This window comes from Apium graveolens, chromosome 8 (genome assembly GCF_009905375.1).
Source record: "Apium graveolens cultivar Ventura chromosome 8, ASM990537v1, whole genome shotgun sequence".
NCBI lineage: Eukaryota > Viridiplantae > Streptophyta > Magnoliopsida > Apiales > Apiaceae > Apium > Apium graveolens.
In genome coordinates, this window is record NC_133654.1 from 44,016,777 (window position 1) to 44,160,955 (window position 144,179).

The following is a 144,179-nucleotide window of genomic DNA, read 5'->3' on the forward strand; positions in this document are numbered from 1 at the left end:
TTCCCGTTAATCAAAATGTGCATGATAATTCTGTTGTAATGAATGATTTTAAAGGTCCAACTCAAATGACTAAGGATAAATCTGATATCCCCAAGTCAAATAAGATCAAACCTAAGAAACAGAAAAAGAAAGCTAACAAGGCAGGACCCAAGGAAACTTGGGTACCAAAATCAACTTGATTTGATTTTAATGTGTGTAGAGAAACAGAAAGAATCTATGGTACTTGGACAGTGGTTGTTCAAGACACATGACTGGTGATTCTACCCTGCTCACAGAGTTCAAGGAAAGAACTAGCCCAAGTATTATTTTTGGAGATGACATCAAGGATTATACTGTGGGATATGGCTTGGTTTCAAAATACAATGTCATCGTTGAGGAGGTTGCCTTAGTGGATGGTCTCAAACACAATCTGTTGAGAAGCCTGTGTTGTGACAAACAAGAGGAGCAACAAAGTGGTTCTCACTGGAGTGAGAAAAATAAATGTGTACTTAGCTGACTTTAACTCATCAAATACAGAATCTGTTACTTGTCTTCTCAGTAAAGCAAGTCAAGATGAAAGTTGGCTATGGCACAAGAAGCTATCCCATCTAAACTTCAAGACCATGAATGAACTTGTAAAGAAAGAACCAGTTAGAGGCATTCCTCAAGTGGAGTTTTCTAAGGATGGACTGTGTGATGCTTTCCAAAAGGGAAAGCAAATTAAAGCATCATTCAGAAAGAAGTTTGATTCAACAATTGAAGAACCTTTGCAACTACTACACATGGTTTTGTTTGGACCAGTCAATGTGTTGTCCATCTCAAGGAAAAGATTTTTCCTAGTAATTGTTGATGATTTCTCAAAGTTCTCTTGGACATATTTCCTTAAGTCCAAAGATGAGGCTAGTGAAATCATCATCAATCACATAAGGCAAGTCAACAATCATCCTGATTTTAAGGTTAGAAGAATCAGGAGTGACAATGGAACTGAGTTCAAGAATTCTGTCATAAGAGTATTTTCTGAAGAAAATGGGATTTTGCATTATTTTTCAGCAGCAAGAACTCCACAACAAAATGGAGTAGTAGAAAGAAAGAACATATCAATTTTTGAAGCTGCAAGGACAATGCTTGAAGAGTCTAAGTTACCAACATATTTCTGGGCTGAAGCTGTAAATACTGCATGCTACACTCAGAATATTTCTCTGGTTAATCAAGCAAAATGCATGACTCTCTATCAATTGTTCAAGAATAAGAAGCCAACTCTAAATTTTCTTCATGTATTTGGCTGCAAATGTTATATCCTGAGAAATCAAACTGATCAGAATGGGAAGTTTGATGCTAAAGAAAATGAAGGAATTTTTGTTGGATATGCTGTTGGTAAAGCATATAGAGTCTGCAATCTAAGAACCAACATTTGTTGTGGAATCAATACATGTTGTGTTTGATGATAAAAAGATTAAAGGACTGCAAAATGGAGATTACCATGAGAGCCTCAAATTTGACAATATGGAGATGGTTAGTGATGACAGTGATGATGAATGTGATCAAGAAACAGTATCAAAGGATAATGCAGAAAAATCCACTACCAATGAAGCACAAAATTCAACATCTGTCGAGTTGCAAAATGCTTCATCCTTCGGGAGACTGATAGGGATAAATAAATCCTGATAATGGGCTGCTGGACCCAATAAGAAGGTGTTTGATATTCAGACCAGAAAGGTTAAGCCTGATGGACCAGATCAGGTCTGGTCGAATAAAAAAGGCCCAAAAGCCCTGATTATTAATTAATTTCGTAATTAATTAATAAGGGAAAAATCAGCTGTTGAGAAGAGTCCTGATAAGGATATAAATCCTTATAGATAAGCCTCAAGGGGACCTAAAAGGATAAGGAATCAGTTTCCTACTATCTAGGACTCCAAAGTCCATTCTAATTATGAGACTTGCCCACCAAGTCTCCTATACCAAGTCCAATTCAAGGACCACCAACATCTATATAAGGGGTCTCACCCCACAAATCAGAACTACATTTTTTGGCTTGATTCTCTAACTCACAGAGATACGTAGGCATCTCGTAAAGGCAGAATTAAGCTACGAAACACGAGAGCAGCCATTAAAGGCCTTGAGCTCCCGAATCTTAGTAATAAATACAGCAAGTAATAACCTTAGCTTTTTATCCATAACATTTGGCGCCGTCTGTGGGAAAAACGGAACAACAACCATGGCGAGAACACGGAGAACAACCAGCACTCTGGAGGAGGGAACACCATCAGGGACAACCCAGGTGATTTCATCAATCGTGGAGGTTCCTCCCCATTCAACTTATGCATCTACTCAGGGGGAAGCCCAGACAGGGGCAACTCATCCTCAGCCACAAGGAACAACTCCCCCGACTATTCAAGGTACGAATCCTCAAGTTCAACAAATACATATACCTGTGAATTCTCGACCCGTCGGGTATGAATATTCAACTATTGTTACTACTAACCCCCCTTATGGGATGCCCCTTCACCCTGAGGTTGGAGGAAGTGGATATGCTGGGCGAAGCGAAGCACGAGGGCGGTCGCCCCCCTATATACGAGGTTTGGATCCTATCCCTGAGGATCGGGAATTTTCTGGTCCATACACTGAGAGAGACTCTGAATCTTCGGATGATGAAGTGGCCCCGAGAAGGAGGCGTCCTGGAAAAGAGCCAATGGCCGATGGAAGGCAACGCCCCCAAAGCACCCCAGGGGCGAATCCCCAAGAAGTGCAGGAAAAGATCAGGGCTCATGAGGCTGAAATCCAAAGGCTGAGGCGTGATTTGGAGGCTCACCAAGCCACCAGACCCCACATACCTCCTAGGGGGAGAAATCCTCCTCCTATCATAGACCTGGATGGTCCGGTAAGAAGAAGGGCTGCTGTCCCAAGAACTGATCCAAGCAATCTCCTTCCCCTTGGAGATCCTGATGATCCAACTCCACCCTTCACAGAAGAGATAATGAATGCCCATATCTCAAGGAAATTCAAGATGCCCACTATCAAAGCCTATGATGGCACGGGAGACCCCGCTAATCATGTTAGGACATTCTCTAATGCACTGCTGCTGCAACCCGTGAATGATGCTATAAAATGTCGGGCCTTCCCTCAAACCCTGTCGGGTATGGCTCAAAGATGGTACAGTCGCCTACCCCCAAATTCTATTGGATCATTCAGAGAATTAAGTCAGGCTTTTATTAAGCAATTCATCAGTGGAAGAGTCCATGAGAAAAGTTCAGCATCTCTTATGAGTCTTGTGCAGGGAGCTAAAGAATCCTTAAGAGATTACCTAAATCGTTTTACAAAGGAGGCTTTAAAAGTCCCAGACCTTGATGATAAGGTAGCCATGATAGCACCGCAACAAGGAACTAGGGATGAGTTTTTCAAGATGTCTTTGGCCAAACGACCCCCTGAGAGCATGTTGCAGCTCCAAGAGAGGGCAGGGAAGTATATCAAGGTTGAAGAAAGTATGAGGAAGACCGTAGTAAGTAATGAGCCCACTGGAGGCAAGAAACGAAAAACTGATTTGGAGTATATCGCTAAGGATAAATATCCTAGAACTGAACAAAACCCTGATTCAACCCCCAAGAAGGGAGGACCTGGGCAAAAGTTCACTGAATACGCTAAGCTGAATGCTCCCAGAAGTCAGATTTTGATGGAGATTGAGAAAGACAGAGATATTCGCTGGCCTAAGCCCTTGAAGGATGATCCCGCCAAGCTAGATAAGGGCAAGTATTGCAGGTTTCACAAAGATGTTGGCCATGACACCGATGAGTGTAGGCAGTTGAAAGATGAAATTGAGTTTTTGATTTGAAAAGGAAGATTGAACAAGTATACTGGAGATGGAGGAGACAGAAATAATAATGGAAGGAAGAACTTTGAAGATCGTAGGAGGGACCAAGATGATCAGGGGCGGAATCCCCAACCTAGAGGACCAGTTATAAACACCATTTATGGAGGGCCGAGACCTCGAGGGCCTGTGATAAACACGATCTTTGGAGGTCCAACTGCTGCTGGATTGTCCAAAAATTCCAGAAAGGCATATACTAGAGAGGTTATGCATATTGTTGGAGAAGCCCCGAAGAGGGCCAGGACAGAAGTAACATTGGCTTTTGATGATTCCGACCTAGAGGGTGTGAAGTTTCCCCATGACGACCCGCTGGTCATAACGCCGATAATAGGAAATAGCCCGGTTAAGAGGGTCTTTGTGGATAATGGTGCTTCTGTGGATATCTTGCTCCACGACACCTTTCTAAGGATGGGGTATAACGACTCCCAATTGACACCAACCGACATGCCGATATATGGATTTGCTGGAGTAGAATGTCCTGTGGAAGGGATAATTAAATTGCCAACCACCATAGGTACGGAGCCAAGGCAAGCAACGCAGATGCTGGATTTTGTGGTGGTAAAGGCTAGTTCAACTTATAATGCTATCATGGGGAGAACAGGGATACATGCCTTCAAGGCAGTCCCCTCTTCCTACCATTCAGTCATGAAGTTTCCCACCCGAAACGGGATTGGAGAAGAGAGAGGAGATCAAAAAATGGCTAGAAGCTGTTATGTGGCCTCTTTGAGGGCAGATGAAGTCGGGGGGCAGGTTCTTCCTATTGAAGATATGGATGTTCGAGAAAATGATGAGAATAGAGGAAGGCCAGCAGAAGAATTGGTTTCGGTTCCTTTAGATCCCAAGAATCCTGAGAGGATGACTTTCATTGGAGCTACATTAGAGGAGCCCCTTAGAGGGAAGTTAGTGAAATTTTTGCAAGAAAATAGTGATGTGTTTGCATGGTCAGCAGCTGATATGCCAGGCATAGACCCGGAGTTAATTACTCACAAGTTAAACGTGGATCCAAGCCGGAAGATAGTGAAACAAAAGAAAAGAAATTTTGCCCCGGAAAGACAAGAGGCTATAAAGCAGGAAGTGGAAAAGCTCTTAGAGGCTGGTTTCATTGAGGAGATTCAATTTCCGGAGTGGTTAGCAAACCCTGTAATGGTGAAGAAGGCTAATGGAAAGTGGAGGATGTGTATAGACTTCACCGATCTGAATGATGCATGCCCCAAAGACTGTTTTCCGCTGCCTAGAATTGATACTTTGATTGATGCCACCGCTGGACATGAGATGCTGAGTTTCATGGATGGGTTTAGCGGATACAACCAGATTAAAATGCATAAGGATGACATTCCAAAGGTATCATTTATCACTGACTTTGGTGTTTATTGTTATCTTGTTATGGCGTTTGGTCTCAAGAATGCAGGAGCCACCTATCAAAGGTTGGTGAATAAAATTTTTAAGGATCTTATTGGGAAGACTATGGAAGTCTATGTTGATGACATGCTAGTCAAGAGTCTAGTAAAGACTGATCATATAACCCATTTGAGGGAAGCTTTTGAGGTCCTGAGGTACCACAAGATGATGTTGAATCCCACGAAGTGTGCTTTCGGAGTAGGATCTGGAAAATTCTTGGGATTGATGGTCTCAAAGAGGGGAATTGAGGCTAACCCCGATAAAATAAAGGCAATCCTGGACATGGAACCCCCAAAAACTGTCAAGGATGTTCAGAAACTCACAGGAAGGGTTGCTGCGCTAGGACGATTCATCTCCAAGTCAGGAGACAAGTGCTTGTCATTCTTCAAGTCATTAAAGAACATTAAAGACTTTGTATGGAGTGAGGAAAATCAGAAGGCATTTGAAGAGTTAAAGAAGTATATGGGCCAGGCCCCGTTGTTGGCCAAGCCAGTTCTGGGTGAAGTTTTATTCTTGTACTTGGCTGTTTCAGAAAGCGCCTTGAGCGCGGTGTTGGTTAAGGAGGAACTGAAAGTCCAGAAACCCGTATACTATGTCAGCAAAATTTTGCATGGTGCTGAGTTGAATTATTCAGCCATTGAGAAATTCGCTTTAGCCTTGGTAATGGCTTCAAGAAAGCTGCGTCCTTATTTTCAAGCTCACCAAATTGAAGTGCTAACAAATCAGCCACTGAGAAATATCATTCACAGTCCCAAGGCAAGTGGGAGACTGATTAAGTGGGCAATAGAGTTGGGAGAGTTCGATCTCAAGTATAAGCCACGTATGGCCATAAAAGCCCAGGCACTAGCTGACTTCGTGGTGGAATGTACCATACCCAACCAAGAAGTCGGGGGGCAGGAAGATACCACACCTCAAGACAAGGGAGTCGACAATGGGGACAAGGAGAAAGAATATTGGGTTCTCTATTTTGATGGAGCATCAAAAACAAATTCCAGTGGAGCAGGGTTGGTTTTGCAAAGCCCTGATGGATTCTTAATTGAGTATGCCATGAAGCTAGACTTCCCAACCACAAACAATGAGGCAGAGTATGAAGCCCTGATTGCTGGCCTTGGTCTAGCTGGGACACTTAGAGTCAAAAACTTAAAGGTCCGTGGAGACTCGAAGTTGATCATATCCCAGGTAAAGGGAGAATTTAAAGCAAGGGATGATACGATGGCTAAGTATGTTCGCCTAGTAAGGGCTGTGATGACCCAATTTAATGAATGCCATGTTGAACACATTCCAAGGGAAGAAAATGCTAAAGCAGATGCGCTATCAAAGTTTGCTTCATCTGAGATTGAAGAAAGTTCAGGAAGTGTGTACTTCCGTGTTTTGAAGACACGAAGCATAGATGTTAAGCTTGTGGCTCCCGTAGGCTTGGGGACGTCATGGATTGATCCCATCAAGGCTCACATTCATACCGGTTGGTTGCCAAGCGATGCAATTGAGGCACGGAAGTTAACTGTTCGAGCACTAAGGTACTCTTTGATAGATGGGATTCTATATAAAAGATCTTTCGTGGTTCCTTACTTGAGGTGTCTCAGGCCCGATGAGGCATGCTTAGCTCTTGAGGAAGTGCATGGAGGTATTTGTGGGCAACACTTGGGGGGCAGGGCCTTGGCTCATAAGATAACTCGTTTAGGCTTCTATTGGCCAGAAATGATGGCTGATGCCAAAGAATATGTAAAGAAGTGTGATCGTTGTCAGAAGCATGCACCAGTCGCCAGACAACCCCCCGAGATGCTGACCTCTATCAACTCACCTATTCCCTTTGCTATGTGGGGGATGGATATTCTAGGGCCTTTTCCTATGGCCACAACACAAAGGAAGTTTCTGATTGTAGCCATTGATTATTTCACCAAGTGGATCGAAGCCAAACCTTTGGCCAAAATCACAACTAAGCAGGTTGCACAATTCCTGTGGGAAAACATTATGTGCCGATATGGAATTCCCCGTATCCTCGTCACTGACAATGGAACACAATTCAACAACGAGGAATTCAAGAAGTATTGCGAAGAAAATGAAATTGAGTTACGGTTCACCTCTGTGGCTCACCCGCAAGCCAATGGGCAAGCGGAGGTAGCAAATCGGATAATCCTGGATGGACTAAAGAAGAGGATCGAAAAGTCAAGAAATAATTGGGTGGATGAGATACTTCCCATATTGTGGGCCTATAGGACTACCTGTAGAGTCACGATAAATGCAACTCCTTTCATGTTGGCATATAGGGCGGAAGTAGTAGTTCCCGTGGAGATATCACATTCTTCTCCAAGGATTCAGGCTTTTGATGAAAAAGAAAATGAGGAAGGGCAGAAGTTAGCCCTGGATTTAATCGATGAAGTGCGAGATAAAGCACACGCAAAGATAGTAGAATATCAGAAAAAGGCTTCATTCTACTACAACCTAAGGGTTAAAGAGAGGTTTTTCAAACAAGGTGACATAGTCTTGAGAAAAATAGAGGCTTCTGGTGTCGGACAGAAAGGAAAGCTTGCCCCAAATTGGGAAGGGCCGTATAGAGTCAAGAGCGTTCAGGGTAGAGGAACCTACAAGCTGGAGACTATGGATGGTTTTGAAGTCCCGAGAACCTGGCACGCACAAAACCTGAAGGTTTACTACGTGTGAGATGGTCGAAGTACGATTCTCACTCGTCAGGATGGCGAGTAGGTTGAAAAGCACCTTGAAGCTTTGCTTGCTTAGGATTTATATGTTTTAGTTTTATTACGAAATTTATTAAGACTTGTGTAAGGGACGAATCCCAGACAATTTTATGAAATTCATAAGTTCTTCAAAGTATGTTTGTGGCCTAACAAATAAAAATCAAATGCATGGATGCAAGCATAAAAGGTGATAAATGAAATAGATCTGATAGATGTTACGAAAGTTTGATAAATAAAGTCTCGAAAATAAAAAAAGCCACGCAGGGCTGAAAAAGCTCTAAGGAGCTGAAGTACCCTCGGCATCCATATCATCGTCCTCTCCACTCTCGCTGGATGTCTCTGTCGTCTCGGAGGAGGAGGAAGAGCTGTCGTCCTCAGCAGGTCTGGAAGAAGACTCGGGAGGAGGAAGGAGTGGATCCTGAGGAACATGGTCTGAGACAACTACTCAGGTACGAAACCTCTGTAGCAAAGCCTCGTCATCAGGGCAGATATAGTCCGCCGGGTTAATATCAGGACAAGCCTCGTTCACGGTCCCAAGGGCCGTGTCCCAACCAGTCCTAAAAAACTCGGGAAAGACTGAATCATCCCTAATCCTCATAGATTGGGCAAACTCCTCCGAGTCCAGATAGTTGTCTATAGCTTTATCCTTCTCCGCCCGAAGTACCACCAGCTCGGCGTTAGACTCTCCGAGTTCTTCCTCCTTGCGCTTGAGCTTCTTCTCCAGGGTAGCATACTTCTTCTGTTGCCTCCTGAGGGCATTATCGGCCTTATCAGAAGCCCGCTTCCATGATTCGGCTTGCCTCACGGCGCCTTGAAAATAGGCGTTAGACTGAAACAAAGCAACCAACGAAGTATAAGGCAAGAAAATGCTACAAGAATGAAAGATAAATTTAAAAGAGAGAAGGCATACCGAAGCCAGAGATTGGGCTCCCATGAGCTTAATCCTCTCAAGGTCAGGGGTGGCCACCACATCAGTAAAGTCCTTTGGAGTCACGCTATGGTAGGACCAATCCCAAGCATGTTTCGTGGAACCAACCACGGTGTCCCCTCGGCGGAATCCCCAGAGAGGCTGGAAGGCTCCTGTGGCAGCAGCAGTAGGGGCAGCAGCAGTAATAGGAGCACTATGGCCCCCAGCTCCTTCAGTTGAAACCTCCCCTATAGGCTCTTTCTGCTTCTTCAAAAAGATAGGCTCCGTGGCCTTTCCCCGGGTGTCTAGGCCTGCGAGCCGAGCTTTCTTCATCCTAGCTGTTTCCTCAACCAAAGGAACATTGTCCTCGTTAATCTCCTTAGCAGCTGAAACAAAGCAAAGGACAAAATAAGTGAAGTTAATAATGCATGAAATGAAGTAAAATTGAGAAGGGAAGAAAAATACCCTGTTGAGAAACAGAGGATAGTCCCACATGAATCAGGGAAAACTCCTCTAAGAGAGTCCAGCTGGTGGTCGTGCCATCATCCTGAGTAAGCCCATTATAAATAATAGTTTCTTCGGGAGTTAAGTGAATGGATTTGAGGCTACCATCACTGACCTTCCCAAAGGAAGATCGAAAAAGTGTGCCCCAGTCACCATTCTCCCAACGTAACCCGACGAAACTATTCCTCCAATTTTGATTATTATCAGGAATAGAGGCACTGTTAAAGATATGTTTGCTTTTGGGCCTTTGCTTGACATAGACCCAGCCGCAGATACTGGAAGAACTATTGTAACACTGAAAGACTTTCCTAAAAACAGCTACAGAAAGAGGAAAGCCCTCCCTAAGACAGCAGACCATAAAACATAGAATGTTCCTCCAGGCGTTTGGAGGAAGCTGACACGGGTTGATTTGTAAATCAGCCAAAAGATGAGGAATAAATGGGTGAAAAGGAAACCTAAGCCCAGCATTAAGGGCATCTGTGTAAATGAAAAGAGTATCGGGTCTCCAGTGGCAAGTACGATCACCACCAGAGACTGGAACTAATCTAAGAGGAGGAAGGACGTTATAACGAGCATTTAGTTTATTGAAATCTATGTTGTGCCAAGTATTACAATGATTAAAAGAGTCGAGATATGCAGTGGAGGGATATTCATCCCCCCTAGTGTTAATCATATCAATTAAAGACATATATGAAGAGCGGATCTCGATATCCTTACCTCGTTTTGAAGCCGAGGCTATCTTTGCCGCCCTCTCGGAATTCTTGTCAGCCATTAGTAAGCTAGAAAAAGCCTGAAGGAGAGGTTGGAAAACTAAAGGAGGGGATTTGAGAGAGGAAAGGTTAGAAAGTTGGAGGAAGGATGAGGAGAAGTTGTAGAATGAGTAGAGAGGTGAAATGAGAGGTGTGGAGAAATCAAACTCTCACCCCACCTTTATATAGCCAAGGAAGGGGGATAATGGGCCTTAAAAAAGCCCATTTGGGCCCAAAACTTAGAAGGTTCTGGAATTATCCAGGAAGTTCCTGGAAAATTCAAGAGAATTCTAGCAAAAATCAGAAGAAAACTTGAGTTTTTGAAGAATCTGGAAGAATCCAGAAAAACCCTAGAAGGATTTGGAATTTGGGCTTAGAAAATAAAAGCCCATCTCAGAAAAGGGCCTAATTTTAGAAAACATCAAGCCCGGTTAAGGGCCCAAGTGTTTAAAAAGCCCTGTTTGAGGCCCAAATGATGTTTAAGAAAAAAGAGTGGAAAGGGAGCCCAGTTAAAACAATGGGCCAATTGCAAAAACCTAGTTGGATCAAGAAAAATGGGCCCAAGGTTTTTCTATTGAAGCCCAGAAAAAAGGGTAGGCCAAATAAGAAAATAGGCCCAGTTAAAATGGGCCCAAGTCTTAGCCCAGAATTAAGAGCTTAAATCCAAGTATATACAAAAAAAATATATGTATATATTCTTGACCCTTTCGAATAGAAAACACAGAGAAATCCTGGTCGAATGGTCTGAGGTCGAATTTCCCTCGACCAGGGCTGATAAAAGAAGCTAATTCGGTCAAGAAATTAATTCTGACCAAAAATCTTGGTCGAAAATGATTGTTTTTTGACCGAAATGCCAGAATAATGTTCGACCTTGTTCCTTGATCCTTTCGACCAGGGAACAAGATAAAATCTTGGTCGAAATGATCCAGCTCGAAATAGCTTCGACCAAGGCAAGAGATGATGGTTAATTCGGTCAAAAAATGGAGATCCTGACCGAAAATCTTAACCGAAGTTGAAAAAAAATTCCTGGTCGAAAATTCCTGGTCGAAATATTTAAAAAAAAAAAAAAAAAAAGGGGGAGAAATCCTGGCCAAAATTCGACCAGGATTCTTGCTCGAATGGAATCTCCTCGAAAATCCTTCGACCAAGGCACAGCAGGGGCTAATTCGACCAGGATCCTGGTCGAATGGATTCCTGGTCGAAAATTGTATTAAAAAAAAAAAAAAAGAGAGAGAAAAAAGGAAGAAAAAGGGAAGAAAAAATCCTGGAAAATTACAAAAAAATAAGGAAATTCCTTAAATAGTTTCTGAAAAATGTTAATATTTTCAGAAATAAGGAATAAATCCAGGATAAATCCCAGAAATTAAGGGAAAAATCCAGAAATTAAGGATAAATCCCAGAAATTAAGGATAAATCCCAGAAATTAAGGGAAAAATCCAGAAATTAAGGGAAAAATCCAGAAATTAAGGATAAATCCCAGAAATTAAGGGAAAAATCCAGAAATTAAGGGAAATATCCAGAAATTAAGGATAAATCCCAGGAAAATAAGGAAAAATCCCAGAAAAATTAGGGAAAATTCCAGAAATTAGGGAAAAATCCCGGAAATAAGGGAAAAATTCCTGGAAATCAAAATAATTCCTAAAAGGAAAAATTCGTTGTAAACGTGTAGGTCGCTCCACACTTTACGCAAGAACGAAACCCTGTAAGGGAATGAATAGACTTAACTTCTGCGAAACATAATCAATGTTTCCCAAAAGTTGGGGGGCAAATGATAGGGATAAATAAATCCTGATAATGGGCTGCTGGACCCAATAAGAAGGTGTTTGATATTCAGACCAGAAAGGTTAAGCCTGATGGACCAGATCAGGTCTGGTCGAATAAAAAAGGCCCAAAAGTCCTGATTATTAATTAATTTCGTAATTAATTAATAAGGGAAAAATCAGCTGTTGAGAAGAGTCCTGATAAGGATATAAATCCTTATAGATAAGCCTCAAGGGGACCTAAAAGGATAAGAAATCAGTTTCCTACTATCTAGGACTCCAAAGTCCATTCTAATTATGAGACTTGCCCACCAAGTCTCCTATACCAAGTCCAATTCAAGGACCACCAACATCTATATAAGGGGTCTCACCCCACAAATCAGAACTACGTTTTTTGGCTTGATTCTCTAACTCACAGAGATACGTAGGCATCTCGTAAAGGCAGAATTAAGCTACGAAACACGAGAGCAGCCATTAAAGGCCTTGAGCTCCCGAATCTTAGTAATAAATACAGCAAGTAATAACCTTAGCTTTTTATCCATAACAGAGACAATCTGCTTTATCCGACGGGATACAAGCTTCATCCGTCGGTACTCAAAATTCACCATCCGTCGGGTGTTCAAAAGAAGCTGAAAGTCAGAATAGATCACTTACAGAAAATTCCCCTTTCTCAAATCAAAGATCTATTAACTCAGGGGGAGTTTCTAATAATCAAAACTCAATCACACATCAAGACAACAATGAGGCCTCTTCATCTAGAGCTAATCTACCACAACAAAGAAAATGGACAAAGGATCCTGATTGGATTTTAGCTATGTAGGAGGAGCTAAACCAATTTGAAAGAAATAAAGTATGGAAGCTGGTACCCAAGCCTAAAGGAAAGAATCCAATAGACACCAAATGGGTATTCAGAAATAAGATGGATGAAAATGGCATAGTAGTCAGGAACAAAGCAAGATTGGTTGCTAAGGGCTATTGTCAACAAGAAGGATTAGATTTTGATGAAACCTTTACTCCTGTTGCAAGACTTGAAGCCATCAGAATTTTCTTAGCCTACGCAGCCCATGCCAATTTCAAAGTCTATCAAATGGATGTCAAGAGTGCATTTCTAAATGGAGATTTGGAGGAGAAAGTCTATGTCAGCCAGCCTCCGGGTTTTGAAGATCCAAATCTACCTAATCATGTATACTATGTTTTGAAAGCACTCAATGGATTAAAGCAAGCACCTAGAGCCTGGTATGATACTTTGTCAAAGTTTCTTTTAGAGAATCACTTCACTAGAGGTACTGTAGACAAAACTTTATTCTTTAGACATGTTAATGGCTCTAGTATACTTGTTCAAATTTATAGATGACATTATTTTTGGCTCTACAGATGAAAAACTTTACAAAAAGTTTGCCAAATTGATGCAAAGTTAGTATGAAATGAGCATGATGGGAGAACTAACTTACTTTCTTGGTTTGCAAGTTAAGCAAGTTAGTGATGGAATATTCATTAGTCAAACTAAATACATTTATGATCTTTTAAAGAAGTTTGATCTAATGGATTACACATCTGCAAAAACTCCCATGGCCACTGCAATTAAGCTTGAATTAAATACTACTGAAAAGTCTGTGGACATTTCAAGTTATAGGGGTATGGTTGGCTCACTTCTGTACTTAACAGCTAGTAGGCCAGATATAATGTTTGCTACATGTCTTTGTGCTAGATTTCAGGCTGATCCTAGAGAATCTCATTTAGTAGCTATTAAGAGAATTTTCAGATATCTCAAGGGAACACCAAAACATGGCATTTGGTACCCTAGAGATTCTGGTTTTGATCTAGCTGGTTATTCAGATGCAGATTATGCAGGTTGTAGAATTGATAGAAAAAGTACAACAGGAACCTGTCAATTTCGAGGAAACAAGCTTGTGTCCTAGCTGAATATATTGCTACTGGCAGTTGCTGTGCACAGATTTTGTGGATGAAAAACCAATTTCTAGACTATGGTCTGCAAGTGGAAAGGATTCCCATTTTCTGTGATAACACAAGTGCAATTGCCATCACTGAAAATCTAGTACAACATTCAAGAACAAAGCACATAAACATCAAGTACCACTTCATAAGGGAACATGTAATGAATGGTACTATGGAACTACATTTTGTTCCAAGTGAAAAATAGCTTGCAGATATATTTACCAAGCCACTAGATGAATCCACCTTTTCAAGGTTGGTAAGTGAGTTAGGTATGCTAAATTACTCTTGAAATTTTACAGATAATTTGCAAGTTGTAATGCAGCCAAAAATTTAATTGATTTTTCAGTTTTAGATGTAATTTTGGCTAAGTCAAAATTTACATCTCGACGGATGATCCTTATTCATCGAGTTTGATCATCCGTCGATGTACAATTTGTTAATAAAAACAATTATTTTTCTGAAATACTTTTATGCCTCGACGGATAACTGATTTATCCTCATCCGTCGAATTGTCTTTTTTTTAGCAGTTCATTCTCTTAACATTTTCTATCGAGTATACTTACAGTTTGTAAACATAACACGACGGATAATTGATGGAATTTTTACAGTTTATTTTTAGAAACGGCTATTTTGGGCAATTCTTATTGGTTACTTTATTTTACTTTATTATTTTTGACAGTTATTTCTGAGATAGTATAAAATCATAATTCATTTTTATTGCTTTTCTTTTATCTTTCTCAAATCATCTTCTCTAATTTCTTTATTTCTCAAAAGCAATTATCATCTCTCTCTCTCTGCAATTTTCACTCTCTAACAATGGCACCAGTCATCAAGATCATGTCTCAAACTGGATTTATCTATGAGAAGAACAACTTCACTGCTCTTGTGAACAAGGGGATTCAACAGTCTGGAGACTACCATAAAATGATGGATTTTGTGAAGAACTGCAAACTCAACTATGCCATGCTGGAATCACCCACCATCTACTGCGAGGTTGTTGAAGAGATGTGGACGACTGCAACATACAACTCAAATGATAAGACTATCACATTCACTATTAAAGGTAAGGAATTTTATGTTAATAGTGACATTGTTAAAGCATGTTTCAAAATTCCTGATAATACTGTAACTTCACCACACACAGATACTGACATTGTTAATATGCTTAACTCCATGGGCTATGCACTCTCCACTTCTAGATTAAGTGAAATTAGGAGGTTGGGTCTTAGAAAGGAATAGAGTTATCTGTGTGATGTAGTTACTAAGGTATTTTCTGGTAAAATCAGTAATTTTGATTCAGTTAATATCTCTATGCTTTACATGCTTGTAACTGATAAATTTTTTAACTTTAGTGTTCTTGTCTTCATTAAGTTGGGGTTTAAGTTAGGGGAGTTAAATAAGAGAGGTAAAAATGTTTACTATGCTAGATTTTTAATGATGATTGCTAACCACCTATCTGAGAATATTGTGCTTGAGAACCCAACCAACAAATTAGATTGTTAGGTTCAAGAAAGAAGAATCATTGCAGATTTGAACAGGTCAAACCATCATAAAGAGGTGCCACTCTTCTATTTTCCTGTTATGGAGGCACCTCAGGTAAGTGAGGTAATTTCAACTGTCTCTACTTTTCCGACCTCACAAACTTCTTTGCATTCTAGTGTAGCTATGGCAACTGTGTCATTTACCCAATCCAAGCAAGTGAGCATCATCTTCTAGATGATTTGTTGGCTCACTTGCCATTTCTTTCTGAAACTGTTGAGACTCTGTGCCAAAATTCTCATCAATCTGCACAGAGTCCACAGTAGTCTCCACTCCAAACTCATTCATTTCTACTCACTCGATGGATATTGTTCATCCATCGAGTAGTGATTGTATCCCGACGGATAAGCTTAACAGCAGTTATCCGTCGGATAGTCAAACTGCTAACCCGACGGATATTCCTTATCTGTTGAGTGTCTCTGCACAGCTTCAAATTTCTTCAAGTATTACTAGTGCAGAAGACTTAGTGGTAGTGCAATCACTCCTAAGATTGAGGGAAGGGAGTGAAATGAGTGAGAGTCTAGGTTGCTCCTAGGAAAAATGGAAGGAAAAGAGTTAACAAATACAATCCATTTCTTCAGGATTGGAAAAAGTGAGTGTGAGGAGTCTCACCTTAGATGGTGAAGGTGAGGGTGTGAGGGTGGGGAGCCAAGGTGAGACCTTGATGCAACAAAAGAGAGATCAAAAGAAAAATGCAGGTACATGAGTGATAAGGATGGAAACCATTGCAAGTGAGTCAATGAGTGTCAATGATGCAGAAAGGGAAAGGCTATTTCAGCAAGAATATCAAGCTGTTATAGATTCCATTTCCCTGGATACTGAGACATTTACTCACCCTGTGACAGCTTACCAAACTCTAGCTGTATAGGGCAATGTGGTGGTTGAAAGATTGCTAAACTTGGTGCATACAACACAATCCTTACAAAGAGCAAAGGATGCAATCACTGCTATGCCTTCCAACATTGGCAGTGATTTGGAAATGGATCAGACTTCTCTTGGGGATGATGGTGGTAATGATGAGGAAGATAGTATGAACATAGGGGGAGATGCAGATATTCCTGCCTGGATGCTCACAAAAGAATGCACTTACTCACATCTGCAATCAACACTTTTTAAGCTGATTCATGATACCTAAGCAGCCATTCAGGCATCTTCCAATGCTAGCACAAAACAACTACTCAAAGCACATCTTGAAGCACTCCAGTTGAATAAGATTTAAGCCCTCCAACACAATCAGAGTGTAGATGCCATCAAGCAGGAAATTTCTGAAGTAAAAAAGGATGTGATAGAAATGATGGATGCTAGACTTCCTTCAACCACCATGACTGAAATTGCTCACAAACTAAGGAAGGAGGTTGATCTAAACAGGAAAGTTGAGGCCATGGACTCAAGACTATCTGCTGTCGAGAAGTCAATGGCCAAGATACTAAACAATCAAGAAGCTCAGACTGCATTACTCCAACAACTGGTGGCAGCTCAACTCCCTCCCACACAACTTGATGATAACAAAAAGGGGGAGAAAGGATCAAGTGAGGGGAGAAACATCTTAACATTCAAGTCAGTAAAGTAATTGTGCCTACAATTGCTTTCACCAAACTACCAACAACAAACAGTATTGATCTAATAAATGAAGCAGCAGCCACATTGAGAGCAGCTGAAAAGAAGCAGTTGAGCCCAATCAACTTGGAGAAAACTGATGAGGACATACAAAAGAAGTTTGGGCTAGCAAAGAAACCAGAACAATCAGCCATACATCACTCTCAAGTCAGGCAAATCTCTGTGAATGAAATGAGCATGAATAATCTGGAAAGAGGACAACCATCCTGCATAAAATCTCCAAAGGCTAAGATAATTTTGAAGCCAAGGGTGAACTATCCAAAATCTTCACTAAAAAACCCCTTGGACATTGTGTATGAGACACCAAAGCCTGATGCAAATAAGCTGTTGGCCAGGTCCATAGCATTTTACAAGGATCCAGCTGATTCAGCACTGAAAAGAAGAATAGCTAAAGTTTTCAGGAATGGTAAAGAAATTTGTGTGATGGATGGACACTCTCAATTTGCTGAAGCAAAGAGAGAAGAAAAGGCAAGACTGAAGCAAGAAAAGAAGCAAGTTGCTCTAGATGCTAAAAAGGTCAAACAAAAGAAGGAGCAAGCTGTTATCTTGGCCAAGCTACAAGCTGTGAAACCTACAAAACAAGTTTCTGCACAACCATCTAAAACAGTTGAATCTCAAGATCAAATAATGCAAAATGAACCTCCACAGACAAAGAAGCCAAGGTACAAGCAAAGAATAAAGAGAAAGTTGGATTTCAGTGATAAGGAGATGGAAGGATACTTTCCCAAAGAGTCTATTTCTACAAAAACTCAAACATCCATGCCCTCTGTGGCACATGAAGAATTTAAGATAGATCCATCCAAGAATTTTCATGGTGAACCTATAATTCCAAAGGATGAGCCAATAGACTGGGATAGTCTACCAATACCTGAACTCAATCTACCTCACTTCATGAAGCCGAAGAAGACAAAGACAAGAGCAGTCAAGAAAGTGAAGCCATCAACTCTCAGATCCAAGTCTCTAACCAAAGCTCAAACCAAAGTCAACAAGGGAGACATCATGTACATCTGTGACATCAAGGAATTCTCATACTTAAATCTCTATCTAGATGAACTGGAAGAAGTTAGAGGGATTGATGCTTACAGGAATCTACCTGAAAGGCTAATATTCAAGTACAAGGGAGGAAAAGAGATATAGTGGCCACTTCACAAGATCCTTCAAGAAAGCCAATATGTGCTGATAAAGGTTTATTCATCCTTCATGAAGAACTTTGGATTCAATGTGACAGCTAGAAGACTTGTTCTAAAGAATATTGAAGAACTGAGGAGTATTAGAGCAAAAAATGCACTCCCAAAAACTCTAACTATTCCTTACACAAGGAGTAGAGTGCATCTAAGGACCTACTGGCTGGTGGAATTCATGGATGATAAAGGAGTTAGAAGATTCTTCAGATTAGAAGACCAATTGAGCATCTCTAGCAATGAGACTCTTTTGGAAATGCAAGAAATGCTAAATCTCTCAAAATGTGATGAACTGGAATTCCACAGACAGCTCCAAAATCAGATAGAAGAAAACAACAGAAAGCTTGGAAAGATATCCAGATCTTCAAGGAAATAGATTAATCTGCTCAGTCTAGAGGAGCACCTTGAAAATGACTGTGAGCAAATCTTTGTATACTTTGTTAATTGAAGCACTTTACAGTTTTATCTACTTCCTTTTAAATTTGTATTTTTAGGGTGTTTTATTATCATCAAGTTTCTATTAATTTATGGCTACAATTCTAGTAGATATAAATTGGGGGAGATTGTTGTGAATATGTGTTAGGCACAAAACACGCGCTAATAATTCACGTAAGTATACGTGTTCGCAAGTAATATAGAATAATTTCTAGTTCGTTCCCACAGAGACTCAGACTAATTATATTTAATTAACACTCACTTACCAATGTAGGATTACTTCTCAATGTCAAGACAATAACTCTTTAGGTTGATTAAATAATTATTAACTACAATTAACTACGAGAATAAAACACTTAATTAACACTTGAATTAACAATATCAAACACACATGAGATCATAACTTCATTACTACTTCCTTCAATAGTTATTGTTATTACCCTTAGCATGTAACGGTGATGATATTAATCGAACAACACGAAACTGATAAAAGCCAACTTTCGTTGTACAAATACCATTCTACCAAACATCCACAATTAAGATAGAAGTTGAATAGGCATTAATTATGTTGAGACCCTATATGTCTACAGAATTTGACAACATAACGATTTAAGCGCAAGTTATTCATTATGATTACACAAGGCAAGTAAAATGGTTAGAGTTACCCACTAATCATGCATACACATACATGAACCTATGCAAGCATGGCAAGTTGTAATTCTCAAGATCCACTGTCGCTTCACAAGAGATTAACACACTATCTTATATGTTCGCGACGCACATAAGACGAATAAGCACAACCTATGCTAGATATCATACAATCATCACACACCAAAGTATTAAACAATTAAATAACTCACAATATAAACTAATAAAAATATTTATTAAGACCAGAGTACCTCACAAGAGTAATAAGGTTCAAAGTAAAGAAAACTAGCATCCACTGTTACAACGAATAAAAGAATCACAAGAAAACATATGCTTCCTCTTATTCGTTGCGATGTGCTAAAACGGTCATCTTTCTTCTCTCCTTGCTCCTTGCTTGATACCACACCTGATGAAATGTCTCTGAAGATTACTTGTATAGAAGCCCACAAAAGCCATCCATCTCAGAAGTTTATCAGAATAAGAAGTGTAAAAATCAGATTTTAATTTCCCGTCTCCAGGCGGCCGCCCCAGCTTTCCAGGCGGGCGTCCCAGCTCCCAGGCGGCCGCCCCAGATCCTGAGCGGGCGTCCAGCAGGCTACTGGAAAAAAATCACAATCTGCTCCTGATTTCTGCTGCATTCTGCTCTCAACTTCCCACAACCAATGCCAAGCACTTCCTAAGCTTATTTTTGATGAAATCTTCCTAAATGCACAAATTATACCCTGAAATGCAAAACATTAGAAAAAATGCATTAAATACATAAAATACTTGATTTCAAAACATCAATTCAAGCCATTATAAGACATTCTAAGTGGTATAAAATGCCACTTATCACATCCCCAAACTTAAATCGATGATTATCCTCAAGTGTCAAAGACTCAAAAATAAAGCAAAAACATGCATGAATGCAAACTACATGAAATGCAACGATCCCCCTCACAATGACTAAACCAACCAACTCATGACATCTCAACAAATTCAATTAGGCAACTAAAGGTCAATCAAGCCACGCAAGCTAACATACAACTAGAAACGTGGTGTGTGCGTATGCTTAACATATATGCTTCAAAACTAGATCAATTATCATGACTCGATTATCCTCAAGGCAATCACATGATTATACGAAGAATAAATTCTAGACACAAAATGACTTATAACACTTCAAGATCACTGGAGCGTATTACGGAATCATGCTTTTATTCAACAAAACAAACAAATGCTTATTTGATCGTGCAATGAGTGAGGTCCATAAAAGACTTATGCAATGGCATCCATTTAGCGAGCGTTAGGTTAGCGAATCCCAGACTATAAAAGCCTTAGGTCACTAGGCACAAAGTACCCTAAGAACTTAATAACTCGAATACCAAAGAGCCCACTCGTGATCAGTTATGCATTAAACCATAATTTTTTTCTTTTTTTTCTTCTTTTTTTTTCAAATTTCTGAGCAAGTGCGTTTCGCTCCATCTTGCTCAACCCTAGACTACTCGCATAACAATACGAGCCGGCTACTAGCCAATTGACGCCTAGCCATAATTAGCAATGAATTCCAATTTTCACTCCAATTTTTTTCTTTTCATGCCTTTTATCATTAAGAGCCTATTATAAATTCTAAGCATAAGCAATAGATTAACCTCAAAAACCATCAAATCATGACAAAAATCTAGCCCTTAAGCATACTCTAAGACTTAGTGAAATTATAAGTGTTTCCAGCATGCATGTCAACCTACAAGATTCAACATAACTCTAATGCTATCACTACACTCGCATCAATATCACAAATCAATCGGCAAAGTACGCAAAAGGGATCATGATATATGCATGAGCTAAATGACATTATAAATAATGCTATAAATTAATAATAAAAAAAACTCTATGCAAAAATATGTAACTATATGAACTAAACTATCATGAATATGCAACTACATAACACACACACAAATATGCTCCTTAACTACCACCCCCAAACTTAAAATCTTCACTGTCCCCAGTGAAGGTAGTATAAAGAAATACAGGGTATACCTACTCGGAGAAATCATCATCATCACCCTCAGAGGATGGAGTATCAGGAGGCGGATAAGCAGAGTCCTCACCAAAAATGGGCCACTAGATGTCAGCTTCAAGGCCTCTGAAAGCAGTCCCAAGTGCAAGGGTGAGCTCCTGAGCAAACCTACTCTGCGACTCATATATCGCATCCATCCTCCTGTATAGCCTCCTATACTGGGCATCGGCCATCCCTGAACCAGCACCTTCCTGGGCTCTAGAAGAGCCTGCCTCATCACGAGCTGGACTGGGCCTAGCCATAGTAGCACCAGCTGCTGGTCATCCCCTGGAAGACGATATCCCAAACCATGCTCTTCGGGCTCTCCACCCGTCCACTCCTGCATCGCATTCAGAGTCGACGAGTCAATAGGAGCGGCCGACATCTGCAGCTACTCATAAGAAGGCTAGTGAACTCCAACTGCTCTGCACAGCCTCGTGACAGTAGATGCATAAGGGATGTTGCTTTATGTCCTCCCCCTTAAAAACTTCAAAATCCCTTGGTAGATGAACTCACCAAGGTCCACATAATACTCCTCATTCAAAATCCCTCATAACAACCTGGCTCTCTCAACTGTAACCTCATCTGCATGCGAAGAAGGCAAAATATTAGCATAAATAAAGGCATTCCATGCACGGGCATACCTGTTCATCGCAACAGCCGGAAAAGAATGATATTCGTTAGATCCCGTCTTAAACTTCGACACCGTGCCTGGCTGACAGAGAGTAGCAACAATCAAATCCAAATTAAAATCCTCGGGAGTCTTCTCATTCCAATTCTCCTCCTCGGGCTTCCGTTATCGCTGTCCAATCACACGACAAATCGCCGCGGGCTGATAATCAACAGTAAGCCCATGAACAACAGTAAACCCATTCTTGTCCGCCTTTGCATTCGCATAAAACTCGTGAACCACTGTTAGTACCTAACAATGCAACAAGAATTACAAAAGGGGGGTTGAATGGAATTCTTGAAACTTTTTCACAAATAAAGGTGTTCTAACTTAAATATATATATATATATCAGTGTGAATTGATTTGCAGAGTGTGGAATAATAACTTGAAATGAATCAAAACACAAGTAATTAAAAACACAAGTCTTTAAAAACTTTCTGGTGGATTTGAATGTATCCACCAGAGATATATAATATATCAAGAGAACTCTATGTAGCAGTTAGCTCACAGCTGCTTACAAATTTTAACAACTAAGATTGCAGAGAAATGCTAAGAATACAGCTTATAAATGTTTCTCTATTTGTTGCTTAGTTAGTTGTTCTATTTGCTACTTCTTGGTCTATGTAACACCAAGATTACAAAGTAATAAGACAAGATAATAAGACAAAAACTATCTAGTCTAATACTCTGCTGCTTCATTACTCTTTTCCAGCATCTTTGAATATCTTCATAATAGCATGGAAATGGCAATGCTTCTTTGTTCTCTAAAACCCAGTTGAATAGGCTTCCACATTCCATTTGCATACATTCGACGCATGTGACTGTGTTGTCACTATCAACAGATATTTGAATTCTTTATCCGTCGGGTTCATGATCATCCGGCGGGTTGCCTAGTTGATCATCCGTCGAGTGGCATTGTTGTTTATTTATCAGGTAGCTATCTGGAACTTGACTTTATTTCATTTATACAGAATTAAAAGACATCATCTATGTACAATTAATCAACCTATTCTGCATATCTAGTTACAGTCAACATGACTTGTGTACTACTTATAGAATCTAAACAATGTGTATGCAGAAATGTGCTACAGACTTATTGTTACACAAGCTACTCACTCAATGGATAGTAAATTATCATCCGTTGGGACTATATAGAGTCATCCGTCGGGACTACAATCCTTATCCGTCGAGTGCTACATTTTTCACTTAGTAAAATCTACTAAGGTGTTTTGTTAATAAAATCATCAAGTTCACAACATATTCATAACAATCTCCCCCAATTTATGTCTACTGGAATTATAGCCATAAATTAAGAGAGACTTGATGATAAAAAAACACCCTAAAAATACAGCTTCAAAAGAAAGTAGAAAATACTGCAAAGTGCTTCAACTAACAAAATGTACAAAGATTTGCTCACAGTCATTTTCAAGGTGCTCCTTTAGCCTGAGCAGATTAATCTATTTCCTTGAAGATCTGGATCTCCTTCCAAGCTTTCTGTTGTTTTCTTCTATTTGATTTTGGAGCTGTCTGTGGAATTCCAGTTCATCAGATTCTGAGAGATTTAGCTTTTCTTACATTTCCAAAAGAGTCTCATTGCTAGAGATGCTCAATTGATCTTCTAATCTAAAAAATCTTCTCACACCTTTTTCATCCATGAACTCCATCAGCCGGTAGGGCCTTAGATGCACTCTTTTCCCTATATAGGGAATGATTAGAGTCTTTGGGAGTGCATCTTTAGCTCTCATACTCCTCATTCTTCAATATTGTTTAGAACCAGTCTTCTTGCAGTTACATTGAATCCAAAGTTCTTCCTGAAGGATGGATAAATCTTTATCAGCACAACTTGGCTTTCTTGAAGAACTTGTGAAGTGGCCATTGAATCTCCTTTCCTCCTTTGTACTTGAAAACTAACCTAGGCATCAATCCCTCTCAATTCTTCTAGTTCATCTAGATAGAGATTTAGATCAGAGAATTCCTTGATGTCACATAAGTACATGTAATCTTCCTTGTTAACTTTGGATTGAGCTTTAGTTAGAGATTTGGATTTGAGAGGTGACAACTTCACTTTCTTGACTGCTCTTGACTTTGTTCTTTTTGACTTGCTAAGGATTGGCAGATTGAAGTCAGGAATTGGTAGACTCTCCCAGTCTATTGGTTCATCCTTTGGGACAATAGGTTTACCATGAATGTTCCTGTAAGGATCCACCACCTTGATGTCTTTAAATACCACAAAGGGTTTTGATGCTTGAGTTGAAGTTGGAGTGGATTCCTTGGAAAACTGAAACTCCAATTCCTTATCAACAAAGTCCAATTTTCTTTTGGTTCTTTTAGCCAATTCCTTGTATCTTGGAGCTATCTTCTGTTGTGGTTCAACTTGCTTCTTTGGATCTTGAGATTCAGTGATTTCAGATGGCTGAGCAGGAATTTGTTATGTTGGTTTTACAGCTTGTAGCTTGGCCAAGATAGCAGCTTGCTCTTTCTTTTGCTTAGCCTTTTTGGCATCTAGAGCAGCTTGCTTCTTTTCTTACTTTAGTCTTGCCTTTTCTTCTCTCTTTTCTTGAGCAAATTGAGGATGTCCAGCCACCACACAAATTTCTTTACTATTTCTGAAAACTTTAACAATTCTCCTTTTTAAAGCTGAATCAGCTGGATCCTTGTCAGAGGCAATTGATCTTGACAGAATCTTCTTCTAATCAGGCTTAGGTGTCTCATACACTGTATCCAAAGGGTTCTTTAATGATGATTTTGGATAGTTCACCCTTGGTTTCAGAATTATTTCAGCCTTTGGAGATTTGATGCAGGATAGTTGTCCTCTTTCCAGATAGTTCATGCTCATTTCATTCATAAAAATCTGCTTGACTTGAGAGTGATGAATGGCTAATTTTTCGGGCTTCTGTACTAGCCCAAACTTCTTTTGTATGTCCTCATCAATTTTCTCCCAGTTGATTGGACTCAACTTCTTCTTTTCAGCCGCTCTTATGTTGGCGGTTGCTTCATTGATCAGATCAATACTGTCTGTTACTGGTGGCTTGGTGAGAGCAATTGTAGGCACAATTACCTTACTGATTTTAATGTGAAGCTTCTCCCCCTCACTTGGTCCTTTCTCTCCCTTTTTGTTATCATCAAGTTGAGTAGATGGGGAGGTTAGTGCAGCCACCAGTTTCTGAAGCAAGTCTGTCTATTGAGCTTGATGCAGATGAATGGCTGTTAGAGATGCTTCCATGGCTGACATTCTTATATCTAAGGCATCTATCTTTGTGGCAAGATTAGAATTTTTCCTGAGTTGTCTCTTGATGTCAAGCATTGTAGCTTCTGCAAGCTTAGAGTCCATCTTATCAGAGATAGCCTTTTTCATTTCATCAATATCACCCTTGATGGTGTTGACATCTCTAGCATGTTGAAAGCCTTGAATCTGTTGTAGTTGCAGAGAGGAAAGATGTGCTTGAAGGAGCTTCTTGGTGTTGGCATTTTTAGTGGTTTGAAGAGCAGAATTTGTCTGATTTATGAGTTGGATCAGGGTTGTCTTGAAGTAGTGTTCATCATAATGTTTTGAAAATTCCCATGATGGCATGCCTGATCTTGAACTGAAACCTACTTCTCCCCTATGTCCAATGGCTCTTCTTTACTATCTCCAACTTCATCTCCAAAGAAATCTGTTGAACCACCAGTCTCATAGTCAACATCACCAGCTGTAGAGGGCAAATCTGTGATGGCACCCTTAGTTCTTAGCATTGACTGAGTGGTATGCACCAAATTGAGCATCCTTTCTGCATTGTCATTGCCCTGTTCAGCTAGAAGTTGATAAGCTGGAACAGGGTGAGTAAATGCCTCAGCATCAAGGGAGGTGGAATCTATAACAGCTTGAGGTTGCTGAGATAATCCCTCCCTGTCTGCATCCTGGACATTCATTGACTCACTAGCAATGACATCCATCCTTATAGCTCATGTACCTGCATTTCTCTCTTGTTCTCTCTTTTGTTGCATCAGGGTCTCACCCTGGCTTCCCACCCTCACACCCTCACCTTCACCATCTAAGGTGGGACTCCTCTCACTCTCTTTTGCCAATCCTGAAGAAGTGGATTGCATATTTTCACTCTTTTCCTCTCCTTTTTCCTGGGAGCACCCCAGACTCTCACTCATATTATCACTCCCTTCCCTCAATCCTAGAAGTGATTGTACTACTACTAAATCTTCTTCACTTGAGATAATTGAGGAAATGTGAAGCTGTGCAGAGACACTCGACGGATAAGGGACATCCGTCGGGGTAGTAGTTTGGCTAGCCGACGGATAACTGCTGTTAAGCTTATCCATCGGGATACAATCACTACTCGATGGATGAACAATATCCATCGAGAGAGTAGAAATGAATGAACATGGAATTGAAACTATTATGGACTCTGTACTGATTGATGAGATTTTGGGCACAGATAATTCAACAGTTCCTGAAAGAATTAGCAAGTGAGCCAACAAATCATCCAAAAGATGATGCTCACTTGCACTAGATTTTGGATTCCCCAACAAAGTTAAAGAAAGGGAATCAGGGATTGATGTGTTGATCATATCCATATCCAGAGAGTTTGTGGGAGAATTTGGTGTTTGAGGTGCTTCTATAACCAATGATTTTGGCTGTGACTCCACTTTTATTGGAGCCACATCAAGCTGAATTTGTGAAGGTGTAGTGACTGTGTCTTTAGCACCAGTTTGCACAGTGTGTAAACACTGTGCATCCCCAAGGGTTTTGGATTTTTTCTTTCTGGCATAAGTTTGGGGTGAGCTAGTGTCCCTTACCCTTTTGACATGTGCTCTTGGTTGAGAGCTTTGTTCAATAGTTACATCCTTTTGAGAGGATGAAACTAAAAATGAGCTTTTGTTCCTTATTAATCACTGCAGTTCATTGGAAAAATGCAGTGTGGCTAGGCTGGGAACCACTCAACTCTCAATCCTTATCCTTAGGGTTTCTTTTATATTCACCCTCTCCCTCACCTACCTTTCCCACCTTCACATTCCCCTATTTGGTTTTGGTGGATTTTACAACTGGCATCTTTTGAGAGATACCAGATGGGGCATTCTTTGATTTGGATTTTAAAACTTTTGATGGTTTGGTAGCTTGGGTAGGCAACTGTTGGGTCATTGGCACAGTTGCCATATCGACACTAGAATTCAAAGAAATTTGTGACGTTGGAATAGTAGGAACATATGAACTTACCTCACTTACCTGAGGTGCTTCCATTATAGGGAAATAGAAGAGTGGCCTCTCCTTGTGATGATTTGCCCTGTTCAAATCTGCAATATTTCTTCTCTCTTGAACCCAACAATTTAATTTGTTGTTTGGGTTCTCAAGCACAATTTCCTCAGAGAGGTGGTTAGCTAACATCATGAAAAATCTAGCATAATAAACATTTTTACCCCTCTTATTTAACTCCCCTAATTTAAACCCCATATCAAACAAAACAAGATCACTAAAATTGAAGAACTTATCTGTAACTAGCATGTAGAGCATGTTAAGCATATAAATATTGACAGAATCAAAATTACTGATTTTACTAGAAAAGACCTTGGTCACTATATCACACATGAAACTCCATTCCTTCCTAAGACCCAATCTCCTAATGTCACTTAACTTAGAAGTAGTGTGTGCATAGTTCATTGAATTAAGCATATTAACTATATCAGTGTCTGTGTGTGGTGAAGTCACAGTATTATCAGAAATCTTGAAACATGCTTTGATAACATCACTACTGATACAAAATTCCTTACCTTTAATGGTGAGTGTGATGGTCTTATCTGTCGAGTTGTATGAAGTAGTACTCAACATCTCTTCAACAACCTCACAGAAGATGGTGGGTGATTCTAGCATTACATAGCCGAGTTTGCAGTTCTTCACAAAATCCATCATTTTGTGGTAGTAACTTGAATGTTGAATCCCCTTGTTTACTTGAGCCGTGAAGTTGTTCTTCTTATAGATGTATCCAGTTTGTAACATGATCTTGACTACTGGTGCCATTGTTAGAGAGTGGAAATTGCAGAGATATAGATGATAGTTGCTTTTGAGAGAGAGAATTTAGAGCATATAATTTGAGAATGATAAAAGAAAAGCAATGGAAATGAGAAAGCTTTTATAATATCTCAAAACAAAAAAAAATAACTGTCAAAGATAATAAAGTAAAATAAAGTAGCCAATGAAAATAGCCCAAAATAGCCGTTTTAAAAAATAAAAATGAACTATAAAAATTCCATCAATTGTCCGTCGTGTTATGCTTACAAACTGTAAGTATACCCGATGGATAATGTTCAGGAAATTGACGGCTAAGATTATGACAATTCAACGGATGAGGATAAATCAGTTATCCGTCGAGTTATAAAATATTCCAGAAAAGATAATTGATTTTATTAACAAAATGTATACCGATGGATGATCAAACTCGATGGATAATGATCATCCGTCGAGATGTAAATTTCTAACTTTTAGAAATTTTTCTAAGTACACATGGGTTGTGCTTTGCAGACCCCGGGATGGAGTAAATTTCTAACTTTTAGAAATTTTTCTGAGTACACATGGGCTGTGTTTTACAGACCCCGGGATGGGGTAAATTTCTAAATTTTAGAAATTTTTTTGAGTACACATGGGCTGTGTTTTGTAGAACCCAGGATGGGGTAAATTTCTAACTTTTAGAAATTTTTCTGAGTACACATGGGCTGTGTTTTGCAGACCCCGAGATGGGGTAAATTTCTAAATTTTAGAAATTTTTCTGAGTACACATGGGCTTTGTTTTGCAGACCCTGGGATGGGATAAATTTCTAACTTTTAGAATTATTCTTAGTACACATGGGTTGTGTTTTGCAAATCCCGAGATGGGGTAAATTTCTAACTTTTAGAAATTTTTATGAGTACACATGGGTTGTGTTTTGCAGACCCCGGGATGGGGCAAATTCCCAATTTTTAGAAATTTTTCTAAATAATATGATTACAATAAAGAAACAACATAATGAAATTGATTCAAGCTATGAAACACTTAAAGTAGAGTTTTTCATTTAAATTGAGAGCAAAAATTACATTCTGGGGTGAATGAGAATAGCGTTTACATCAAGATATCACAGTATAAATGTAGAAATGTTCCCGGAATGTGCACCTTTCTCTTGCTGGTAGAACATCTTCAACCGGGCTCCATGCCAGCTGTTAGGGACCTCGGTCCCACTGAGGTAGTTCAGCTTGTGAGTTCCTGGCCGGAGCACTTCCTTGGTTATATAGGGGCGTTCCCACTTCGACTGCAGTTTTCCTTGGTTGTTGGGTCTGAGGCCTCGATGTCCCGGAGTACTAAATCTCCCACCGCATATTCTCTTATCTTGTCCTTCATTGCAAAATAAAGCTTTGTCTTTTCCTTGTAGCCTTTCATTTTCTCTAAAGCCCGGTCTCTTACCTCATCCAAGAGTTCGAGGTTGGTTCTGAGGCCTTCAATATTTGAGACCTCATTTGAGTTGACCACTCTATGGGACAGGGACCCAGTTTCCATCAGAAGCCGGGTCTCAGTTCCGTAGGCGAGCTTATATGGAGTTTCACCAGTTCCAGTCTGGTAGGTGGTTTTGTTAGACCACAAGACCTTCGGGAGCTCGTCTAGCCAGTTTTTCTTAGACTCTTCCAATCTCTTCTCCAAACCTCGGAGTATGGTCCTATCGGTGACCTCTACTTGCCCGTTTCCTTGTGGATGGGCTATAGACGCTTTCTTATGTTTTATCCCGAGCTCTTTCAGATATGCTTCGAAATCTGAACCAACGAACTGCGGCCCGTTATCCGAGATCAGGACCATTGGAATCCCGAATCTCATTATAATTGAATCCATGAATTTGATGCAGTCTTGCTGATTGATGGTTCTCATGGCCTTGGCCTCTGCCCATTTAGTCATATAATCAATTGCCACCAACACGTAACGCAAATCTCTTTTCGCCTGGGGGAAAGGACCCATGATGTCGATTCCCCAAACAGCGAATGGGATCGGGGATAGAATGGACCCTGGGAGGCTTAGACTTTGCTTCAGAACATTGCTGAACTTTTGGCATTTGCTGTAGTTCTTCACATAGGCAACTACATTTGCGTGGATAGTGGGCCAATAGTAGCCTTGTCTGATGACTTTGTAGGCTAGTGCCTTAGCAGCTAAGTGATCCCCGCAGATTCGTTCATGCACCTCCCAGAGATAGTAATCCGCCTCATCCTGATCAACACATTTTAAAGTTGGCGCGGAGAAGGTTCTCCTGTATAGCTGATTATCTTCCAGAAAGAAACGGGCAACCTTATAGTTGAGGTAGCGTGCCTTGTTCTGATCCTCTGGTATGGTTCCCTCTTTCAAATAAGCTATGTAAGGAGTCATCCAGTTATCTGGGCTATTGATGCAAAAGACTTCAGGCCGTTCCGTGCTGGGTGCCCCGAGCTCCTCGAAGTAGACTGAATTGCTTAGATTTGAAGTGTTCTGGATGAGCTTGGATAACTCATCTTCTTTGGAATTTTCTTCTCTGTTTATCTGCAGAATGGTCGAGTCCTGGATGGTTTCCAGGGCAAGTCTCACCATTGCTTGATAACGAGCCAGTTTGGGATCCTTCGCAATATATTCTCCGTTGGTTTGACTCACCATAATTTGGGAATCACTATAGATGATTAAGCGTTTTACCCCGAGGGATTTGGCTAACCTGAGTCCGGAGAGGAGTGCTTCATATTCAGCTTGGTTGTTGGTTGCTTTGAAAGCGAAGGTTATTGTGGCGCCCCAAAACCCGGGGTCAGGAGTCTCGGAAGCCACGCCATCTAAACTCACTCAACTCACACTACAATATGTAAATACTCACGCTACACGACCCCACACCTATCACACACACACTTACAGGTTATTGTCTTGGAAACGAACCATTATTACTAGAGAAATTTTATTACAACCCAAATATAAGTAGTCTTACCGGGGAGTGACCTTTAAGTAAGGTTAATCCGCCGACCAAATATACGTTTCTTATTTCTTATCTTACATAAACCATACTTATAAATAAGACGAACTATAAACAACTGAAAACTAATCCAGCTTATTCTGACTACCTGTGGTACAACACCAAACAATCTACGGAACAGCTGGCCATTTCCTACCCGTTTCCTGGCTGTGGTTCCCATGGCAGGCATCTTGATTCACTGTTGTGTTGTGTCAATTTAAGAAAACAAGTGTGAGCTATAATGCTCAACATAATAATGTATAGTATGGAAATGACTGTATGATAGCATCATATATTGTACATATGTTTTATTCGAAAATAGTTTTCCTTGATGTCACACACCTTCTTACGAAAACAATTCTTTAAGGGGTTTTTTTATAACCTGCGAACACCTTAGTTGTAATCCCAGCACCTAGGCTTGGGTTACGGTATTGCATATCAATTCCAATTGAAAGAGTTTGGACATTCATTGGAGCCACCACATACGATGATCAGTAGTACTAGGGAAGTAACCTTTTCTACTAGTAAAAGGACGAAACCGTCATCTCTCGGGTATCACCTGGCCGCATTTGGGCTACGTGTCCCATTTTCGGGTATGCACATACTTCACAAGTTCCTGAGTACACTGAGTACCTTCGCCTGCGGTACCTTTGGTAGCCCATCTAGCACACATAGTACCAGAGTCTACCCCTCCATTGTCCTTTAAAATAATTCTATCAATCTCAAGAACTCGAACCACATCGAAGTTCCCCAAGCGTATTGCTTGTTGATAGAAATAGTTTATCTCTTTAAGATATAAGTGTATATATATGTATATACGTACTTCCGAGAATTTCGGAGGAAGTACTAAGGATGTGTGTTGACCGTTGTCAACAGATAATTAATAAGGGGAAAATTTTCTTCTTGAAACTATATTCAATATAATAATAAGTCAGGATAATATTCACCGACGATCTGAAATTATTCGAATAATATTTCTAAATCAGAAAGTATGTTTTATATCAGGATCTATGATCTTTAAATCAATAACAATCCTTTAGTAAATAATAATTAATAGAATAATAGTCTATAATTAATTAAATGATAATTGATATTAATCATACCTCGAATGAGTTTACTCTCTAAAAGATTTATTTAAATATTATTCCTCAACTAGTTTGTGTTTACATAATTAATAATTTATAATGATTAATCGGGTTTGAATAAATAAACATTGAAGTATACTACTCCTATAATAATGGGATACATATATAATATTTATTATCCGAATCAATAAAATATAGTTGAGGGAATATGCTCGTTGGGAAATCGTCTTAAAAGTTCGAGGTGTTTTAATGTTTCGTAAATGAACGATGAGTCCCTTTAAAACGTACTATTATGGACTTATACCCGTCCTATAATATCTCCAAAATGATTTCCGGGTTTTATCTTAAATCCCAACCGACTCTTGGTCTTATATAATACGTCACGCCTTAAAGCGAAATAACATTTCGCGATATATACTTATCGTACAACATCGCTATATTATGCGAAAATTCAACAACTACGTATCATGGCAAACATGGTATTTAAGCGATGATAGTAAAACAATACTTTCATAACACAACAATAAAAATAGAGTTGGGTTTGTAAACTTTCCTGGGTATCTCGAGGTGGAGGATGCTCTAGGTTCCGCTCGGAAATCTATAACCATAAACATATTTCATTTCGTTAGGTTCCGTCCTAATTTACGGTAACGCGCACTCATGTGCTACTCATTATACACCCTCTCAACTCATACTACCCTTAACATTTCTTTTAAGTCATAATCACTTTATGGTCACTTCATTTTCCAAAGTATCTTGAGTTCATTCTCATTATCGTTGTCGGCTCCGCTTAAAGATTCTTACAGTTTCTACTCGCGCGGTCTCAGCTCCGACATTTTTATAAAACTGAGAAATCATTATTTTCATTTAAACTTTTTATGACAGTTAGGAAACTCAATATGTTACTCTCTGTAAACATTTCATGATTTATGAATACTTTTAAGTCGATCCTTTATATTTTCAAAGTTCGTAATTCGTAGCAGTTTTTGTCGCGTAAATCACTTTTACTAAAACGACCATAACTTTTGATCCGTAAATCGGAATCAAGCGATTCAAGTGCCTAAACGAGCCTTATAACATTTTCTATCCTAAAAAAAGGTTATTTTTCAAGAATATACAGTTTACAACTTCGGGACTTTCTACAGAAACTTAAAGTTACAGTTTGTTGGTTTTAACGAAGCTACGTTTACGATCGGGGTTTCGTTTACGCCTTAACTATCAACACAACCACCAACAATCATCATATCATCATCAACACACAAAATCCTCTCAAGAACATCATGTTCTTGAGGCAACAACAACCAATCTTAAATCTACTTAACTTAATCATCAAGATTTCATCAATAACACTTAGTAAGCTAGGTTTACTAACACCTACTAAATGGATCTTAAACATGAACCTTAAATAAAGTTAGGCCAAAGATTTTTACCTTTATTGAAAGCTTGAGATGTGTTCTTGAGGATGGTGGAGGCTTGGAAGTGCTTGGTATGATTTTTAGAACCTAAAACCACCATTGAAATCAAGAAACCAAAGAGAGGTTACTATTCACACTATTCACTAGTGAGTTTCTTGAATTTATTCCACCCATCAAACCTTGATAAAAAGAGATGAAAGATTTTTCTTACCTTAGTTTAGTTGCTAAGGGGCTTGGAAATTAATTGGGTGATTTTACAAGAACTAGAGCTTGGAGTTTTGAATTCCAATTCCCCTTTTTTTCTTCAAATTGCCGAATGGAAGCTTTGTGAGGGGGGGGGGGGGGTATTTATAGCACTTGGTTGCTTCTCTTGGATGCTTGGATGGTTGCTTCTTGGAAGGTGATTTGATATCTTTGCAACTTGATTTTATTCTTCCTAGGATAGCATTCTAGGTTTATTTCTTGTTGCCAAATCCATGGACATATCTTTGTAGCTTGCGAGCTTACAAGCTAATCTACAATGTTAGCTCCTTAGCACACTATTTGCTTGCTAGCTTGGACATCCTATGGTTAGCTTACTATTTGATGAAGTAACCATGGTTACTTCCTTACCATGGTTTAGTTAGTGCGTTACATTTAATTAATCGTTTACGCGTTCGCTCGGTTACTTAAACGTTCTCCGTAATACTTACTCGTAAGTGGTTCGCAATGAAATTCCTTTCGTATTTATTTCTTATATTTTTATTTATCATACTTGAATATAAATTCGTAGGATTTTAGTCTCATAATTATATTGTGATTCCCGGAATCCTTGATAAGTCGTAATTACGGTCGTTTTTCAAAGTTCGTTTTCTTCGAAAACTAATAGCGTTTATATACACTCATTTGGTGCGTATAGTCGTAATATCAATTCCAAAACTCATTTTCTCATGCACTATATAGTGTGGGCTCAAAAGTTTTTCCCGTCTGTCAGGGTTACTATTCATTAAACCTTTTACAAGGTCTCAAAAATTCGAGTTATTACAGTCTTCCCCTCTAACAAGGATTCAGTCCCGAAATCAATTAGAAAATAAGTGGGGATATCTATTCCTCATTGTGTCTTCAAGTTCCCAAGTTGATTCCTCAACATTTTGATTTCTCCACAAGATCCTAACTAGCTTCACCATTTTGTTCCTCAGCACTTGTTCTTTCTGGTCCATTATCCTAACTGGCTGCTCGATGTAGGTCAGGTCTGGTTGTAAATCTACCTGCTCATACTCTATTACATGTCGGGCATCGGCATGGTACTTTCTCAACATGGACACGTGGAACACATTGTGTACTTGTTGCAAATTAGGAGGCAAGGCGAGCTCGTAAGCTAGAGGTCCTATCCTCCTCAAAATTTCAAAGGGTCCTATGAATCTGAGACTCAGCTTCCCTTTCTTTCCAAATCTCATCACTCCTTTCCACGGAGATACCTTCAATAACACCGAATCTCCTACTTCATATTCCCTATCCTTCCTGGTTTGGTCGGCGTACTTCTTTTGTCAGTCCTGGGCTGCTACCAGTCTCTTCCTGATGAGTCCTATCATTTCTCTGGTCTGCTGGACTAACTCTGGTCCTAATATCTTGTGTTCTCCAACTTCATCCCAACACAGGGGAGATCGACATCTTCTCCCGTAAAGAGCTTCATACGGGGGCATTCCTATGCTGGCGTGATAGCTATTGTTGTAAGAAAATTCTATCAGGGGTAAGTGATCATCCCAATTTCCTTTGAAATTGATGGCTCACACTCGCAGCATATCTTCTAGGGTCTGTATAATCCTTTCGCTTTGTCCATCAGTCTGGGGGTGGTAAGCGGTACTCATGTTCAGTCTGGTGCCTACACATTCCTGGAAGCTTCTCCAAAATTCGGAATTAAACCTTGGGTCTCTATCTGACACTATGGCTACATGAACGCCGTGTCTTATTACAATTTCCTTTAAGTAAATATCTACCAGTTTGTCTACGGTGTACCTTTCGTTGATTGGTAGGTAGTGTGCGGACTTGGTCAGTCTATCAATGATAACCCATATAGCATCGTGATTAGTATTTGTCCTTGGTAAGCCCGTCACAAAATCCATGGCTATGTGTTCCCATTTCCATTTCGGAATTTCTAGGGGTCGTAACAGTCCACTAGGTCGCTGGTGTTCCGCCTTCACTCTCTGGCATGTCAAGCACTTGCTGACCCACTCTGCTACTTCTCTCTTCATGTTTGGCCACCAATAATACTCCTTAAGGTCACGGTACATTTTCGAACTTCCTGGGTGGATTGAATATCTAGAGTTGTGCCCTTCATGCAACAGCTCGTCCTTTAATTCTTGCACATTCGGAATCCAAATCCGGGACGCATACCTCATGATCCCTTTCTCATTCTTCTCGCATCTCACTTCTTCACCGGTCAATGTCCCTTTTTCCTCACTCATCTTCTTTTCCTAACATACTCGTATCTTTTCAGTCAATTCTGGTACTAGCTTAATCTCAAATAATCCTTCCGTTCCCTTACCGGTCACTCTCACGTCAATTTCCATCTTCTCAAATTCCTTAATTAATTCCTCCGATGTCATTATCATCTTGAGTCTTTTCTTCCCACTAAGGGCGTCAGCCACCACATTGGCTTTACCCGGGTGATACAAAATTTCACAGTCGTAATCTTTTATCAACTCTAACCATCTCCTCTGTCTCATGTTCAGTTCCTTCTGAGTAAAAATATATTTGAGGCTTTTATGGTAAGTGTAGATCTCGCATTTCTCACCGTATAGGTAGTGTCTCCAAATTTTTAGGGCAAATACTATGGCTGTTAATTCTAGATCATGCGTAGGGTATCTGCTCTCATATTCCTTTAATTGCCGAGAGGCATACGCTATAACCTTGTCGTGCTATATTAGTACACATCCTAATCCTTTAAGCGATGCGTCGCTGTATATCACAAACTCTCCCTTTCCATCGGGAAGAGCGAGCACTGGTGCTGACACCAGCCTCCTTTTCAGTTCTTGAAAACTCTCCTCGCATTTTTCCGTCCATACAAACGTTTCTGCCTTCCGGGTAAGTCTAGTCAGTGGACCGGCTATCTTAGCAAAGTCTTGCACGAATCTTCGATAATATCCTGCTAAACCCACGAAACTCCTAAACTCTGTTGGGGTTGTTGGCCTTTCCCAATTGGATACCGTCTCTATCTTGGCAGGGTCAACTAAAACTCCTTTGCTACTCACCACATGTCCTAAAAACTGAATTTCTCTCAACCAAAATTCGCACTTCGAGAACTTGGCATACAATTTCTCATTCCTCAAGATTTGTAAGACTATCCTCAAATGTTCAGCATGTTCTTGCTCTGTCTTTGAGTAGATCAATATATCATCTATAAAAACTATCACACATATATCCAGGTACTTTTTGAACACTGAGTTCATCAAATCCATAAAGGCTGCGGGTGCATTGGTTAACCCAAACGACATGACTAACAACTCATAGTGTCTATACCTAGTGCGAAAAGCAGTCTTTGGTATATCTTCCGGTTTGATTTTCAACTGGTGATATCCTGTTCTTAAATCTATTTTGGAAAAATGTACAGCTCCTTTGAGTTGGTCGAATAGGTCATCAATTCTGGGAAGAGGATACATATTCTTAATAGTCAGTTTATTCAGCTCTCGATAGTCTATACATAATCTCATGCTGCCGTCCTTTTTCTTGATGAATAGTACTGGCGCTCCCCATGGCGACACACTAGGTCTTATCATTCCATTATCTAATAATTCTTGCAGTTGAGAAGCTAGTTCTTTCATCTCAACTGGGGCTAACCTATATAGGGCCTTGGATACTGATGTCGTCTCTGGCGCTAACTCTATAGCGAACTCTATTTCTTGGTCAGGTGGTAGTCCTGGTAAGTTTTCTGGAAATACATCCTCGAATTCGTTTACTATGGGTATGTCCTGTATATTGGGGACCTCCTTCTTGGTATCTATCACATAAGCCAAATAGGCCTCGTTACCTCTCCTTAACAATCTCTTTGCTTGAAGCATGGTCAGAAATTTCTGGTTCTGTCGTTGACCTTTAAACACTACTTCTTTTTCATTCTGCACTCTTATCTTAACTTTATTCTGTTCACAATCTATTTGCGCTCCGTTACTGGATAACCAATCCATTCCTAAGATCACATCAAATTTTCCTAATGCGAATGGTATTAGGTCGACCTCGAAGATCTTCCCTTCTAATTTCAGCTTGCACTTAGGGTATACTTGATTTACAGGGATTATTTCTTTGTTTGCTATTTCCACTCGATACCTCACGTAAGGGTATGGCATTAAGTTTTAACTTTCTAGTAAAATCTTGAGATATAAAAGACTTGGTTGCTCCAGAATCAAATAGGACATTTACATGTTCAGAATTTAACAAAAGGGTACCTACTATCACGTAAGTGTTTCGGACAGCATCCTGAACAGTCATGTTAAAGGTCCTAGCGACTGGAGGTCGATTGGATGCAACTTTGCTCATTCCTGAGGCTGGGGGATTCAACATTGGGCAATCCCTCTTCATGTGTCCAGCTTTTCCACATTGGAAACACGTTACTTTGGGCCGGGTGCAGTTGTTGGCAAGGTGCCCGATTTGGTCACATAGGTAACATCTCAGAGGGGCTCTTGTCTGGGTACACACTCCAAGGTGCCTCTTCTTACAGGTTTGACACTCTGGTATTGGGGCACGTGGTTGGCTATGAAATGTTGCTCTCGATTGTCCGTCGCCCTGGCTAATGCTCTCACTCGGGGCCTTTCTGAATCCGGGGCCTCGTGCAGGTTGGGACACCGCTCCCCTGACGAACCTGCTCGGAAGGCTCCTGTTCCCTATTCCTATTCCTTGACTTCCTATCTTCCTCTTCCTATTTTCCTTTTCTTTCACAATCTGCTCACTGCCAGCTTCAACAATCGAGGCTTTCTGTACTAAGGTGGCATAGTCTGTCAGCTCTAACACTGCTACTCGGTTCTCTATCCATTATTTCAGACCAAGCTGAAACCTTCGCGCTTTCTTATCCTGTTTCATATTCTGCCACAGTCATCTTATCCTGTTTCAACTCCAGAAACCTAATCTCCATCTGGGTTTCCATGAACCTTGGGAAGTACTTGTCTAAGAACAGTCAGGTTAATCTATTCCTTGGGATCACAACATCAGTTTCTAGGCTTCGTTTGGACTCCCACCAATAGTTAGCTTCTCCTTTCAACATGTAAGAAGCGAAAATAGCCTTATGTCGTTCCTCAACACCTAGTATCTCGAAGGATTATTCTATTTCTTTGAGCCAGGCCCGTGCTTCAACGGGGTCGGCAGATCCTAGGAACTCTGGGGGTTTGAGGGATTTGAATGCTCTAAAGGCAGTAGATGCAGTCTGTTGGGCAGCATGGGGCTGTGGTGGAATAGGCTGTTGGTTCAGATTTGCTCTTAGCAGTTCCATAAATTCAGTCATTGGGTTCCCTCCCTGTTGGGTATTCTCAGCCTCTTCTTCAACATATTCTTCCTCATCATAATCATTATAGTCCAGGTCTTCTTCACTTTCCTCATTTACTACTGGGTCACCTTGTTGTTGGTTAACAGACTCTGCGGGCTATGCCCTGGTTCCTCTTCTACGGGGTGGCATTGTTCTGATAAGGAAAATTGGTCACAGGATTGTAACAGTTGGGTTATTTTATTCATATGTAAGCATGTCATTCATTATTTAACAGGTTTTATAAAGTACAGTAATATAGACATCATTTCTTAAAAACTGCTTAGATATATATTCATAAGATCTCCCATTTATATCTTGAGGATGAAAGAACTAGCCGAGTTCATACATGCCTGATTACAATCTATCACTACTAGTTCTAAATAGTGAAATGAAAATACATAAGCCGTGTACCCTGAAAGGCTAGGAACGCTATCTACTACTAGCAATCCTATCAAAATTGGTGACAGGTCACTCAGCCTTCTTTAAGGTCTACATCTAGTCACTAATCTCTCAGTCACTATCACTGTGAGTGAGGTCACGCACCCTCCTCATCTCTCCGGCAATCATCATCTCTGCATCCACTACCGGGATGTATCCTCCCACTGATGTCATCCTCATCTGAACCTTGGTACGGAGCTCGATCCCATCGATCTCTCTGCGGGCTATGGCTGGGGAAGCAGCTCTGAAATCTCCTGGGTATCCTAGTCGGGTGGCTCTCTCAGCTGTCAGTGCCTGGCGTAACTCAGCAATGCAAGCAGATGCCGCAGTGATCTCAGCATTAAGCTGACCCACTATCCAGTCGTGTACGGCTACATGCATGGTCGCCGGTGGTGGTAGAGGTGAATCTGGGTCGCTAGAGGATATGTCATGGACCTCATGGAACTGTGTGCGTATCGCCTCCTCATCATCGTCATCAGTATGGGACATAGGGCTCTGGATCCCTGGGGGTGGTGTAGGGGAGCGAATAGCCTGGTGTGGGTACATCTCTACATCTCTCCATACTACGCCATTAGCTACGGGGATAGGAAGCTCAGTCTCCTCCTCTAGGACATCCTCAGTGGGGTCATCGTCTGAATCATCAATGGGTGGGCTCTCTAGCTCGGGAATGGGGTCACGCTTAGGAATCATGACATCATCAACAGGTTCAACCTCCCTCCTAGGCTCCACTGGTACCTGACACAATAGGCAAGGTATTACTAACTTAGAGTTGGAATTCCCTTGAGGGTAAAATAGTGAAGACTACCCGTGTAGCCTGACGACGAACTCGACTTGAGCTCTAATTGATTATTTTATTATTCTTAGGTCTACGTACTTTATATCCTATCCTTTTCAAGATTTGACAACCTAAGGCTCTGATACCATTATGTGGCGCCCCAAAACCCGGGGTCAGGAGTCTCGGAAGCCACGCCATCTAAACTCACTCAACTCACACTACAATATGTAAATACTCACGCTACACAACCCCACACTTATCACACACACACTTACAGGTTATTGTCTTGGAAACGAACCATCATTACTAGAGAAATTTTATTACAACCCAAATATAATTAGTCTTACCGGGGAGTGACCTTTAAATAAGGTTAATCCGCTGGCCAAATATACGTTTCTTATTTCTTATCTTACATAAACCATACTTATAAATAAGCCAAACTATAAACAACTGAAAACTAATCCAGCTTATTCTGACTACCTGAGGTACAACACCAAACAATCTATGGAACAGCTGGCCATTTCCTACCTGTTTCCTGGCTGTGGTTCTCATGACAGGCATCTTGATTCACTGTTGTGTTGTGTCAATTTAAGAAAACAAGTGTGGCCACAAGTTGAGTAGATGGGGAGGTTAGTGCAGCCACCAGTTTCTGAAGCAAGTCTGTCTATTGAGCTTGATGCAGATGAATGGCTGTTAGAGATGCTTCCATGGCTGACATTCTTATATCTAAGGCATCTATCTTTGTGGCAAGATTAGAATTTTTCTTGAGTTGTCTCTTGTTGTCAAGCATTGTAGCTTCTGGAAGCTTAGAGTCCATCTTATCAGAGATAGCCTTTTTCATTTCATCAATATCACCCTTGATGGTGTTGACATCTCTAGCATGTTGAAAGCCTTGAATCTGTTGTAGTTGCAGAGAGGAAAGATGTGCTTGAAGGAGCTTCTTGGTGTTGGCATTTGTAGTGGTTTGAAGAGCAGAATTTGTCTGATTTATGAGTTGGATCAGGGTTGTTTTGAAGTAGTGTTCATCATAATGTTTTGAAAATTCCCATGATGGCATGCCTGATCTTGAACTGAAACCTACTTCTCCCCCTATGTCCAATGGCTCTTCTTCACTATCTCCAACTTCATCTCCAAAGAAATCTGTTGAACCACCAGTCTCATAGTCAACATCACCAGCTGTAGAGGGAAAATCTGTGATGGCACCCTTAGTTCTTAGCATTGACTGAGTGGTATGCACCAAATTGAGCATCCTTTCTGCATTGTCATTGCCCTGTTCAGCTAGAAGTTGATAAGCTGGAACAGGGTGAGTAAATGCCTCAGCATCAAGGGAGGTGGAATCTATAACAGCTTGAGGTTGCTGAGATAATCCCTCCCTGTCTGCATCCTGGACATTCATTGACTCACTAGCAATGACATCCATCCTTATAGCTCCTGTACCTGCATTTCTCTCTTGTTCTCTCTTTTGTTGCATCAGGGTCTCACCCTGGCTTCCCACCCTCACTTCACCATCTAAGGTGGGACTCCTCTCACTCTCTTTTGCCAATCCTGAAGAAGTGGATTGCATATTTTCACTCTTTTCCTCTCCTTTTTCCTGGGAGCACCCCAGACTCTCACTCATATTGTCACTCCCTTCCCTCAATCCTAGAAGTGATTGTACTACAACTAAATCTTCTTCACTTGAGATAATTGAGGAAATATGAAGCTGTGCAGAGACACTCGACGGATAAGGGACATCCGTCGGGGTAGTAGTTTGGCTAGCCGACGGATAACTGCTGTTAAGCTTATCCGTCGGGATACAATCACTACTCGATGGATGAACAATATCCATCGAGAGAGTAGAAATGAATGAACATGGAATTGAAACTATTATGGACTCTGTACTGATTGATGAGATTTTGGGCACAGATGATTCAACAGTTCCTGAAAGAATTGGCAAGTGAGCCAACAAATCATCCAAAAGATGATGCTCACTTGCACTAGATTTTGGATTCCCCAACAAAGTTAAAGAAAGGGAATCAGGGATTGATGTGTTGATCATATCCACATCCAGAGAGTTTGTGGGAGAATTTGGTGTTTGAGGTGCTTCTATAACTAATGATTTTGGCTGTGACTCCACATTTATTGGAGCCACATCAAGCTGAATTTGTGAAGGTGTAGTGACTGTGTCTTTAGCACCAGTTTGCACAGTGTGTAAACCCTGTGCATCCCCAAGGGTTTTGGATTTTTTCTTTCTGGCATAAGTTTGGGGTGAGCTAGTGTCCCTTACCCTTTTGACATGTGCTCTTGGTTGAGAGCTTTGTTCAATAGTTACATCCTTTTGAGAGGATGAAACTAAAAATGAGCTTTTGTTCCTTATTAATCACTGCAGTTTGTTGGAAAAATGCAGTGTGGCTAGGCTGGGAACCACTCAACTCTCAATCCTTATCCTTAGGGTTTCTTTTATATTCACCCTCTCCCTCACCTACCTTTCCCACCTTCACATTCCCCTATTTGGTTTTGGTGGATTTTACAACTGGCATCTTTTGAGAGATACCAGATGGGGCTTTCTTTGATTTGGATTTTAAAACTTTTGATGGTTTGGTAGCTTGGGTAGGCAACTGTTGGGTCATTGGCACAGTTGCCATAGCGACACTAGAATTCAAAGAAATTTGTGACGTTGGAATAGTAGGAACATATGAACTTACCTCACTTACCTGAGGTGCTTCCATTATAGGGAAATAGAAGAGTGGCCTCTCCTTGTGATGATTTGCCCTGTTCAAATCTGCAATATTTCTTCTCTCTTGAACCCAACAATTTAATTTGTTGTTTGGGTTCTCAAGCATAATTTCCTCAGAGAGGTGGTTAGCTAACATCATGAAAAATCTAGCATAATAAACATTTTTACCCCTCTTATTTAACTCCCCTAATTTAAACCCCATATCAAACAAAACAAGATCACTAAAATTGAAGAACTTATCTGTAACTAGCATGTAGAGCATGTTAAGCATAGAAATATTGACATAATCAAAATTACTGATTTTACCAGAAAAGACCTTGGTCACTATATCACACATGAAACTCCATTCCTTCCTAAGACCCAATCTCCTAATGTCACTTAACTTAGAAGTAGTGTGTGCATAGTTCATTGAATTAAGCATATTAACTATATCAGTGTCTGTGTGTGGTGAAGTCACAGTATTATCAGAAATCTTGAAACATTCTTTGATAACATCACTACTGATACAAAATTCCTTACCTTTAATGGTGAGTGTGATGGTTTTATCTGTTGAGTTGTATGAAGCAGTACTCAACATCTCTTCAACAACCTCACAGAAGATGGTGGGTGATTCTAGCATTACATAGCCGAGTTTGCAGTTCTTCACAAAATCCATCATTTTGTGGTAGTCACTTGAATGTTGAATCCCCTTGTTTACTTGAGCCGTGAAGTTGTTCTTCTTATACATGTATCCAGTTTGTAACATGATCTTGACTACTGGTGCCATTGTTAGAGAGTGGAAATTGCAGAGATATAGATGATAGTTGCTTTTGAGAGAGAGAATTTAGAGCATATAATTTGAGAATGATAAAAGAAAAGCAATGGAAATGAGAAAGCTTTTATACTATCTCAAAACAAAAAAAAATAACTGTCAAAGATAATAAAGTAAAATAAAGTAGCCAATGAAAATAGCCCAAAATAGCCATTTTAAAAAATAAAAATGAACTATAAAAATTCCATCAATTGTCCGTCGTGTTATGCTTACAAACTGTAAGTATACCCGATGGATAATGTTCAGGAAATTGACTGCTAAGATTATGACAATTCAACGGATGAGGATAAATCAGTTATCCGTCGAGTTATAAAATATTCCAGAAAAGATAATTGATTTTATTAACAAAATGTATACCGATGGATGATCAAACTCGATGGATAATGATCATCCGTCAAGATGTAAATTTCTAACTTTTAGAAATTTTTCTAAGTACACATGGGTTGTGCTTTGCAGACCCCGGGATGGAGTAAATTTCTAACTTCTAGAAATTTTTCTGAGTACACATGGGCTATGTTTTACAGACCCCGGGATGGGGTAAATTTCTAAATTTTAGAAATTTTTTTGAGTACACATGGGCTGTGTTTTGTAGAACCCGGGATGGGGTAAATTTCTAACTTTTAGAAATTTTTCTGAGTACACATGGGCTGTGTTTTGCAGACCCCGAGATGGGGTAAATTTCTAAATTTTAGAAATTTTTCTGAGTACACATGGGCTTTGTTTTGCAGACCCTGGGATGGGATAAATTTCTAACTTTTAGAATTATTCTTAGTACACATGGGTTGTGTTTTGCAAACCCCGAGATGGGGTAAATTTCTAACTTTTAGAAATTTTTATGAGTACACATGGGTTGTGTTTTGCAGACCCCGGGATGGGGCAAATTCCCAATTTTTAGAAATTTTTCTAAATAATATGATTACAATAAAGAAACAACATAATGAAATTGATTCAAGCTATGGAACACTTAAAGTAGAGTTTTTCATTTAAATTGAGAGCAAAAATTACATTCTGGGGTGAATGAGAATAGCGTTTACATCAAGATATCACAGTATAAATGTAGAAATGTTCCCGGAATGTGCAACTTTCTCTTGCTGGTAGAACTTCTTCAATCGGGCTCTATGCCAGCTGTTAGGGACCTCGGTCCCGCTGAGGTAGTTCAGCTTGTGAGTTCCTGGCCGGAGCACTTCCTTGATTATATAGGGGCGTTCCCACTTCGACTGCAGTTTTCCTTGGTTGTTGGGTCTGAGGCCTCGATGTCCCGGAGTACTAAATCTCCCACCGCATATTCTCTTATCTTGTCCTTCATTGCAAAATAAAGCTTTGTCTTTTCCTTGTAGCCTTTCATTTTCTCTAAAGCCCGGTCTCTTACCTCATCCAAGAGTTCGAGGTTGGTTCTGAGGCCTTCAATATTTGAGACCTCATTAGAGTTGACCACTCTATGGGACGGGGACCCAGTTTCCATCAGAAGTCGGGCCTCAGTTCCGTAGGCGAGCTTATATGGAGTTTCACCAGTTCCAGTCTGGTAGGTGGTTTTGTTAGACCACAAGACCTTCGGGAGCTCGTCTAGCCAGTTTTTCTTAGACTCTTCCAATCTCTTCTCCAAACCTCGGAGTATGGTCCTATCGGTGACCTCTACTTGCCCGTTTCCCTGTGGATGGGCTATAGACGCTTTCTTATGTTTTATCCCGAGCTCTTTCAGATATGCTTCGAAATCCGAACCAACGAACTGCGGCCCGTTATCCGAGATCAGGACCATTGGAATCCCGAATCTCATTATAATTGAATCCATGAATTTGATGCAGTCTTGCTGATTGATGGTTCTCATGGCCTTGGCCTCTGCCCATTTAGTCATATAATTAATTGCCACCAACACGTAACGCAAATCTCCTTTCGCCTGGGGGAAAGGACCCATGATGTCGATTCCCCAAACAGCGAATGGGATCGGGGATAGAATGGACCCCGGGAGGCTTAGACTTTGCTTCAGAACATTGCTGAACTTTTGGCACTTGCTGCACTTTTTCACATAGGCAACTACATTTGCGTGGATAGTGGGCCAATAGTAGCCTTGTCTGATGACTTTGTAGGCTAGTGCCTTAGCAGCTAAGTGATCCCCGCAGATTCGTTCATGCACCTCCCAGAGATAGTAATCTGCCTCATCCTGATCAACACATTTTAAAGTTGGCGCGGAGAAGGTTCTCCTGTATAGCTGATTATCTTCCAGAAAGAAACGGGCAACCTTATAGTTGAGGTAGCGTGCCTTGTTCTGATCCTCTGGTATGGTTCCCTCTTTCAAATAAGCTATGTAAGGAGTCATCCAGTTATCTGGGCTATTGATGCAAAAGACTTCAGGCCGTTCCGTGCTGGGTGCCCCGAGCTCCTCGAAGTAGACTGAATTGCTTAGATCTGAAGTGTTCTGGATGAGCTTGGATAGCTCATCTTCTTTGGAATTTTCTTCTCTGTTTATCTGCAGAATGGTCGAGTCCTGGATGGTTTCCAGGGCAAGTCTCACCATTGCTTGATAACGAGCCAGTTTGGGATCCTTCGCAATATATTCTCCGTTGGTTTGCCTCACCATAATTTGGGAATCACTATAGATGATTAAGCGTTTTACCCCGAGGGATTTGGCTAACCTGAGTCCGGAGAGGAGTGCTTCATATTCAGCTTGGTTGTTGGTTGCTTTGAAAGCGAAGGTTATTGTGGCGCCCCAAAACCCGGGGTCAGGAGTCTCGGAAGCCACGCCATCTAAACTCACTCAACTCACACTACAATATGTAAATACTCACGCTACACGACCCCACACCTATCACACACACACTTACAGGTTATTGTCTTGGAAACGAACCATCATTACTAGAGAAATTTTATTACAACCCAAATATAAGTAGTCTTACCGGGGAGTGACCTTTAAGTAAGGTTAATCCGCCGACCAAATATACGTTTCTTATTTCTTATCTTACATAAACCATACTTATAAATAAGACGAACTATAAACAACTGAAAACTAATCCAGCTTATTCTGACTACCTGTGGTACAACACCAAACAATCTACGGAACAGCTGGCTATTTCCTACCCGTTTCCTGGCTGTGGTTCCCATGGCAGGCATCTTGATTCACTGTTGTGTTGTGTCAATTTAAGAAAACAAGTGTGAGTTATAATGCTCAACATAATAATGTATAGTATGGAAATGACTGTATGATAGCATCATATATTGTATATATGTTTTATTCGAAAATAGTTTTCCTTGGTGTCACACACCTTCTTACGAAAACAATTCTTTAAGGGTTTTTTTTATAACCTGCGAACACCTTAGTAGTAATCCCAGCACCTAGGCTTGGGTTACGGTATTGCATATCAATTCCAATTGAAAGAGTTTGGACATTCATTGGAGCCACCACATACGATGATCAGTAGTACTACGGAAGTAACCTTTTCTACTAGTAAAAGGACGAAACCGTCATCTCTCGGGTATCACCCTGGCCGCATTCGGGCTACGTGTCCCATTTTCGGGTATGCACATACTTCACAAGTTCCTGAGTACACTGAGTACCTTCGCCTGCGGTACCTTTGGTAGCCCATCTAGCACACATAGTACCAGAGTCTACCCCTCCATTGTCCTTTAAAAGAATTCTATCAATCTCGAGAACTCGAACCATATCGAAGTTCCCCAAGCGTATTGCTTGTTGATAGAAATAGTTTATCTCTTTAAAATATAAGTGTATATATATGTATATACGTACTTCCGAGAATTTCGGAGGAAGTACTAAGGATGTGTGTTGACCGTTGTCAACAGATAATTAATAAGGGGAAAATTTTCTTCTTGAAACTATATTCAATATAATAATAAGTCGGGATAATATTCACCGACGATCTGAAATTATTCGAATAATATTTCTAAATCAGAAAGTATGTTTTATATCAGGATCTATGATCTTTAAATCAATAACAATCCTTTAGTAAATAATAATTAATAGAATAATAGTCTATAATTAATTAAATGATAATTGATATTAATCATACCTCGAATGAGTTTACTCTCTAAAAGATTTATTTAAATAATATTCCTCAACTAGTTTGTGTTTACATAATTAATAATTTATAATGATTAATCGGGTTTGAATAAATAAACATTGAAGTATACTACTCCTATAATAAAGGGATACATATATAATATTTATTATCCGAATCAATAAAATATAGTTGAGGGAATATGCTCGTTGGGAAATCGTTTTAAAAGTTTGAGGTGTTTTAATGTTTCGTAAATGAACGATGAGTCCCTTTAAAACGTACTATTATGGACTTATACCCATCCTATAATATCTCCGAAATGATTTCCGGGTTTTATCTTAAATCACAACCGACTCTTGGTCTTATATAATACGTCACGCCTTAAAGCGAAATAACATTTCACGATATATACTTATCGTACAACATCGCTATATTATGCGAAAATTCAACAACTACGTATCATGGCAAACATGGTATTTAAGCGATGATAGTAAAACAATACTTTCATAACACAACAATAAAAATAGAGTTGGGTTTGTAAACTTTCCTGGGTATCTCGAGGTGGAGGATGCTCTAGCTTCCGCTCGGAAATCTATAACCATAAACATATTTCATTTCGTTAGGTTCCGTCCTAATTTACGGTAACGCGCACTCATGTGCTATTCATTATACACCCTCTCAACTCATACTACCCTTAACATTTCTTTTAAGTCATAATCACTTTATGGTCACTTCATTTTCCAAAGTATCTTGAGTTCATTCTCATTATCGTTGTCGGCTCCGCTTAAAGATTCTTACAGTTTCTACTCGCGCGGTCTCAGCTCCGACATTTTTATAAAACTGAGAAATCATTATTTTCATTTGAACTTTTTATGACAGTTAGGAAACTCAATATGTTACTCTCTGTAAACATTTCATGATTTATGAATACTTTTAAGTCTATCCTTTATATTTTCAAAGTTCGTAATTCGTAGCAGTTTTTGTCGCGTAAATCACTTTTACTAAAACGACCATAACTTTTGATCCGTAAATCGGAATCAAGCGATTCAAGTGCCTAAACGAGCCTTATAACATTGTCTATCCTAAAAAAAGGTTATTTTTCAAGAATATACAGTTTACAACTTCGGGAATTTCTACAGAAACTTAAAGTTACAGTTTGTTGGTTTTAACGAAGCTACATTTACGATCGGGGTTTCGTTTACGCCTAACTATCAACACAACCACCAACAATCATCATATCATCATCAACACACAAAATCCTCTCAAGAACATCATGTTCTTGAGGCAACAACAACCAAACTTAAATCTACTTAACTTAATCATCAAGATTTCATCAATAACACTTAGTAAGCTAGGTTTACTAACACCTACTAAATGGATCTTAAACATGAACCTTAAATAAAGTTAGGCCAAAGATTTTTACCTTTATTGAAAGCTTGAGATGTGTTCTTGAGGATGGTGGAGGCTTGGAAGTGCTTGGTATGATTTTTAGAACCTAAAACCACCATTGAAATCAAGAAACCAAAGAGAGGTTACTATTCACACTATTCACTAGTGAGTTTCTTGAATTTATTCCACCCATCAAACCTTGATAAAAAGAGATGAAAGATTGTTCTTACCTTAGTTTAGTTGCTAAGAGGCTTGGAAATTAATTGGGTGATTTTACAAGAACTAGAGCTTGGAGTTTTGAATTCCAATTCCCCTTTTTTTCTTCAAATTGCCGAATGGAAGCTTTGTGAGGGGGGGGGGGTATTTATAGCACTTGGTTGCTTCTCTTGGATGCTTGGATGGTTGCTTCTTGGAAGGTGACTTGATATCTTTGCAACTTGATTTTATTCTTCCTAGGATAGCATTCTAGGTTTATTTCTTGTTGCCAAATCCATGGACATATCTTTGTAGCTTGCCAGCTTACAAGCTAATCTACAATGTTAGCTCCTTAGCACACTATTTGCTTGCTAGCTTGGACATCCTATGGTTAGCTTACTATTTGATGAAGTAACCATGGTTACTTCCTTACCATGGTTTAGTTAGTGGGTTACATTTAATTAATCGTTTACGCGTTCGCTCGGTTACTTAAACGTTCTCCGTAATACTTACTCGTAAGTGGTTCGCAATGAAATTCCTTTCGTATTTATTTCTTATATTTTTATTTATCATACTTGAATATAAATTCGTAGGATTTTAGTCTCATAATTATATTGTGATTCCCGTAATCCTTGATAAGTCGTAATTATGGTCGTTTTTCAAAGTTTGTTTTCTTCGAAAACTAATAGCGTTTATATACACTCATTTGGTGCGTATAGTCGTAATATCAATTCCAAAACTCATTTTCTCATGCACTATATAGTGTGGGCTCAAAAGTTTTTCCCGTCTGTCAGGGTTACTATTCATTAAACCTTTTACAAGGTCTCAAAAATTCGAGTTATTACAGTCTTCCCCTCTAACAAGGATTCAGTCCCGGAATCAATTAGAAAATAAGTGGGGATATCTATTCCTCATTGTGTCTTCAAGTTCCCAAGTTGATTCCTCAACATTTTGATTTCTCCACAAGATCCTAACTAGCTTCACCATTTTGTTCCTCAGCACTTGTTCTTTCTGGTCCATTATCCTAACTGGCTGCTCGATGTAGGTTAGGTCTGGTTGTAAATCTACCTGCTCGTACTCTATTACATGTCGGGCATCGGTATGGTACTTTCTCAACATGGACACGTGGAACACGTTGTGTACTTGTTGTAAATTAGGAGGCAAGGCGAGCTCGTAAGCTAGAGGTCCTATCCTCCTCAAAATTTCAAAGGGTCCTATGAATCTGAGACTCAGCTTCCCTTTCTTTCCAAATCTCATCACTCCTTTCCACAGAGATACCTTCAATAACACCGAATCTCCTACTTTATATTCCCTATCCTTCCTGGTCTGGTCGGCGTACTTCTTTTGTCAGTCCTGGGCTGCTACCAGTCTCTTCCTGATGAGTCCTATCATTTCTCTGGTCTGCTGGACTAACTCTGGTCCTAATATCTTGTGTTCTCCAACTTCATCCCAACACAGGGGAGATCGACATCTTCTCCCGTAAAGAGCTTCATACGGGGGCATTCCTATGCTAGCGTGATAGCTATTGTTGTAAGAAAATTCTATCAGGGGTAAGTGATCATCCCAATTTCCTTTGAAATTGATGGCTCACACTCGCAGCATATCTTCTAGGGTCTGTATAATCCTTTCGCTTTGTCCATCAGTCTGGGGGTGGTAAGCGGTACTCATGTTCAGTCTGGTGCCTACACATTCCTAGAAGCTTCTCCAAAATTCGGAATTAAACCTCGGGTCTCTATCTGACACTATGGCTACAGGAACGCCGTGTCTTATTACAATTTCCTTTAAGTAAATATCTACCAGTTTGTCTACGGTGTACCTTTCGTTGATTGGTAGGTAGTGTGCGGACTTGGTCAGTCTATCAATGATAACCCATATAGCATCGTGATTAGTATTTGTCCTTGGTAAGCCCGTCACAAAATCCATGGCTATGTGTTCCTATTTTCATTTCGGAATTTCTAGGGGTCGTAACAGTCCACTAGGTCGCTGGTGTTCCGCCTTCACTCTCTAGCATGTCAAGCACTTGCTGACCCACTCTGCTACTTCTCTCTTCATGTTAGGCCACCAATAATACTCCTTAAGGTCACGGTACATTTTCGAACTTCCTGGGTGGATTGAATATCTAGAGCTGTGCCCTTCATGCAACAGCTCGTCCTTTAATTCTTGCACATTCAGAATCCAAATCTGGGACGCATACCTCATGATCCCTTTCTCATCCTTCTCGCATCTCACTTCTTCACCGGTCAATGTCCCTTTTTCCTCACTCATCTTCTTTTCCTGACATACTCGTATCTTTTCAGTCAATTCTGGTACTAGCTTAATCTCAAATAATCCTTCCGTTCCCTTACCGGTCACTCTCACGTCAATTTCCATCTTCTCAAATTCCTTAATTAATTCCTCCGATGTCATTATCATCTTGAGTCTTTTCTTCCTACTAAGGGCGTCAGCCACCACATTGGCTTTACCCGGGTGATACAAAATTTCACAGTCGTAATCTTTTATCAACTCTAACCATCTCCTCTGTCTCATGTTCAGTTCCTTCTGAGTAAAAATATATTTGAGGCTTTTATGGTAAGTGTAGATCTCGCATTTCTCACCGTATAGGTAGTGTCTCCAAATTTTTAGGGCAAATACTATGGCTGTTAATTCTAGATCATGCGTAGGGTATCTGCTCTCATATTCCTTTAATTGCCGAGAGGCATACGCTATAACCTTGCTGTGCTATATTAGTACACATCTTAATCCTTTAAGCGATGCGTCGCTGTATATCACAAACTCTCCCTTTCCATCGGGAAGAGCGAGCACTGGTGCTGACACCAGCCTCCTTTTCAGTTCTTGAAAACTCTCCTCGCATTTTTCCGTCCATACGAACATTTCTGCCTTCTGGGTAAGTCTAGTCAGTGGACCGGCTATCTTAGCAAAGTCTTGCACGAATCTTCGATAATATCCTGCTAAACCCACGAAACTCCTAACCTCTGTTGGGGTTGTTGGCCTTTCCCAATTGGATACCGTCTCTATCTTGGCAGGGTCAACTAAAACTCCTTTGCTACTCACCACATGTCCTAAAAACTGAATTTCTCTCAACCAAAATTCGCACTTCGAGAACTTGGCATACAATTTCTCATTCCTCAAGATTTGTAAGACTATCCTCAAATGTTCTGCATGTTCTTGCTCTGTCTTTGAGTAGATCAATATATCATCTATAAAAACTATCACACATATATCCAGGTACTTTTTGAACACTCAGTTCATCAAATCCATAAAGGCTGCGGGTGCATTGGTTAACCCAAACGACATGACTAAGAACTCATAGTGTCTATACCTAGTGCGAAAAGCAGTCTTTGGTATATCTTCCGGTTTGATTTTCAACTGGTGATATCCTGTTCTTAAATCTATTTTGGAAAAATGTACAGCTCCTTTGAGTTGGTCGAATAGGTCATCAATTCTGGGAAGAGGATACATATTCTTAATAGTCAGTTTATTCAGCTCTCGATAGTCTATACATAATCTCATGCTGCCGTCCTTTTTCTTGACGAATAGTACTGGTGCTCCCCATGGCGACACACTAGGTCTTATCATTCCATTATCTAATAATTCTTGCAGTTGAGAAGCTAGTTCTTTCATCTCAACTGGGGCTAACCTATATAGGGCCTTAGATACTGATGTCGTCTCTGGCGCTAACTCTATAGCGAACTCTATTTCTTGGTCAGGTGGTAGTCCTGGTAAGTTTTCTGGAAATACATCCTCGAATTCATTTACTATGGGTATGTCCTGTATATTGGGGACCTCCTTCTTGGTATCTATCACATAAGCCAAATAGGCCTCGTTACCTCTCCTTAACAATCTCTTTGCTTGAAGCATGGTCAGAAATTTCTGGTTCTGTCGTTGACCTTTAAACACTACTTCTTTTTCATTCTGCACTCTTATCTTAACTTTATTCTGTTCACAATCTATTTGCGCTCCGTTACTGGATAACCAATCCATTCCTAAGATCACATCAAATTCTCCTAATGTGAATGGTATTAGGTAGACCTCGAAGATCTTCCCTTCTAATTTCAGCTTGCACTTAGGGTATACTTGATTTACAGGGATTATTTCTTTGTTTGCTATTTCCACTCGATACCTCACGTAAGGGTATGGCATTAAGTTTTAACTTTCTAGTAAAATCTTGAGATATAAAAGACTTGGTTGCTCCAGAATCAAATAGGACATTTGCATGTTCATAATTTAACAAAAGGGTACCTACTATCACGTAAGTGTTTTGGACAGCATCCTGAACAGTCATGTTGAAGGTCCTAGCGACTGGAGGTCGATTGGATGCAACTTTGCTCATTCCTGAGGCTGGGGGATTCAACATTGGGCAATCCCTCTTCATGTGTCTTGCTTTTCCACATTGGAAACACGTTACTTTGGGCCGGGTGCAGTTGTTGGCAAGGTGCCCGATTTGGTCACATAGGTAACATCTCAGAGGGGCTCTTGTCTGGGTACACACTCCAAGGTGCCTCTTCTTACAGGTTTGACACTCTGGTATTGGGGCACGTGGTTGGCTATGAAATGTTGCTCTCGATTGTCCGTCGCCCTGGCTAATGCTCTCACTCGGGGCCTTTCTGAATCCGGGGCCTCGTGCAGGTTGGGACACCGCTCCCCTGACGAACATGCTCGGAAGGCTCCTGTTCCCTGTTCCTATTCCTTGACTTCCTATCTTCCTCTTCCTATTTTCCTTTTCTTTCACAATCTGCTCACTGCCAGCTTCAACAATCGAGGCTTTCTGTACTAAGGTGGCATAGTCTGTCAGCTCTAACACTGCTACTCGGTTCTCTATCCATTGTTTCAGACCAAGCTGAAACCTTCGCGCTTTCTTTTCTTCGGTATTCACAAACTCAGGCACAAATCTAGACAACTCAGTAAATTTGGCCTCATATTCTGCCACAGTCATCTTATCCTGTTTCAACTCCAGAAACCTAATCTCCATCTGGGTTTCCATGAACCTTGGGAAGTACTTGTCTAAGAACAGTCGGGTTAATCTATTCCTTGGGATCACAACATCAGTTTCTAGGCTTCGTTTGGACTCCCACCAATAGTTAGCTTCTCCTTTCAACATGTAAGAAGCGAAAATGGCCTTATGTCGTTCCTCAACACCTAGTATCTCGAAGGATTATTCTATTTCTTTGAGCCAGGCCCGTGCTTCAACGGGGTCGGCAGATCCTAGGAACTCTGGGGGTTTGAGGGATTTGAAGGCTCTAAAGGCAGTAGATGCAGTCTGTTGGGCAACATGGGGCTGTGGTGGAATAGGCTGTTGGTTCAGATTTGCTCTTAGCAGTTCCATAAATTCAGTCATTGGGTTCCCTCCCTGTTGGGTATTCTCAGCCTCTTCTTCAACATATTCTTCCTCATCATAATCATTATAGTCCAGGTCTTCTTCACTTTCCTCATTTACTACTGGGTCACCTTGTTGTTGGTTAACAGACTCTGCGGGCTGTGCCCTGGTTCCTCTTCTACGGGGTGGCATTATTCTGATAAGGAAAATTGGTCACACGATTATAACAGTTGGGTTATTTTATTCATATGTAAGCATGTCATTCATTATTTAACAGGTTTTATAAAGTACAGTAATATAGACATCATTTCTTAAAAACTGCTTAGATATATATTCATAAGATCTCCCATTTATATCTTGGGGATGAAAGAACTAACCGAGTTCATACATGCCTGATTACAATCTATCACTACTAGTTCTAAATAGTGAAATGAAAATACATAAGCCGTGTACCCTGAAAGGCTAGGAACGCTATCTACTACTAGCAATCCTATCAAAATTGGTGACAGGTCACTCAGCCTTCTTTAAGGTCTACATCTAGTCACTAATCTCTCAGTCACTATCACTGCGAGTGAGGTCACGCACCCTCCTCATCTCTCCTGCAATCATCATCTCTGCATCCACTACCGGGATGTATCCTCCCACTGATGTCATCCTCATCTGAACCTTGGTACGGAGCTCGATCCCATCGATCTCTCTGCGGGCTATGGCTGGGGAAGCAGCTCTGAAATCTCCTGGGTATCCTAGTCGGGTGGCTCTCTTAGCTGTCAGTGCCTGGCGTAACTCAGCAATGCAAGCAGATGACGCAGTGATCTCAGCATTAAGTTGACCCACTATCCAGTCGTGTACGGCTACATGCATGGTCGCCGGTGGTGGTAGAGGTGAATCTGGGTCGCTAGAGGATATGTCATGGACCTCATGGAACTGTGCGCGTATTGCCTCCTCATCATCGTCATCAGTATGGGACATAGGGCTCTGGATCCCTGGGGGTGGTGTAGGGGAGCGAATAGCCTGGTGTGGGTACATCTCTACATCTCTCCATACTACGCCATTAGCTACGGGGACAGGAAGCTCAGTCTCCTCCTCTAGGACATCCTCAGTAGGGTCATCGTCTGAATCATCAATGGGTGGGCTCTCCAGCTCGGGAATGGGGTCACGCTTAGGAATCATGACATCATCAACAGGTTCAACCTCCCTCCTAGGCTCCACTGGTACCTGACACAATAGGCAAGGTATTACTAACTTAGAGTTGGAATTCCCTTGAGGGTAAAATAGTCAAGACTACCCGTGTAGCCTGACGACGAACTCGACTTGAGCTCTAATTTATTATTTTATTATTCTTAGGTCTACGTACTTTATATCCTATCCTTTTCAAGATTTGACAACCTAAGGCTCTGATACCATTTATGTGGCGCCCCAAAACCCGGGGTCAGGAGTCTCGGAAGCCACGCCATCTAAACTCACTCAACTCACACTACAATATGTAAATACTCATGCTACACGACCCCACACTTATCATACACACACTTACAGGTTATTGTCTTGGAAACGAACCATCATTACTAGAGAAATTTTATTACAACCCAAATATAATTAGTCCTACCAGGGAGTGACCTTTAAATAAGGTTAATCCGCCGGCCAAATATACGTTTCTTATTTCTTATCTTACATAAACCATACTTATAAATAAGCCAAACTATAAACAACTGAAAACTAATCCAGCTTATTCTGACTACCTGAGGTACAGCACCAAACAATCTACGGAACAGCTTGCCATTTCCTACCTGTTTCCTGGCTGTGGTTCTCATGACAGGCATCTTGATTCACTGTTGTGTTGTGTCAATTTAAGAAAACAAGTGTGAGCTATAATGCTCAGCATAATAATGTATACTAAGGAAATGACTCTATGATAGCATCATATATTGTATATATGTTTTATTCGAAAATAGTTTTCCTTGGTGTCACACACCTTCTTACGAAAACAATTCTTTAAGGGTTTTTTTTATAACCTGCGAATACCTTAGTAGTAATCCCAGCACCTAGGCTTGGGTTACAGTATTGCATATCAATTCCAATTGGAAGAGTTTGGACATTCGTTGGAGCCACCGCATACGATGATCAGTCGTACTACGGAAGTAACCTTTTCTACTAGTAAAAGGACGAAACCGTCATCTCTCGGGTATCACCCTGGCCACATTCGGGCTACGTGTCCCATTTTCGGGTATGCACATACTTCACAAGTTCCTGAGTACACTGAGTACCTTCTCCTGCGGTACCTTTGGTAGCCCATCTAGCACACATAGTACCAGAGTCTACACCTCCATTGTCCTTTAAAAGAATTCTATCAATCTCGAGAACTCGAACCATATCGAAGTTCCCCAAGCATTTTGCTTGTTGATAGAAATAGTTTATCTCTTTAAAATATAAATGTATATATATGTATATACGTACTTCCGAGAATTTCGGAGGAAGTACTAAGGATGTGAGTTGACCTTCGTCAAAAGATAATTAATAAGGGGAAAAGTTTTTTCTTGAAACTATATTCAATATAATAATAAGTCGGGATAATATTCACCGACGATCTGAAATTATTCGAATAATATTTCTAAATCAGAAAATATGTTTTATATCAGGATCTATGATCTTTAAATCAATAACAATCCTTTAATAAATAATAATTAATAAAATAATAGTCTATAATTAATTAAATGATAATTGATATTAATCATACCTCGAATGAGTTTACTCTCTAAAAGATTTATTTAAATAATATTCCTCAACTAGTTTGTGTTTACATAATTAGTAATCTATAATGATTAATCGGGTTTGAATAAATAAACGTTGAAGTATACTACACCTATAATAAAGGAATACGTATATAATATTTATTATCCGAATCAATAAAATATAGTTGAGGGAATATGCTCGTTGGGAAATCGTTTTAAAAGTTCGAGGTCTTTTAATGTTTCGTAAATGGACGATGAGTCCCTTTAAAACGTACTATTATGGACTTATACCCATCCTATAATATCTCCAGAATGATTTCCGGGTTTTATCTTAAATCCCAACCGACTCTCGGTCTTATATAATACGTCACGCCTTAAAGCGAAATAACATTTCGCGATATATACTTATCGTACAACATTGCTATATTATGTGAAAATTCAACAACTACGTATCATGGAAAACATGGTATTTAAGCGATGATAGTAAAATTATACTTTCACAACACAACATTAAAAATGGAGTTGGGTTTGTAAACTTGCCTGGGTATCTCGAGGTGGAGGATGCTCTAGCTTCCGCTCGGAAATCTATAACCATAAACTTATTTCATTTCGTTAGGTTCCGTCCTAATTTACGGTAACGCGCACTCATGTGCTACTCATTATACACCCTCTTAACTCATACTACCCTTAACATTTCTTTTAATTCATAATCACTTTATGGTCACTTCATTTTCCTAAGTATCTTGAGTTCATTCTTATTATCGTTGTCGGCTCCGCTTAAAAATTCTTACGGTTTCTACTCGCGCGGTCTCGGCTCCGACATTTTTATAAAATTGAGAAAACATTATTTTCACTTGAAATTTTTATGAAAGTTAGGAAACTCAATATGTTACTCTCTGTAAAAATTTCATGATTTATGAATACTTTTAAGTATATCCTTTATATTTTCAAAGTTCATAATTCGTAGCAGTTTTTGTCGCGTAAATCACTTTTACTAAAATGACCATAACCTTTGATCCGTAAATCGGAATCAAGCGATTCAAGTGCCTAAACGATACTTATAACATTTTCTATCCTAACCAAAAGTTAGTTTTCAAGAATCTATAGATTACAACTTCAAGACTTTCTGCAGAAACTTAAAGTTACGGTTTATTGGTTTTATCGAAGTTACGTTTACGATCGGGGTTTCGTTTATGCCTTAACTATCAACACAACCACCAACAATCATCATATCATCATCAACACACAAACTCCTCTCAAGAACATCATGTTCTTGAGGTAAAAACCAACCTTAAATCTACTTAACTTAATCATCAAGATTTCATCAATAACACTTAGTAAGCTAGGATTACTAACACCTACTAAATGGATCTTAAACATGAACCTTAAATAAAGTTAGGCCAAAGATTTTTACCTTTCCTGAAATCTTGAGATGTGTTCTTGAGGATGATGGAGGCTTGGAAGTGCTTGGTATGATTTTTAGAACCTAAAACCACCATTGAAATCAAGAAACCAAAGAGAGGTTACTATTCACACTATTCACTAGTGAGTTTCTTGAATTTATTCCACCCATCAAACTTTCATAAAAAGAGATGAAAGATTTTTCTTACCTTATTTTAGTTGCTAGGAGGCTTGGAAATTAATTGGGTGATTTTACAAGAACTAGAGCTTGGAGTTTTGAATTCCAATTCCCCTTTTTTTCTTCAAATTGCCGAATGGAAGCTTTGTGAGGGGGGGGGGGGTATTTATAGCACTTGGTTGCTTCTCTTGGATGCTTGGATGGTTGCTTCTTGGAAGGTGACTTGATATATTTGCAACTTGATTTTATTCTTCCTAGGATAGCATTCTAGGTTTATTCCTTGTTGCCAAATCCATGGACTTATCTTTTTAGCTTGCTAGCTTACAAGCTAATCTACAAGGTTAGCTCCTTAGCACACTATTTGCTAGTTAGCTTGGACATCCTATGGTTAGCTCACTATTTGATGAAGTAACCATGGTTAGTTCCTTACCATGGTTTAGTTAGTGCGTTACGTTTAATTAATCGTTTAAGCGTTCGCTCGGTTACTTAAACGTTCTCCGTAATACTTACTCGTAAGTGGTTCGCAATGAAATTCCTTTCGTATTTATTTCTTATATTTTTATTTATCCTACTTGAATATAAATCCGTAGGATTTTAGTCTCGTAATTATATTGTGGTTCCCGTAATCCTCGATAAGTCGTAATTACGGTCGTTTTTCAAAGTTCGTTTTCTTCGAAAACTAATAGCGTTTACATACACTCATTTGGTGCGTATAGTCATAATATTAATTCCGAAACTCATTTTCTCATGCACTATATGGCCTGTTGAATAGTGAATCTGTCTGGGCTGGAAAGGATCAACCCGGCTTCGGACCTCTCGGCTATCGCCGAGCCGTCAACGTATAATGTCCATAATTTATCACTGATAGTCTCATTCGCTACTCCAGATTGAACTGCCAGCATCTCTGAGACTTCGGGGAAGGTGAATTCCATGACGAATTCGGCCAACGCCTAGGCTTTTATGGTCGTCCTTGGAATAAATTTGATGTTGAATTGACTCAATTCGATCATCCAATTGACCAACCTCCCGGAGGCATCTGGTTTGTGTCTGATCTTCCGAAGTGGTTGGTTAGTAATCACCTTGATTTTCCGGCCTTGGAAATATTGCCTTAGCTTCCTGCTTAAGTGTACTAGAGCTAAGGCGAATTTTTCCAAGTTTGGGTACCGGATTTCAGCGTCTTTGACGATTTGAGTCACATAGTATACAGGGCTCTGTGAATCGTTTTCTTCTCGTATGAGGGCAGATAATACCGCTCTTTCCCCGGCTGCGATGTAGAGATAAAGAGGCTCCCCGGGCTTGGCTTTTGAATGAATAGGCGGGTTCATCAGGTGTTTCTTGACTTCTTCAAATGCTGTTTGGCATTCCGGAGTCCAATCGACTAGCTTTTTGTTCCAGGCTCCTTTTAACAGCTCAAAGAAAGGCAAGCACCTCTCTGCTAGTTTTGGGATAAATCTGCGAAGGGCTGCCAGACATCCTACGAGTTTCTGAATGTTTTTTGATTTTCTCTGGGTTGGCTTCAATTCCCCGTTCACTAACCAGAAAACCAAGAATTTTCCCGGAGGGAACCCCGAAAACACATTTCTCCGGGTTCACCTTCATGTTTCTTCCTTAAATTGTCAAAACATTCCCTGGGGTCTTTGATGTGATCCGAGATCGTGACTGACTTGGAAATCATATCATCGACATAAGATTCCATGTTCCTGCCCAGTTGACTTTTGAAGATAGTGTTCATCATTTTCTGATATGTCGCCCCGATGTTAATTAATCTGAATGGCATCATAACGAAGGCGTAGACAGCCCGGTGTGTAATGAACGTGGTCTTTGCGATGTCTGCTGGATTCATCTTGACTTGGTTGTATCCAGAAAAAGCATCCATGAAGCTTAGCATACCATGACCCGAGGTTGCGTCTATCAATTGGTCGGTATTGGGTAGGGGGTAAGAGTCTTTAGGAAATGCCGAATTGAGACTTGTGTAATCAACACACATTCGCCACTTTTCATTGGGTTTTTTGACTAGCACAACATTTTCTAGCCAATCCGGATACTTAATTTCACATATGATGCCTGCCTTCAACAACTTTTTGACTTCTTGATCGATTGCCTGCTGTCTTTCCAGGGCAAAGTTTCTTCGTTTTTGCTTGATAGGTCTTTGCCTCGGATCTACGTCCAGACTGTGCATTGCCACAGATTCATCAATCCCCGGCATGTCTTCCGGGGTCCAACCGAACACATCAATATATTCTTTTAATAGGTCAACCAGTTCTTTCTAGAATAGGGTTTCCAGGCCTTTACCGACTTTGAGCTTCCGGGTGGGGTTCCCGAGCTCCAGCTCCACTTCAATTGTCTGATGGGCAGGCTCAACTTTTTTCTTCTCCTTGCCCTCCACAAATTTCTGAATCCGAGCATCAGCATTGGTTACGCTGTACCCGGAGTCCTCGATAATATTCACATCGAGTCTGGCCCTTTTACTGAGGTGTTCACGATGCTTCTTTCTGCTTTGTCCCTTGGGTAGGGTCATTAACCTTTTTATGTTCTCCGATTATGTTTCTGCCATGACCAAAGCTTGGCCATAACACCTCCCTGCCATTTCTCTATCTCCTCTTAGCTCTCCGGTACCTCCCGGGGTCGGGAATTTGAGCTTTAAGTGAATTGTTGAGGGGATTGCTCTGAGTTTGGTGATTATGGGTCTTCCAAGGATCATGTTGTACGACGAGGTTGCGCTTATCACAAAGAACTTCATTACATGGAAGACCTGCTGGGGTGCGGTCCCAAAGATAATCGGCAAATAAATGACACCCCGGATTGGAATCATTGTGTTTCCAAATCCATACAAGGGATCTTCAAGACAGGGGTCCATTCAGAGGTGTCCGAGCTCCATCCTGTTGAGTGTGTGCTCGAATATAATATTAGCAGAGGAACCATTGTCAACTAAAATTCTTTTTACCTCATTATTCACGACATCCAGGGTGACCACCAGGGCCAAGTTGTGATCCGTATTGAGTCCCTCATAATTAGAGTAAGAGAAGTAGATTGGTTCGTCCTCTGAAGGTTGGATCATCATCACATCATTATCCAGGTCTGGGCTCCGAGACGGAGAAGTCGTGCCTCCGAAGACAACATTTACCATATTTTTGCCGCTTCCCGGGGCCCTATCTTTGTCGTTCAACCTCCTTTGAAGATACTGGTTTATGTTTCCCTTCTTAATTTGATCTTCTATGAACATCCTGAGAGAGAAACAGTTTTCCGTGGTATGGCCATGATCTTCATGATAGCCATAATGCTTATCCCGGACCCTGTTCTCAGAAGGCGCAAGTAAAGGTTTCAGAGTATAATAAAATGGATTACCTTTGACTTCCCGCAAATTGTCGGCCCGGGGCCGATTGAGGGGTGTCCACTCTGGTTCCAGTTTGGGTTCTCTTTTGGCCTTGGGCTTTCTATCATTCTTCCTTGGCTCGGCGTAACCTTCCCGGGGTGGGGTTCCCTGAGATTGTTGAATATAATTGGCATGTATGTCCAGCTTGTATCTTTTATCCTTCCGGGACGACGAGCGACGCTCCGGGGACTCATCATCATCATGTATTCTCCGGTTCATTTTCATCAATTTGAGAAAATCATTTTCCTTTATGAACTTTGATGCCAAGACATAGGCGGATGCCAGGCTCTAGGGTTCTCTGTGAATCAAATCTTTGACATATCCTTTGCAGGATATTGGATGCAAGTTTCTCCTAAAGATGTTCACTGCTTCCTTTTCTTCTAAGTTGGAGAGTTGGTTGACTGCTTCCTGGAATCTTTTAATGAATTCTAGAAGGGACTCCTTACTCGTTTGCTGGATTATCTCTAAATGGCACATTTGTAGTTCGTTCATCTGGTTAGCCCTGAACCTCTTTAAGAATATCTCACGAAAGTCTTTCCAGGAATCAACACTCCGGGATGGAATTCAGCTGAACCATTTATGCGCTCCCCCTTTGAGTGTCGAAGAAGTGGCACCTGCTGAAGTTGCTATAATTATAAATATTGGAGATTTGTTTGAAGTAGTTCAGATGCTCTTCGGGGTCCGCTAATCCATCAAAGGAGTCAAAATTAAAGTGCTTAAGCCCTGATTCTCTAGGGGTGGATTCCAACTTTTTGGTGAACGGGGTGGCCGCTGCACCCACTTCCATATCGCCTTCCACCTTTCTCTTAAGATCACGAAGATCCCAGGCCATTTGTTCTTGTTTGGACTCCTTTTCGGGCTCTGAATCCGAAGAAACATGGATTCGGTGTGACTTCCTTTTCAACTTCGCTTCCTCTTCCCAGATTTGCTTTTCAATTATTTTTTTGGCTTTGGCTTCTTCTTCTTTCGAAATTTTCTCCCGAAGGGCGGTTCCTTTGATTTCATCCTGGGCATCCTCTAGGGGTTTTTTCAGGTTCTTTACAATCCGATCAAAGACGGATCCCCGGGATTCTCCGGACCATTCTTCATGATCCCCTGGGTGGGTTTCGGGTTCGGCATAATGCTTTTCCTTCCACAGGTCCATCGCAGCTCGTATCTGATCCGGGGTCATGTCCCCCCAGGGGTTGGCTGAAGTTCCAGCATGCTTATGGGCAGCTTTCTTGATGACTAGTCTTTGACCTCCTGGTTGAACATTCTGAGAGGGAGTTTAGGTTATGGGGGGACCTTCGTCCACATCTTCCATTTCTCCGTCCCTGGGTTGGGGCGGAGGTGGAAGGAGAGAAATGGAAAAAGCTGCCTTGCTATTTCTCGACGTCATGGTTGTTTAACAATACCCCAAATTTATAGTAATATAACTCGCAATTTCAAGTACTAAGATAGATATTTTAGATCCAAGATACGTTGTATTACCACGTTACAAATAGCGGGGCTAAGCAAGATCTATTAACAGTACTCAAAAGGAAACGAGCTCAGGGTAAAAGTAGATCTGGGGGATTGGGAGTGAAGTTCTTACTGAGGAGTGATATTCTGAGTTGTTGGATGGAGTAGGAGTAGCAGGTGCGAGCACCACTGAACGGAGGTTCGACCCCTCCTTCTAGCGCCAATGATAATCCCAATTCACCCCGGGGTCTTCTTCTTGCTGAGCCCGGATTCATGCTCCGTTTGGACAAGAGTGACGGCGGAGAGCGGTGTAGCTCTAGGTTGGGAACCTACAAAACAGAACTGGAGGGGGGGTGGCATCCCCACGGCACCTCCGGTGTGAGAATGAGAAGGGCTTTTGGAGGAGAAAGGGGAAAATGGGAATTATGCATGTATATTGTGTTGTGTGTACATGTGTGTTTATGAGAGAAAGAGAGTGTAACCTTCCTTTTGTCCTGCCTTTTAAAGGCCTCCTTAAGGGTTTAGGGGTTTTTGCCTTTTGATCTGGACCGTAGGTGTGTCTTTTGGACTGTAGGACGTGTGGACGCTCAGGATGAGCCGATGTACTATCAAATCCGGACCGTAGGAATGTTCTGGATCCGGGTTACCTGGACGGTGGTGATGTTGCCATACGTCCTGGGCTCTCCAGGGTTAATGCTGGGTGGTTCCTGCTCTCTTCTTATTGGGCCCTAAGCTTCTGTAATTGGGCATGCACTAATATAGGCTATCAATAGGTACCCAGGCACTATGGCCTCCGTAATTAAGGGTCCATCCATCTTTGGCCCTTAGGGTCCAATCTATCACTGGCCCTCATCGTAATGTCCGTAGAGTATTTTGATGTCAAATCACTTTGATTTCAAACATCCCAATTCAGAGTTTGCAAATAACCCGAAATAATGGGTATTTGCTCAAGAGATCAATCAATAATAAAGGAACAACAATGAAAGGGACTTGCATAATTAAGAGTAACTACAGCAAGATGTAAAATATTTAAATATTCTGAACTTAGAATAGAAAAGAGATATTTGCAATATATTACAAGAAAGCTTAGGAACACTTGTACTACATAATAAGAAATTTCGGGAATATTTGCCTCAATTGATAACCCTCTGATCTTTGACTATTTTCCATATCACTTAGTCCTTATGTATCTGTATTTCCATTGACATGGTACCTGACCTTTCTTGTCAATTGCCATTTTAGGTTTATCTCTATTCTGAATCCACTCATTTCATTACTACATGTAATCAATCTTTAATTTTACAATCTCCTTTCTAGCTTTGAATGCCTCGAACTATGTGTATCTATCATAAAAGATATCATTTAATTAACTGACAATATATAATTTTCTAGTCTATAAATTTATTTTAATCGTCTACCCGCCTAGTAATAACAAATAAGGATCATCTTTAATCATATAAAATTTAAGAGACCCGTGGATTCACAATTCACCTAACATGTAAACACATAAGGCAAGAATCACATAATTCATATATATATGATTCAGTTCATTAAAATATTTGACTCAATAACTTCATAATTAAAATCGGGTCAAAATAGGATTTATCAATCAATAACTGACTTAGAATGACACACAAAACAAGCAACCCTTCGATATAAAAGAATTTAGGTCTCGGAAGCATTTTTAATTGAAGTATAATATTTTTCAGAGTCTAGAGGCGTTTGTTGAGTATTAAACAGACGTACTGTTTATTTATTACGAATTTTTGAACAATTTTTAGAACTAAAACGGGCCTCCGAATCATTTTATAAATAAATCACCGGGTTCGAACACCCGAATCTGACTTTAAAATAACTTTATAATAATTATCGAGCCTTGACAATAATTTAAAATGATATTTTAAAGCTCGAAACTATTTTTCGAAATTTTTAAATCCAAATAAATAATTAAATCTAAATAATCAATTAAAATTAATTAATCACTAATTAAATTAATTAATCAATTATTGTTTAAATTAATTGACTAATTAAATAATTAGTTATCAACTAAAATTAATTAATTAATTAAGATTTATTTTAGAATAATAAAAATTATTATTTCAGATATTAAATAAGGAAATTTTTGGAATTTTAAAATAATAAAAAGCAATTTCTGGAAACTAAATAAACAGAAATATAAATTTGAAAGTTTTTAAAACAACAATACTGTTTTTGTAAAATTCTAAAACATAAATACTATTTTTATAAACTTTTAAAACTACAGGGAGTTAAATACAAGTTTTTGCAAAATAGAGGGATTAAACGACAACTTTGCTCTCTTCTCCAGCGAATCACCGGCGGCGACGCCGCCGGCCAGCTAAACCTCCCCAGAATTTCACCAAAAACTGCAGATTAGTAGTGTTTGAAGCCATGATCATTTTCGTCGTCTCCAAATTCACAACTGACGTTCTAGTTGGCCGGAAAACCGGCTGGAACATCCCCGTTTCCGGCGAGCTTCGCAACTCCGGCGAGCTCGATCCGGTTATCCTCTGTTTAAGCTACTAGCACCAATCGATTTGTTTTTTAACGATCTACAACTTGGTATAATCAATTTCAAAGAATAACCCCAAACCAAGAAATACCCAAATTCCAATTAAGAACATTCAAAGCTATAAACCCTAATTTTTAATTTCAAGAATCAAACAGCAATTTGAACATGTTATTGAACTTCAACTTCATCATATAATATACCAAAATGACCAGGACAAAATTATCTACATGATACAATCATCAAATCATACAAATAATATCAAGAACAAAAATTCCTATTTTTATAATTGAATAATTCGAATTAAAATAATTAAATAAGAAAATAACCTTGATTTCTGCACTGAAATGGATGATTGAATATGAAAGAACTTTTCGAGAGCTTCGATTTGATATATGGCACTCTCGATTCTGAATTCGATAACGCCTTCATTTTTTTTTGATTCTCAAGAAGGCGACAATTAATCGGGTTTTTCTCTGTATTTTCTATATTTTTACTAATCGATTATGATTATACGAATAAAATGAAATAAGAAAATGGCTATTTATATTTATGGAATATTGGTACGCGTTGGATCGTATTGGATCGAAAAATAAGTTGCTTAGCCGCTAAGTAAGTGCAAAACGATCCAATTTGATACTCGTATTGGATAATTATCCAAACCGGGCTTCTAATAAAACACTTTATACGAAAAGAATGTAATAATATCCCGTATTTCGAGAATACGGGTTTTGTTGATCTACCGAAATGATTATCGTATCGAAAATTTTGCGCCGGGACGCGTATGGGTCAAACCGTACTCCAGATTGAAAAAGTCAAAACAAGAAAAAATGTCCGGAATTATTAGATTAGGTTAGGAAGGAGTTTTCCAAAGAGTTTCGGGTTGTAAAAACATAAAAATGGTTGAAGTTGGATGATTCCCGATTTTATAAAATAATTTTGTATTTATCCAGAAAATAATTGATAAATCAATAAATCATTTTAAAATCATATAACAGTTCAAAAAAATTACCAGAAAATACCATAATTATCAATATTTTATTCTGGACATAATAAAATTAACACACCTATACTTTACCACATATAAACATCCACATATCAACACCAACCATCAGATAATTTACCAAATATCACATAATAATCACATAATAATTATTTATTGATAAAAATAATTACACGTTATCTTCCGGATATTACATCCTTCCCCCTTAAATGGATTATGTCCTCAGAATCATACTAAGGCTCAGGTAATGATACATTCAAGTATTTCACTTCCATTTTCTCAGGTTGATCCCTCAACCTTACAATTTTTCATAAACTTGTACTCACAACATCACTCATTACTTAATAGTCTCTTGCTGACATCATATTCTATTAGTTGCTCATATAACTCAATTCAAGTCTCCATTTTATATATATAATGGAGCTAAATTACTCTTCTTGAATATACACATATAAACACCCTATGAACCTGCTATATATGTGGTGGTAGATCCAACTCACTTACACTTATTCTGCCTATTTTACTATTCTAAAAGGACCAACATAATGCATATTAATTCTCTTTTCCTTCTAATTCTAGTAGTGCGTGCTCATGAACGCTTACAATTGTTATTGCTTGTTGAACCTCATTCCCGCCTGTTTCTTTATTCAATTTACCTAGTTTGTAATTGTTTCCAATGGCATTCGAGGCTCTTTAATCGTTCCCTTTACCTTCTTGTCCACCTGCGAATGATATACTGAAACCATGGCATATTCGATTTTTGACATTCTCGAAATTACACCAGAATTAAGAGTTAACAAGAAAATCTCGACTGGATATGATTGACACACAAACTTATCATCATAACTTAATTTCCTTAAATCACAATCGAATATACTTGCCGATCGAAAATCCCTTACTACTTAGAAGAGAATATATGGACCTGGATATATCGCCCACACCTTTTAACCTATATTATCATTTGTTTGGTTCTAGAGAGTCCCGATATGATATTTAGTGCAATACTCTTTTCTAACATTCCATCGCATACAACGTTTATTTTTGTCTCCACGCCATATTATCAGGGAATCTTCTTTTTCATCTATGTCATGTATCATATTCTCGGAGTAACTTGAATCTCTTGAGTTGTCGAGATTTAGCCAACTCTTATCTCTTAATCCTACCTTACCTCGTATCTATTTATTCATAAATAGTATGTCTTGTTTCGATTCAGCATGGTTCCTAGTGTTTCCCATACCTCTGCCAACATATTAAGTCAAATAATAATATCGATCAATTATAATCTATAGTTGAATATGATAACGTACCATAATCTCCTTGAAGCATTATCTAACTTATGTCGTGGATGAGGCATTTACTAATAAAAGAATGATTAGGTTTGGTTAACCTCTCAATAATAATTCAAATAACGCTTACTTCGGGTTTGGTTCTCAAATGAGTCTATTATATCGCATTTTTAACAGGCTATACTCATTTTTTTGAAAAGGTTACAATAATATGATCAACCTTTGATACTGGCTTTGATTCTTCGATAGATATAACATTTTATTACATACTTTACCATCTTCATTCATCTTCCATATCAATCAATACCTTCGTTTAACTTTGCATATTTAATCGTATCCTCAGAATGAACTTTCCATCTTCAGTTATAGGTGCTTCATTCCGCCCTTTACTTTATCTCCGGCATACCTGATATTCATAACTTACTTCTATCCTGGATAGTCTTATAAAATTTCTTTATTATCCTTTTGATTCCACTTCCTTTCTTAATTAAGTTCTTCATTCTCCCGGCTCATTATTTCTTCTTAACATAAGTGAATCCTTCTTTCCAATAGTACTGATCAGTTCCTTATCGACTAAACCATTAATGTGGCTTATTCTGGGATGAAATCTTTTAATTTATAATTATTTGAACCCTTTTTACTATCTTTGCTATTGAAATTAAGAAAATCCATTTTCATGTTTCGCTGAGACTGTCAGCTACTTCATTAGCCTTGCTCAATTAACTGTTAATCATGCAGTTATCTTCTCCAATCAACTATAATTATCATCCTTAATCACTTCTAACCCGCATCCTTATCTCATATTTAACTTTATTTATATGAAGATATGTTTTAACTTGTTAGAGTCTATGTAATTTATATACTTTTTCCTTCAATAACTGATACTTCCACATTTTTCACTCCTATACTATCATCATTAACTTCTACCATACGTCAGATACTTGTATTCACGAGTTTTCTAGTATTTCAGAGTAATTCTTATTACATCGTTGTTCTATATTGGTATATCTTCAAGTCCTTTAATAAAACCTTATTGCAGATGATAAAATCTCTTGTATCGTCTAACCATATCTACTTTAATAAACTTACCAGTCCCTTATTTCTTCTTCTTTCCTGTCTCGATTCCCTTACCTTCTCCTGGATCTTGTATTGAACTTCTAGATCTTAGATAAGTCTTTTCACGTACGTATACAGATAAACTTTCTATCTCTATTATCTTTTACAAAAAGGGCATCTCCAATTAGACAAGGTCTCAACAAATTTATGGTACGATCACCCTATTTCGTTATGCTTCCAAATCTTACTGATATCCTCTCTTTCTCTTTATTTATTTCTTCCTTCTTTTCACTCTATGTCGAGCATTTAGTTCTTGAGAACATTCTTCTCACTTGCATGAACAAATAACTTTTTATTTCTCTTGACTTTTGAAAAAGGGCATATTTATTTAGATAAAGCCTCGCACAAACTTGCTAGTTTCCCTAAACTTTTGAATTCTACTGGTGTCTTTACTTCCTCCAAATCCTTAATTGCTTTGATTTCAAATCTGAAAATCACATCAGACATTGACTTAATATAATTGGAATCGATTTCCATCTAACTGGCCATTATTCGATAAAACCAATCAATTAACTCTTTTAATTAATCTTGAACCAAGTGATGACTAGCTACATGAAATCAAAGACCAATTATATAAAGTCGGTTTGGCTATAATAGCCTCTTTCAAGAACCGAGATCGTAATTATTTGGAGTATCAATAGCAATATCCATAACGTACGGAAGTATACTTTCTATTCTTAAAAGCAGGGAATTTTCTGAAAATTTGGGCAGCATCTCTTCTATATTATGGACTACCAGTCGGACTCAAGTCGACATCAACAATCAATCAAACAACCAACAATTATAACAATCCATCACCATCATCCAAACCATCAATAAATATACCAACCAACTACCACCACCCAAACTCCTTAGTTCACAATACTGTAACACATAACATACTAATGACCACATGTATTACTAACCAGCACAACAAATACCTTCTTACCAATTCTTTCAGAATATCACTAATGAATATTAACTTATTCTACTATTTCTCAAAACTTTATACATGTTCATGCACCTATTTTAGAGATATCTTTTTATCTTTCACAACTCATACTTGCATATGGATACCTTTAAGAACCTATACTGAATCTTTCAACTAATTAAACAATTCCTTAATCCTTACTAATATACACTTATCCTCATTAGTTAATTTATTAAACATTTGATAACCAACACATGGGGTCAACTGACATTATCATAATCTTGTGAAGATTCATTTAGTTTAAAAGCATTACCTCTTAAAAGATTTCACAGTTGGATCACCATTTCTTCATTTCTACTTATCACTTTCCATACAGAACCTTCGCCGCTGACTCATTTATGAGCGTCTAATTCACCATAACTCAATTTCTTAAGTTAGAAAGCCTAACGATTCCGTAAAGAACATATTTGAAATTTATTCGTAATTGGAATTTCTTCGATTCTCAAACCCGTATGTCAGGCATCTTCCACATGATCGAGATATGCTTCACCTTCTTAACATACTAATCACTTACCTAGTTTATTGATAAGAATTCCCTCATCTTCTTCTGCGGTTCAGTCAATTGCTTGCCTCATCTGGTGTACGCAACTTTACTCTCTTATTTCTACGATTGATTTGCCTAATATGGTTCGCTAACTAACCCAATTTACGCCAAAATCTCAAAATTGAAATATATCATGTCAACATAATATAACGTTCTGTTTGATTTACCATAACAAAACAATCATGTATAACAGATATTCGCTTCTGACTTGATGTCTTTATAGCAACCACGTTACCTGTATATCGATTCTTCTTTGCACGTAATTGTCCACCATTTATTAACTTGCAATCATATCTCTACTTTACTTATAATTCCAGCTACTATACAAAATTATTTTACTTTTTTTAAAATACTCAAACAATAGATCTTACACAAGAAAAGAACTTGTGTATTGGATTCTGATTGGAAAACTTTTATGAAAAACAATATTGCAACGAAATAATTGGAATGGTCTATAATTCAAGAAATCATAATTAAAGAAGAAAGGATGAACGATGATTTAGATATGAATGAGACATCCATATTTGAATTTAAGATGGCCAATCTTTCATACTATATGGCATACTGCACAAGATTAGGTGGCGTCCCACCAGACTCTTCGTCATTTCGACAAAGCATCACGTCATAACACTGCTTGTCTCGATCAGAAAGCAACCATCTGAGAAGAGAAATTATTTGAAGGGATACAATAAATTTTCTTTCCTTCTTGTCTCATATATTTATCACTGAGAAAAGCTCACATGTATTCAAGAATCAAGAAGAGTATACGGAGTCGTGGAAAAGAATGACACCGTTGGTCGCCATCTACGTTTTAATTATGCATACTTTTAGGGCTCATTTGAGTAACAGATTCCAGATTCACGTCAAATGATAGATTTGAAATATCTTTTAGATATACCTTTAATATTTGTCTTCTCGTTGGATTTGTTGTCATAACTTCTTGCTTCATCCCTGCCATGTAAATCTTGTATTTTTAGCGTCATGCTTCCATGTTTGATACTTTAATAATTCATCCATAATCGCGTACTTACGGAATTTATAATCATAATTTCTAATTTCTTCTATGTCGCGTAGCGTAACCATTGATCATGAAACACCTCGACTCCGTCGATAGGAATATTATTCTTCTTCAATCATCTGAAAGATTCCTCCTTTTTCTTCAATCATCCTCGGGCTTTTTTTGGGTCAACGAACCCATTTTAAACTTTAATAATTTTATAAATTGGATAAATAATGTTTCCGCACGTTGATTCGATTGTTGATATTATTAAATAAGGTTTGCACTCTTCCGTTAGGAAAAGTTTTAAACTTCTTCGTAATAACGGGTCCACTTGACCCTCTGGATTTGAAAATATCCGGTCCAGATCAAGTATTCTTTCGGGTAATCTAATGCTTATGACAACAAAACTCAAGTAGTAATTTGACAACCAAATTTTAAAACTCATTTTATTTAATAAAATCCTATGGAAACTCTTTTAAGAAAATCCTTTTCGAGAACTTGTTTTAAAATTTTAAAAATCACATCTGGTCGTCATTACTATATGAGTTAGTTGTTGTACTTATACTCTATCAATAAGGTATCTATTTACAGAAACAACCACATAAAAATCCATCCACAATTCACTTCAGTATACCTCCTTCCTTTCTATTGGTTTCACCCTTGCATTCACTAATCGATGAGAATTCCATTTACCGTTGTATAACTTTCTTGTTTGTAATTCCAACTTCAATGCTGACATGGGGTACTATTTTCGATACTCTTATCGTCATTTTGATATCACAGTTACAACCAGTCAGCGCACTTCGACGTTCTGTCTTAAGATAAGGCCGTATCTCTTAAGTATACCTAATAGATATGTCATTCCTTGCTCAGTGCCCAGGAAATGGCTGACAATCACAAGAGCATCTTGCAAAATTATTTAGGGTCAACCGTTAAAAGTGCCTCTAAAACTGGTAACTTGAACCCTCTATTTGACTCGCTTGGCTAACGTTTAATAGCTATGTTCCCATATACAATCCTAGACCGGTCATACTAAAACTCATTTGTCCCTTCTTTTACCAAATTTTGAGAGAATCAATCTCACATCCATTTAAACCATATAAGAATCAGGGTAATATACCCAATATATGTCGAGTCATCGACTTCTCGCAACTATATCATCTCGGTACTCACTATATCTATAGCGTCAATATATTTGTCTCACACCTATCTTACAACATCCTATCTTAATACAAAATATCCTAATTGATAATCTCAACTCAAACTCACCTCAAACTCGATATGAATTTACTTCGGGTCTTCCCTATCTTATATGATATGTCATTCTTATCTTAACTTCTACATATTCTTATTTCAGGGACCAATAATCTGTGGCATTGATGCCAACTGTAACGTCCCCAAATCCAGGGTCAGGATTGGGTGTCACTAAACAACTTTAAACAATATAATCCTGTATATTAAAATAAATATACAGATAACCCTTCATTATTCCGGATCACTTACAGGTTATGGTATGAAACAAGAATCTATCCTTCTAAAATTTACAATAACTAAATACAATTTTATTACCTCTTTACTAACTTCCTCGTATTAATCACTGTAACACCTCCAAATTCCTTCGGCTGGGATCTCTCCACCTTTGCTATCTATTAAGAGCTATTCACTTTTATCCTCATTTGATACTGAAAGAAATAAGAATTCACAAAGCAAGAGTGAGCCAAAATGCCCAACAAGTATCATATTTGGTTTCCAGGAATCATATCAAAGAAACTTCTGGAAATAATATTTAAATAACTTAAAAAAACATCTTTATTTATTTGAAACAGTTGAGCGAATAAAAACATCGACCCTCATTGGCCTTTAATTATAAATCACATTTTTCTATAAAAAAATAGTGAACGTTTCACTAGTTCATCTCTTGAATCAAATCTTTGTTTGTTTTTGTTATCATAAACTTTCCAAGAAGGAATATCATTAATGGCGATCAACAGTAAATTAGACCGGACACTAGAACCAACATATGCACTATAACCTGCTGATCAGTCAGGATATAGCGCGGATCTATACCCATCTATATAGACCCACCAATATATAGGTACCCAGGCAATATGGCCTCCATAATTAAGGTATAGCCATCTCTGGCCCTTAGGGTCCAGTCCATCACTGGCTCTCATCGTAACCATCCAGTCCGTAGAGTATTTTGATGTCAAATCACTTTGATTTCAAACATCCCGATTCAGAGTTCGCAAATAACCCAAAATAATGGGTATTTGCTCAAGAGATCAATCAATATTAAGGGAACAACAATGAAAGGGACTTGCATAATTAAGAGTAACTGCAGTGATGTAAAACATTTAACTATTCTGAACTTAAAATAGGAAAGAGATATTTGTAATATATTATAAGAAAGTTTAGGAACACTTGCAGTACATGAAAGGCATATGTCATAGCCTATTTGTTTATTCGAGGATTTAACTCAACTCAAATAAGAATGTAACAAGTAAAAAGTGGATCTACCGTCAAAGAGATCTCACAAAGTAACATTTGTCAAAGGATTCAGAAACAATGTTCATCTACGGACTTGAGGAATTAATTCACTGGAAGAAGCTCAAGAAATTGATCAAGTCTCAGTTGTTAGGTCTCAATGTGGTTGTAGAAGGGGGTTGAATACAAACAATACTGTTTAATCGAATAAAATGCGGAATAAAAAGTGAAACAAAATTCAAGTTAAATAAAATATTATTAAACTTGAAAGGTGTTACAACAACGGTATCGTTTACAAGGGATTAATCTCAAATCAATTATCACAAATCTAGAATAAATTCGACATGAACTTTTTCTATTTTTGCAATGAAAAGATCAAATGCTAAAAGCAATTTGAGATTAAGTTCTAGGGATTTCGATCCGCTAGATAGTTACACAAGAACAAGAAAGGTGTTTCTAGTGGATTGGATTTAACAATAAATACTAGAAATAAATGATCTGTGAATTTGCAATAAGTTCTCTGCAGGTTCCTTTTGTTCTGTGTTCTTCAGAATTTGATATTCAATGCTTGCACACTTTAGAATGATCTGCTTCTGCTTCTTTTTATCAATCAACCCGAGAGAAAAGAGCTGGCATGACAATCCAATTACCTCAGCAAGACTTTCGGTAGTACTATCCTTAGAACTAGCAAGATAATCAGAATGAACTAGCAAGACTTTCGGTAGGACTATCCTTAGCAAGACAATCAGAATGAACTAGCAAGACTTTCGGTATGACTATTGATTGTCATACTGATTGTCATATTAGTACAAAAGATTGTCTTGCTGAATTAAAATAGATTTTAATCAAATAATAATTCTGAATTAATTAATCAATTAATTCAATTAATCAATAAATTAATCTTTGCAGATTTAATTTATTCTCTTAATTAAATTATATGACTTGATTAATTAATAGAGAATTAATATCAATCTTGAGCAGCAACCATTCTTCTGAAAATCACTGAAAATCACTGTCAATTATGAATCAATTCCACCACTTCAATGTTGACACTCGATGTACTGTCTGGTTGATGAGTGACTAACTTCCGTGACGTTTCTTCATGCCTTGACCTTGATACTCTTGATTTTCTTCAGACTAAATCCTTGTAATTAATTGATACCCTTACGAGATCTCTGTCACTTGATTAAATTTACAATCTTGATTTATATCACTGAGGCTTGATCAATTTCTTGAGCTTCTTCCAGTGAATTAAGTCCTCAAGTCTGTAGATGAACAATGTTACTTAATCCTTTGACATATGTTACTTTGAGAGATCTCTCGGACGATAGGACCACTATTTACTTGTTACATCCTTATTTGAGTTGAGTTAAATCCTCGAATAAACAAATAGGCTATGACATATGCCTTTCATCAGTGATACAAATCAAGATTGTGGATTTAATCAAGTGACAGAGATCTCGTCAGGGTATCAGATAATTACAAGGATTTAATCTGAAGAAAATCAAGTTGTCAAAGTCAAGACATGAAGAAACGTCACGGAAGTTAGTCACTCATGAACCAGACAGTACATCGAGTGTCAACATTGAAGTGGTGGAATTGATTTATAATTCTCAGTGATTTTCAGAAGATTTTCAGAAGAATGGTTGTTGCTCAAGATTAGTATTAATTCTCTATTAATTAATTAAGTCATATAATTTAATTAAGAAAATAAATTATATCTGCAAAGATTAATTTATTGATTAATTGAATTAATTGAATTAATTGATTAATTAATTCTGAATTAATATTAAGGATTTTCAGAATTTTAATTGGATTAAAATATGTTTTAAATCAGCAAGACAATTGAAAGTGAACTAGCATGACAATCTGGATTGTCATACCGATTGTCATGCCAGGCCATTTTCAATAGTCTCACCGAAAGTTACACGGGGAGGAGGATTGTCTTGCCAGTTCATTCTGATAGTCTTGCTAGTTCATTCAATTGTCTCACCGAAAGTCTTGCTAGCTCAATAGATTGTCCTGCTAGCTCAATGGATTGTCTTGCCAGTTCAAGTAGGTCTGTTAATTGAATTATAAAGAAAGGAGCAACAGAAGTTATTCTTTATCATCCAACTCAAGAACAAAACACAACAGCCGCAGCAAAATATTCCATTTTCATTTGCTGAATTCAAGATCACAATTTCTAGTTTTTAAGTTAAATCCAAACCACTAGAAATCTTTATCTTTTTCTTGTGTAACTATCTAGCGGATCAAAATCCCTAGAACTTAATCTCAAATTGCGTTTAGCATTTGAATCTTTTTATTACAAAATAGAAAAAGTTCATGTCGAATTTATTCTAGATTTGTGATAATTAATTTGAGATTAATTCCTTGTAATCGATATCGTTGTTGTAACACCCTTCAAGTTTAATAAAATTCTTATTTAACTTGAATTTTGTTTCAATTTTTATTCCGCACTTAATTCGATTATTCGGTATTGTTTGTATTCAACCCCCCTTCTACAAACACATTGGGACCTAACAATTGGTATCAGAGCTTTCTGATTAACGAACAAATCAAGATCCTAGACTTTTGTGATTTTTCAACTCCTTGAATTTTTATTTATTCAAAAATTCATAATGACTTCACAAAAAGTTGGAACCGTTAAAATTCCACTATTTGATAAAGAAAATTATATCATGTGGAAGAAGAAGATGCTCTTGTTTTTACAAGTTGCAAATCCCAAATATCTGAACTTACTAAAGAAGGGTCCAACAACTCCAATGGTTATTGAACCAGAGGTGATGGCAGATGATGTTGTGATTACCAAAGCTAGAACCTATCCAAAAGAGCCTGAGGATTTTTCTCCTGCTGAAAAAGAAGAAGCCTCCTTGGATGCCAGCCTTCAATTAATATTAATTGATTCCCTTGATCCCTTGACGAACAGACATGTGATGAACTGTAAAAATTCCAAACACATGTGGGAAACTATTGAGGTGATTAATGAAGGCACAGAGGAAGTTAGGGAGAACAAGTTGGAGATCCTAACCTCTGAGTATGAACATTTTAAATCCAATCCAGGAGAAGGAATTACTGAAGTGTTTGAGAGGTACAATGCGTTGATCAACAACCTGAACATAAATGGAAAATATTATTCAATCAGGGAGGTCAACAAAAAGTTCATTTTAACACTGCCAACTCATCTTGAGCATAGAATCACTGCCATAAGAGAAGCTAGAGATCTAAGTGAGATTTCTTTGGATAGACTCTATGGTGTGTTAAAAACCTATGAGTTGGAGCAGATTCAGCAGAAGGAAGTCTACGGGAAAGATAGAATGGTCAGCACATCTACTGCTCTTGTAGCTGAAGGTCAACAACAACAACAATCTCAACAGTTAGAGAGAATGGTACAGTTTTCCAAGGCTGAGGAAAATGTGTTAGTAGCAGAATATGATCCTCCTACTACAAATCAATCTAGTGATGATTTTTATTCCTTGGAAGAGCTGGAGCAATTGGAAGATGAGTCAATGGCCCAAATTGTCAAGAGATTCTCCAATGTCATATTCAAAAGAAATCCCAAGTTCAAGTACAAGTCCAACTACAACAGATTCCAGACAGGTGGATCTTCATCCTCTAACACCAGCAGTGGTGGATACAAAATAGGGATGGTTGATCGGAGCACCATTAGATGCTATAACTGTAATGAGTTGGGACACTTTGGCACAGAATGTAGGAAGCCAAAGCAAGTAAGGAAGAACTCTTATGATTCAAATCAGAAGAGTAACTCTGAAAGGGCTTATCTGGAAAAGGGAAGAAGCTGGGATAATACTGATAGTGAAGATGAAGAAGAAGGGAATCTTGCTCTTATGGCTATTAACGGAAAAGCTTCATCATCAAGAAAAGAGGTAAAATATACTGATGCTGAATTAGTTTATCATCTAGGAGGTAACTTAAATTGTGCTCGTCGTGATAATGAACTGTTAAGTCAACAGATCCAAGACCTTGAGAAAGAGGTCAATGAATTAAGACTTCTGCACATTAATGAAGACAAATTAAAAGAACAAGTATCTTTTCTAGAGAACAGAGTTAAATGTTATAGACAACTCGAAACTATTCTCAAAGACAAGATCACTGGTCTTGAGACTAAGGTTAGAGCCTACTTCAATTCTTGTTTGAAGGCTAAAGAGTTCTATAGTAAGTAAGAGTTCTACATGTGCTTAAGGGTGTTGATGAACCCCTCTATAAAGCATCAATTGCTGAACCATTTGATGCGACCTCTTCTGTTATTCAAGAAGAAATACGTGCTGAAGATCATGCTAATGAGAAGGTTGTTTCTGAGTCAAGTGTGTCGAAAGTTCCAGTCAAAGTTGTGAAAGCAACTGAGACTAACTCATACATACATGAGTTGGATAGCAAAAATGCCATGTCTACCATGCATAAATTGCCTGCTGTTAATCACTCTCATAAAGCATGTGGTGTTGCTAATTGTATGTCTTGTGCTTTTAATTTGATATATGCTTATTTTAATGGTAAGCATGTTTCTAGTGATAAGACTACTCCTCGTCAGCATGTGAATAATAAGAAGCATGATATGTCTAAGACTGCTAGTCCTTCTAAGGCTAGAAAGGAGACATTTGTGCCTAGGACTAAACAGAAATTTGTTAAGGCTGTTTACAAGGTCAAATGTTCGGTCATTGAGAAAGTTGAGACCATTAAAATTAAAAATGTTGTTTTGCCTGACAAAGGACAATTCTACAAGTATGTCGGGCCCAACCAAGTTTGGGTTCCGAAGAAGGTCTAATCCATTTGTAGTGCAGGGCATTAAACAGGTGGAACCGGTAGTGTGGATTCTTGACAGTGGATCGTCAAAGACATATGACCGGAGATAGAGCCCTGCTATCAAATGTGGTTGAGAAAGCTGGCCCACTGGTTACCTTTGGAGATAACAGCAAAGGTTTATCTGAGGGATATGGCTGCTTGCAAGTTGGGAATGTTATCATTGAAAATTTGTATATTGTGCTAGGTTATTATCAGGAAGCAGTATCTAACATATAGCACCAGTGACGAGACTTGAGAATATTTCGACATATCAGGCACCTGCTGTACATTACACTTGGAATTGGACTCTAGTAAGATGTGTACAAGTGAGTCAAAAGAGGAAGTCAATGCACCACAGTTCATGGACTTTGCAGTTGCAGATCTATTGGACTATGCAATCTCTTCTTCACAATCTCACTTCAGGTTGGTATGAACTAGTGTACTACTCAAGCAATCGTCAAGGACATGGTATGACACTCTAACTAAAGTTACAGTTTAATATGAACTAGTAGAGTCGTCATATTAATAACTCTCTTATCACTAGGCACAAACATATTGTTTTATATGTGTAGACAGTTTTAGGAGAAAATCAAACTTCTTTCTACATTAGTGATTTCTTATTTCATGTAAAATCCTTTGAAATCACTATTGTACATCATTTCTCTCAAAAGATTAAATGTATAATTTTCATTCATTATATATCTTAAGTACATTTTATCTCTCTATTGCCATATGTTCTGTGATACAGGTTGAGTCTCTAATGGCTTTCTTTCATTGACAGTCATGAGGTTGAAAACCCACAACGTCTATCCCAGATTGTAAAGACAAATACAGAAACAGAACCAACCAACACTCTCTTACCACTAAATGAAGTATGAATGAGCGTGAGGGAGATAGTGCCTTAGTGCACCACATAAGGAAGGTTCTGAAGTCAACCCAGTAGCTCTGTCTCCTACATAGATGAGTAGTATTTAAACCGAGACAACTGCTAGCCCCCATACATCTTCTCAAAAAGATGTAATGGTTGAAAAGGCACAAAAACAGTTACTAGATTCATTCTCTCAACAGGGTGCGTCTATTGAAATTTTCTTGTCGGCCAGGGTATCCGATGTAGTGTCACCACCTCAAATATAAACAATTCTTGATGCACAAGGAAAGGTTACACACACAAAGGATGAGTTGACGGAAACAAGAGTTTCGACCATTTTAAGGTCATATTCGATTGTTCAAGGTTCGTTAATGGACCAATTGCCTTTACAGGTGTTAGGAGAGGATACTGATCCAAAAGCCATATGTCAGTGGTCAGTGTCTACCTCCCTAGGCTTAAATCCCCTGGATGCATCTGCGGATAGTGGATCTGACATAGGTGCAGATCGGCAACTTGTTGACAATGATTCAGATATTACTTGATGAGTCACAAGGAAATGTCTTCACAGACATTAGAAAGGAACTTTGATCTTTATGCTAAATTCGTTGGATCATTGTTTACCTTCCCAGAATTCAAATCTGGAACCCTAAAAGGGAAACTAGCAACTTGTAGATTATGTCTCAGAGTCATCTGACGAGTTTAACAAGGATGGGGATTTGAGAACTCCCATTGCACCACCTGTGACCTCCTTAAGGATGGCTAAGGTGATTTTCCTTGCAGGTACAGCCGAATTTTGGAGCTATGAGAGGAGTGATACACTTGTGAGAATGAGTGTAAACACGAGTGGAGAGAAGAGTGAAACACATGTGAGGTACACTAAACAGAATCACACACTCACAGTGAGGAAGAAAGAGAAACTACTTGTTATTTCTTTTCCAACCAAGTGAAATATGAGAACTCCTTCAAACAACGGCATACATTCCTTTTCTAAGGGGGAGATAAAAGCTTTAGTAATAGTTTGGAGGATTCCTCAACTAAGGGGGAAAAATAGCAGGGAGGAAGAAAAAGATCCTACATATGTACACTACACCACACCATTGTTGTTTGTAACTATGGATCCTATTGTACGGGAGAGGTGGTAAGCACAAGGTTATTTCCTAGTAAGAAGTTGTTTTCCAAAAGGGGAGTACCATTGGTTTTTATCTGCGGATCCTATTGTACGGGAGATGTGGTAAACGAAGGTGATCTTCCTTAAGCAGTTGATTCTCATAGGGGGAGAAGCAAGAGAGATATGCGTTTCTCAATAGGAAATGTGGTTGTACAAAAGAAGATGAAACTACTTGAAGATATGTTCAGTCTAGAGGAACGTCTATTTGGAATCTGGAAAATGTTAAATATTATCCAGAACTTTTCTGCTATTTACTTTGCATTTCTGTTTATATCTTTTTCTTATTTGTTAGTTGAGTTATCCTCTAGGTATTTGTTGTTATTGTCTAACAAACAAATAGGGGGAGATTGAAAGGCATATGTCATAGCCTATTTGTTTATTCGAGGATTTAAAAACTCAAATAAGAATGTAACAAGTAAATAGTGGATCTACCGTCAAAGAGATCTCACAAAGTAACATATGTCAAAGGATTCAGAAATAATGTTCATCTACAGACTTGAGGAATTAATTCACTGGAAGAAGCTCAAGAAATTGATCAAGCCTCAGTGATACAAATCAAGATTGTGGATTTAATCAAGTGACAGAGATCTCGTCAGGGTATTAGATAATTACAAGGATTTAATCTGAAGAAAATCAAGTTGTCAAAGTCAAGACATGAAGAAACGTCACGGAAGTTAGTCACTCATGAATCAGACAGTACATCGAGTGTCAACATTGAAGTGGTGGAATTGATTCATAATTCTCAGTGATTTTCAGAAGATTTTTAGAAGAATGGTTGCCGCACAAGATTAGTATTAATTCTCTATTAATTAATTAAGCCATATAATTTAATTAAGAAAATAAATTATATCTGCAAAGATTAATTTATTGATTAATTGAATTAATTGAATTAATTGATTAATTAATTCTGAATTAATATTAAGGATTTTCAGAATTTTAATTGGATTAAAATCTGTTTTAAATCAGCAAGACAATTGAAAATGAACTAGCATGACAATCTGGATTGTCATACCGATTGTCATGCCAGGCCATTTTCAATAGTCTCACCGAAAGTTACACTGGGAGGAGGATTGTCTTACCAGTTCATTCTGATAGTCTTGCTAGTTCATTCAATTGTCTCACCGAAAGTCTTGCTAGCTCAATGGATTGTCTTGCTAGCTCAATGGATTGTCTTGCCAGTTCAAGTAGGTCTGTTAATTGAATTATAAAGAAAGGAGCAGCAGAAGTCATTCTTTATCATCCAACTCAAGAACAAAACACAACAGCCGCAGCAAAATATTCCATTTTCATCTGCTGAATTCAAGATCACAATTTCTAGTGTTTAAGTTAAATCCAAACCACTAGAAATATTTATCTTGTTCTTGTGTAACTATCTAGCAGATCAAAATCCCTAGAACTTAATCTCAAATTGCGTTTAACATTTGAATCTTTTTATTGCAAAAATAGAAAAAGTTTATGTCGAATTTATTCTAGATTTGTGATAATTAATTTGAGATTAATTCCTTGTAATCGATACCGTTGTTGTAACACCCTTCAAGTTTAATAATATTCTTATTTAACTTGAATTTTATTTCAATTTTTAATCCGTACTTAATTCGATTATTCGGTATTGTTTGTATTCAACCCCCCTTCTACAAACACATTGGGACCTAACAGTACATCATAAGAAAGTTCAGGTATACTTGCCTCAATTGATAACCCTATGATCTTTAACTATCTACCATATCACTTAGTCCTTATGTATCTATAATTGCATTGACAGACTACCTGACCTTTCTTATCAATCGCCATTTTAGGTTTATCTCTATTCTGAATCCACTTGTTTCATTGCTACACGTAATTAAGCTTTACTTTAACAATCTCTTTCTGGCTTTGAATGCCTCGAACTATGTGTATCTATCATAAAAGATATCATTTAATTAACTGACAATATATAATTGTCTAGTCTATATGTTTATTCTTATCGTCTACCCACCCGGTAAAAATAGATAAGGATCATCTTTAATCATATAAAGTTTAATATACACGTGGATTCACAATTCACCTAACATGTAAACACATAAGGCATGAATCACATAACTCATATATATATATATGATTCAATTCGTTAAATTATTCAACTCGATACCTTCATAATTGAAATCGGGTCAAAATAGCATTTATCAATCAATAACTGATATAGAATGACTCACAAAACAAGCAGCCCTTCGATATAAAAGAATTTAGGTCTGGAAAGCATTTTTAATGGAAGAAGAATATTTTTCTGAGCCTAGAGGCTTTCGTTACGTATTAAACGGACGTACTGTCTATTTATTACGAATTTTTGAACAATTTTTAGAATTATAACGGGCCTCCGAATCATTTTATAAATAAATCACAGGGTTCAAACACCCGAATCTGACTTTAAAATACTTTATAATAATTATCGAGCCTTGACAATAATTTAAAATGATATTTTAAAGCTCAAAACTATTTTTCAAAATTTTTAAATCCAAATAAATAATTAAATCTAATTAAATAATCAATTTAAATTAATTAATAATTAATTAATTAATTAATTAATGTTTAAATTAATTGACTAATTAAATAATTAATTATTAGCTATACTTAATTAATTAATTAATTAAGATTTATTTTAGAATAATAAACATAATAATTTCAGAAATTAAATAAGGAATTTTTGGAATTTTAAAGTAATAAAAATCATTTTCTGGAAATTAAATAAACCGGAATATAAAATTTTGGAAATTTTAAAAACAGCAATCCTCTTTTTGTAAAATTTTAAAACATAAATACTATTTTTATAAACTTTAAAAACTGCAGGGACTTAAATACAAGTTTTTGCAGTATAGAGGGATCAAACGGCAGCTTTGCCGTCTTCTCTGGCGAATCACCGGCAGCGACACCGCCGGCCGGCTAAACCTCCCTAGAATTTCACCAAAAACTGCAGATTAGTAGTGTTTGAAGCCAGGATCCTTGTTGTCGTCTCCAAATTCACAACCGACGTTCCAGTTGGCCAGAAAATCGGCTAGAACATCCCCGTTTCCAGCGAGCTTCGCAACTCCGGCAAGCTCGATCCGGTTATCCTTTGTTTAAGCCACTAGCACCAATCGATTTGTTTTTTAACGATCTACAACTTGGTATAATCAATTAAGAAAATTCAAAGCTATAAACCCTACTTTTTAATTTCAAGAATCAAACAGCAATTTGAACATGTTATTGAACTCCAAATTCATAATATAATATACCAAAATGACCAGGGCAAAATTATCTACATGATACAATCATCAAATCTCACAAACAATATCAAGAACAAAAATTCCGATTTTAATCATTGTATAATTCGAATTAAAATAATTAAATAAGAAAAAAACCTTGATTTCTGCACTGAAATGGATGATTGAATATGAAAGGACTTTTCGAGACCTTCGATTTGATATATGGCACTCTCGATTCTAAATTCGATAACGCCTTCATTTTTGGTTTTGATTCTCAAGAACGCGACGATTAATCGGGTTTTTCTCTGTATTTTCTATATTTTTACTGATCGATTATGATTATACGAATAAAATGAAATAAGAAAAGGGCTATTTATATTTATGGATGTTGTGTATATGTTGTGTACTTAATGATTACATGAACAAAACACCTTGGTAGATTTTACTTAGTGAAATTATGTAGCACTCGAAGGATAAGGTTTATAGTCCCGACGGATGCTCAATATATTCCCGACAGATGATGACTTATTATCCATCGAGTGAGTAGCTTATGTAACAATAAGTCTGTAGCACATTTCTGCATACACATTGTTTAGAATCTGTAGTAGTATTTGAGTAATGTTGACTTTAGTTAGATATGCAGAATAGGTTGATCAATTGTACATAGATGATGTCTTGTAATTTTGTATAAGTGAAATGAAGTCAAGTGCCTGATTGCTACCCGACGGATGAACAAACAATGAATTCGACGGATGATCAACAACCCGACGGATGATCAATATCTCGACGGATGATCATGAACCCGACGGATAAAGAATTCAAATTTCTGTTGACAGTGACAACACAGTCACATGCGTCGAGTGAATGCAAATGGAATGTGGTAGCCTATTTAACTTGGTTTTCGAGAAGAAAGAAGCATTGCCATTTCCATGCTATTATGAAGATATTCAAAGATGCTGGAATAGAGTAATGAAGTAGCATTGTAATAGACTATATAGTTTTTGTTTTATTATCCTGTCTCATTACTTTGTAATCTTGGTGATATATAAACCAAGAAGTAGCAACTAAGGAACTATCGAATAGGAGATACAAGCAGAGAAACATTTGTAAGCGGAATTCTTAGCCTTTCTCTGTACTCTTAGTTGTTTAATTATTGTAAGCAGCTGTGAGCATTTTGCACATAGGGTTCTCTCGATATATAATATATATCTCTGGTGGAATCATTCAAATCCACCAGAAAGTTTTTAAAGACTCTTGTTTTTAATTACTTGTGTTTTGATTCATTTAAGTAACTATTCCGTATTGTGCTAATCAATTCACACTTATATATATATATATATATATTCGAGTTAGAACATTTTTATTTTGAGAAAAAGTTTCAAGAATTCCATTCAACCCCCCTTCTGTAATTCTTGTCATATTGTTAAGGGACTAACAATTGGTATCAGAGCAAGCTTTTAACTTATAAAGAGTTTAAAGATCAAAACAATACAACAAGATGAACAAGAAGGATGTTGGAGTCAAGATCCCTTTTTCTGGATAAAGATAATTACCATCATTGGAAGGTAAAGATGCATCTTCATTTGCTTTCTCAAGATGAGGCCTATGTTGACTGCATAGAAAGAGGCCCTCATGTTCCAGTGAGAGCTGCAACAGGAAATGAGCCATCAGTCCCCAAGCCAAGGCATGAATGGTCTGATCCTGACATTAAACAAGTCAGGAAGGATAAAAAGGCCATGAATATCATGTTTAATGGAGTTGATGGAGATATGTTTGACAACATTATCAACTGCAAAACTGCCAAGGATGTTTGGGATACAATACAGATCATCTGTGATGGCACGGAGCAAGTTAGAGAAAATAAAATGCAGCTCATGATTCAGCAATATGAGCATTTTCATAATGAAGAAAGTGAGTCTCTCACTGAAATTTTTAGTAGGTTTCAAAAAACTACTAAATGCTCCAAAGTTGCATGGAAGGGTCTATCAGACAAAAGACTCCAATCTGAAATTCCTTAGATCTCTTCCAAAGGAATGGAAACCAATGACAGTCTCATTAAGAAACTCACAAGATTATAAGGAGTTTACTTTGGAGAGACTGTATGGCATTCTGAAAACTTATAAGCTTGAAATAGATCAAGATGAGAGGATGGAGAGAGGAAAGAAGAAAGGAGGATCCATTGCACTAGTTGCTGAGTTGGAAAAAGAGAAGGAAGTGAAGATGGAAGCTGTTGAGTCAACTTCAAGGGTCTGTGAAAGCAAGGGCAAGGGGCTTGCAGCTGAAAATGAAGATTCTTTGCGCAGGACATTGATGAACACCTAGCATTTCTTTCCAGGAGATTTGCCAAGCTCAAGTTCAAGAAGAACTTTGGAGCAGCCAAGCCAAATAGAAACATGGTGGATAAATCAAAATTCAAATGTTTTAAATGTGGCTTGGCAGGGCATTTTGCCAGTGAGTGTAGGAAGTCAGATTCCAGTAAGAAAAAGTTTGAGCCTGTGGATTATAAGCAAAAATACTTTGAGCTGCTCAAAAAAAAGGAAAGGGCTTTCATAACACAAGAAAATGACTGGGAAGCAGATGGTCTGGATGAAGATGAAGATGCTAGCTATGTTAATCAAGCCCTAATGGCCAAGTCTGATGAGACAGAAACAAGTTCTTCAAGTAATCAGGTAATTACTACAAACCTTGCACATTTATCTAAAGTTGAGTGTAATGATACCATAAATGACATGTCTATAGAGTTATATCATTTGCGTGTTACACTTAAGTCTCTTACTAAAGAAAATGCAAAAATCAAAGAAAACAATCTGTTTTTGAGTGAGAGAAATAATGTGCTTGAATCTCAGTTCATTAATCTTGAAAAGTTAAAAATTGAGTGTAAGATTACCAAGGAGGAATTAACTGAGTCCTTGAAGAAAAAAGAAATTTTAAAGAAGCAGCTCGAGTGTGAACAAGAGGTGATTAAGGCATGGAAAACATCCAGGGATGTCCATGCTCAAATCACCAAAGTTCAAGCAATTGAGTCTTTCTGTGATGCAGCCTGGAAAAAGAACAAAGAGAAACTAGAACCAAAGTTGGTAGATGGAGTGCTAACAGATGTAGACTCGACGGATGATGAGGATCATCCGTCGGATTAGAAAAAGGGTTATCCGTCGATTGATAAAAATCCTCATCCGTCGGCTGTGAGCAAACCTATCAGTAAAGCCAAACTTGTTAAGCTGAATGAGAAGTATGGGTCTGTTTCCAAGAACTTTGTTTTAGGAGAATCGAGTCAAGTTAAGAAAGGGAAAAAGGCTAATGTTGGTCACATGACTGTCAAACAGTTAAGTGACAGACTTGAAAAGATTGAGGTAAAAATAGAGGGTAAAAAGAGAAACAATAGAAATGGTAAAGTAGGGATTAAAAAATAGAATAACTACAAACCTGATAAATATGCTCCTAGAAAAATTTGTCAAGTGTGGTAGTGTAAATCATTTGTCTGTTAATTGCAAATCTGCCATGCCTACTTCCATGTCTGTGCCACCTCACGTTCCTAATATAAATGCCATGCCTCCCATGCCTATGAATGTTATGTCTACACAGAATATGAATGAACAGTTTGCTAACATGCCATTTGCACCTAATCCTTATTATGCTACATTTAGTATGCCACAAATGCCATTTAGCATGCCTTACTGGAATAACATGTTTACTAATAGCATGCCATTTCCTGTTGATTATAATATGCATGATAATTCTGTTGCAATGAATGGTTTCAAAGGCTCAACTCAAATGACCAAGGATGAATCTGATATCCCCAAGTCAAATGAGATAAATCTTAAGAAACAGAAAAAGAAAGCTAACAAGGCAGGACCCAAGGAAACTTGGGTACCAAAATCAACTTGATTTGATTTTGATGTGTGCAGGGAAACGGAAAGAATCTTCGGTACTTGGATAGTGGTTGTTCAAGATACATGACTGTTGATTCTACCCTGCTCATAGAGTTTAAGGAAATAGCACTTTTGGAGATGACAACAAGGGTTATACTGTGGGATATGGCTTGATTTCAAAGGACAATGTCATCATTGAGGAGGTTGCCTTAGTGGATGGTCTCAAACACAATTTGTTGAGTATCAGCCAGCTTAGTGATAAAGGCAACTCAGTAACCTTCAACTCAGAAGCCTGTGTTGTGACTAATAAAAGGAGCAACAAACTGGTTCTCACTGGTGTGAGAAAAGGAAATGTGTACCTAGCTGATTTCAACTCATCTAATGCAGAATCTGTTACTTGTCTTCTCAGTAAAGCAAGTCAGGATGAAAGTTGGATATGACACAAGAAGCTATCCCATTTAAACTTCAAGACCATGAATGAGCTAGTAAAGAAAGAACTGGTTAGAGGCATTCCTCTAGTGGAGTTTTCTAAGGATGGACTGTGTGATGCCTGCCAAAAGGGGAAGCAGATTAAAGCATCATTCAGGAAGAAACTTGATTCAACAATTGAAGAACCTTTGCAACTGCTGCACATGGATTTGTTTGGACCAGTCAATGTGTTTTCTATCTCAAGAAAAATATTTTGCCTAGTAATTGTAAATGATTTCTCAAAGTTCTCTTGGACATATTTCCTAAATTCTAAAGATGAGGCTAGTGAAATTATCATCAATCACATAAGGCAAGTCAATAATCATCCTGATTTCAAGGTTAGAAGAATCAGGAGTGACAATGGAACTGAGTTCAAGAATTCTGTCATGAGAGCATTTTGTGAGGAAAATGGGATTCTGCATGAGTTTTCAGCAGCAAGAACTCCACAACAGAATGGAGTAGTGGAAAGGAAGAACATATCACTTATTGAAGCTGCAAGGACAATGCTTGAAGAATCTAAACTGCCAACATATTTCTGGGCTAAAGCTGTTAATACTGCATGTTACACTCACAATAATTCTCTGGTTAATCAAGCAAGATGCATGACTCCCTATCAATTATTCAAGAACAAGAAGCCAACTCTAAATTTTCTTCATGTCTTTGACTGCAAGTGCTATATTCTGAGAAATCAAACTGATCAAAATGAGAAGTTTGATGCTAAAGCAGATGAAGGAATTTTTGTTGGATATGCTATTGGTAAAGCATATAGAGTCTACAATCTAAGAACCAACATTGTTGTGGAATCAATACATGTTGTGTTTGATGATAAAAAGATTGAAGGACTGCAAGATGGAGATTACCATGAAAGCCTCAAATTCGACAATGTGGAGATGGTTAGTGATGACAGTAATGATGAAAGTGATCAAGAAACTCTATCTAAGGATAATGCAGAAAAATCCACTACCAATGAAGCACAAAACTCAACATCTGTCGAGTTGCATAATGCTTCATCCGTCGGGAGGCAATCTGCATTATCCATCGGGAGACAACCAGCCTCATACGTCGGTACTCAAAACTCACCATCTGTCGGGTCATCAAGAGAAGCTGGAAATCAAGATAGATCACCTATAGAAAGTTCCCCTTTCTCAAATCAAAGATCCACAAACTCGGGGGAGTTTCTAACAATCAAAACTCAATCACACATCAAGACAACAATGAGGCCTCTTCATCTAGAGCTAATCTACCTCAACAAAGAAAATGGACAAAAGATCACCCCTTTGAGCTTATTATTGGTGATGTTTTTTCTAGAGTTCAAACAAGGAGAGCAACTCAAGAAGAATGTCTATACAGTAGCTTTCTTTCCAAGGAAGAGCCAAAGAAGGTAGAAGAAGCTTTGTTGGATCCTGATTGGATTTTAGCTATGCAGGAGGAGCTAAACCAATTTGAAAGGAATAATGTATGGAAGCTGGTGCCCAAGCCTAAAGGAAAGAATCCAATAGACACCAAATGGGTATTCAGAAACAAGATGGATGAAAATGGCATAGTAGTTAGGAAAAAAGCTAGATTGGTTGCTAATGGCTATTGTCAACAAGAAGGAATAGATTTTGATGAAACATTTGCTCATGTTGCAAGACTTGAAGCCATCAGAATTTTCTTAGCCTATGCAGCCCATGCCAATTTCAAAATCTATCAAATGGATGTCAAAAGTGCCTTTCTGAATGGAGATTTGGAGGAGGAAGTCTATGTCAGTCAACCTCCTGGTTTTGAAGATCCAAATTTTCCAGAACATGTCTATTATCTTTTGAAAGCACTTTATGGACTGAAGCAAACACCTAGAGCCTGGTATGACACTTTATCAAAGTTCCTTTTGGAAAAACATTTCACAAGAGGTACTGTAGATAAAACTTTATTCTTTAGAAATGTTAATGGATCTAGTATACTGGTTCAAATTTATGTAGATGATATTATTTTTGGCTCTACAGATGAGAAACTTTGCAAAAAATTTGCCAAATTGTTGCAAAGTAAGTATGAAATGAGTATGATGGGAGAACTGACTTACTTTCTTGGTTTACAAGTTAAGCAAGTTAGTGATGGAATATTCATTAGTCAAACTAAATATATTTTTGATCTTGTAAAGAAGTTTGATCTAATGGATTGCACATCTGCAAAAATCCCATGGCCACTGCAACTAAGCTTGAATTAAACACTACTGAAAAGTCTGTGGATATTTCAAGTTATAGGGGCATGGTTGGCTCACTTTTGTACTTAACAGCTAGTAGGCCAGATATAATGTTTACTACATGTTTATGTGCTAGATTTCAGGCTGATCCTAGAGAATCTCACTTAATAGCTATTAAGAGAATTTTCAGATATCTCAAGGGAACACCAAAACTTGGCATTTGGTACCTTAGAGATTCTGGTTTTGTTCTAACTGGTTATTCAGATGCAGATTATGCAGGTTGTAGAATTGATAGAAAAAGTACAACAGGAACCTGTCAATTTCTAGGAAACAAGCTTGTGTCCTGGTTCAGTAAAAAGCAAAATTCAGTTTCTACTTCTACAACTGAAGCTGAATATATTGCTGCTGGTAGTTGTTGTGCACAGATATTTTGGATAAAAATCAATTGCTAGACTATGGTTTGCAAGTTGAGAGGATTCCTATTTTCTGTGATAACACAAGTGCAATTGCCATCACTGAAAATCCAGTACACCATTCAAGGACAAAGCACATAGATATCAAGTACCACTTCATAAGGGAACATGTAATGAATGGTACTGTGGAGCTACATTGTGTTCCAAGTGAGAAGCAGCTTGCAGATATCTTTACCAAGCCACTGGATGAATCCACCTTTTCAAGGTTGGTAAGTGAGTTAGGTATGCTTAATTATTCTTAAATCTATATAAGTTAATTTGCAAGTTGAAATGCAGCCAGAAATTTAATTGATCTTTCAGTCTTGGATGAAATTTTGGCTAAGTCAAAATTTACGTCTTGACGGATGATCTTTATCTATCGAGTTTGATCATCCGTCGATATACTATTTGCTAATAAAATCAATTATTTTTCTGGAATATTTTATGACTCGACGGATAACCGTTTATCCTCATCCGTCGAATTGTCTTAATCTCAGCTGTTAATTCCCTGTACATTATCCATCGAGTATACTTACAGTTTGTAAGCATAACACGACGGATAATGGGTGGAATTTTTACAGTTATTTTTAAACGGCTGTTTTAGGCAATTTTTATTGGTTACTTTATTTTACTTTATTATTTTTAACAGTTATTTTTGAGATAGTATAAAAACTTATTTCATTTCAATTGATTTTCTTTTATCATTCTCAATTCAACTGCTCTAATTTCATTCTCTCTCAAAGCACTTACTCTCTTTCTCTTCAAGCTCTTATTCTCTAACAATGACACCTGTTGTAAAGATTATGTCTCAAACTGGGTTCATTTATGAGAAGAACAATTTCACTGCACTAGTGAACAAGGGTATTCAACAATCTGGTGACTATCACAAGATGTTGGACTTTGTGAAGAATTGCAAGCTCAATTATGCCATGCTGGAATCACCCACAATCTTCTGTGAAATTGTTGAAGAAATGTATACCACTGCTACCTATAACTCAACAGATAAGACAATCACACTCACCATTAAAGGTAAAGAGTTCTGTATCAATAGTGATGTTATAAAAGCATGTTTCAAGATTCCTGATAACACTATGACCTCACCACACACTGACACTGATATAATCAATATGCTTAATTCCATGAACTATGCTCTTTCTACTTCTAAGTTAAGTGACATTAGGAGAATGGGTCTTAGGAAAGAATAGAGTTTTATGTGTGATGTTGTGACAAAGGTCTTTTCAGGTAAAGTCAGTAATTTTGATTCAGTCAATATCTCAATGTTTAACATGCTCTACATGCTAGTTACAGATAAATTCTATAATTTCAGTGACCTTGTCTTGTTTGAGTTAGGCTTTAAATTAGGAGAGTTAAATAAAAGAGGTAAAAATGTGTATTATGCTAGATTCTTTATGATGTTAACTAACCACCTCTGTGAAGAGATTGTGCTTGAGAACCCTAACAACAAACTAGATTGTTGGGTTCAAGAGAGAAGGCTCATTGCAGATTTGAACAGAGCCAATCATCACAAGGATGTGCCATTGTTCTATTTTCCTGTAATGCAAGCACCTCAGGTATGTGAGGTAAGTTCATATATCCCTACCACTATTCCAACCTCAACAATTTCTTTGAGTTCTAGTGTGGTTATGGCAACTGTGTCAATGACCCAACAGTTGCCTACCCAAGCTACCAAAAATGCAAAAATTTTCAAACCCAAATCAAAGAAAGCCCCCTCTGGTATCTCTCAAAAGATGCCAGTTACAAAATCCACTAAAACCAAAGAGAGGAGTGTGAAGGAGGGCAAGATAGGTGAGGGAAGGGGTGAACATAAAAGAAACCCTAAGGATAAGGATGGAGAGTTGAGTGGATCCCAGCCTAGCCACACTGTAGTTTCCCAACAAATTGCAGTGCTTAAAAAGTATAAAAGCTCATTTCAAGCTGCATCCACCCAAAAGGATGTAGTTATTTAACAAAGCTCTCAACCAAGAGCACAGGCCAAGAGGGTTAGGGACACAAGCTCACCCCAAACTTATGCCAGAAAGAAGAAGTCTAAAACCTTTGGGGATGCACAGGGTACACACACTGTGCAAACTGGTGCAAAAGACACAGTCACTGCACCTTTACAAATTCAGTTTGATATGGCTCCAATAAATGTGGAGTCACAGCCAAAATCTCTAGTTATAGAAGCACCTCAAACACCAAACTCGCCAACAAATTCTCTGGATGTGGATATGATAAACATATCAATCCCTGATTCTCCTTCTTTAACTCTGTTGGGGAAGCCAAAATCTAGTACAAGTGAGCATCATCTTTTAGATGATTTGTTGGCTCACTTGCCAATTCTTTCAGGAACTGTTGTATCATATGTGCCCAAAATATCTTCAATCAGCACAGAGTCAACAATAGTTTCTATTCCCAGTTCATTCACTTCTACTCTCTCGACACATATTGCTCATCCGTCGAGTAGTGATTGTATCCCGACGGATAAGCTTAACATCAGTTATCCGTCGGATAGCAAAACCACTCACTCGATGGATATCACTCATCCGTCAAGTATCTCTGCACAGCTTCAAACTTCATTTATTTCAAGTGCAGAAGATTTAGTGGTTGTACAGTCACTCTTAGGATTGAGAGAGAAGAGTGTTTTGAGTGAGAGTCTGGGTTGCTCCCAGGAAAAAAGAGAGGAAATAAGTGATACTATGCAATCCATTTCTTCAAGATTGGCAAAAAAGAGTGAGAGGAGTCCCACCTTAGTAGGTGAAGGTGAGGGTGGGAAGCCAGGGTGAGACCCTGATGCAACAAAAGAGAGAAAACGAGGGAAATGCAGGTACTGGAGCTATAAGGATGGATGTCATTGCTAGTGAGTCAATGAATGTCCAGGATGCAGACAGGGAGGGACTATCTCAGCATCCTAAAGCTGTTATAGATTTCACTTCCCTTGATGCTGAATTTGGTGCATACCACACAGTCTATGATGAGAGCTAAGGATGCCATCACAGCCTTGCCTTCTACAGCTGGTGATGTGGACTATGAGACTGGTGGATCAGCTGATTTCTTTGGTGATGGGAGTGGGGATAGTGAAGATGAGGCAATGGACATAGGAGGAGAAGTAGGCTCAAGTTCAAGATTAGGTATGCCATCATGGTAATTCTCAAAGCACTGTGATGAGCACTACTTCAAGACCACCTTGATCCAACTAATCAATCAGACAAATACTGCTCTTCAAACCACTACTAATGCCAGCACCAAGAAGCTCCTTCAGGCACATCTAGCCTCCCTACAACTTCAACAAATCCAGGGCTTCCAGCATGCTAGGAATGTAAACACCATGAAGGGTGATATTGAGGAGATGAAGAAGGCCATTTCAGACAAGATAGATTCTAAACTTCCAGAAGCTACAATGCTTGACATCAAGAGGCAATTAAGGAAAAATTCTGATCTTGCAACCAAGATAGATGCCTTGGACATAAGAATGTCAGCCATGGAAGCATCTTTAACAACCATTCATCTTCATTAAGCCCAACAGACAGATCTACTTCAAAAATTGGTGGCTACTCAAACCTCCTCCTCTACTCAACTTGATGATAACAAAAAAGGGGAGAAAGGACCAAGTGAGGGGGAGAGGCTTCAGATTCAAATCAGTAAAGTAATTGTGCCTTCAATTACTATCTCAAAGCCACCAGTTACAGACAGTATTGATCTGATCAATGTAGCTACAGCCAACATAAGAGCAGCTGATAAGGAAAAGTTGAGTTTAGTCAACTGGGAGAAGATTGATGAGGAAATACAGAAGAAGTTTGAACTTGTCAAGGAGCCAGTTAAGTCAGCCATCCATCACTCTCAAGTCAAGCAAATTAGTGTGAATGAGATGAGCATGAACTATCTGGAAAGAGGACAGCCATCCTGCATCAAATCTCCAAAGGCAGAAATAATTCTGAAACCAAGGGTAAACTACTCAAAATCATCATTGAAGAACCCTTTGGACACTGCGTATGAGACACCTAAGCCTGAGGAAAAGAAGCTTCTGTCAAGATCAATTGCTTTCTACAAAGATCCAGCTGATTCAGCTTCAAAAAGAAGAATTGCTAAAATTTTCAGGAATGGGAAAGAAATTTGTGTGGTGGTTGGACATCCTCAATTTGCTCAAGCAAAGAGAGAAGAAAAGGCTAGATTGAAGCAGGAAAAGAAGCAAGCTGCTCTGGATGCTAAAAAGACTAAACAAAAGAAAGAGCAAATTGCCATCTTTGCCAAGCTACATGCTGTAAATTCATCACAACAAATCCCTTCTTAGCCATCTGAAGTTATTGAATCAAATAAGCAAGTTGAACAACAGAAGAAATCTCCAAGAATCAAGGAATTGGCTAAAAGAACTAAAAGGAAACTGGACATTGTTGATAAGGAATTGGAGAATCAGTTTCCCAAGGAATCCACTCCAACTACAACTCAAACATCAAAACCCTCTGTGGTATTTGAAGATATCAAAGTGGTGGATCTTTACAGGAACATCCATGGTGAACCTATAGTGCCTAAGGATGAACCACTAGAATGGGAGAACATAACAATTCCTGACTTCTATTTGCCAATCCTCAACAAGCCAAAGAGAAGAAAGTCAAGAGCAGTCAAGCAAGTGAAGTTGTCACCTCTCAAATCCAAATCTCTAGTCAAAGCTCAATCTAAAGTCAGTAAGGGAGATTTCATGTACTTGTGTGACATCAAAAAAATTTCTAATCTAAACCTCTATCTAGATGAACTAGATGAAGTGAGAAGAATTGAAGCATACAGAAACCTACCTGAAAGGTTAGTGTTCAAGTACAAAGGAGGAAAGGAGATTCAATGGCCACTTCACAGGATCCTTCAAGAAAGCCAAGCTGTACTGATCAAAGTTTATTCATCCTTCAAGAAGAACTTTGGGTTCAATATTATTGTAAGAAGATTGGTACTGAAGAAGATTGAAGAACTAAGGAGTGTTAGAGCTAAAGATGCACTGCCAAAGACTCTAATTATCCCCTACACAGGGAGAAGAGTGCATCTAAGGCCCTACTGGCTGATGGAGTTCATGGATGACAAAGGAGTGAGAAGATTTTTCAGATTAGAAGACCAATTGAGCATCTCTAGCAATGAGACTCTTTTGGAAATGCAAGGAAAGCTAAATCTCTCAGAATCTGATGAACTGGAATTCCACAGGCAGCTCCAAAATCAGATTGAGAAAAACAACAGATGGCTTGGAAAGAGATCCAGACCTTCAAGGAACTAGATAAATCTGCTCAGGCTAGAGGAGCATCTTGAAAATGACTGTGAGCAAAACTTTGTACATTTTGTTAATGGAAGCACTTTTCAGTATTATCTACTGTCTTTTAAAATTTGTATTTGTAAGGTGTTTTGTTATCATCAAGTGTCTCTTAATTTATGGCTACAATTCCAGTAGACATAAATTGGGGGAGATTGTTGTGTATATGTTGTGTACTTGATGATTACATGAACAAAACACCTTGGTAGATTTTACTCAGTGAAATTATGTAGCACTCGACGGATAAGGTTTATAGTCCCGACGGAGGACTCAATATAGTCCCGACGGATGATGACTTATTATCCATCGAGTGAGTAGCTTATGTAACAATAAGTCTGTAGCACATTTCTGCATACACATTGTTTAGAATCTGTAGTAGTATTTGAGTCATGTTGACTTTAGTTAGATATGCAGAATGGGTTGATCAATTGTACATAGATGATGTCTTGTAATTCTGTATAAGTAAAATGAAGTCAAGTGCCTGATTGCTACCCGACGGATGAACAAACAATGAATTCGACGGATGATCATGAACCCGACGGATAAAGAGTTCAAATATCTGTTGACAGTGACAACACAGTCACATGCGTCGAGTGGATGCAAATGGAATGTGGTAGCCTATTTAACTAGATTTTCGAGAAGAAAGAAGCATTGCCATTTCCATGCTATTATGAAGATATTTAAAGATGCTGGAATAGAGTAATGAAGTAGCATTGTAATAGACTAGATATTTTTTATTTTATTATCCTGTCTCATTACTTTGTAATCTTGGTGATATATAAACCAAGAAGTAGCAACTAAGGAACTATCGAAAAGGAGATAAAAGCAGAGAAATATTTGTAAGCAGAATTCTTAGCATTTCTCTTTACTCTTAGTTGTTCAATTGTTTTAAGCAGCTGTGAGCATTTTGCACACAGGGTTCTCTCGATATATAATATATATCTCTGGTGGAATCATTCAAATCCACCAGAAAGTTTTTAAAGACTCTTGTTTTTAATTACTTATGTTTTGATTCATTTAAGTAACTATTCCGCATTTTGCTAATCAATTCACACTTATATATATATTCGAGTTAGAACATTTTTATTTCGAGAAATAGTTTCAAGAATTCCATTCAACCCCCGTTCTGTAATTCTTGTCATATTGTTAAGGGACTAACAATGGAATATTGGTACGCGTTGGATCATATTGGATCGAAAATAAGTTGCTTAGCCGCAAAGTAACTACAAAAACGATCTGATTTGATACTCGTATTGGATAATTATCCAAACTGGGCTTCTAATAAAACACTTTATATGAAAAGAATGTAACAATATCCCGTCTTTCGAGAATACGGGTTTTGTTGATCTACCGAAATGATTATCATATCAAAAAATTTGCGTCGGGATGCGTACGGGTCAAACCGTACTCCGGATTGAAAAAGTCAAAACATGGAAAATGTCCGGAATTATTAGATTAGGTTAGGAAGGAGTTTTCCGAAGAGTTTCGGGTTGTAAAAACGTAAAAACGGTTGAAGTTGGACGATTCCCGGTTTTATAAAATAATTTTATATTTATATAGAAAATAATTAATAAATTCATAAATCATTTTAAAATCATATAATAGTTCAAAACAATTACCAGAAAATACCATAATTATCTATATTTTATTCTGGACATAATAAAATTAACACACCTATACCTTACCATATATAAACATCCACATATCAACATCAACTATCAGATAATTTTCCAAATATCACATAATAATCACATAATAATTATTTATTGATAAAAAAATAATTACACGTTATGTTCTAGATATTACAGTAGATATTGTTTGAATAAAAGAAACTTAGTATAAAAACTCGTGTAGATAGTTGGTTTGTAATAAATTGAACTTGTAAGACTATTAATTTGGGTTTATAATAAAAGTAGTGAATTGTTCTTGATTTCATACTTTAACCTTAAAAGATCCTGAGCAGTAGAAGAAAGGGGTTAGTTATATGTTTAAATAATTATTGTACATGTTTAATAATGTGATTAGTGGAAAGTAACCCCCAGATCTAGACCCCGGATTTGGAGGGTGTTACAGTTGGCATCAGAGCCTAGGTTTTGGTCCCTGAAACAAGAATATTAAGATTAAGATAAGATAGAGAGATCACATAAGATAGGAGTAGAAGTATTAGGGTTCTGTTAGGTTCTAAGATTAGGAATTTGTAAGTTCTAGGAATGGGAAGTTGACCATTTCTTGTGTTATGGTTATTTTGTCAGATGGAGACTTCATCAGCTCGTAGAAAGAGAGAGGCAGCAGCAGGACCACCAGTTTCCATACCTCCAGTAGCACCTGTTGATCCACCAGTTTCTGAGGTACCGGATCCCATAGACTATTTTCTATATTTTAAGCCAGAGATACCTTTGCTACCACCTCTTGAGTTTCCGATGTTTGCGATACCTGATTTGATTGATTTTCCGCAGTTTGATGAGCCGAAGATAACACCTCAGCAGCAAGTTGTACACCCTGACCCTCAGTTGGTTGAGCCCTGTTCGGTGTAATTCAAACGCGAAAATACACGCAAGCGTACGCGATCACAAGTAGTATAAGATATAAGTCAAGTTCGCTCCCACGAAGAATCGGTTTAGGTTAAGTTCAGATTATGCACCTATACAACAATGTATGATTATCTTTCAATGCTAAGACAAATAACAATTTGAGTTTTGATTTAACTAAGAGATTATACTAATAACAATAACTAAGAGAATTACGATTGAATTACTTATATGAGAATAAACATGGGATTCTAACTTCATTAAATACTTCATTTAAAGTAATGTCTTTAACCCTAGCATGTGATGGTGATGACTACTAATCAGATAACATGAAACTAGTATACGCTAACTTTCGTTATACATATACCCTAATATCAAACATCCATTAGAACCCCATGACAACGATTAGTTCATAATCGAACTCATCGTCACCATAGGTTCCAATGAAAACATGATAATAAAAAATATAATACTATGGTTCAAAGACAAATCGAAAACAAGCATCCAAAGTATCAACTATATTGAAGAATACAAAAGCCTTCTTCTCCGTAGCCATCTTGTGCTCTCTAGGTCTTCGTATTGCTCTCCCTTGGCTCCTTGTTGTTAAAAATGTCTTATTATTGGTTTATATAGGCCTCTGATGGATTAGAAATCTCAAAATCTTCGAATCAGACTCGAAACAGGATTCTGCTATAGAAGTTAGGCGCGGGCACGCGGGACATGGCGCGGGAGCGCGGGTTTGCTTCCTCTGCGGCACGGGCGCGCGGGTTTTGGGTGTGGGCGCGTGGGGCTTCTGCTCCTTGACTGCAATTTCTTCTTTTTGCCATAACTTGACCTCTATACTCTTATAAACAATATAAGAGTACTAGGGTTCAAAGACAAATTGAAAACAAGCATCCAAAGTATCAACTATATTGAAGAATATAAAAGTCTTCTTCTCCGTAGCCATCTTGTGCTCTCTAGGTCTTCGTATTGCTCTCCCTGGCTCCTTGTTGGTAAAAATGTCTTATTATTGGTTTATATAGGACTCTGATGTATTAGAAATCTCAAATCTTCAAATCAGACTCAAAATAGGATTCGGCTACAGGAGTTGGGCGCGGGCGCGCAGGACGCGGCGCGGGCACGCGGGTTTGCTTCCTCTGCGGCGCGGGCGCGGGTTTTGGACGTGGGCGCGCAGGGCTTTTGCTACTTGACTGCAATTTCTTCTTTTCTCCATAACTTGAGCTCTGTTTATTGGAATTTGATGATTCAATAGTCCACACGAAGCTATCGAGATTCTCTTCAACTTGAAATGGCCTAGGCTTCCAATTCTGATCTCTTTTCAGCATATTTCATTGAAAAGATCCTTACTTTATCCAACTAACGCCTACAATGCAAAAACACAAAAACACATTAAACATACCTGATATTTGATTCCAAGTAGATAAAAAATCCACTTATCACACCCCCAAACTTGAATCGATGCTTGTCCTCAAGCATAAACAGACTCAAAAACTACAAAACAAACTAATGCATGAATGCAACTACATGAATGCAACTAAATGACAATGCAATCGATCCCCTCAGAATAACTATAACCAACCAACAAGATAATGCCTCTAAGAATGCAATTACTTTTAATAGAGTTCGAATAAACCCCACAAACCAACTCACCAACCAGACACGTGCGTATGTGAATGCTTAACAGATATACTCTCGATACTAGATCAATAACCATAACTTATCTATCATCAAAACAATCACAAGTTTATAAACAGAATAACCGTCAAACGCATAATGACTCACAACACCTCCTTCCTACATGCATTCAGCCCAACAGTAGAGGCCCAAACTGCAAGGCCTAAAAACAGCCCAATATAGAAACATGAAGCACAACCGCACAAACACACTGCACAGCCGCACAAACTCACGCGCCACCGCGCCCAAAATACACACACACTGTCACTAACACACACACACCAGCACACACATAAAAATACACACACACATGCGTATATATATAAATATATACACACAACCGACTGCAAGCTCACCGGAAAAGGAATCACGGCGACGGCAATCGCACAAGGAAGCGATAGGGACGAAGAAAAATGAAGAGCAGGAACATATGGAGCAAGAAACATAGAAGACATCGCGAGAGAGAGAGAGACCGAGATTAGAGAGAGAGAGACAACCGAGTACATGGGTGAAAGAAAAGGGGGTGGGGGTATTGTTTATAAAAAAAATACAATCCTTATGCATCTGACACGTATCAAAACAATTAAACGAGAAGTGTACACGTGTCCTGCAATAACAATTTTTCCCGACAATTCGCGATTTATGGACCCAAGTCGCGGTTAAAATAAACACAAAAAATTACAAAAATAGTTCTGAAATGTTATAAATATCCCGAAGTTAATTAAAATATAAATTTCAAAATTTTTGTAGCTTTCTGAAATGCAATTTATACCCGCTTTTAACAATTAAACGAATCAACTCGCGGGTGAAATTAATCCCAAAAATTTCCAAAATAATTTTAAAATTCTCAGAATATTATAAATTGCATAAAATACGAGTTTCGTAATTTTTGAAGAAGGAATTAAATACAGATTTTACAAATAAAAGCAATCAGCAAATCATATAAAGATAAATAATTAATGAAATATTAATTTCTCAATTTTATAAAATCCTAAAAATAATTATTGAAATTATAAAGTCATAAAAACATTTTTAGAGATAATCCAAAAATTTATGTAAATAAAATTGCAATAAAATCACTTTTAAAAGTGAAACAAAATAATACAACTCAATAATTAATTACACAATTCCACCCTATATATCAATAAATCACACATATCTAATAGAGAACAACACACCGCTGTCAAAACCAATACACATATTTTATTTAATTAACTATTCAACAATTACAGTTTTAAAATAATACAAAGTATACGAGCCATTATATCCTTCCCCCTTAAAAGATTCTGACCCCTGAATCTGACTTAACTAAACAAATGAGGATATTTATCAAGCATGTCTGACTCTAACTCCCAAGTAGACTCTTCTACTCTAGTATTTCTCCAAAAGACTTGCACTATGGGGATTGACTTATTTCTAAGGACTTGCTCTTTAAGATCAAAAATTTGGATTGGCTATTCCACATAGGACAAATCTGGATGAAGCTCAATTGGTTCTACTCTATAACTTGATTCGAATCAGGAATATATGGCTTCAACATAGATACGTGGAACACATTATAGATATGCTGCAATTACGGAGGTAATGCTATCTAGTAAGCGACCTTCCCTATTTTCTTCAAAACCTCGAATGGTCCTATGAATCTGGGACTAAGCTTACCTTTCTGACCAAATCGCACTAATCCTTTCCAAGGTGATACTTTTAGCAATACCGGTGACCCTACTTCGAAGTTCATGTCTTTTCGATGCATGTAACACCCCCAAATCCGGGGTCGGGGATTCGGGTTGTCACGAGTTCCATTTCCCTTAATAACACCCAATCTTAATAAATAATCAACTACTCTGTACTGTGACCCCACAATAACACACACACACCACAAGTTATAGTCTCAGAGATGAATATCCAAAAAAATAATCACAAGTCATTTTATTCCATAATTATCGGCCAATACACCTTAAAAGGTTTCTGAATAAATTTACATTTCTTTGCCATTATTACAATTCATAAATATACATAAATCTGGTACATCAAAAGTTGAAGCCTATCCTATTGGTAGTTCCTACCTCAGCTACAGCGACATCAATGCCTATAGGAAACTGCGGAACGTTCCCTATCCGCTCGCGAATTGGGAGCTTGGTCCTGTTCATCTTTTCTATCTGTTGTTGTGTGATAAAAGAAAAAAGCAAGGGTGAGCAGCAAGCTTACCAAAATAATATGTATAATGATTTACAATATATGAGCATTCTCATAGTACTCATGAAAGTCTTGGTCAAGAAGAAGTGAACCAAGCTGATGTCTTAATGCGACCAAGTCGTAAAATAATTCAGTATATATATACATATACTTTTCAAAATCTTGGAAGTCCTCTTCCATGCATAATATACACAGAGTTCCAGTTTATAACTGTATAAAAATATCGTTGCAAGGTGATCTCATATATCTAACCTTGTCTCAACGTTTTTGTGAAAATCTTTGTCATGCATAAGATAATCATTTACTAGATATAAGTTTAAAAGATGAAGTTACAAGATACTCCAATATACTTATATCTTTTCCAAATACTACTTGAACTACCACCGTTCAAGTTATAATTAGTTCAAAAATTCATCACATAGACGAGACTACAAGACAAGATTTGAATAGATCCAATCTTTGAATATCATTATATATAATGAAGTTACGAGATACTTCATTAAGTCCCGATATATATATACACCTATATATATACATTTCATACACTCCTTGAAAACCTCTGTTATGAAAATTATAAACAGAGTTGCAATATCCAATGAATTCGGAAATGAGAAAACCTTGGCATAAACCTGATATCTTGCTGATCAGGCAAAAATACCAATAAGTAACCTTTTCTACTAGTAGATGGACGAATTCCCCACTGGTCATCACCCTGGCCGCAATAGGACCTTATGCTGGACTGCCACTCAGCCACTTACGCATTTGATGGACTCCCACTGAGCCACTTACACTTTCATGGATGTCCACTGAGCCCATGTTGCTTATGCCGACTCGATAGATGGACTTACTTCCCGAATGTTGGGTAAGTAATCAATTCATTTACCAAAACCGCAACCTTGTTGCGAATATAAAATACACAGAGAGCCGGATCCCTCTGGTTTTGAGCGAGTATTTAAATCCCCTTTAAAAGAAAGATCTTAAATATAAAAAAATTAGTTTTGGGATCCGCTCTAACTTTTAAAAATCATTTTGAAGACTCGAAAACACTTTAAAGAGTGTTTGGAGTAATGCTGATTTAATGAAATAAATCAGTCCCAATATATTAGAAAATATCTGAATATTATTATTTAAATAATATTCCCATAAAGAATAATCTTTATAAAAATAATTGAAGTAGAAGTTTTAAAACTTATACTTGAAATGAGTATTAAATAACCAAAGATATACTTATACGAAAGTACTATCTTTATTTGAATAATCAAATATAAGTTTGATTATCGACACCTTATTCTTTAATAAAATAAAGGATATATCTCAGCCAATAATCAGAGTCATAGATCCTCAAATGAATATCCAAATAATATTCATTTAATAAAATAACTGAGTCATAAGCCCTCGAATGAATATTCGAAATAATATTCATTAAATAAAATAAAGGAGTCATAAGTCCTCGAATGAATATTCAAATAATATTCAATTAATAAAATAAGCTGAGTCATAAGCCCTCGAATGAATATTTGAAATAATATTCATTAAATAATATAAAGGAGTCATAAGTCCTCGAATGAATATTCAAATAATATTCAATTAATAAAATAAGCTGAGTCATAAGCCCTCGAATGAATATTCGAAATAATATTCATTAAATAATATAAAGTTATCGAATAAACCTTATTCGATTAATAGTTTTAAAAACTATTCATATATATATATATATATATATATATTTATATATATTATACTCGGGAGCCTCGCCTCCCGGTTTTAGAAAAAGTTCACCTTTTGCTCCCCTATACTAAGGGTATACGCAAATATCGCTTATCTCTAGCATATATATTATGCAACTAATAAGCATTTGAACCAACAGATATATAATTCAAGAATATTAAACAGGCATGCATATATACCATATCACATGCTATAATATATCGCAAGAATTTGCTAATAACAAATATGCATTTATCGCAAGATCATGCATATACACATATACATCACAACAACACTATAACGGGTAGAAAACTTGCCTGAGCGACTGGGGGTTACAAATGGCTCGGGACGAGTCTGGTAACCTATAAACAACATATAAGTTGGAATTAAACTGAAGTCACTTGTAAATCTATACTTTAACCAAATTAGACTCTAACGCTCGCTTTGCGCTTACTGATTCTCTTAAGTCGCTCGAGTACCCTCGGCTCCACCATTTTTAATAAATTAACCATTACGAGTTTTAAGGCGATTCCTTCGCGATTGTCTTACCAACTGCCTATTACACTTTACATAAATGTTTCATACTCCAATTAGTCCTTTAAGGTCTTTAACCTATGTTTCAAAGTAAGGCGAGGGGTAATGGTTCGGTCGCGAAACGTCGTTACTTAAAACGGTCGTTTCTCCTAAACCGTACATCGGATTCAAACGAACCACATATCAAAACGAAGCTCATAACATGAACTATCTAAACATGGCAATGGTCAAAACCTAGCAGGGAGTTCTCGGGTCCTAATGTTATGAACAAAAGCAGTCTAAAGTAAATCGGATATTAAGACGACTATGTTTACGCGATTTCCCAATTTTATACCATTCCAATACAATCACCAATCAATCCCAATACAACCATATGACAATATCACTCATCAACCACTTTAAACCATTTAAACCAAGCCTCAATCATACCATGAATCATCAAGAACAACTAGTGCTACTTTTTAACTCCAAAATCAACAAAAGCACTTAACCACTAAGATCTCAACATGGCAAAACAACTACTACACTTAATCTCTCATTCCATCATCATAATCATTTATACCAAACAACTAAATGCTAAGATAATGAAGAGTTATACCTTCCTTGAAGCTTTTAATCCATGAAAGATCCTTGGAATGCCCATGGAAGCCTTAATCTAACCTCCTACAAGCTTGTTCTTTCAAAAAAATCAAGAACACAAAAATTAATTTCAAGAAAGTACTATTCACCATCCTCTTGAATGATTTATAGGAAATGCTAGGAAAGGATTTTGAAGCTAAGATTCCTAGGAAGTATGTAACTTAACTAGGAGAAGCTAGGATAATTACCTTGTAAAATAGCAAGTGGAGGAGCTTGGACTTCCCTTTTGCTAAGAAAGAAACCGAGAGCTTCAAGAAGAAAATGGAGTGTTTTGTGTTTTTTGTGATTTGTTTTGATTTGCCTTGGTTGTTTTTGTTTTGATTTTGGTTAATTACCTTATTAACCTTAAACTTTGTGTGGTTATCATTCATCCACACCTCCTTCCCCCCTATGTCATGCTTCTGTCACCTTGTGATGTCATCATCCCTTACTTGCCCTCTTCTTATTGGTTGGATGACCTTATCATCCCTAACCTCCTTGATTAACCCCTAATTGTTTGCCTAATGACTGCTGATCTGTTATACGGTTTGCTTAACTTTCGTTTTCGTTTATCGTTTGAGGGATCATACCCGGGATCTTATTACTTGGGTTTCCTTAACCTTTCTCACTACATTATAATCCTTTTATGATCCTCTCTTATAATCCTTTAATTTAAATCCTTTTTATCCTGTTACCTTATACTCAATTCTTTCCGTATCTAGTGGATTTCCGGGAAAAATCAAAGTGTTCAGAATTGGATTCTGACGATCTTTACATACACTTATATACCATATAGAGTACTAATAAAATCTCAGAATATCCATAACAGAACCCCTACATAGTGTGGCATGAAAAGTTTTCTCATTCAGCATAATCTGCAAAATCGCTATTCATAAGGGTTTCAAAAATTCCAAAATTTGGGGTTATTACAGTCTCCCCTTCTTAAAAGGATTCCGTCCCGGAATCAGATAGAAAATGAATAGGGATACTCTCTTAACATTGCACTTTCTAACTCTCGAGTTAATTTTCCCACATTGTGGTTCTTCCATCAAACTTTGAATAGTTTGATAACCCTTCTCCTAAGCACTTGTTCCTTTTTCAATCTATAACCCTTCCTGGTTGCTCCATATAGGTTACGTCTGGTTGCATGTCTATGTGCTCATATGCCCCTATTTATCTGGCATCCGAATTACACTTCCTTAACATTGATACGTGAAACACGTTATGACTTGCTACATGTTCTGGGGGTAGGGCTAGCTTATATGCTAACTTCCCAACACTTCTTAATATATCCAAGGGTCCGACAAGTTGTGGACTTAGCTTTCCTTTCTTTCCGAATCTCATCAATCCTTTCCAAGGGTTTCCAAGGGGATACCTTTAACAACACTAGGTCCCCTACTTCCTATTCTTTGTTCTTTCGTGTCAAATCAACATACTTCTTATGTCCATCTTGGGTTACTACCAGCTATCCTCTGATTAGATCTATTATATCCTTGGTCCTTTGGACTACTGAGGGTCCGAGCATCTTGCGCTCTACAACTTCATCCTAACATAAGGGAGATCGACATTATCTTCCCTCAAGGATCTCATAAGGTGACAACTCGATAATGACATATGATCTATTGTCGTAAGAAAACTCAATCCGTGTTAAGTGATCATTCCAATTTCTTTCAAGTCTATTGCACAGACTCTCATTATAGCTTTTAGCATTAGAGCTTTTGCTTCTCAATACCCATTCTTTTCCAGTTCCTAATCGCTACTACCTTCCGTTCCTAATATTATACTGGTTATACTTTTGCTCGTTAGCGTTCTATAACCTTTAAATAACCATGTCAACCTTAGTATCACGAATGTGTTTCCATTCTGAACACCACCATAACTTTACTACTCCTTTTTCAGCTGTTTCAATTTTCCCAAAGTTTGATCAATCATATAGAAGTAAAGGAATTTGTTGAGAGATCACCATGATCATGAACACTTTTTCTATTGCACAGTTAGTACAGAAGGTGGCCAGCCTTTAGTACTTGACAAGCAATTAAACAACATGTGGTATCCTACTAGGCTTCTATCACACAGATAGATAGTCATTCGGCAATACCTCCCCTTCTGGAAGGGTTGTTCTTCTCAGCTTATACAAAATGAAAAGGGGAGAAAAGAACGATTTGAAGAGAATTGTATATGAAAAGAATACTGCCACAAAATATCTGGCATGAAATCTACCTCTGAACTATAGAGGTTTGTCATAGGAGAACAAAATATATACGTATTTATATCAACATCAAGTATTATAGCATCGTATTTCACGTGCCTAAATATTTTTTTCTATTCCGTTTATCATTCTATGGACCCATGCTCTACCTCGAGCTTATACACAATCACCTTTGAAGCTCCCTCGACATCGAAAATCGAATCGGGGATCTCATTCTAGACATCATCGTTACTAGAATTCTATGCTTGCACCGCAACCTTCCTCATATAGTAATACGACTCTCCTTTCATAAGAGGGAATAAATATTCAATAGGTAGATACTCTACTTAATTAGTCTATCAATGATAACTTATACACTACCACGACCCGATTAGTGGTACTCAATCTCAACATCCATTCCAATACAACTCTCACGGTTGTAATCAGCTCATTACTCGCAGAATCATTGCTGCATTACTATGGCCCACCACTGACCTACTGTCGTTATTCACTTTCCCTCGAAATCTTAATTGCTAACCATACAGAGTCCATACCTGTCGTATCAAATTCTTCTAAGGAGGTAACATAATCACCATTCATCATTCATGAAGAATACTCCTGATCCTAACGTACATTCATGACATGAAGGAGATAAAATTGCAGAAGAGTTTCAATCAAAGCAACGATAGCAGGTTAATACCATTCTTAATCATATGCCTTCGATAGAAGACTTAACTCAAAGGTTCATTTAGTCCTTTTGAAACATGGTCCAGGCGTATTCTCAAGATAGTACCTTCTAAGATAGATGGCCCGCTCATGGCGATTACACGAATTAAACCTTTACCAACTACTATTACGGTTGGGTATTGCACAGTCATCAAAAGGAATGTCAATCTTCCAAACCCTAATACAACCTTCATAGCTTTAACCATCATCACTGTATTCCTTTGGCACAAGCGCCTATAATTATCCTCTTACCTTTAAAGTGTCGGCCACCTCTTTGGCCTTTCCTGATAGTAAAATTTCCTTACAGTCAATGTCATTTTAACCACCTCCAAATAAATTTTCTACCTCATTTCAATCACAGCTTATGTGAAGATATTTTCCTTAAAATCTGATGAGTAAAAAAAAAATTATCACCATTTTTCCATAAGTTATTGCCTCAGTCTTTAGAGGTTAATCACTGTCACGACTGACTCTCAATCATACTTAGAACATCTTTTATCTTAAGTCCTAATTGCCCTGAACAATTTCGACCATTACTGGTTCGATCCATACTTTCTCGTGGTTCAACACGTGCCCCACTTGGCATCATTATAATTACGTCATATTTCCTTTATCAACATTTCTATTCTTGAGAATTTTGAATATTACCTTTCTTTCTTGTAAAACCTCTTAGGTTATTTTTGAATCGTTCCTCCTGTATTCCCTAGATACAGGGCATATCAAAATACCATTTATTAATACCAGAATCATTGTCTATATACTTCTGAAAAATTTCTCCACTGATCCTTAAAGGTTGTTATTACCTTAATCCTTTCCAATTTCATACTGTCAAAACTCATACTATCCCTATTAAGGGTGAAATGCCAACCTTTATGCATTCCCCTAGGATTCGTTTTAAGTTACCGATGTTCTATCCTTAATTCCACCTTTAAAAAGGTACATGCATCCTTCCATGGATAAATCAAGTAATATATCCTTGATAGATTATCTTATTTAATCATTCCCATCTCGATAGTCTATACCAAATTTCACAATAGCATCCTTATTCAAAATGAGGTCAATCAATATGGCCTCCATAAGATAACAACGGTTATCCGCTTTTCTTTCCTGATTTAGTAATGATAACAGGGATGTTCTAGAAGATATTGGTCGTGTTCAACGTGAACTTTTTAGTTCTAACTACTCATTTACCTCTTTATTTATCTCAACAGTCATCTTAATGTTGGGATATCTTTTCTACCTGGCGTCTCCTTTTCTAGGTATCAAGTCACATGTCTTACACTTCACATTCTTGAAGGTCACTTCCTTCATCCAATTTTCCTAATTCCTTACTTTCTTGTCTCTTAAGTCTATCCGCGTCTCATTATTTATCCTTCGAACTATCCCAAGGTTTCCTCGAATCCTCCCAACTTACAGGGGATAAAATATATGTATCTCTTATGCCTTCAACCATCAATTTCACTCATGGTGAATCACCCTCATCCTGACGATGACATACTCTTATATTTCTATTGCTACGAGTCTTTAGGGTTTCCTCATACCCAACTCCCTTATCATTCCTCGAACTCTATTGTCTTTATTTTCCTTTCCACTTCAGTTTCTTTTTATTTTCCTTTCTCTTATCATTATTTCATGAACCAACACAACATAAGCATTGATTTCAAACATCCCGTCATTCTGGATTCGTGTCCTCAGAACGAATCTTGACAACTTTTACAACTTGGATTCATAATTCATCATACTCTTTTTCCTTTGTTCTGGCTCTAAAGCTTTTATACTATCTCCATAACCTTGGGAAGTACTTTCCTGAAAACAATTGACTGAACTTAAATCAGTTTATTATAATCTCTTGCTCAGTGCCTTCCTTTGCCTTTCACCAGCGGGTGGCCTCTCTCTTAGGAGGGTAAGTGACAAAAACATTCTTTTGTGATTCGTCAATCATTTAGAATCTCAAATGATTCCTATAATTCCTTTATCCAGGCTCTTGCCTCGACTGGGTCAGCTTGTTCCTTGGAAATCTGAGAGCTTTAGCGACTTAAAGGTCCTGAAAGAATTTCTCACCGCATTGTTTCCTCAGGGTGGTGGTTGGGGATAATAGTCTAAGTTCTGTTTAGGCAGGTCCATGAATTGCCCAATAGGAGTACCGTCTCGGGTCTCCTTTCCTTATTCAACTTTCTGTTTCCTTAGTCTGAACGTTCCCTCCTCCACTTCATTATGTTATGGGTTCCTTCTATCTTGACGGCGACCTCCCTGACTATCACGTTCAGGGTTTGCTCTAAATCTTATTCATCAAACTAGCTTTCATCTAAGATCTCATCTTTAAGCTCTTGAACATTTGGAACCCAAATTCTGTAGGAATACCTCATTATTCCCTTATCATCTTTCTCGGTATTAATCTCTTATCTATTTGTTGGCTCTCTGCCTTCATTCATCACTTTTTTAGGCACTATATGTTCTTTTCCAATAATTCAGGCTATATTGCAATCTCAAACAGCTTTTCGGTACCGACTCCGGTTACCTTCACTTCTATTTCCATTTTCTCAAAATCTCTTATAAACTTTCTCAAAGACATTATCATCTTGAGTCTCTCCTTTTTACTAAGGGTATCAGCCACCACATTGGCTTTCCCCGAATGATAAAGAATCTCATAATCATAATCCTTGATTAGCTCTAACTGTAATAACCCCAATTTTTGGGAAATTTTTGAAACCCTTATGAATAGTGTTTTTGCTGAATGAGAAAACTTTTCATGCCACACTATGTAGGGGTTCTGATATGGATATTCTGAGATTTTATTAGTACTTTATATGGGATATAAGTGTATGTAAAGATCGTCAGAATCCAAATCCGAACACTTTGATTTTTCCCGGAAATTCACAAGATACGGAGAGAATTGAGTATAAGGTAACAGGATAAAAAGGATTTAAATTAAAGGATTATAGGAGAGGATCATAAAAGGAATATAATATATTGAGAAAGGTTAAGGGAACCTAAGTAATAAGATCCCGGGTATGATCCCTCAAACGATAAACGAGAACGAAAGATAAGCGAACCGTAAAACAAATAAGTGACCAAGAGACAAGCTTGTACAAGAAGCCAGGGATTGTAACATCATCAAACCACAAGGTGTGGACAAGTGGGAGCATTATGACATGTGCAAGGTGACATAAGCATGACATGGGAAGGAAGGAGGTGTGGTGGCTTTGTAACCACACAAATTCAAGGGCAAGAAGGTAATTGACTAAAGCAAGCACAAAAACCAAGCAACCAAGCCAAGCAAATCATTTTTCATCAAAATCAAAAAGAAACCAAGGCATTGTTCTTCATGCTCTCGGCCAAAACAGAATCAGAACACTAAAACTGCTGTATCTCCTTCATTTCTCACTCAAATATTGTGTTCTATAGCTCATTGGAAAGGTATTGAGATGGCCTACAACTCTTGTTCACAAGTCTCGTCCAAATAATCAAGGTAAGACCCTCATTTTTACAGTTCTTTAAATCGGACTTTTAGAAACTTCAAAGCCTAACTTTGTGTTCTTGATTTCTTTGGAAAGATCAAGCTTGTAGGAGGCTCCCTAAGGCTTCCTAGCAACTTAACACCTCCCAAGGAAGGTATAAACTTCAAACCCTAGCCTTTACTTTATTTGTTAGTAAGTTTAATGGTTGGTGTTGTGAAATGAGAAGCATGGATTGTGATTATTAGTAGTTTGGTTTGATTTGGAAGTGTTTTGGTAATTGAAGCTTGATTATAGTTCATAGGTCTTGATTGTGGTTGTTTGAGTTGAAAACCTTGGAGATTATGGACTGATGTGGTATGGTTTAGGTGAAGTTTTGTTGTATTGATGGTTATGAGTTGGTTGGTGGTTAATTGGAGTAGTTTAAACATTGGTAATCGCGTAAACATAGCCGTCGTAACGTCCGATTTTCTTTGGACTGTTTTTGTGCATAATATTAGGACCCGAGAACCCCCTGCTAGATTATGACCACTACCATGTTTAGATAGCTCATGTTACGAGCTTCGTTTTGATATGTAGTTCGTTCGATTCCGATGCACGGTTTAGGAGAAACGACCGTTTCAAGTAACGGCGTTTCGCGAACGAAACTTTTCCCCTCGCCTTACTTTGAAACATAGGTTAAAGACCAAAAAGGGTTAATTAATGTATGAAACATTTATGGTAAGTGTGTTAGGCAGTTGGTAAGACACTCGCGAAGGAATCGCTTTAAAACTCGTAAAGGTTAAATTATTAAAAATGGTGGAGCCGAGGGTACCCGAGCGACTTAAGCAAATCAGTGAGCGCAAAACAAGCGTTAGAGTCTAAGTTAGTTAAAGTATAGAATTACAAGTGATTTTGGTTTAATTCCAACTTACTTGTTGTTTATAGGTTACCAGACTCGTCCCGAGCCATTCGTAACCCCCAGTCGCTCAGGCAAGTATTCTATCCGTTATACTGTTGTTGTGATGTATACATTTGTATATGCATGATCTTGCGATAAATGCATATTGGTTATTTAGCAAATTCTTGCGATATATTGTAGCATGTGATATGGTATATATGCATGCCTGTTTCATATTCTTGAAATATATCTGTTGGTTCAGTTGATAATACCTATGCTAGAGGATAGCGGTAACTTGCATATACCCTTAGTATAGGGACCCAAAGGTGAAAATATTTTCTAAAACCGGGAGTCGAGGATCCCGAGTAGATTTTGTATATATGGATATGGATATATATATATATATATATATATTTATATATATATATGGTTATAGTTTTCCAAACTATTAATCGAATAAGGTTTATTCGATAACTTTAACTTTATTTATTTATTTGAATATTATTTCGAATATTATTTGAGGGCTTATGACTCTTTTATATTATTATTGAATATTATTTGAATATTCATTCGAGGGCTTATGACTCTTTTATATATTATTATTGAATATTATTTGAATATTCATTCGAGGGCTTATGACTCAGTTTATATTATTTAATGAATATTATTTGAATATTCATTTGAGGATCTATGACTCCGATTATTTGCTGAAATATATTCTTTATTTCATTAGAGAATAAACTGTTAATAATCAAACTTATTTTCGATTATTCAAATAAAGATAATACTTTCATATAAGTATATCTTTGGTTATTTAATACTCGTTTCAAGTATAAGTTTTAATACTTCTACTTCAATTATTTTTATAAAAGATTATTCTTTATGGGAATATTATTTAAATAATAATATTCAGTCATTTTCTAAATATTCTGGGGACTGATTTACTTCATTAAATCAGCTTTACTCCAAACACTCTTTAAAGTGTTTTCGAGTCTTCAAAATGATTTTTAAAGTCAGAGCGGATCCCAAAACGCATTTTTATATTTAAGATCTTCCTTTTTAAGGGGATTTAAATACTCGCTCAAAACCTGGGGAATCCGGCTCTGTGGTGTATTTTATATTCGCAACGAGGTTGCAGTTTTGGTAAATGAATTGATTACTTGCCCAACACTCGGGAAGTAAAATTCTTGGAACAAGTTAATCCATTAACAGGCATCGCCTGGGAAATATCGGTGAGTTCTCCTTTCCAAATAGATACGACTTCTTGGTGGAGCCGTATCAACAAGTTTCTACTTGGGGAAAGTGGGGACGAGCTTTACGTTTCAGAGTCATGGATTTCATCTGAACTAGGAGTGGCGTAAGTGGCCGAGTAGCGCCGGCCCAGCCTTATTATATTGGCCCAAATGGCCTGGAAGTTCCGCTAAGGCGGTCCATTCCTTAGGAGTTCAGTGTGCGGTTGACAAGTAAATCCGACAGGTTCTCCTCTACATGTAGAAAATGGTGGGGTTGTACTACTACGACTGATCATCGTAAGTGGTCTTCCTGGCGCGGCAAACTCCCGTAATGAGTTCATCATCCAATTGGATAATTTCTGCAACACTACCCAGAGCACTTCGATAGAAAGGCTACGGTTGGGCGATTGTTGAGTGTTGGCAGGGTCAAGTTTTCAAAATGATGTTTACATCAAATGAAGTATCTCGTAACTTCATTTTATTTTGATAATATTTTAAAGATTTAATCTATTCAAATCTTGTCTTATAGTCTCATCTATGTGATGAACTTTTGAAGCTAATTATAACTTGAACGGTGGTAGTTCAAGTAGTATTTGGGAAAGATATAAGTATATTGGGGTATTTGGTAACCTCATCTTTTAAACTTATATCTAATTAATAATTGTCTTATGTATGACAAAGATTTTCAGAAAAACGTTGAGACAAGGTTAGATATATGAGATCACCTTGCAACGATATTTTTTTCATACAGTTACACACTAGGACTTTGTGTATATTATGCATGGAAGAGGACTTCCAATATTTTGAAAAGTATATATGTATATATACTGAATATTTTACGACTTCATCGCATTAAGTTATCAACTTGGTTCATTTCTTTTGACCAAGACTTTCATGAGTATTATGAGTAGGCTCATATATTGTAAATCATTATACATATTATTTTGGTGGGCTTGCTGCTCACCCTTGCTTTCTTCTTTCATCACACAACAACAGTTAGGAAAGATGGCCAGACTCCAGCAGACCCAGCGCAAGCGCGTGGGAAGCGTCCCGCGTCTTCCCGTTGATGTTGTAGCTGCTATAGCTGCAGAGGTAGATCTATTGTAGATCAGACCATCTACTTTTGAGAATCAATTATGTATAATTATAACTTGTGGCAGATAATGGCAATTAACTGTAAATTTATCAAGTAATCATTTTGGGTTGTAATAACTTTTAAATTGTGGATTCAAAGACTTGTACTTATTTAAATTTCATCTCTGAGACTATAACGGGTTGTGGTGTGTGTTAGTGTGGGGTCACAGCATAAGGTTATTTATTATTAATTAAGTGAAGTGATATTGTGGAAAGAAAGACCGTGACGACCCGGATCCCCGACCCCGGATCTGGGGGTGTTACAGAAATGGTATCAGAGCCAAGCGTTATAAACCTCAGAGATGATGGGACGTTAAGATAATAAGTTCACTAAGATAATAAGAACTCTTGCCAAGTTCATAGTCGGACTACCTAACGTAGTACTGACAGTTAAAACCCTTATGGGAACCCTTATAAATGTAGCGATAGAAGCGTAGTTCGTTATCGTATATGGTAGCGAGACTCCGAACCCTGAAGTTGAGGAACATCAACGCGATGATGTTTTATTACTAATTGGAGATCAGATTGTGGATCCAATAGAGCGTCCTAACGCAGGACCGGATGATGTTGATATTGAGGATGTAGCGGTTGAGGATGTTGTCCTAGAAGGGATAGTTGCTGAGGAGGATCTCATGGAGGATTCTGACGAGATTGGATAAAGGACCACTGATGAATTGATGACCCTGGTTGGGTCGACTACCAGAGGTAGGATTGGCCGGTCACTACCAGAGGTTCGTTCAAGTTTGTAAAGATAGTAGCCCCTTTAACGTGGCTTACTCATAAGACTGAGAAGTTCGAATAGACAGAGAAATGCGAGAACAGCTTTTAAGAACTGAAGCAAAGGTTGGTGACGGCCCCTATGTTGGCGTTGCCGGATGGAAAAAGGAGATTTTGTGATTTGTAAGTGACGCTTCACATAAGGAATTAGGGTGCTTCTTAGCACAGCAAGATAATCGCGTCTGCGTCAAGACAATTAAGGTAATATAAAATTTGATATCCCCGCCCATGAGCTTAGGCTCGTGGCAATAGTTTTACCCTAAAGATTGGAGGCACTACTTGTATGGAGAGAAGTGCGAGAATTACCTAAGCCATAAGTGCTCTAGTACATTCTTACGTAGAAAGAGCTCAACATACGCCAGAGGAGGCGGTTAGAGCTAATCAAGAATTATGATTGGGAGATTCTTTATCATTCGGGGAAAGCCAATATGGTGGCTGATGCCATTAGTAAAAAGGAGAGACTCAAGATGATAATGTCTTTGGGAGAGTTGATAAGAGATTTTGAGAAAATGGAAATAGTAGTGAAGGTAACCGGAGCCGGTACCGAAAAGCTGTTTGAGATTGTAATAGAGACCGAATTATTGGAAAAGAGCATATTGTGCCAGAAAAAGGTGATGAATGAAGGCAGAGAGCCAACAAATAAATATGAGATTAATACTGAGAAAGATGATAAGGGAATAATGAGGTATTCCTATAGAATTTGGGTTCCGAAAGTTCAAGAGCTTAATGATGAGAACTTAGATGAGAGCCATAGTTTGAGGAATAGGATTTAGGGCAAACCCAGAGTGTGATAGTCAGGGAGGTTGCCATCAAGAAAGAAAGAACCCATAACATAATAGAGTGGAAAACAAGGTTTTTAATGTATAAGATAACCCCGATTATGGGAGAAGGTTGAAACATTTCATACTAAGGAAAAAGAAAGTCGAGTAAGGAAAGGAGACCCGAGACGGTACTCCTATATGGCAATTTATGGACCTGTCTAGACATAACTTAGACTATTATCCCCAACCACCACCCTGAGGGGACAATGCGGTAGGAAATTCTTTCATGACCTTTAAATCGTTAAGCTCTCAGAGTTTCAAGGAACATGTTGACCTAGTCGAGGCAAGAGCCTGGCTAAAGGAAATATAGGAATCATTTGAGATTCTAAATGATTGACGAATCACAAAAGACTATTTTTATCACTCACCCTCCTAAGAGATAGACCACCTGCTGGTGAAAGGCCAAGGAAGGCACGGAGCAAGAGATTATAATAAACTGATTTAAGTCCAGTCAATTGTTTTCGGGAAAGTAATTCCCAAAGATAAGGAGATAGTGTAAAAGCTTTAGAGTCAGAACAAAGGCAGACGAGTATGATAAATTATGAATCTAAGTTGTAAAAGTTGTCAAGATTCGTTCTGAGGATACGAATCCAGAATGACGGGATGTTTGAAATCAATGCTTATGTTGTGTTAGTTCATGAAATAATGATAAGGAAGTTGGGTATGAGGAAACCCTAAAGACTCGTAGTAATAGAAATAGAAAAGTAAGTAATCGTCAGGATGAGGGTGATTCACCATAAGTTAAAATTGATGGTTGAGGGCATAAGAGATACATATAGTTTATCCCCTGTAAGTTGGGAGGATTCGAGGAAACCTTGAGATAATTCGAAGGATAAATAATGAGACGCGGATAGACTAAGGGGATAAGGAAGTAAGAAATTAGGAAAAATTGGATGAAGGAAGTGACCTTCAAGAATGTGAAGTGTAAGACCGGTGGCTTGATACCCAGGAAGGGAGACGCCAGGTATGAAAGATATCCCAACATTGAGATGACTGTTGAGATAAACAACAAAAGTAAATAAGGATTTATTAAGAAGAAGTTCACGTTGAACACGACCAATATCTTCCAGATCATCCATGTGATCATTACCAAATCAGGAAAGAAAAGCGGATAACCATATTTATCTTTTGGAGGCCATGTGGATTTACCTTAACTTGAATAAGGATGCTATTGTGAAATTCGGTATAGACTATCGAGGTGGAAATGATTGAATAAGATACCCTTATCAGGGATATATGACTTTATTTATCCATGGAAGGATGCTTGTACCTTTTTAAAGGTAGAATTAAGGATAGAACATCGGTAACTTAAAACGAATCCTAGGGGAATGCATAAAGGTTGGCATTTCACCCTTAATAGGGATAGTATGAGTTTTGACAGTATGAATTGGAAAGGATTAAGGTAATAATAACCTTTAAGGATCAGTGGAGAAATTTTTCAGAAGTATATAGACAATGGTTCTAGTATCAGTAAATGGTATTTTGATATGCCCTGTATATAGGGAATACAGGAGGAACGATTGAAGGATAACCTTAGAGGTTTTACAAGGAGAAAGGAAATATTCGAAATTCTCAAGAATAAAAATGTTGATAAAGGAAATATGACATAATTATAATGATGCCAAGTGGGGCACGTGTTAAACCACGAGAAAGTATGGATCGAACCAGTAAAGGTCGAAATTATTCAGGGCAATTAAGACTTAAGATAAAAGATGTTCTAAGTATGATTGAGAGTCAGTCGTGACAGTGATTAACCTCTAACGACTGAGGCAATAACTTATGGAAAAATGGTGATATTTTTTTTTACTCATCAAATTTTAAGGAATACATCTTCACAAAAGCAGTGATTGAAATAAGGTAGAAAATTTATTTGGAGGTGGTTAAAATGACATTGACTATAAGGAAATTTTAATATCAGGAAAGGCCAAAGAGGTGGCCGACACTTTAAAGGTAAGAGGATAATTATAGGCGCTTGTGCCAGAGGAATACAGTGATGATGGTTAAAACTGTGAAGGTTGTATTATGGTTTGGAAGATTGACATTCCTTCTGATGACTGTGCAATACCCAACCATAATAGTAGTTGGTAAAAGTTTAATTCGTGTAATCGCCATGAACGGGCTATCTATCTTAGGAGGTCCTATCTTGGGATAAGCCAGGACCATGTTTCCAAAAGGACTAGACGAACCTTTGAGTTAAGTCTTCTATTTAAGGCATATGATTAAGAATGGTATTAACCTGCTATCGTTGCTTTGATTGAAACTCTTCTGCAATTTTATCTGCTTCACGTCATGAATGTACGTCAGGATCAGGAGTGTTCTTCATGAATCAAGAACGGTGATCATGTTACCTCCTTAGAAGAATTCGATATGATATGAATGGACTCCGTATGGTTAGCTATTAAAACTTCATGGAAAACGAATGACTACAGTAGGTCAACGGTGGGCCATAGTAATGTAGGAATGATTCTGAGAGTAATGAGCTGATTACTTACAACCGTGAGAGTTGTATTGGAATGGATGTTGAGAGTAAGTACCAATAATCGGGTCGTGGTGGTGTATAAGTTATCATTGATAGACTAATTAAGTCAATTATCTACCTATGATATATTTATTCCTTCTTATCGATAAAGAGTAGTATTACCCATACGAAGAAGGTTGCGGTATAGAAATGGATTCTAGTAACGATGAGGTCTAGAATGAGATCCCAGATTCGATTTTTGATATCGAGGGAGTTTCAAAGGTGATTGTGTATAAGCTCGAGGAAGAGCATGGGTCCATAGAATGATGGACGGGATAGCGAAAATATTTAGGCACGTGAAATGCGATGCTATAATACTTGATGTTGATATAAATACATATATGTTTTGTTCTTCTATGACAAACCTCTATAGTTCAGAGGTAGATTCCAAGCCAGATATTTTATGGTAATAAATTTTTTTTATGAATATACAATTCTCTTCAGTTCGTTCTTTTCTCTTCTTTTCATTTCATGTAAGCTGAGAAGAACAACCCTTCCAGAAGGGGAGGTATTGCCGAATGACTATCTATCTGTGTGATAGAAGCCGAGTAGGATACCAGCTATTGTTTAATTGCTTGTCAAGTACTAAAGGCTGGCCACCTTCTGTACTAACTATGCAATATAACAAGTGTTCATGATCATAGTGATCTCTCAACAAATTCCTTTACTTCTATTTGATTGATCAAATTTTGGAAAATAAAAACAACTGAAAAAGGAGTAATAAAGTGGTGGTAGTATGCGGAATGGAAACACATTCGTGATACTAAGGTTGACGTGGTTATTAAAAGGTTATAGAACGCTAACGAGCAAAAGTATAACCAGTATAATATTAGGAATGGAAGGTAGTAGCGATTACGAACTGGAAAAGAATGGGTATTGAGAAGCAAAAGCTCTAATGCTAGAAGCTATAATGAGAGTCTGTGCAATAGACTTGAAAGGAATTAGAATGATCACTTAATGCGGATTGAGTTATCTTACGACAATAGATCATATGTCATTATCGAGGTGTCACCTTATGAGATCCTTGAGGGAAGATAATGTCGATCTCCCTTATGTTAGGATGAAGTTGTAGAGCGCAAGATGCTCGGACCCGCAGTAGTCCAAAGGACCAGGGATATAATAGATCTAATCAGAGGACGGCTGGTAGTAACCCAAGATGGACATAAGAGGTATGCTGATTTGACTCAAAAAAGGACAAAGAGTATGAAATAGGGGGCCTAGTAATGTTATAGGTATCCCCTTGGAAACCCTTGAAAAGGATTGATGAGGTTCGGAAAGAAAGGAAAGCTAAGTCTACAATTTGTTGGACCCTTGGATATATTAAGACGTTTGGGAAGTTAGCATAGGAGCTAGCCCTACCCCCGAACCTGTAGCAAGTTCATAACGTGTTCCACGTATCAATGTTATGGAAGTGTAATTCGGATGCCAGACAAATAGGGGCATATGAGCACATAGACATGCAACCAGACGTAACCTATATGGAGCAACCAGGAAGGGTATAGAGCAAAAAGGAACGAGTGCTTAGGAGAAGGGTTATCAAACCAGTAAGAGTTTGATGGTAGAACCACAATGTGGGAAAATTTACTCGAGAGTTAGAAAGTGCAATGCTAAGAGAGTATCCCTATTCACTTTCTATCTGATTCCGGGACGGAATCCTTTTAAGGAGGGGAGACTGTAATAACCCCAATTTTTGGGAAATTTTTGAAACCCTTATGAATAGTGTTTTTGCTGAATGAGAAAACTTTTCATGCCACACTATGTAGGGGTTCTGATATGGATATTCTGAGATTTTATTAGTACTTTATATGGGATATAAGTGTATGTAAAGATCGTCAGAATCCAAATCCGAACACTTTGATTTTTCCCGGAAATTCACAAGATACGGAGAGAATTGAGTATAAGGTAACAGGATAAAAAGGATTTAAATTAAAGGATTATAGGAGAGGATCATAAAAGGAATATAATATATTGAGAAAGGTTAAGGGAACCTAAGTAATAAGATCCCGGGTATGATCCCTCAAACGATAAACGAGAACGAAAGATAAGCGAACCGTAAAACAAATAAGTGACCAAGAGACAAGCTTGTACAAGAAGCCAGGGATTGTGACATCATCAAACCACAAGGTGTGGACAAGTGGGAGCATTATGACATGTGCAAGGTGACATAAGCATGACATGGGAAGGAAGGAGGTGTGGTGGCTTTGTAACCACACAAATTCAAGGGCAAGAAGGTAATTGACTAAAGCAAGCACAAAAACCAAGCAACCAAGCCAAGCAAATCATTTTTCATCAAAATCAAAAAGAAACCAAGGCATTGTTCTTCATGCTCTCGGCCAAAACAGAATCAGAACACTAAAACTGCTGTATCTCCTTCATTTCTCACTCAAATATTGTGTTCTATAGCTCATTGGAAAGGTATTGAGATGGCCTACAACTCTTGTTCACAAGTCTCGTCCAAATAATCAAGGTAAGACCCTCATTTTTACAGTTCTTTAAATCGGACTTTTAGAAACTTCAAAGCCTAACTTTGTGTTCTTGATTTCTTTGGAAAGATCAAGCTTGTAGGAGGCTCCCTAAGGCTTCCTAGCAACTTAACACCTCCCAAGGAAGGTATAAACTTCAAACCCTAGCCTTTACTTTATTTGTTAGTAAGTTTAATGGTTGGTGTTGTGAAATGAGAAGCATGGATTGTGATTATTAGTAGTTTGGTTTGATTTGGAAGTGTTTTGGTAATTGAAGCTTGATTATAGTTCATAGGTCTTGATTGTGGTTGTTTGAGTTGAAAACCTTGGAGATTATGGACTGATGTGGTATGGTTTAGGTGAAGTTTTGTTGTATTGATGGTTATGAGTTGGTTGGTGGTTAATTGGAGTAGTTTAAACATTGGTAATCGCGTAAACATAGCCGTCGTAACGTCCGATTTTCTTTGGACTGTTTTTGTGCATAATATTAGGACCCGAGAACCCCCTGCTAGATTATGACCACTACCATGTTTAGATAGCTCATGTTACGAGCTTCGTTTTGATATGTAGTTCGTTCGATTCCGATGCACGGTTTAGGAGAAACGACCGTTTCAAGTAACGGCGTTTCGCGAACGAAACTTTTCCCCTCGCCTTACTTTGAAACATAGGTTAAAGACCAAAAAGGGTTAATTAATGTATGAAACATTTATGGTAAGTGTGTTAGGCAGTTGGTAAGACACTCGCGAAGGAATCGCTTTAAAACTCGTAAAGGTTAAATTATTAAAAATGGTGGAGCCGAGGGTACCCGAGCGACTTAAGCAAATCAGTGAGCGCAAAACAAGCGTTAGAGTCTAAGTTAGTTAAAGTATAGAATTACAAGTGATTTTGGTTTAATTCCAACTTACTTGTTGTTTATAGGTTACCAGACTCGTCCCGAGCCATTCGTAACCCCCAGTCGCTCAGGCAAGTATTCTATCCGTTATACTGTTGTTGTGATGTATACATTTGTATATGCATGATCTTGCGATAAATGCATATTGGTTATTTAGCAAATTCTTGCGATATATTGTAGCATGTGATATGGTATATATGCATGCCTGTTTCATATTCTTGAAATATATCTGTTGGTTCAGTTGATAATACCTATGCTAGAGGATAGCGGTAACTTGCATATACCCTTAGTATAGGGACCCAAAGGTGAAAATATTTTCTAAAACCGGGAGTCGAGGATCCCGAGTAGATTTTGTATATATGGATATGGATATATATATATATATATATATATATTTATATATATGGTTATAGTTTTCCAAACTATTAATCGAATAAGTTTTATTCGATAACTTTAACTTTATTTATTTATTTGAATATTATTTCGAATATTATTTGAGGGCTTATGACTCTTTTATATTATTATTGAATATTATTTGAATATTCATTCGAGGGCTTATGACTCTTTTATATATTATTATTGAATATTATTTGAATATTCATTCGAGGGCTTATGACTCAGTTTATATTATTTAATGAATATTATTTGAATATTCATTTGAGGATCTATGACTCCGATTATTTGCTGAAATATATTCTTTATTTCATTAGAGAATAAACTGTTAATAATCAAACTTATTTTCGATTATTCAAATAAAGATAATACTTTCATATAAGTATATCTTTGGTTATTTAATACTCGTTTCAAGTATAAGTTTTAATACTTCTACTTCAATTATTTTTATAAAAGATTATTCTTTATGGGAATATTATTTAAATAATAATATTCAGTCATTTTCTAAATATTCTGGGGACTGATTTACTTCATTAAATCAGCTTTACTCCAAACACTCTTTAAAGTGTTTTCGAGTCTTCAAAATGATTTTTAAAGTCAGAGCGGATCCCAAAACACATTTTTATATTTAAGATCTTCCTTTTTAAGGGGATTTAAATACTCGCTCAAAACCTGGGGAATCCGGCTCTGTGGTGTATTTTATATTCGCAACGAGGTTGCAGTTTTGGTAAATGAATTGATTACTTGCCCAACACTCGGGAAGTAAAATTCTTGGAACAAGTTAATCCATTAACAGGCATCGCCTGGGAAATATCGGTGAGTTCTCCTTTCCAAATAGATACGACTTCTTGGTGGAGCCGTATCAACAAGTTTCTACTTGGGGAAAGTGGGGACGAGCTTTACGTTTCAGAGTCATGGATTTCATCTGAACTAGGAGTGGCGTAAGTGGCCGAGTAGCGCCGGCCCAGCCTTATTATATTGGCCCAAATGGCCTGGAAGTTCCGCTAAGGCGGTCCATTCCTTAGGAGTTCAGTGTGCGGTTGACAAGTAAATCCGACAGGTTCTCCTCTACATGTAGAAAATGGTGGGGTTGTACTACTACGACTGATCATCGTAAGTGGTCTTCCTGGCGCGGCAAACTCCCGTAATGAGTTCATCATCCAATTGGATAATTTCTGCAACACTACCCAGAGCACTTCGATAGAAAGGCTACGGTTGGGCGATTGTTGAGTGTTGGCAGGGTCAAGTTTTCAAAATGATGTTTACATCAAATGAAGTATCTCGTAACTTCATTTTATTTTGATAATATTTTAAAGATTTAATCTATTCAAATCTTGTCTTATAGTCTCATCTATGTGATGAACTTTTGAAGCTAATTATAACTTGAACGGTGGTAGTTCAAGTAGTATTTGGGAAAGATATAAGTATATTGGGGTATTTGGTAACCTCATCTTTTAAACTTATATCTAATTAATAATTGTCTTATGTATGACAAAGATTTTCAGAAAAACGTTGAGACAAGGTTAGATATATGAGATCACCTTGCAACGATATTTTTTTCATACAGTTACACACTAGGACTTTGTGTATATTATGCATGGAAGAGGACTTCCAATATTTTGAAAAGTATATATGTATATATACTGAATATTTTACGACTTCATCGCATTAAGTTATCAACTTGGTTCATTTCTTTTGACCAAGACTTTCATGAGTATTATGAGTAGGCTCATATATTGTAAATCATTATACATATTATTTTGGTGGGCTTGCTGCTCACCCTTGCTTTCTTCTTTCATCACACAACAACAGTTAGGAAAGATGGCCAGACTCCAGCAGACCCAGCGCAAGCGCGTGGGAAGCGTCCCGCGTCTTCCCGTTGATGTTGTAGCTGCTATAGCTGCAGAGGTAGATCTATTGTAGATCAGACCATCTACTTTTGAGAATCAATTATGTATAATTATAACTTGTGGCAGATAATGGCAATTAACTGTAAATTTATCAAGTAATCATTTTGGGTTGTAATAACTTTTAAATTGTGGATTCAAAGACTTGTACTTATTTAAATTTCATCTCTGAGACTATAACGGGTTGTGGTGTGTGTTAGTGTGGGGTCACAGCATAAGGTTATTTATTATTAATTAAGTGAAGTGATATTGTGGAAAGAAAGACCGTGACGACCCGGATCCCCGACCCCGGATCTGGGGGTGTTACACTAACCACCTCATATGGCGCATGTTGAGCTCTTTCTGTGTGAAAATGTACTAGAGCACTTATGGCTTGTGTAAATCTCGCACTTCTCTCCATACAAGTAGTGCCTCCAATCTTTAGGGCAAAACTATTTCCACGAGCCCAAGCTCATGGGTGGGGATATCGAATTTTATATTCCCTTAATTGTCTTGACGCGTACGTGATTACCTTGTTGTGATGTATAAGAAGCACCCTAATTCCTTATGCGAAGCGTCACTACACATCACAAAATCTCATTTTCCATCCGGCAACGCCAGCATAGGGGCCGTCACCAATCTTTGCTTCAGTTCTTGAAAGTTGTTCTCATATTTCTCTGTCCATTCAAACTTCTCAGTCTTACGAGTAAGCCGCGTTAAAGGGGGCTACTATCTTTATAAACTTGAACGAACCTCCGGTAGTGACCGACCAATCCTACCTCTGGTAGTCGACCTAACCATGGTCATCAATTCCTCAGTGGTCCTTTATTCATTCTTGTCAGGATCCTTCACAGGATCCTTCTTAGCGATAATTTCCTTCTAGGACAACATCCTCAACCGCTACATTCTCAATATGAACATCATCCGGTCCCGTGTTAGGACGCTCTATCGGGTCCACAATCTGATTTCAATAACTAATAAAACATTATCACGTTGTTGCTCCTCAACCTCAGGGTTCGGAGTCCCGCTACCATATATGATAACGAACTACGCTTCTATCGCTACATTTATAAGGGTTCCCATAAGGGTTTTAACTGTCAGTGCTACGTTAGGTAGCCCGACTATGAACTTGGCAAGAGTTCTTATCATCTTAGTGAACTTATTATCTTAACGTCACATCAACTCTGAGGTTTATAACGCTTGGCTCTGATACCACTTCTGTAACACCCCCTAATCCGGGGTCGGGGATCCGGGTTGTCACGAGTTCCATTTCCCTTAATAACACCCAATCTTAATAAACAATCAACTACTCTGTACTGTGACCCCACAATAACACACACACCACAAGTTATAGTCTCAGAGATAAATATCCAAAAAAATAATCACAAGTCATTTTATTCCACAATTATGGCCAATACACCTTAAAAGGTTTCTGAATAAATTTACATTTCTTTGCCATTATTACAATTCATAAATATACATAAATCTGGTACATCAAAAGTTGAAGCCTAGCCTATTGGTAGTTCCTACCTCAGCTACAGCGACATCAATGCCTATAGGAAACTGCGGAACGTTTCCTATCCGCTCGCGAATTGGGAGCTTGGTCATGTTCATCTTTTCTATCTGTTGTTGTGTGATGAAAAAAGAAAGCAAGGGTGAGCAGCAAGCCCACCAAAATAATATGTATAATGATTTACAATATATGAGCATTCTCATAGTACTCATGAAAGTCTTGGTCAAGAAGAAATGAACCAAGCTGATATCATAACGCGACCAAGTCGCAAAATAATTCAGTATATATATACATATACTTTTCAAAATCTTGGAAGTCCTCTTCCATGCATAATATACACAGAGTTCCAGTTTATAACTGTATAAAAATATCGTTGCAAGGTGATCTCATATATCTAACCTTGTCTCAACGTTTTTCTGAAAATCTTTGTCATGCAAAAGATAATCATTTACTAGATATAAGTTTAAAAGATGAAGTTACAAGATACTCCAATATACTTATATCTTTTCCAAATACTACTTGAACTACCACCGTTCAAGTTATAATTAGTTCAAAAGTTCATCACATAGACGAGACTACAAGACAAGATTTGAATAGATCCAATCTTTGAATATCATTATATATAATGAAGTTACGAGATACTTCATTAGGTCCCGATATATATATACACCTATATATATACATTTCATACACTCCTTGAAAACCTCTATTATGAAAATTATAAACAGAGTTGCAATATCCAATGAATTCGGAAAGGAGAAAACCCTGGCATAAACCTGATATCTTGCTGATCAGGCAAAGATACCAATAAGTAACCTTTTCTACTAGTAGATGGACGAATTCCCCACTGGTCATCACCCTGGCCGTAATAGGACCTTATGCTGGACTGCCACTCAGCCACTTACGCATTTGATGGACTCCCACTGAGCCACTTACACTTTCATGGATGCCCACTGAGCCCATGTTGCTTATGCCGACTCGATAGATGGACTTACTTCCCGAACGTTGAGTAAGTAATCAATTCATTTACCAAAACCGCAACCTTGTTGTGAATATAAAATACACCACAGAGCCGGATCCCTCTGGTTTTGAGCGAGTATTTAAATCCCCTTTAAAAGGAAGATCTTAAATATAAAAAAATGAGTTTTGGGATCCGCTCTAACTTTTAAAAATCATTTTGAAGACTCGAAAACACTTTAAAGAGTGTTTGGAGTAATGCTGATTTAATGAAATAAATCAGTCCCAATATATTAGAAAATATCTGAATATTATTATTTAAATAATATTCCCATAAATAATAATCTTTATAAAAATAATTGAAGTAGAAGTTTTAAAACTTATACTTGAAATGAGTATTAAATAACCAAAGATATACTTATACGAAAGTACTATCTTTATTTGAATAATCAAATATAAGTTTGATTATCGACACCTTATTCTTTATTAAAATAAAGGATATATCTCAGCCAATAATCGGAGTCATAGATCCTCAAATGACTATCCAAATAATATTCATTTAATAAAATAACTGAGTCATAAGCCCTCGAATGAATATTCGAAATAATATTCATTAAATAAAATAAATGAGTCATAAGTCCTCGAATGAATATTCAAATAATATTCAATTAATAAAATAAGCTGAGTCATAAGCCCTCGAATGAATATTCGAAATAATATTCATTAAATAATATAAAGGAGTCATAAGTCCTCGAATGAATATTCAAATAATATTCAATTAATAAAATAAGCTGAGTCATAAGCCCTCGAATGAATATTCGAAATAATATTCATTAAATAATATAAAGTTATCGAATAAACCTTATTCGATTAATAGTTTTAAAAACTATTCATATATATATATATATATATATATATATTTATATATATTATACTCGGGAGCCTCGCCTCCCGGTTTTAGAAAAAGTTCACCTTTTGCTCCCTTATACTAAGGGTATACGCAAATACCGCTTATCTCTAGCATATGTATTATGCAACTAATAAGCATTTGAACCAACAGATATATAATTCAAGAATATGAAACATGCATGCATATATACCATATCATATGCTACAATATATCGCAAGAATTTGCTAATAACAAATATGTATTTATCGCAAGATCATGCATATACACATATACATCACAACAACAGTATAACGGGTAGAAAACTTGCCTGAGCGACTGGGGGTTATAAATGGCTCGGGACGAGTCTGGTAACCTATAAACAACATATAAGTTGGAATTAAATCGAAGTCACTTGTAAATCTATACTTTAACCAAATTAGACTCTAACGCTCGCTTTGCGCTTACTGATTCTCTTAAGTCGCTCGAGTACCCTCGGCTCCACCATTTTTAATAAATTAACCATTACGAGTTTTAAGGCGATTCCTTCGCGAGTGTCTTACCAACTGCCTATTACACTTTACATAAATGTTTCATACTCCAATTAGTCCTTTAAGGTCTTTAACCTATGTTTCAAAGTAAGGCGAGGGGTAATGGTTCGGTCGCGAAACGTCGTTACTCAAAACGGTCGTTTCTCCTAAACCGTACATCGGATTCAAACGAACCACATATCAAAACGAAGCTCATAACATGAACTATCTAAACATGGCAATGGTAAAAACCTAGCAGGGAGTTCTCGGGTCCTAATGTTATGAACAAAAGCAGTCTAAAGTAAATCAGAATTACGACGGCTATGTTTACGCGATTTCCCAATTTTATACCATTCCAATACAATCACCAATCAATCCCAATACAACCATATGACAATATCACTCATCAACCACTTTAAACCATTTAAACCAAGCCTCAATCATGCCATGAATCATCAAGAACAACTAGTGCTACTTTTTAACTCCAAAATCAACAAAAGCACTTAACCACTAAGATCTCAACATGGCAAAACAACTACTACACTTAATCTCTCATTCCATCATCATAATCATTTATACCAAACAACTAAATGCTAAGATAATGAAGAGTTATACCTTCCTTGAAGCTTTTAATCCATGAAAGATCCTTGGAATGCCCATGGAAGCCTTAATCTAACCTCCTACAAGCTTGTTCTTTCAAAAAAATCAAGAACACAAAAATTAATTTCAAGAAAGTACTATTCACCATCCTCTTGAATGATTTATAGGAAATGCGAGGAAAGGATTTTGAAGCTAAGATTCCTAGGAAGTATGTAACTTAACTAGGAGAAGCTAGGATAATTACCTTGTAAAATAGCAAGTGGAGGAGCTTGGACTTCCCTTTTGCTATGAAAGAAGCCGAGAGCTTCAAGAAGAAAATGGAGTGTTTTGTGTTTTTTGTGATTTGTTTTGATTTGCCTTGGTTTTTTTTTGTTTTGATTTTGGTTAATTACCTTATTAACCTTGAACTTTGTGTGGTTATCATTCATCCACACCTCCTTCCCCCCTATGTCATGCTTATGTCACCTTGTGATGTCATCATCCCTTACTTGCCCTCTTCTTATTGGTTGGATGACCTCATCATCCCTAACCTCCTTGATTAACCCCTAATTGTTTGCCAAATGACCGCTGATCTGTTATACGGTTCGCTTAACTTTCGTTTTCGTTTATCGTTTGAGGGATCATACCCGGGATCTTATTACTTGGGTTTCCTTAACCTTTCTCACTACATTATAATCCTTTTATGATCCTCTCTTATAATCCTTTAATTTAAATCCTTTTTATCCTGTTACCTTATACTCAATTCTTTCCGTATCTAGTGGATTTCCGGGAAAAATCAAAGTGTTCGAAATTGGATTCTGACGATCTTTACATACACTTATATACCATATAGAGTACTAATAAAATCTCAGAATATCCATAACAGAACCCCTACATAGTGTGGCATGAAAATTTTTCTCATTCAGCATAATCAGCAAAATCACTATTCATAAGGGTTTCAAAAATTCCAAAATTTGGGGTTATTACAATGCAAATCCGCATTCTTTCTCTGTCTATCTGGGGCTACTTCTAACCTTTTCCAAATCAATACCACTGCTTATTTGGTCTACTGAACCAGCTCAGGACCTAACATTTTCTTCTCTCCTACTTCATCCTAGTACAATGGTGACCTACACTTGCGTTCATACAAAACTTCGTAAGGAGGCATTCCAATACTGGCATGAAAGCTATTATTGTACGAGAAATCAATCAAAGGTAAGTGTTCGTCCCAATTTCCCTTAAAGTCCAAAGCACAAACTCTTAACATATCCTCTATGGTCTGGATTGTTCTCTCACTTTGACCGTCCGTCTGAGGATGATAGGCGGTACTCATATTCAGCTTGGTTCCTAAACATTCTTGAAACTTGGTCCAAAACCTTGAATTAAATCTCGGGTCTCGATCTGATACAATGGACACAGGAACTCCATGCTTGGTCACTATCTCATCCAAATACAACTTAACTAGCTTTTCCAAAGAATACCTTTCGTTGATCGGGAGGAAATATGCTGATTTTGTCAATCTATCAATGATTACCCAAATAGCATCGTGATTAGCTCTCATCTTTGGCAATCCCACTAAAAAAATCCATTGCAATCTCTTCCCACTTCCACTGGGAAATCTCCAAAGGTTGTAATAATCCGTTTGGCCGTTGATGTTCTGCTTTTACCATCTGGAACAGGTGACATTTTCTAACCCAACTTGCAATATCCTTCTTCATTCCTGGCCACCAGAAGTTTTTCTTCAAATCTTGGAACATCTTAGTGCTACCAGGGTGGATAGAAAACCGAGAGTTGTGCGCTTTCTGTAACACATCATTCTTCAGTTTTGTCACATTGGGAATCCAAATCCTGGAGGATATTCTAAACATACCTTGGCTATCCTTTTGGGTACACAATTCTTCTCCTGTAAGCGTGTCCAATTATTGTTCCATAACACCCTCTTGACATCTTATAATCTTATCCATCAATGCTGGTTGAAAAGTAATCTCGTACAGTTGCTCCTTATCTTCTCTTGGTACTCGAACTTCAATTTCCATCTTTTCTAAGTCTCGTGCTAACTCTCCTGCAATCTGAACCATATTCAGTTTCTCTTTTCTGCTCAAGGCATTAGCCACCACATTGGCTTTACCAGGGTGATAGTTAATGGAACAGTTGTAATCCTTGATTAACTCCAACCACCTTCTCTGTCTCATGTTCAAATCCTTCTGAGTGAGTATATACTTTAAGCTCTTCTGATCAGTGTAAATATCATATTTTTCTCCAAACAGGTAATGTCTCCATAATTTTAATGCAAATACTATAGCTGCCAACTCAAGATCATGGACCGGGTACTTCTGCTCGTGAGGCTTTAGTTGTTTGGAGGCATAGGCGATGACTTTATCGTGTTGCATCTGTACACAACCTAAACCTTTCAAAGAAGCGTCACTATAGATCATAAAGTTTCCCGTCTCATCTGGCAATGCTAGTACTGGGGCTGACACTAATCTCTTCTTCAGTTCCTGGAAGCTTTCTTCGCACTTCTCTGACCAAATGAATTTCTCGTTCTTCCTGGTTAGCTTAGTTAACAGGGATGCGATCTTAGAAAAATCCTTTACAAATCTTCGATAATATCCTGCTAGCCCAAGAAAACTTCTCACTTCCGTCGGAGTCTTCGGTTCCTCCCACTTGGATACTGTGACGACTGAGAATTATACGACGTGATTAAGTGAATAAAGTATGTGTTATGGGATGTGATTATAATTATGTGACTAAGTGATGATTAATTGTCTTATTTGTATACTAGAGTTTAGGAGCGTGGATAAAAACGTTCCAATTTAAAGAGTCAGCTTAAAAGATAAGCTGAGGTGTCGGGCCGTCAGGTAGAACAGAACCCGTCCTAATATGGAATTAAAGAATATAAAATGTGAATTATGTGTATGATTGAATGAAATGAATGTGTAAATAAAGTATTCTGTCCTAAGTGACGTGTTGACTGGTAAAGATAATGAGAAGCGTAATCGAAACGCTGAGCGTCGGGCCGCCAGGCTGAACGTGACCCGGTACGCGTAAAAGAGGATAAAGGATAAAGAAGGATAAATTTCTATGATCAGACCTAAGTCGTTATGTGACTGTATATGTGTGATTACTTGACTGTATGCATGACTATGTAATCCGTGTCAATTTTGTGAATTTTAAAGGAATTACGTGATTTAAATAAAGGTTTAATTAACCTTCATGCATTTTTATAAAATCATCCGAGTAAGATAAAAACATGGGATTTGTTCTGTGATCTTCGTAATGGTCCTAGAGACTTTTTAAAAATGATGAGTGAATTTAATTGTTGGTCTTTGCATTTTTAAATTGATTTTATGAGAAAAATATATTTATTAAAGCAAGTTTGCGGAATTCATATAAAATCAACCGTTCGCTCAAAAATTCATTATGAGTAATGGTTAAAAAGCTAATTTCGACGCCTACATGTTAAAATTGTCATTTTCAATAATTCTTGACTTCCCGAGAGAGATATATTTTATATTTAAATTTTGTGGCATTTGAGTAAAAATAAAAGGAATGAGTGAGTTAAAAAGAGAGTTAGTAAATTACCAGATTTCCCTTGTTTCTAAGTGGTATATATAATCTACCTTCCTTTCTTTTCTTTCTTTTGTGCACTCACTTTCTCTTTTCTCCTTTCTCTCTTTCTCTCCTGAACTCTCTCTCACTCTCACTCTCTCTCGGCAACTCTCTCTCTCCCTTATTCCTCTCGGTATATTGTCTCTCCCTCTCTAATTCTTTGAAACACTCCATGAACCTTCATCCTTATTCCATACAAGAGCTTTAATTCGTGTGCATGTCACTACAAGAAAAAAGTCCATAGACATCGCTTTTTGGCCGATGTCTATGCTGTTTCCCAACCGATGTTGATGTCGGTGATGTCTATTCTAGACATCGGTGAATACCCGATGTCTATACTGGATTAGACATCGATTTTAGTTAAAAAACAGATGTCTATGTGTTGATTATTAAAACAAAATGCTATAAGTAAATTATTTAATAACTAAATTACACCTAATTAAACATGTTAAACATATCATGAGCTATGTTTTTTGTCACAAAAACATCGATTTTAGTGAAAAACACTGATGTCTATGTGATGATTTTTCACAAAAAATGCTATAACAAAATTATTTAATAACTAAATTACACCTATTAAAACATATTAAACATATATTGAGCTATGTTTTTTGTCACAAAAACATCGATAATTTTGACAGAGGTGATGTAAAATGGCATATTAAACATCTATTTCTTTAATAAAAGGTGATGTCTAATTAAGCGTATAGACATCAGTTTTTTGTAGAATGAAGTGATGTCTATGTATCATTTAGACTTGAACATGTTAGTTTTTCACATCAGTTATTTGCCTTAAACTGATGTACATTGCGTTTTTTGACATCAGCTTTGTTTGGTTAAAAGTGATGTACATTATCTTTTTTGACATCAGCTTTTCTTAATTAAAAGTGATGTGTAAGAAATTTATAGACCAAATTGTGTAAAGTTTTACATCACTAATTTTCTAAAAAAGCGATGTACTCATTACTAATAGACATTTGTTATAAATAAAACCGATGTCCTTTACTACATAACCAAAACTAAAACATTGGAATAACACGCATCCATACAAATCTAACCAGTCCATCATTCATACATTTAACCATTCAATCATCCGAAAACCACCAACACCAACCCCATCATCTGCACCAATCATCCAAAAATCACCAACACCAACCCCATCATCTGCATCAATCATTCAAAAAGTACAGAATCTACATTACCAAATGTACAACCCCCAGCATTTGCAAACCTATACAGCAACCCCAGCATTTATACACTTACATTCTTACTACACAGAACCGTCTAAATTATCAAATGTACGACTACGCAAAAGAAAAGACCTTGAGTACAAGAATTGATCAGATATGCTCTTGGATGAACTGCAGAGCCTCAATGCGAACTTCATCTAGCTGTTCAATGCTATAACACGATCGAGTCTTGGCCAACCACTACAAATTCCAAACAAACAAAATTCAGTACATGAATGAAAAGTAACCATATCAAAAAGTATATAGCAAACTGGAAGCGTCAAGGTAATACCTTTTTAGCAAAATTCAACTTATCGTCATCGATAATTTCGTTCATGTATCACATTATTACATACGCACATTCAATCCCACCGGGTTGTTTGGGAGATCCCTATTTCATTAATTAAAAGACAAATCAGGCATGTCAAATAAATCATATATATTAAGCACAAATATTAGGTACTCGATCTATTGTACTTACACTAAGAAACTTTGCCTTGGCCATCTTGTTGCCCCTGCCGGTTTCAGAGTTGTAACTTTTCAAAGCCCTGCATAAAAAACATAAAATCTCATATAATGTACAGAAATGAACATGCAATTATACCAAACTGTTACGTTAATAAAAATTTACCTTGATAACGCCTTTTCTAGTTCTGAAAATTGTGTCGGGTGAGGTAGTGGATTCAGAATATATATTTCCCCTTCCCAGATAACGATCAAAATCCAATGCATACTATTTTCATAAAAAACAAAGACAGATAGGACACATCACATAGAAATTTGTACTGTACTATCCATGTTTTTAATTTTCAGTATTACAATAAGTACTTACTTCTGATTATGCGGAAGAAAGAATAGGCGATCCGGGTTACCCTCTCTCAACCGGTTTAAAATGTATGCTTCAAAATCAGCATTCATGTGATATGTGGATCCGGGGTCAATAAAAGCAAATGTCTCCGCCAGTTCTGGTATTTCACTAATCTCAGAATGCAAGTGCCTATCGAAAGAGTGCTGATGTTAAAATGCAAGTTCTGGAAAATTACAAACATTAAAAAAATGATCATTAAAAAGAAAAAAAGGTAACTTACGCCATGTAACTTGCAACTACTGCTTGGCCCAACACTTCAAACTCCAATAAAGACACAACATTCTCATGCAACAAATAAATTGTTTTTTCATGTCCAAACACATTCGGCTCACATCGAACCTGGATACTGACCCCGCTAGTTTTCATCCAAGTTGTTGCATGTTTATACAACAGCTTAAAGCCCTTTGGCACTTTCGCACCTGGCTTTGCTTGAAGAAATTGTGCCTTCAAATCCTGCAACCCGTCATTCTTTTTTATTTTTTTAGCACTTGTTCGGGGCCTTTCTTTTTTCTGCACCTGATGATAATATAAAACCAAAATAAAATGTACATACCACTTAATTTTTAATATCTTGAAATGAACAATTTAATTTCAAAATTCAGACAATATTATACATATATATATTATTCATTATACCGCAACATTTGTGTAGCTAATTAATTCCTCAGGCCATGCCAAAAAAGATCCTAGAGCATCGCGGACAGTCATCATGTCATCACCACGTGTCTCAGCTGGAAGCAAGGCATCTGGTTTTATGAGGCCATCAACGGAGACACATTGATGTCCAATTGGTATATCAACTCCATGTACCAAATCAGTTAAATTATCCTTGCGAGGATATACTATACCAAATGCAACCTTATTCTCAAGTCTCTCGATAGATAGCTCACAAGATCGTTGGGCCTATAATATTTAAATAAACAAAATTAAAAAATTAAGGTAACAATGATTTACCTTAGTAAGATAAATGACAAGGTTGCTCACAAAATTAAAATAACTTACGTGACTTCCAGGAGGTGAAGGCCTAGTTGGGCCATCTGTAAAAACACAGTCATCATCTTCATATACCAACACAACTCCTCTTGCAGGTGGTGGATTTGACTTCATTTCTTTATCCTTTTCCGGATCGAAACTTGCCTTTTCAGATGGCATTGGAGAGTGAAAAGTACCTCCACTTTCGATCACTGACTTCAAGCGATCAATCTCTGCCTCCAGAGCTTGCATTTTTTTTTCAAGCAGTTCATCCCTTTGTCGATCACGGGCCATCAACTCTGCCTTTGTGATTCGAAGCTTTGGCTCTCTTGGCAAATTAAAGTATTGTTTTGGAGTGATGTACCCTCCAACAGCCCGAACCCTCCCAGAATGCTCACGACTCTCCAAAGTCGTTGTCAGAACATCTTCAGCACCAGAAAACTGAATCTCACCCTTCTTCTTTTTTTCCAACAATGCGTTCTGTTAACAAGAAAATAAATTAACCAAAATGGAGTTAACTAGTTTTCAATAAAAGATAAATAATAATTATTTCGCATAATTGTAATCAGTATGATTAAAGACCAATTAATTAAAATATTGACAGGGGTCCTATTTATACTGATTCGCCTACTTTACTGATTTATGTCGTCCTAATTTTACTGATTCGCCTACTTTAATGTAATTTAACCAAAATTAAAACTTACAATTTTATCGCATATAACAGCCAAATCTTCATCGACCTCTTCGACCTCTTGTCCGTTTTTCCGCTTACGAGCCTTTTGCCAAAAAATCGCTCTATCCGGTTCTTCTCCCGGATTCAACCTTCCTTTTTTTATCTGTTATAAATAAAATAAAATACAGTAATACAAATAACTCCAGGGCTAAAAAATGTAGGATTCTAATTTATTATGGACTGACCTATTATAAATTAAATACAGTTATACAATTAAATGAACTTTTCTTACCTCATCTTCTTTTAAACCGATGTAGCCCTTTCTTGACAACCGGTGATGATATTTTCTCTTAGACACTCTTTCACTTTGTGTGTCATGAATTTCCTAAAAACATGTCACAAGATTACAAAAATTACAACAGACGATGCAAAAAAATCACCAAAATCATATATTACAGAATTAAAACATACCTTCCACTTAGAATCAGTCCTCTGTCTCACAAACCTTTTCCAGGTTGCCTTACTAACATAGCCATAGCCACTTGGCGGCTTACTCAGCTTCTTCTTTTCTCCAATAAATGGTAGCACATACTTTCTCGTCAAATCAGTCTTAAACTGTCGCCATTTAGAGCCTGCTGACTTTAGGACCATGTTTTCAATTTCTGGTTTAACTTTGAAGGTAGCCTGAAAAAACACAAGTTCACAAAATCATAACAGGAAAAACTTATATTCAAGATCTATATTTGATAATAATTTTTTACAATTGATCTAGTACCTGGAGATCTAACCAAAGCTTTGATTTTAATTCAGGGTCTATATTTGGCCACGTAGGAATGTCGATTGGAATCGTAGTCCTAGCCAACATACCAATGTAAGACTGCAAACGGGCTCTAGTTTCCCCATTAGGAATCCCCCATTCATTGGCAGTGACTTTAACTTTCTTCCCGCGAGCTTTCTTGACAATCACTTTGTACATTGCGCATACGCCTCGCTTACCCCCAGACTTCCTTGTAGCAGTATTAGTTGTAGTATTTGTCTGTTCTGAGTTAGTCGGTTGAGATTCCGATGCATGCCCTTCATTGTTTTCATCATTGTTCGGAACATCCTCCAGCCGCTTGGGGCTTCCACCGCTAAGATTCTGTGATGCAGTCTTTTCTGATTGCTTTCGCATTTGCTTTTTTAGTGCCATTCTTTCCTCTTCCTCTAATCTGAAAAATTAACTAATATTTAACAGATTAGAACAACTACACAGTTCATGGTATAATGTCTAACAGATATGCAGAAAATTAAACAAAATTCTCATTTAATTGTCAAGAAAAATTACAGATAGACTTCTATAACTACATTGAAAAATTACAAGAAAACAGAGATCACAAGATACATTACAAATAACAAGAAAAATTACAAATAACAAGAAAAATTACAAATAAGGAGAATATATAGCTAGACTCCTATAACTTTTTGACCCATATACCCTCAACATTTTCTCTTCTATTACAAACACTTGCATCATCAATTTTAGCAGGGTCAGATGTAGGGATATTAGAACAGAATGGGGGAGGGTTCCAGGAGGTGTCTTCAGGAGCATCTTCATTGTAAACATCATGATAGTCTCGAGTTGTCGCCGATAACACAACGGACCAATTAGCATCAACTGGATCCTCAATATAAAATACTTGGTTGACTTGGTCAACAGAGACATATTTGTCCTTTTTGTGACCTGGTCGATTGAAGTTGACAAGGGTGAAACCAAGATCATCGGACTTGACACCTTTGTCACTTGCTGCCCATGTACATAAAAACAGAGGGGCCTTGAATGCGTGGTAGTCTAATTCCCATATTTCCCTGATCACCCCATAAAATTTTAAATCACTCTCTATAGGATTCATGTCCTTAGCACTAGAGACTTGGACTGTCCTCGCAACTAATGACACACCACTATTCTGAACTACCCTTGCATTATCTCGATCCTTTGTGTGGTATCGGACCCCTTCAACAGCATAACTTTCGTAAGTCAAAACTGAAAATGAAGGTTTCCCAGCCAACCATCTTATAGTTTTAGATACGGCTTCCGCATTCTCCCTCATTTCTGTACTGACCTACATATAATTTATTGATGCATATAACTGGCTACAAATTTAAAAACACGACTTATAAAAATAAAAGAGAAGGAAAAATAATGTAAACCAACTTTTTGTTCAAACCAATCGGCAAATTGTCGATTGTGCTCTCCCAATAGCCACTGTACACTCTTCTTTTTCCCTCGATAAATCTCTTCCAAATATTTTTTATGCAACCTGAAATTACTTACATCAAATTCGACTAAACTATACCAAATACAACTTTAACAATTATATGTATACTTTTTATGTTTTACTTACATAACATATGGTTCCACTTCCGAATTATTACGAAGAACTGAAAGATGAGCCTCATCTCGTTCTTTTTCCGCAACTGACTTCATAGTCACACCACCGATTGGACCAGAAATTTTTTCTTCATCTTTCGGAAGACCGGTTGTTCTACTACTCCCGCTATAGAACTCACTGCAAAATTCTATTGACTCTTCTTTGAGGTAAACTTCAGCTATAGAACCTTCTGGATAGAATCGGTTTCTTACATAACTCTTCAATATTTTATTAAAGCGTTCAAATGGAAACATCCATCTATAAAAAACCGGTCCACATAATCGCAGTTCCCTTACTAGGTGGACCATAAGATGTATCATAACATCAAAAAATGATGGAGGGAATATCTTCTCTAACTCACACAGGGTCAATATCACATCTGCTTGTAATTTATTCAACTTTGACACATCTACAACTTTGTTGCACAGAGAGTTGAAGAAAAAACACAATCTTATGATACTAACCCTAACATTTTTCGGAAGCACTGAACGAATGCAAACAGGTAGTAGTTATTGGAGAAGGATATGGCAGTCATGGGACTTTAAACCGTACAACTTCATATCAATCATCGATACACAATTTCTTATATTTGAAGCATATCCGTATGGAAGTTTCATGTCGTACAATGATGCCAATATTATTTGTTTTTCTTTCCGGGAGAGAGTATAAGGGGCAGGAGGTAGGTATGTTCTTTTCCCACCTACTTCTGGAGCTAAATCAGGCCGTATTCCCATGTCAACCAAATCAAGACGCGAGGCAAGGCTGTCTTTACTCTTGAATTTCATGTGTAGAAGTGTCCCAATTATATTATCACACATGTTCTTTTCGACGTGCATGACATCTAAACAATGTCGAACATGGTGAAACTTCCAATACTCTAACTAAAAAAAAACTGACTGTTTTTCCATGGAGACTCCACCTTTTTTGGCTTCCCCCCTTTCCAAAACTGAACCTACGTTGCTGTTGTTGCCCCAACACTTCCTCTCCGCTAAGTGGTTCAGGTGCACAACCAAATTCTTGTTCTCCATTAAAAGTTGTCATTTGTCTCCTATACCGATGATAAAGATCTAAATACCGACGATGTCCTTGGTAGCTCATTTTTCTACTACGACTTAGATATTTACCCACGGTCTGATCACCGCATACTGGACAGGCCCTATAACCCTTATTAACGCACCCCGACAAATTTCCATATCCCGAAAAGTCATTTATTGTCCACATCAAGATTGCCTTTAGAGTGAAAAAGGATTTGGTATGGACATCGTACACGTTTGGTTCACCTTCCTCCCACAATTTTTTTAAATCGTCGATCAGTGGCTGGAGATATACGTCAATATCATTACCAGGCTCTTGTGGGCCTGAAATTAATGTTGTTAACATCATAAACTTCCTCTTCATGCATAACCATGGAGGAAGATTATATGTTACTAACATAACTGGCCAGCAGCTGTACCGATTATTTAATCCATTGTTGTGTGGATTTATACCATCGGCCGCTAATCCTAAACGTATATTTCTTGCCTCGCTACCAAACTCAGGCCACCTACAATCTACATTTCTCCAAGAAGGAGAATCAGAGGGGTGACGCATCTTTCCATCTTTGGATCGATTATTTGCATGCCAACTCATTAATTCAGCAGTAGATGAAGATTTAAACATTCTTTTAAATCTGGGGATTATCGAAAAATACCACATAACCTTAGCTGGCACATTTACCCTAACTTGACCATCTTTCCCAACTTTCCAGCGAGAGAGATGGCATTTGGGACACTCGGAAGAAGACTCGAGAATTGGACCCCTGTATAATACGCAGTCATTTGGACAAGCGTGGAATTTAATATACTCGAGGCCTAAATCAGTCAATGTTTTCTTGGCTTCATACATATTAGACGGAAGCAGATTATCTTTAGAAGGAATTGATCCAATTGATTGAAGCAGATCAATAAAAGCTTTATCGGAAACTCCAAACCTAGCCTTCCAATTATGTAATTTTAAGACCGACTCCAGTTTAGTACACTCACTTCCCTCAAACAGAGGTTGTTCTGCATCGGCAACAAACCTCTTAAAGTTATCTGACTCTTTATCGCAATCTTCCCTACTATAGGCTGCTTCACACACGTTAAATGTTTCTGAAATTGGTATGGGCTTCGAGGGAGGACAAGTACTACCAACAGATGACCTAGTACTATTATCATGGTTTTCTCCATGCCAAATCCAATCAGAATATCCTAAACTAAACCCTAATTCATAAAGATGACCTCTGATTATATTCACAGAAAACTTTTTGAAGTTAGAGCAGTGTGCACAAGGACAAGGAATTTTCTTGGGGTTTTTAGCATTTTCCTCGGCAAATATCAAGAAGTTTTCAACACCAATTTCATACTGTAGAGAATCCCTATCGGCTTTTATCCAAGACCTATCCATTTAAAACCACCTGGTATGTCACTAAAAAATTCAGTATAAGGCTTATATTTATTTTATAAGCCTAATATTTATTTTAGAAGTCTAACTTGATTTTAAGTATGACATCCACACATAGGGCAGACTATAAACGACATAAGAAAACTGAGAATTCATATTATACATAATGCATATTATACATTTTAATGTTATATATTTTATTATAATATGATATGAATCGATTTGTAATGCATTACGTAATTCATATTATACATTTAATTATAGTACTAGTACTATATATTAACTAGTCATTCGGTACTTAATGTATAATCACTATATAATTAACCATAGTATAATAGTCAGATCACGGATGCAGATTATCAAATTATAAATGTACTATTTTCAACTAAACACTTGCATACACAATCACTAAATTAACCACACACTTGCATCCAAAATTCAGAACACGACTACATTTAAATATAACATACTAATACCAAAATGAATTCTCCTGCACATAATTGCAAATAAAACAAAACTGAGATTTCATATAATACATAATGCATATTATACACAACACATAGATCAACATAAGAACCAAGTGCATAGCACATAGACAAAAAACACACTATCAAAACTAACAAAACAAATCAAATGTATAAGCGTACAAAACAGAGTTGGAGAAGAAAACTCACCGAAGATCGAAAAATCAAACAACACTAATGTCCTGCAAAAACAAATCACAGCATTACAAACAAATGAAAACCAAATTTACAAAAATAAAAAAAATAAACAAAAATATAAATGTACAACTAAAAAATCCAAATTACCTAAAGCTTTAAATCTTTTTCTCAGATTAGGTCCTGTATACAACAAGAAGAAAAGTATTAGCAACAAGATTTGACACTAAATTAATAAAAAAATAAGGGTTTCGAATTAGAAAAAACCCCAATTTACAAAATTAGGGTTTTGAATTCAAAAATCCTCAACTTTTAAAACTGGTCTTCATGCAGAGAAGACCAGTTCGATTCAAGAAGATACAACACTTACCGAAGTAGAGAGGTTAAACGAAAGAGGCTTAACGGAGAGATTCAGAGCGGAGAGAGGTTCAGAGAGAGAGAGAGAGGTTCCAGAGACAGGTTCGAGAGGTTCGAGAGAGAGAGGTTCGAGAGAGAGAGAGAGGTTCGAGAGATTATGATGGTGAGATGATGGCCGGAGTTCAGAGAGATTGTGAGGGGAGAGAGGTGAGAGAGAGAGGGGTTCGAGAGAGAGAGACAGGTTTGAGAGAGAGAGAACAGTTTTCTGTTTTTTAGTTTTTAGTTTTGATTTTCTGTTTTGATTTTGTGTCTGAAGATTGATTTGGGGGGAACCAAAATTTGGTTAAGGGGGGGGGGAATTTTGGGATTGGGGGAATGTAGAACTAAAAACTGAATGAAATTTCACTAACGGGGGAAGAAATGGTGGGCGCGAATTTTGTTTTTTTTTGCTGAATTTTAGACATCGGTTTAATTATAACCGATGTCTACAAAGAACAAAGACATCACAAAAACATGGGGTGATGTCAATACTCTTTTTAACATCAGTGGCAAAGTTAACCGATGTCTAATGTGTGATGTCTATTGACATTATTCTTGTAGTGTGTGTGTGATTAAGCTTGCATGTCGATGTGTGTATGTTGTGTGTGCTCGGTGTGTGTGTTCACCCGAGAACCACATGGTTCTTCTTGTTGTTGATTGATGTCATCTTGTTAAGCTTGATTCTTTGCAAACCAATGATAGAAAAGATGTGCATGTTAGTTTATCTTGCGTAATTGACGAAATCGGGGGTTTCGTGGTTGGACACCCTCGAATGAGGGCACCACCGTGAAGCCACCGCCACCGATGATGAACTCCGGTGAACCGGTGGTGAGTTATGATGTGTAAACTGAACTCTAGACTAAGTACACTCTAATTTTAGTGGTTGCATGTGGTGTTTTTCTATATAGCCGAATGGGTTTTTGTTTTTAAAGTGATCAAGTTGGTTTTTGACAATGAAATCAATGGT